General features: G+C 40.0%; 6 protein-coding genes across 6 annotated transcripts; 4 read left to right on the forward strand and 2 right to left on the reverse strand.

Annotated features, from left to right (window-relative positions):
- The first annotated feature begins 632 nt into the window (after positions 1-632).
- Positions 633-7,553, forward strand: il20ra (interleukin 20 receptor, alpha). The gene is given in 10 exon segments (XM_018696074.2): positions 633-1,038; positions 2,382-2,505; positions 2,768-2,912; positions 2,914-2,977; positions 3,074-3,249; positions 3,390-3,428; positions 3,430-3,522; positions 3,524-3,536; positions 3,853-3,989; positions 4,230-7,553. Coding segments are annotated over 10 exon segments (1,449 nt in total). The 5' UTR covers positions 633-968; the 3' UTR covers positions 4,818-7,553.
- A 1,379-nt stretch (positions 7,554-8,932) lies between these two features.
- On the forward strand, positions 8,933-24,850 carry ehd3 (EH-domain containing 3). Its single transcript, XM_018696073.2, has 8 exons — positions 8,933-10,195; positions 13,442-13,618; positions 14,309-14,406; positions 18,782-18,923; positions 19,102-19,201; positions 19,831-20,001; positions 21,631-21,795; positions 21,892-24,850. The coding sequence occupies exons 1-8, from the start codon at positions 9,969-9,971 to the stop codon at positions 22,417-22,419; spliced, it is 1,608 nt and encodes a 535-aa protein (XP_018551589.1). The 5' UTR covers positions 8,933-9,968; the 3' UTR covers positions 22,420-24,850.
- Positions 24,851-33,524: 8,674 nt separating this feature from the next.
- LOC108896819 (C-C motif chemokine 4-like) lies at positions 33,525-34,910 on the forward strand. Its single transcript, XM_018696066.2, has 3 exons — positions 33,525-33,692; positions 34,174-34,285; positions 34,508-34,910. The coding sequence occupies exons 1-3, from the start codon at positions 33,614-33,616 to the stop codon at positions 34,635-34,637; spliced, it is 321 nt and encodes a 106-aa protein (XP_018551582.1). The 5' UTR covers positions 33,525-33,613; the 3' UTR covers positions 34,638-34,910.
- Positions 34,911-38,972: 4,062 nt separating this feature from the next.
- stum (stum, mechanosensory transduction mediator homolog) lies at positions 38,973-56,679 on the forward strand. Its single transcript, XM_051071953.1, has 3 exons — positions 38,973-39,966; positions 50,207-50,389; positions 53,505-56,679. The coding sequence occupies exons 1-3, from the start codon at positions 39,756-39,758 to the stop codon at positions 53,537-53,539; spliced, it is 429 nt and encodes a 142-aa protein (XP_050927910.1). The 5' UTR covers positions 38,973-39,755; the 3' UTR covers positions 53,540-56,679.
- A 3,170-nt stretch (positions 56,680-59,849) lies between these two features.
- Positions 59,850-73,176, reverse strand: coq8aa (coenzyme Q8A, genome duplicate a). Its single transcript, XM_018696067.2, is given in 17 exon segments — positions 59,850-61,874; positions 62,075-62,161; positions 62,260-62,325; positions 62,453-62,560; positions 62,958-63,099; positions 63,955-64,048; positions 64,311-64,392; positions 64,998-65,138; positions 65,386-65,471; positions 67,678-67,806; positions 68,824-68,895; positions 71,528-71,594; positions 71,703-71,898; positions 71,980-72,239; positions 72,383-72,465; positions 73,080-73,134; positions 73,136-73,176. Coding segments are annotated over 17 exon segments (2,004 nt in total). The 5' UTR covers positions 73,175-73,176; the 3' UTR covers positions 59,850-61,577.
- Positions 73,177-78,775: 5,599 nt separating this feature from the next.
- Positions 78,776-100,148, reverse strand: itpkb (inositol-trisphosphate 3-kinase B). Its single transcript, XM_018696022.2, has 11 exons — positions 100,102-100,148; positions 99,617-99,756; positions 98,817-99,082; positions 97,213-98,208; positions 85,786-85,885; positions 85,335-85,372; positions 85,004-85,179; positions 84,174-84,378; positions 82,765-82,866; positions 82,205-82,276; positions 78,776-81,462 (listed from the first exon to the last, which is right to left on the reverse strand). Exons 1-11 carry the CDS (start codon positions 100,146-100,148, stop codon positions 81,253-81,255), a joined length of 2,352 nt encoding a protein of 783 aa, XP_018551538.1. The 3' UTR covers positions 78,776-81,252.
- Positions 100,149-113,647: the final 13,499 nt, after the last annotated feature.

A 113,647-nucleotide genomic window follows, 5' to 3' on the forward strand; every position in this document is an offset into this window, starting at 1 on the left:
AAAGCTGACTGCAGGAAGACATTTGTGGATTCATTCTTTTCAACTACATATCAAAAAAAAAAAAAAAAAAAAAAACATTTTACAGCCTTCATGACCTTTTGTAGGTGAACTTAGTCAGTTCGGTTATTTTATACTTGCATTTTCACAATTATTTGGTAGAAAAATATAGGACGTTTTACTGCAGGTGACAGCAGTACAGATTAAGAAATACATTTACTTATACACACACTTATACATGTATCGACATGACTTTAAAATAAACTAAAGCTTGTCCAGGAGAGGGAGGAGGCTAAAAGATTATACAAGGACCTCTCCTAAAATAAACGGAATAACGTTACGTTACGGAATGGAAATAAAAAATATTATATACAGAAGGTCGAAAACATATTGTTTATTTATTGATGCTACACAACGCTATGTACACACTAGTTTATAGTTTATTTAAATAGGCTATAGCTTCAGCTCAACCAGCTACAACATCAATATGATTAAATGATAATTATGACTCAATAACACAGGACCATTTTACATAGAATTTTTTTTTTTTCACTTCCTCCAAGAATGCCTGGTAGCAGCCCCCCACACACACACACACACAGACAGAGAGAGAGAGAGAGAGAGAGAGAGAGAGAGAGAGACCTTGACAGGTGTAATGTGCACAAACAAGTGAGATCACATTTCTTCCTCATTCACGGAAACCTGACGCGCAAAGATTGTTTTACTTAACAGTAAATCGTCGAGGCTTTACCATTTGGTTGTTCTCAGATATCCAACCATTCCGACTTAATCCGTACTTCCTCCTTGCGTTTTCCCACTACATGTTTTATCTAAACTCGTGTTGACCGTGTGGGGAAACATAGAGCCACGGACAGGTGTACCGCAGGAGGAGGTGACGGAGCTTACGGGGCCGACAGGCCGGTGGAGGAGCTGAGGAGCTGCTGCAGGCTGAAAATGTTTCCTGTGAAAACATGACCACTCACATCTCAGAGATGTGGACAGTGTTCATTTTTCTGAACCTGGGGGTTCTGCACTGTACAGGTATGACAACTTTAAACATACAAATATGAGGATGATTGTTGTTTTTATTTGTCTTCTTTCTTTTCTTATCGGCGGCGTTAGGCTCGTTCAAGCAGCTATTTCACTATGTACACTATGTACTATCACAGTTAGTGTGCTGCTTTTGTTTCCATTAACAAATGAGCAATCTGGACTTTAATAACAACGCAGTGATATCAACAGTCTGAAGTGAGTCATTAAATCATAACCAGGGTGAAACTGATTTCAGTCTGAATCTTGAATCTCAGCATGGAGCAGATCTGATTTAAAACAGATCAGGTTAAAATCACAAGGAATCTCTTTATTTAATCTCTCTTTATCTCCTTTTTTAAAGCTGATATTTTTCCAGATGGAGGCGAGACAGACAGAAACACTGTTGTTTCATGGCACTGGTCAATTTTGATATTTTAGGTTATTTTGCTGCCATGTCTTCTTTCAGACTAGTGGGAAACAATTCAAAACACACATTTAGGTGTTCATCTTACTGCACTTTGTCTGTTTGCCTCTGTAGATTTCATGATACATATCTTTAAAAGCTGTTTCCTCAAAATTAGTTTTTCTCATTCTCATTCCTTTCTGTATTCTGGATGTTTTTACAGAGGGATTTGCTCAGATATCATTCATAGCCTGATTAATATAACATTTTATTCCTAAAAGCATGGTGAAAATAGATTTTTTATGGCTCTTGACAGTATTCTTTGATTTATGGACTGATAAAAACAGAAATCTATTTTTACCCTGATCACCTCAAGTAGAATACAAATACATAATACAAACTGTTAAATAATTGCAACCTGCACTTGAACCATGATGCAAATACTAAACACAGACAAATTCATTTATGGCGCCTTCTGAGCTCAAGCAGACAGGGCACAGTTGTACAACACAATAATAAAAACGTCATTTATTCATATCAAGTAAACATCAAGTAGTAAAATAGCAGCACAGGCCAGTCATTTAGTTGTATACATGGCATTCATAACTGTAACGTACAGGCTCAAAAGTTCAAAGGCCTCTAACTTACAAACCACTCACTTTCATCAGTATGTGGCCCATGCAGATATATTTTAATGACATTTTTAGTGTATATATTATATTTTTTGACAACTTATATTAGTTAAAATCAAATACGTTGGTTATATTTTATTAGCTTGAAGGATGAGTCAGCCATGCTGTAAGATGGAGAAATGGGGGAAGATCTGCTCCAAAATATTGCACCACCAGAAACTAGTAGACAGACAAACATGATAAACTTGAGTTCACATTCACTATAAGTCTCCTGTCTCTCTAACTAACTGACATATGTCTAATCTGTTTCTCCTCAGTCTCCTCCTCTCCTCCCATCCCAGTCAGTGTCGTCTTCTCCTCAGTGAATCTCAGGAACGTACTGCAGTGGTACCCAGGAGATGGCACACCATGGGACACACTCTTTACAGTGCAGTATGCCATGTAAGTTTAAATTAAAATATATATGTATGAGACTAAAGTCTCCCTGGGAACAAAGTTATTGTCTTCAAGTTGAAAAGTTCTATAAATTTATTTCTTTTTTGGTCCATTGTTTATACCATCACTACCATGGACTTTATCTGGTTAAGGAGGAAGGTATTTACAGATAATAAAAAAAAGGAATCTGAGAAAGGAGAGAGGGGAGCAGAGACAAAAGAAAAATGAGCAGCCTCTCATGTGTGTGGGCCTACTCTGTCTTCCCCAGCTACGGGGACAGCGTGGAGGGAAGTAAAGGAAAACGGGTGCACTGGAGAGCGGTGCACCAGTGTACGAATATAGTGCAGAAGTGGTGTGATCTGACCAATGAGACGTGGGATCATGAGAACGGATACTACGGCAGAGTTCGCGCCTGTGAGCAGGACAGCATCCTCCAAGTGGGCCTTGACACCGAGGAGGTTCGATCCAACGACGGACAGTAAGTTAAAAGTGGCATTCAAACTTTTTGCTAACTTTGAACAACTTAAAATATTTCAAATCTACCAGAACTAAATATTTTTCTCTATCTGTGCAGCTATTTTTGGTCCTCCGCTGGTTTATGTGGAAATAGACGGTGATGATGCAGTCATCACTCTGGAGGGACCTATGCGATATCAGCCCAACAACAACACCCCACTGGTTTCCATGGCAACATTATACCCCCAGATGACTTACACACTGTCCATCCACAATGGCCATCACAATCAGACAGTGAGTAGAAATATATATCTAACACCCTCCTGGCACGGACAGGGTGTTAAATCAAGCACCCTTGAAGTTCTCTTGTACCAGTCATACACTAATCTGTTACTTGTGTGTGCGTGTGTGTGTGTGTGTGTGTGCGTCTGCAGCATCATTTTCCACAGGTCTCTAATCCATACAAATTTCGGTCTGATGGAGTACGAAACAAAGTACTGCTTCTTCGCGAAGGCAACATTCCTCTCCATGCCCGCCCTCTGCCAGTACTCAGAATGGCACTGCATCAACCACACCTACAGGTACAACCACATCGCGGATGTGTTTGTGTGACAGATGAGAATATTTAGCTCCCGGTTTGACAGGTAGAAAGGAATGTAACCAAACATGATACAGAAGCGAAAGAGAGACTGATGTTTGTGCATGAAACATATTCTATTGTTTGTGAGTTTGGACATTGGACAACGCCCATGAGGAAATATAGTCTTGTTTACAGACTGATAATAGTGCATTTTAGACTTTCTACAGTGAGTCCTGACATGACATACTATTCCCTCCATGTACCTTTACACACACATGTATTTGTGTAACATGGTCCTGATTCCTGTCTCCCTCCAGACCCTGCGACTGGTCGACTACTGAGGGTGGTTTGGGGTATTGTCGCTATAACTTTGTGCATATGTGTGATTATGCTGCTTGTGTACTGTCTCCATAACTACCTGACGGGGAAAGGACTGAAGAGACCACGAATACTGGTAATACGAGCACACACATGCATTAACACACACACTGTTGGTACAGTTTTGACCTTTTTTCTGCAATATTTGAATCACTGGAGGGACCCTTTGAGAACTGACCTAATGTTAGTGTCTAACTGATTCAGTATGTGATAAATAAATAACCCAAATTTGTCAGACAAATAATGTGAATTTCAAAAATGTTTCAAAAGCTAATGGTCAGTCTCTGATCACCACACTCTCTTCTTCATCTTCCAGAATGGACATTTCTCTGACCGTTCCCCTCTGCCCTTCCCTCCGGTGGACCCCAAAACCATCATCAGCATCATCAAAGACGAGCCACCGCCGTACACCAACAGTGTTATTTCAGACCCTCCATGCCCCAATCATAAGGCGTACAGCGCAGATCCCCCACCGCAATACTCCCCACAGAGACCTGAAACACCCTTAGAGCTGCAGGAGCCTTGGGATAATTTGTCTATTGACTATGGATTTATTGGAGGGGCTGTTGGAGGAGAAGAGGAAGGGAGAGAGAGGAGCCACGACAGAGGAGATGATGGGAGTAACGATAAATGCCAGAAATGCATAGCAAGAGACAATAATGAGACACAAGAGTCAAGAGTTGAGGATGGTCACTCCGCTGGAGTTTACTCTCCAGAGGCCAAGTCCTACCGCTCACAGACGTCAACCAACACATGCATGCAAACACACATGCCGATACACTCACAGATTCACACGCAAACAGAGATGAGCCACACACGTACAGGCACAGGCGTGGTCACAGTTACCATCAGTTCCACTGACGCAAATTCGGGGATCATTACAGTCTTTTCAGGGAGCAAGTGAAGGAGAGGTGGACAGAGAGAGGGAGGACAGAGGGTGTCCAGGTATATTTCTAAAGAAAAACCCCCAAACAGGCCTCCTCCACAATCCTTTACATCTACAAACTAAGAAGGAGGTAGGAGTGAGGGAAGAGATGGACGGAAAGGTCCATGTTAGAACAGACCGAGAGATAGAAGGAGCTGCAGGGGAAGGAAGTGAGAGTGAGAGAGTAGTCCTCCTCTCTGCTTATGCCTCCCAAAACATCAAACACATGCCTACCTCCCACACTAACCAATTAGATTTCTTACCAAATGACTACGGCTTTCTGAGTCCAGCTACAGCACACAGTACAGAGGAAGATGATGAGGAGGAGGAGGAAACCACTTGCATTAACTGGGATCCTGAAACTAGGAAACTGTTGCTGCCAGAGATGGCGATGGAATTCAAGATGGAGAGAAGCTTGGGTGGGTTGATGCCGGGAGAGGAAGGGTATGAGGAAAGGTTGGGAGGAAGGAAGGAGGAGAAAGCGAACACCGCGATGGGCGGGCTGAAGTTGGAAAATGTGTTTGTCAGGCAAGCGTCAGAGGAAGAGGCGGAGGCACTGAGAGGGATGGAGGCAGGTGGGGAAACAGGGTGGGAGGAAGATGATATTTTGACCAAATGGAACTTGGTGATCTCCATGGACGAGTAGATGATATTCATAAGCAGATCAATCCATCCAGTATCTATACCGCTCAGGCGGGGAACACCCTGAACAGATCACCAGTCTGTCACAGGGCTGACAAATGAAGACAAACAACCACTCACACTCACATTTATTCATCTGTATATTTACTCCATTATTCTTCTGCACTTAAATTCAACATCATGATAGAAATAAAAATCATGAAAATATCTTTATACAAAATCACGACCACAATATCAAAATCTTAGGAGCACTTAGTACTGTAATAGGGTTACTTTTATATCTTTGAATGTTGCTGCATTATGACTTACAGTTTACTGATTAAGAAAATCACTAATTTTGAGTACTTATGAAGTAACCACACTACGATCACCTCAGTTTTGGGCAAACTATTATTTGAATTCTTATTAGTATGAATGCTTGATATGTGCAATATCTGTATTCACTTTCTGTCTATGTATAAACTCCTATTGCTTTTCTCAGGAGGGGCTTTTGATATTTGTCTGGGTCGGGGCTTGAACACTAGACCTTGGGTTGGTAGGCATCCACGTTACCGATCTCTGAGCTGAAGAACATTTAAGATGACTCTAAAGAGCACAACATGAAAAAGCTTTTCTCTGCTTGTTTTTAGTTTTTCTGTAGATGATGAAAAGAATCATCAGATTGTCAGATTGTCTTTAGTCTGACAGTGTTTGTTGTCTTTGAGCAGATAGTGGTCTGCACCTTGAACTGACAAGAAACAGACATAAGAGGAGAATGAGGGGATTTCCTTTCTTTTACTCTCTAATTCTTCTGTCTTTTTTTGGGGGGGGGACTTCTTTCTAATCTGAAACACTCACACGCTTATAAAGACACACATCCATGGAAGTGTGTCCCTCCAGCTTTACGAGGTGAGGATGTGATTAGAGCCGCAGGAGTTCAGTGGAAACTTTCTGTGAAGTATTTAGTTGAGCTCCTGCAGGTCTGCAGCTGCTACCTGCTGTACAACAACACACACGCTGGTGTTTTCTTTTACGTTTTTTTTTTATATTCTAAGTGACCACAGATTACCATAACTGTATCTGTGTTGACTTTATAACACTGATTAGCAGTAGTTTTTGTGGGTAGTTTTGGTTCAGCATCAGTCTGTCTCTGTTTCAGTTCCAGGTAAAGCACTTAAATTGCTCTTGTAGAAAACACCTTTAAACAGTATTTGTTTCTGTGTTGGTGGTGAATCCTAATATAATCACTTCCTCATTTTTGTAGTCAGAAATTGCAGCGTCAATTCTGTATCCAACATCACAGAATTTTATAAAGGAAACGCTGATGATCAGAGGAAAGTTTTTCTTTGTGATTAATATGTTGATATATGATGATGACAGAAGTGTAGCACTTTAATCTTTATTCTTTTATCTAATCTAGGTTTAAAATGAATAATGAAGCTGCCTGACCCACTATTCTATTTTTATATGCTGCATAGTTTTCTTTGTTTGTTTTAAGTTGTCAGGATATTTTATGTTGTGTCATCCACAAGATGCCAAACTTCATTATCTGCTGCTGTAACTTCTGCATTCCATCACCAGCATCAGAAGCTTAAAATAATAAGCACAGTAAATACAAATACTTTTGTACCTTTGTTTTTCAGAGGAATGTTATGTTTCACAGTGCATTGATGAAGGAAATCACTATGGTCTTTTGTTAATATTGTTCCTCTTTCTACAACCCTGTTTGTTGTTCTGTACACATTAAGTCAGAACTACTTAAAATGATATGTGAAGGATGTTGTAAACATACACACTCTCTGTCCATCTCCACTCAGCAATGATGAGTATTGTGCTGTGTCACAGTCTCATATTGGAAGTTCCTGTAAAATCTCTTCCTGTAACTGGTAATGTGCAAGTTTCCAAAGCCAGGGGGAATTCTGAAACAACTCAGGCTATCTGCGATGTGTTGATAAGTTTGATGCCGTGCATGAAGTTGTATCCATTTTGCGGATTTTACTCTGGGAAATAACTCATATTTTTATAATCAGTTTGTATGTTGGAAGACAGAATTACTGTATATTCAAAAGAAATAAAAATAAAAGGAACTTGTTACATCTATTCTGTTCTGTTTAGAAAGGTTAAGGCCACTTATTCTTTTACCAGTATTTACCTTTCTCATAAGAAGTTTGTAAACTTACCAGTTTTCCATATTCTCAGGATGAATCTACTGGTTTAAGATATTCACATACCTAGGAAATACCTGAAACCTGCCTCTACAAGTTGAAACAAGTGGGTAAATAGAGACATCTGCTGGTCAGATTGCAAACAGCCATCATGAAAGTTACTGTAGGAGCAAAACGCAAGGCCTGTCCTTGTACCATACATGCACCAGTTATTACTGATAATGGTTTGTGACTGTTTTCATTTATTTTATGTTGCTGAATAGAGATGAACATAATAAAAAAGTAAAATTTTAAGTAAGTAATTTATAAAGATTGTCAGCCATATATAGGATGATGCATTTTTAGAGCAATACTGGTTCCCAGACTGAGCACCACCAGGGGTCCTTGCATGAGGTCTCCATCAAAATAAGTAGAACTGCCATGACACTACCTATAGTGCATCACAAATCTGGTCTAACTACAGTACAGACAGTTATGTATGGCAGCCAATGAATCTAAACATCATCGAAATACAACAGGAACGAAGGAAAACTGCACTGAAGATCTTATTTGAGTAAAAGTATTAAGTATTACTATTACTATTATTGTAAGTATTATCATATTGAAAAGTATCAAAAGTAATCCACACACATTCACCAGTGCACTCCAGTAAGCATATATCAATATATGTTACAATGACGTATCAGTAATTAATGGTATCTATATAATACACAATTGGATTGTAATTCTACATACATAATATTTCCTGGGTCATGTTTAGCATCTTCGTCTTAAAACTCTTAAAACTTAAAACTGGTAACTAGCTGCCAAATATAGTTGACTATTATGAATGATATTTGCCTCTGAGGTATAATAAAAGTACAACAGTATAGCTAAACATACAGCTGTACAAAATATAAATACTCAAGTAACTAAAATAGCTATAAGTCCCAGAACTCTAGCTGTTATTTAAGAACAGTACTTAAGTTGTGTGGTGAGCTTCCTCCTGCTATTCTGGTATCAGTTATGGTGTGTGGAATGGAAATGGAAATGTCTGACAGAAGAGGGATGTACATCATTTTGTGGTCACTTATTAACGTTACAGTCTAAGCATTTAACTTTAGCATTTAATTGTTGACTTAGAAAGAGAAATGTTCATACTTCTTAACCTCTAGGTGGCGCGCTGTAGTTAAACGGCAGCTCCTCCACCCCCCCTCATCTGTCATGGCGTCGTCCGGGCCGGCTTCAGCAGCTCTCGCATCACTGGGGCGGGACCGCGGTGGGTCGGACTGCCAGCCGTTGGGCACTTCCGGCGAGCTCGGGTTTCCTTCGACTCGGCATTTAAATTGAGCTGCAGGACATCAGCTGCTGCTACATTCAGCGCTGTACTGTGACAGTAAATAACCCGTGGTGCTAGCAGAAACAGGTTACCCTTGTTTTTGTCTCGAAAGCGACAGAATTATCAGTTGACCCCGAGGAGGTTTGGGTTATTTTATTGGCAGAAGAGCGGGAGCAGTTGAACAATAACGGTGGTTGCGCTCTGACAGCAGCTCGGTGCATCATTTTTGGGATTCCTCTGCTAGCTGTTGGACGAAATTAAATAGCGGTAACGTGATGTTGTGCATGAGCAGCATGATTTAGGTGTTTCCTGGGCAGTGTTTGTTTGCTGAAATAGATCGGTAAACAAAATCAAACTCACTGAATGCAGTGTTTTTTCGGCCCAGGAGCATAAGTGGCCTGGACTTGGGAGGACCGATAGACTCGATGATGAGAGTGCATTTGAAGGGTCAAGTTTAAATTCTGATAAATAGACACAAAAAATAGATTTTTTTTGTAGGTGTAGAGACAAAATATTAAAGCAGTTTAATCGTGAACATAATATCAGGACAAATCCTAATACATCAAAAACAACACTCACCAACCATTTAGAATAGCAGGGCAGACAAGAGACTGACTTAAACTGTTACATAAAATATCTCTGCCATTTTTTTAAATTTTTGCAGACATTTTTTCCCCAAAACAGACTTTTAAAAGAGATGTTACCTCTTTTTTTCTAGAAAATTCCAGCAGAATATAACCTGGAGAACCAGTTTTCTTTCCTGTTTTTCAGTGTGTATATTTAACTAACCGTTTTTGTGTAAATTTAAAGTTGGGCCTCAAGTTATTTGTTTTTGGATTAGATTAAGTCTTAGCTTCAACTGACTTTTTGAAACAGACTTTAAGTTTGGAGCTCCTCTTGTCTTGCATGTGGGGAAATCTCACTTCAGGATTCACAAGATCAAATCGAATATCCAATCTAACAACAAACAGCATCTTTGACTGGTTGTACGTATTGGAGGCTTTAGTTGTCCAACAATAAGCAACCATGTTCAGCTGGCTTGGAACAGATGACAGGAGGAAGAAGGAGCCAGAAGTCTTCCAGACCGTCAGCGAAGGACTGAAGAAGCTTTACAAAACCAAACTCCTGCCACTGGAGGAAAGCTATAAGTTCCACGAGTTCCACTCCCCGGCTCTGGAGGATGCTGACTTTGACAACAAGCCCATGGTCTTACTGGTGGGGCAGTACTCCACTGGCAAAACGAGCTTCATACGGTAAGAACACAGCAGCCACAGTCATACACACAAAAACACATGAGGCAATGGCCACCAGAAAGATAGAAAAAGGGAGAGGCTGACACACCCAAATTGACTTTTTCCTCTCTCAGCTTTGGCTGTGAAGCAGTTCCACTAGCAAGAATGAAGAAGAAGCCATAGAAAACAATAAAAAAAAAAAAAAAAAAAAAAAACAGATTGAAAAGAAGGAAAAAAGATCATGCATCGTACACAAGAAAACACTCAAACTAACTGTCTGGAGCCACACCTCTGCAAGCTTTATTGAATCCATAAAAAGTTTATACGGCAGCCGACATAACACACGCACATAAACTTGATGCATATGGAAGCAGCACTGCCTGGCACTGCACCCTTCTGGTGTGTTTGTGTGTACATGCATTTGTGTCTGTGTATGTATTATTGGACTGACAGATGGACGTCTCATAGATCACGGTGTGTTAAAAATAAGTGTATTCTCTCTGCTTAGATCAAATGTTCATGAACTGGGTGTGTTTAGTCTGACGAGCCATCAGAAGTAGCTCTGTAAGGTTTATACAACTTATTAAAAACTGTGTTTGCTTGCTTATCACCGAGGTGCAGAGTGGACGTAGGAGCCCGATGTCTGACCTCATACGGAGCTGTCAGGCCCTGAGGTGCAGGAGGTCTCCTCCTACATGCCTAACATTACACAAATTCAGATGTTTAAGCCTTAAAAAGACCTCAACAATGATTTATTTAGTATAAAAATATTGTTTCATATTCAGATTCTATCAGAGCTGTCATGTCTGGTAGAGTCATGTGTGTGTGTGTGTGTGTGTGTGTGTGTGTGTGAGTGAGTGTGTGTGTGACAGAGAAATATTAGCAGCAGGGTGATAGGCTCCTTTTGAACTGCAGGACTGCTGCTGACATCTTGCCTTTCTGACACACACACACACACACACACCTGCAAACACAAACAGACATGCAGAGCCTTGTGGGTAATTAGCTGAAAGCCAGAGGGAGGATGCTGTTAGCGACTTCCTGCCGTAAGACAGGACAGCGCAGACATCCCTGCTCTCTCTCTTCTTCCTCCTCTGTCTCTGACCCCCCCCCCCCTTCTTTTTTTTTTAACTCTTTCACTAACGACAACACCTACCACTCAGCAGCCTGACCTTACACCACCAACATTGTAACAGTAAGACGAAGAATGTACAAACTGCTGAGTAACCCTCCTCAGTCAGAGCCACTACAGTCAACAGCATCACTTTCTATTTCACATCACAGCGTCTCACTGTGGATCGGGGAGCAGCGTAAGGTCTTCTACTACAATGCAGTGCTATTTTCTACTTTGTCAGCGGCTGATGTGCTCGGATACGCTGGGCTCACGGCTGTCTTGTGAAAACAAAATGAGGTCTGCACATTTATTTTAACAAGAGAAGTTACAGTAATGATAGATTAAAATAAATTAGATTGATATGAATTTTTAAAGTCTTTCAGTGCAAACAAAGACCTGCCTGGCAGCTAAAAGAAGGAGAAAAATGTTTGGGGAGACAAGAGATGCTGATGGAGAGTAATATATATCTTTCTGTGGTTAGTCAGAGGTCAGCAAACTGAGCCTGTCGCCATTTTGGGGATGAAATGATTGATTTTTCTCTTTAGTCCCAAGTACAGATTTTCCTTCAAGGTGACTGGACACATTCAAGTCAAAAACAGCTGCAGTGACAAATGATTTTCAGACTGCTCTTGTTTTCATATTCTTTACTCACAGGTAGATTTGTGAGGTGCTTCAGTGCTTTAAACCTCATAAACTGTACATTTAAGGCTGTGGGTTATCTCCCTGGAAAGACATGATTAAACTGCACCGAATGTGATAAGTGAAGTGGTATGCATGTGAGCTGATATGTATGTGAATTGCACACACACACACACACACACACACACACACACACACACACACATACACACACACACACACACACACAGGGTGCCCATGTTATCAAACATACAATCTGGTAGATGCACATATGCACAGCCTCCCCACAGACAGACAGACAGGAGGACTCACACTACACAGACACGTGTGCAGAGAGATGGCTCTACCAGGCACTGCTGGCCCCTCTCACAAGGTGTGTGTGTGTGTGTGGAGAAGATGTATAAGAGACCCATCTTTACATCTGGTAGCAGTTAAAGTGCATACATAGCCCACACTCACACTTGAAATTTATGGTCTTTTTAGCTGTAAATCTCTTGCCTAAATCTCTTTTTTATGGCCTGTGTTCACACTGATGGGGTTGTGAAACTCAACAGAAACACACCAATCTTCATTTGTAGTATGTGTGATGTCACTGAATTAACAGCTGAGGATTCAACCTTTCACACTCAAAACATATGAGATGTAACTCAGCTGTGCTGACATGGCAGTAGATAATAGATGAAGTCAAAAGTTAGCATCAGCTGTAAGTTGAAATGATACTAATTTGCTGTAAAATACATGCACAAATTTGAATTATTTGAAAAATTCACTGTAGGTCCCCTGAAAAATATGGTCTGTCAAAACCAAACATGCACAAAATCTACATCTGATTGCCTGTCCTTTAAGCGTTTTCATCCCAGTCAACTGTTTTTGATCACCAGTGAGCAAATAAGCCTGTGGCAAGGTAGTATATTTGATTATTTGTCTTGCCAGAATAGGAAGAGCCGAACCAGATTTTTCTTCTCTGGGAATGCATCCAAGGTTTGAGAATGTCCTCGAAACATTTATTGAATTTATCCTTGTTACTATCTGTCCTTGTCTCACCTGATCACAAAACTCTCCTTCAAAGGGACTTCTCTTAGTCCATGTGGTTACCAACAAACTTAATTCTGCTTATTTTGGAGCCAGTGCACGGCAGCCACCCAATCTATGATGATGTAAAACTCCCCTAATTTGTATTCCAGCAGCTTTTAATTCAAGTCAGACTGCTTTTCTGATGATTTTTGAATTGAGTCTTACCATCCAGACCAATTTCCTTTTCAGCATAATTGCTATGAAAAGGCCTGCAGTACTTTTCTCAAATAAGAGGCTGCAGATGAAGAACATATTTGTCCTGCTGCATACACATGGATGCAGGGATTCAATAATAATATGCATGATAGAAAGGTTATAAGGGATGTTCATCGTCTCAGGTTGCATCTTTTGGAATGATTTCCTCGACATACCTAAAAGGCTTTCATCTATCATAGATGTCTTGTTTAGTTTAACGCCATGTTTCACTATCTCGCCTCCAGCTACCTGTTGGAGCAGGATTTTCCAGGAATGAGGATCGGCCCCGAACCCACCACGGATTCCTTCATCGCGGTGATGCACGGCGACACAGAGGGAGTCATCCCCGGCAACGCTTTGGTGGTTGACCCCAAGAAGCCGTTCAGAAAGCTGAACGCGTTCGGAAACGCGTTCCTCAACAGGTAGATGCTCACACACACGCGCGCACATGCTTATACGTATTCGAAAAAAGTGCTAGTTGAAATCCACTGATGGCAGATGGTGTCAGATAATCTTTGGAGGTGTGTGCACTGAAAAGAAAAAAAATTTAATACCAAGGTGAAGTATATGAATGTGGAAGGAAAGACTGGGGAGGAGACCAGAGAAGAAAGAGAGTGAGAGTGAGAATCCACACCACAGCTCTACATTCCTGTGTGATTGAATTTCCCTCTGCTCACTGGTCAGGCTTTTCCCTGTTAACGGCTGTGTGTGTGTGTGTGTGTGTGTGTGTGTGTGTGTGTGAGAGAGAGGAGAGAGAGAGACAGCCAGTCATCTTTGCAGAGTCATCCTCCTGGAAAAGGGAAACTGCCAAAAACTCTTCAGTCTTGCTCTTGCGGTAGTATCCTCACTGTGAGGGCCCACCACTGCTGAAAGGAGGCAGCGCTGACTGTCAGTGGGGACTGGGGGGGTGAGGGGTTCACAGCGAGGACGGCCGCTAACCTGTTTGTATTTATTCAGCTGGAGAAAGAAAGAGAGGGAGAGCAACGAGGAACAAGGAGAGAGGGGAAAGTCAGAGCAGAGGTCTGGTGTGGAAGATGTTTGTTGTTAAAGTGTTTTACACTTCTGTCCTGATACTTTTATGTCTCCTCTCCTCTCCTCGTCTGTGTGTGTAGGTTTGTGTGTGCCCAGCTGCCTAACCCAGTGCTGGAAAGCATCAGTGTGATCGACACACCAGGGATTCTGTCTGGAGAGAAACAGAGAATCAGTCGAGGTAGGACACCATGCTCGAGACACACACTTTTATGTCCACTGTTTATGTTGGTGTGTGAGTGTGTGTCAGTGTTCGTTCACTGGACCCATTCAGCTGCAGCCCCCCACCCCCCGTCCCACTGAACTCTGAACAACAATGTCAGCATTTCCTTTGGACGCGCACGCGTGAGTGTGTTTATTTTAGCTTTTAGCTTGCAAGAGGATTATGCTTCATTCATTTCAAAGAGCAGGAAGCAGCGACAAAAAGATCAGCTTTGAGTACTCTCTCTCTCTCTCTCTCTCTCTCTTCTCTCTCTCTTTCTCTCTCTCCCTCTCTCTCTCACATGCACACACATGTATGCACACAGTTCAGATTTAACATTTTTAACACTGCAAAACACTTTGAACTTCAGGTACTTTCATGGATTGAATTTATTATTATATGTCAACAAACAAAGCTGCAGATTTAAGAGGACTTTGCAGTTTAGCTAAAAGTAGTAACATATGTTTTGGCTTTGGCTCAGAAAGAAAATCCAGAATCTCTGGGTCCAGCTGCCAACCAGGGGAAGTACAGATGTCTTTTTTATTACTTGTGACAATTGTTCATACCCATCATAATAAATTCAGTATGTTCATATAAATGAAGATGGCAAAATGTAAGAAGCTGCAACAGTTTAATCTAATAATGGCATTTCCCATCCATTTACACACAAGCCTGTTTTTACCCATTGGTGCTTATCTCTTGACACTGGGGTCAGTTCATGAGAATTTTCTGTACTTTGCTCAAGCATTTTTTTTGCTAGTAAAACACTTTTCAATCCAAAATGGCAAGTTAAATGATTTTAATGATACTTCTTAGCTACATTTTTGAGCTGAGTTGAACCAACAGTGGAAGAATCCCAGCTGTGGTGTTGAACTAAAATACAGAGAGTGAGAGAGAAAGAGAGAGACCACAGTGAAGTGAAGTTTTGGTGTGAAAACTACAGGAAATCTCCCCAGCTTTCTTACAGGTTGATGTGTGTCTGGCATGGCTGGCATTCCCGAAGCTGAAAGCTGGCATTGCCATACCAACGGCTAACATTAACAAAAGAGCTCAGATAATTAAAGACAGCTATAATTCTTCTCTCTCCTTTCGTCTTTGAATTTCTTTCTTTGTTTTTTTCCCTCTGCCCCTCTCTTGCCCATTCCCACCTTTTGTTGTTTGTTAAAACAACCACCGCTAATTACGTACTGTTTAATGTTTTCTTGTGCTAAGGAAGGCCCAGATGGGCTCTTTCTCTTTTACCAAAACTGTGGATCTTTGTAATATTGACTGTCATCACAATCCATTTATCATCAGTTGCACCTCACAGTATCACAAAAAGAAAGTGGTAACAAGTTTGAAAAAAGTTGTTCATGCTTGCCTCTTGTGTTGAACACCAAATCTGTTGTAATAGCGCTTGTATCAATATAAAATAACAGGATAAACAGAGTAGTACTTGATCTTAAAGAGGCCTGGTTGAATTCAGAGCAGATTCTGGTGAAATAATTATTATCTTTATTTGTAAATTATCTGCTCTCAGAACAGATTGTGATCTCCTGTCAGTTCAGGTTATAAGGTCATGATTTGTGCAACATTATATAAAGAGACAATGACCATTTGTCTTCCTTGTCTCCAAAACATTGTGCATGGACAGTATCCCGAAATTCAGGGTGTTGATATATGCAGTTTTAAAGGCTAAATAAAAACAAGGAGAAAATTATGGTCACTGGGTTCAGCACATTACTTCATACTAGGGTTGGGTCTGTTGAGAGCTGGATTTTCCTCAAAACTTGAACATGGAAACATTTTTGTTGTGAGAGCATTATTGTGTGCAGCTTTTCTGTTGAGAAGTAACAGAGAATTAATGCTTTGTCAGCATGAGCAGAATATCAGACTTTGTTTATATTTGGAAGTAGTTTAATTGAAACAGACCCACATCAGCTCTGTTCTGCTTTCTGTTTTCTTTCGGTCAAAGTGTCCCTCGAACATGTTGTCAAACCAAATAAACTGCACAGTGGGGTTTGACACTGCCATTGTCTGTTAGATATAACAAAAAAATACAGGCTAAACTAAACCTCGACTGAGTCAGCACAGCTGTGTGTATGGTTTAGGTTTCGTTTGTGTTTGTGTGTGCGTTTTATTTTTCTTTTCATTCCTTCTCCATCGATGTTTGTAGTGCATCATGTTTTCATTTGTATGTATGATATTTGTATGCTGCGTGTTTCATTCTGTGCTATCATTACTTTTCTTTTACCCTATTGTGTTATTTTATCAGTGTCTGTATTCATTTGTGTGTCTGTCTGTGTGTGTGTGTGTGTGTGTGTGTGTGTGTGTGTGTGTGTGTGTGTGTGTGTGTGTGTGTGTCCAGATGAGGAGTTGTCAGGCTATAGCTGCCTACATAGATGTCCTTATGGAGGTATTGTAGATAATAAATCTGGGCATCAACCAGCTCCAAAAAGGCTACATAAAATGATATTTTGACTTTAAAGAATGTATTGACTGTTCTTCATCAGACTCCTGTCACATGATTTGAGTAAAATAATTATATATTGGTCTCTGAGTTAACTACTCTTTTTTGTTCAGGGGCAGGGCCTTATAATGGTGATGACACTTGATCCATCCAACACTATTAGAGCAAGATATTTTAACTATTTCTTATCAGATTTCTTATCAGCGATGCTAAAGCTTTTAGCCCCGGGCTTTCCTCTACAGTCCTTGAGCCCCCTCTATTTGTCATACTCCATGAGCATTACTCTAGTGCCATTCTCAGGCTAAAATATCAGCTTTGTACACAAGTTATAGGAAATTAACAGATCTTTGTTTTTTGTGCTCCTTGTACCTTTACTCTGTCACGTTTTAGCCCCACTATGATAAGGCCCTATGAATAGTAAATGATAGTAAAACTCCTCTATGCCATGTGAAAAGTGCTCTGTGTGAAGAACAAGCTGCTAAAATTCAAAATATCAAGGTATCTGTCTCTCTCTTAACTTTCCATAGCTTTGCTCAAGCAGCAGTGTGCCCTCTGTGTCCTCTGAGCCGTGCTCATACAGGACAACATCACACAGCTAAAACCAATTTCCATGTTTTACGCGCTCATTGCTACCACTGCCAACTTTGACTTCCATCCCAGTGAGGAATTACTGAATAGTCAACAACATTAATCAGATCTGAAAGACGATCAGTTTGAGGCTTCATGTCAGAATTACCACCTCAGACTTCTACAAGTTTTGTTTAACAATTATAAGCCACTGTAAAAACGATTCCTCAGCTGGGAGGAGCAGCAGTGCAGCCACAGTAGCAATAGCAGTAGTTCAGAGAGTATGTAAAAAGAGGGATTTTTATCACAGCTATGTCTGTATAGTGAAGTTACCTGTAATTTGAAGGGAGAAAATGTTTAACAAACATAGCTCGTCAGAAAACCCATCTGACATTCACTGTATTAACATACAACTACTACCCCACTAGCAACTGACAGCAAATGCCTCATAGTTGCTCTCCTATAATCTCTACTGTAACAAGTTTATCATTGACTCTCTTATGTGTCCTTCAGTGTTGGTTGGAAATTTTAGCTCACTAATCCTTCATTCCTTTTGTTCTTTGTTCTCTTCTCATATCCTGTGGAATTTCTGCAGGTACGAGTCCTTGAGTGGGATAGAAAGTCAAAGGAGTCAATGATGGACTCCTGCTGACAGACTCAGTCACTGATTCTTTTATTTAAGCATCAATTTATAGAATCATTAACTCATTCATTCACTCTGTCATGTATTAACTCATTCAAAAGGTCATGATTGCATTACACTTGTATAGCATGGAGGGTTCTGAAAGTCAAAACTGAGTAAACTGCCCCCCCTCCTCGCCTCATTATTTAGTTTTTAAAAGCCACTTAGTTTGAACCTTGGCAGCTCTGTCTCCATCAGTAAACAGTCATTCTTTTCTCTCATCATGCTGTAATGTGGGCGTCCTCCTCCGTGACCTGCAGCCATTGTAATGGTTTTCTCATGGGAATATTGCAACATCTCAGTTGATGTTTGCAGTTCTTGGATAACAGATAACATTGATCATCAGCATTAAAAAAATCTGTTGTGCTTAACTGTAACTAAAAAGTAACATGAACTGCCTCGGTCTTTAAATTCAGGTCAGTTCACCACCATTTCAAATGCCTGTGTTGTCACCAGTATAGGATGGGAGCAAAGAAATGAGAGAGAGGAAGAACCAGAGGAAGAATACACAGTTAATTATCTCTTTTTCTCATGTTCTCTTTTTACCACAACCCTCCCATCACCTTGTCTGAAACCTTCATTCCACCTTTTATTTCACACCCCAATCTCATGTTCCTTCCTTTTCCTCGTTCTCCTCCTCATCTTCCTCTTCTCAGGCTATGACTTTGCGGCAGTCCTGGAGTGGTTTGCGGAGCGAGTGGACAGGATCATATTACTGTTTGACGCCCACAAACTGGACATCTCTGATGAGTTCTCAGAGGTGATAAAGGCCCTGAAGAACCATGAGGACAAGATCAGGTAATCTGGAGCTGCTTGACTTAAAGACATCTTTTATACCTAAAGCTACACAAAGTAGACATGGATACCTGCTCCCTCCATGCATGCACATAAACCATCAGTCAGCATTTATGTAATGTTAATTTGAGAATTATTTGGTTGTCGACATCACCACTGTTCTGTTGTATGGTCGGTTCAGGGTTGTGCTGAACAAGGCTGATCAGATAGAGACCCAGCAGCTGATGAGAGTCTACGGTGCCCTGATGTGGTCACTAGGGAAAATCGTCAACACCCCTGAGGTACAGTATTTTACACCATGGAGTGTAAAAAATATTTTAAAAATCAGTAACTTACATACACTTCATAGAGAGGAAACTTTAAAGCATGTGTTTACTTTCAGTTAGACTCTGAGACAAGTGTTTCAGCCTACTCATTCCTCTAAACCTCTCCACCATCTTGTCTGATTTTTGTAGCCATTTTGCTCAACTGATGCTGCATAAAAAATATGGAAATGAATTTGCTTTAGAAAGACACCAGAACACTGGAATTCCTCTGCCTTAGGCCTTTTTGCCAAGTTTCAATACCACCACTGGTTGTCCACAATCCTCATTTTTTAAATTGTCCCCATATAAATTATTTTAATTGGCCACTAGAATTCCTTGTGGCAAAATTCACTTTTTATTTTCAACTTCAATTTTTACCTTTAATTAAAATCCTGAGGTTTTTGGTTGCTGGACTCTAGTTTCTATATAGCACTACTTGGTCAGGTATTTTTGGTTATTTACTAACAAACTGATTAGTATGGATGGCTTGCTCATTGCCTAAATTGTCCAAATAAAGACATTCATTTTAGGCCGGATTTTATGTCTTCCTTTCTCGTTTTGTTCCCACCTACTGTTAATTTCCTCTCTGTCTCCCTCATTTACAGGTGATCCGTGTCTACATCGGTTCATTTTGGTCCCACCCTCTGTTGATCCCCGACAACAGGAAGCTGTTTGAGGCCGAGGAGCAGGACTTATTCAAGGATATTCAGTCTTTACCGAGAAATGCGGCACTTAGAAAACTCAATGATCTCATCAAGAGGGCAAGGCTAGCCAAGGTAAGACACATTGGGAAGAAACAGACACATACACACACACACACACCCCACAGATGGATAATTTGGCTGGAGCACAGTTGCAGCTACAGCAGTTATACATGATTTTGTGACCTGGGATGTTCATAATAAGCTAAAATAGTGGACCTCTGTCATTTGACAGTGACATGTTTGGTGTCAGCACAGGTGTGTGTTTATGTGTGTCATTTCCTATTTACTCTTCCCAGCACTCACTCAGCCTCCTCCACCCTGTCCAGCTGTTAACCTTGACAGAAAAAGCTTGTCGCTGTCACAGAACCAATAGAACCAGACAAATGTGGTTGTTCTCCTCCTAGTGAATTATTTCCTGTTTCCTCTCTGAACAGGAAGTCAGGTATGAGAGGCGACAGCCTGCTGTCTGTTGTAGCTTGAGGAAACACAGAGGATGTTCACATGCAGACACTCAAACTGTGTGAGAGTTGAGTGCATTTTTCCTGTCAGACAGCTGATAGGGTGTGTGTCTCGTGATGAGCTTCAAGGACACAAGGTGGATTCAGGGAAACACACACACACATCACCACAGCAACATAACAAATATGGGTTTTCCCATTTCTTTTGCAATGTTTAATTTGTCATGAATATTAAAAGCAAATGTCCGTATTAAGGTAATCTGAGAGATTTAGTGTATGACTCATCTGGTTAAAGGAGTATTGAGTGTCCCCAGACTCCAAGGACCCCAGGGTCAGTCTGCTGCTTATGATGTTACATTGTAGCAATTTATCAAAAGGTCCAAAGAAGTGACGTGGGAAGTATAATAATGAAGGTTGAGAACAGGACAGTGATAAAAACACAAAGAAACTGCAAATGTAAGTGGAATTTAGTCATGCTTTGTTTTACCTAATTTCTTAACAAGTCCTTTATTATTTCTTGAGGGAATTTTATTTTTGGCATTGTTAAAAGATGATTAACACAAACACCTGTTTTTGCCTGCTTTATTCTGTGGTCCAAACATTATAAATTATTAAGGAACTCATAAAAATCTTCACATCAATTAGTTTTGTAAAACACTAAAATAACTGTGACTGCATATGTGTTGTGTCTCCCTCTCAATACATGTCCATTATCATGAGACCTAATGGGTTGAACTTCTTAGCCTCCTGCTGAGTTGAATTCCACAGTACACTGAGTCAACAGTTAAACCACCCCAGGTCACTGCTTAGTGTTGTAATCCTTAATATTTTCAAGCCCAGTTTTTGTACTATTTATGGCTTTTATTTTGAAGTACAGTTAGTACATAGTTATCTCTCTGTACAGTAGTTTGGATTCAGTGGCAGAGTCCGCCATTCCCGGATTCAAATGGCAGTCACAACCACAAGAGATTCACAGGAAATCATACATGCATACATGTACTGACCGAAATTTGGAAGACAGAGTGTATGTTATGTAATCACGTGATTCAGAACAGTGGAGCAGCTGGGTTCAGACCAGAGGAAAGGTGTTGATACAAGTATAGCCACAGCAATTTTGCATTTATGACAAAGTAGCTGCGCAAATAGCATTCATTCCAGAACTGAAATCTTAAGGTTTCTAAATTTAAATACAAAACTGTGTATTATTTATATATATATTATATATATATATATATATATGCAGGTCCATGCCTACATCATCAGCTCACTGAAGAAAGAGATGCCCTCTGTGTTCGGGAAGGAGAACAAGAAGAAAGAACTGATCGCCAGTCTGGGAGATATCTACAAGCGCATTGAAAGAGAACATCAAATATCACCTGGAGATTTCCCAAATTTGAAGAAGATGCAGGTAAAGAGGAAAGAGTGAAGGAATGCGTATTTATAGACAGAGGTTTAGAGATATAAGACCTAAACTTGTGATGTTGTTTTGTTTTTTGTCATGAAGGACCAACTCCAGGCTCAGGATCTCACCAAATTCCAGCCTCTGAAACCCAAACTCCTCGAGGCAGTTGACGACATGCTAGCCAATGACATTGCTAGCTTAATGATCCTGGTCCGTCAAGAAGAAACACAGCGCCCTAACCCAGTTGTGAAGGGTGGTGCATTCGATGGCACTCTGGACGGCCCATTCGGCCACGGGTACGGCGAAGGAGCCGGCGAAGGCATTGACGAAGCCGAGTGGGTCGTTGCACGTGACAAACCGGCTTACGATGAGATTTTCTACACATTATCTCCTGTCAACGGAAAGGTGACAGGAGCCAACGCCAAGAAGGAGATGGTGAAGTCAAAACTGCCCAATACAGTGCTGGGAAAGATCTGGAAGTTGGCAGATATCGATAAGGATGGGATGCTGGATGATGAGGAGTTTGCGCTGGCCAATCACCTGATAAAAGTGAAACTGGAAGGACATGAACTACCATCAGAGTTGCCTGCACACCTGGTGCCCCCATCTAAGAGGAAAATACCTGAGTAAATGTAAGATTACCCCAATTCCCTGCTCCATAACCTGTAAGTAGACCCTACCCCCATCCCCAGAGAAAAGTATTTCCATTTAAAAGAGGAAGTTTCCTGTAGCATTATAGCAAAAAACTACAAATTTAAAAGTAGACTACATCTCCAAATCCAACCTGCCCTGTTGCTTCATCCACACTGCTTCATCTGCAGTCTTTCTTTAAGTTCAAGAGGCAAATATTAGAAGTATTCGGTTATTCAAATAAAATCATGCTAGCTGAAGCTCAGTGGCAGCAAACCTTTGTGTGATGATAAAAAACAAGGTTTGTCTTTTTTTTTTTTTTTTTTTTTTTTTTTTACACAGCACTCTGTAGATTTGACTTGAAAACAGGATGACATTTGGATTTAAATGTAACATTTCTGCAGTGCTGAAATGAGTTTTACCAGGGTAGAAAACTGGATGTGGATGAGTCAAAGTCAAGTCTTTAAACCATTCAAAGATGAGATATTAGGAGTTGTTAGTAGGGTAGGTGTTAGGGTTAGGGTGGTGAGTAATGAAAAACAAATTACAAAAGTCTGAAACAAGAAACACTGGAATATAAAAAAAAAAAAATCTAAGTTGGGCTAAACTACTGGAAGGCAATGGAGATGCAACAATGTGAAGAGAAAAAAAAGGGAGAGAAGAGGAAGAAAATGTTGTTGGAAGGATTATTTTGGGAGATGGGTATAAAAATCCAAATAAACAGTTTATCCCCCTTAAAACTGTCTCTATAATAAGAACTATTATTATACTATTATCTGTAATCAGCACAGTAAAGTCATGTTTGACTGCAGTATTTCACACGACCACCAAAACATTTCACAGCCCTTGTATCTCGAGGTCCTGCATTATTTTTGGTCTCCTGGCATGGCTGAGCAGTCTGGCTTTTGTTTCATGGCGACATATTAAGCAACTACAAAGATTTCCTGTCAAATAGCTTGAGAATACACACAGACATGCCAATGTGTAAAAGCACACGCACAGAAAACGAGCACCATCTCTGGGTTTGGATTTTGTGACCAGACTGCGACAGAGTGGAGCACTTTGTTGTGCAACACCTCCAGGTAACACAAAAAGAAAATGGTCTAAGTAAACCACTAACGTTTGAAATTTTTTAAAAATGTGATGTGCTAATGTTAGTGTTTGTGTGTGGGATAGAGTTTACAACATCACCATCATGCATTGTAGTATGGACATTGAGAGGATCTTTCGCAATGAAGGAGGAAATGTTTGTTTAACGGGAAACAAGCAGGGGAGGAGCTGAGAATGTTAAGTGGTTTATCTCTTCAAGGATTTTTAAATACTTCTGAATTACATTAACATATTTGAAGATACTGTGACTATGATATAAAACCATACTATGGGGTATTGTTTGAACACATCAGTGTGCTGATATTCTCAGTAAAAAAAAAAGTATTGTGAGGACTTTGAATGTTGTACGTGCGTTCATGGTTCTGTGTGGGCACATCCTGATTATTCTATGTATGCATATGAACTCATGTATCGGTGTTATTATTTGTAGCATATATGTATTATGTCTTAAGCATTACACAGGCTACTGAGTTGGGATTCTTCCACTGGGTTATGAATTGAAAACTGATGAATCAGTTTATTGCTCGTTAACCTAACCTTGCAGTCCAGAGAGTGAACACATAGCTTTTTGCTTCCTTTGTGATGATAACAAACACTAATCCACACATTTTTCAAAATGTTTCTTTTTGTTCTTGAGGGAAAAAATTGGCTTTCTATTTCATGTATTTAAATTGTACACATGTAATAAATAATGTTTCTCATGTATTACTGTAGCATTATGCCAGTATATGTATGTATGTATATTTCACATTAGGACCATAGTTTTAATGAGCCTCTATCATAAGATGAAACACTTAACTAACTAAAATTTGATTCCCATATGGTAAGACACTAATGTGTTGGTAGTGACACAGTATTTACCCATTTTGAGCTTGACAATTGATTTAACTGAAATATTTCCAGTTTATGGCCATGAATGCCCCTCCCTGTGTATCTCTGTGCTGTTACTGTGAATCTGATTTACATAAGAAGATTGCTTGCATTCCATGAACACAAACTGGGAAATCATCCTTCTCATCCTGCATTACTTTATGTATCACTAGCTCGTATCTCATAGATGAGCCAGATCAGACAGTAACAAATGTGCTTGTTGATTATGGATTCTCTGCAAAACAAAGTCCCTGAACTTGATAAGTTGGTTTCAATACCATGACAGATTGCAACATAAAATCCTGTTTTACTGGTAAATACACTAAGTGGAAACACTGGCGTTATGGTATATTGTCTGTTTTTGAGATGGTGATGCATTGCTTAATCTGTACTTCACTGCTTTCCTGTCAACATAAACAGTCTAAAAGTGTAATAAAGTTCATTTACTCAACTTGCTGCACTGTTTCATTTGTGTTTGGAACAAGAAATGTTGAACGACTACATTTTCAGGATAAAGTAAAACGCATTCTTATACATGTCCCAGATTTGACTGTCTAGCTGTAAAAAAAACAAAACAAAACAAAAAAACATTATACACAGAATATAGAGATTTTCCACTCTAATATGATGATATCTTGTCTGACATCTTGTCTGACAAACAAAAATATTAACTCAATAATAAGGGCAAGATTTGAAAATGTGATTGTATTTAATTATTTTAATGAAATTACAGTAAACTCACTCTGGAAGCCTGAACAGTCTGAAATAATTTCTCTAGTCATGAGATTTAAATTTGGACAAGTTTACTGTTACCACCTATAATCTGTCTGTACACTGTGTGCTAAGAGATGCCCATAAATAGAATCAGACATTTTTTTTCTCCTCTGTGGCTCTATGAAAAAAGTTATTCCATGATATTTCTCAAGGGGTTCATCCTTATCTGCAGTTGTCATTTAAAATGTAAAATCTAAATTGTGTGTGTGTCTGTGTGTGTGCATGCGTGCGTGCGTGTGTGTGACAGGAAGTCAAAGCATCCTCTTGGCCTGTGACTCAAAGACCCCTTTAACATACACACAAACACACACAGATACACATGCCACATGCAGGGAAGATGCAGCACTCTCTCCTCTCACACAGGAAGTTCTGTTCTTGTCCACCATTTCCTGTCTGTCCCACTTTGACCTTCACTCATATATATACACACACAGACACACACCAACACACATCCTCCATCAAATACTATGTTAATGTTTTGAATGTTGATCAGTCTCACAACTTTTATTTTTGTCTTACCTGAGGGAAAAAAAAACCCAGTGGAATATTAATTTCAGCACTTAGCCTACACAAGGGGGGGGGGGGGGGGTGCGCGTGCGTGCACGTGCGTATGTATCATTGTTCTGAGTGTCATTGTTCCCCAAGTCATAAAACAGAGAAAATAAACTAAAATTAAGTCAGTAATAGGAAATAACAGTAAACTATTTTAAGTAAGAGAGACAGACAGACAGTGAGAGAGAGAGAGACATGAAGGAAAAGGAATTTTAAACCAGAGACAGCTGAAACATGTTTGCTTCTGGTTTTAGTTGGTATCTTATCATTTCAGGGGAAAACAGTATATCTTGAACTGTGTGTGTGTGTGTGTGTGTGTGTGTGTGTGTGTGTTTGTGTGTGTCAGTGACTGTCTGTGATGGATGTGTGTATTTGTCTGGAGGAGAGGCACGTATGAGGAAGCTATACATCAGGATTAGATGTATACACCCGAACACCCGAGGGAATGGGTGTTTTGGAACACAGGGTGGGGATGATGCTCTCCCACACACACCCAAACACACACACCTACAAACATATACACACACACACACACACACACACACACACACACACTGACCTTAGAGGGCCTGCAGACAGACACATGCTACCTCTGACAGTTATTGTCGTCATCTGGCTCTTTTCACCTGCCCGAGATGAGCTTCACCAGAACTACATAGCTTTTGGGAGGTTCACACTATCCCCACAGACCAATCCCGGCTGTGCATGCAACTCCACGAAACAACAGGAGTCGCTTGTGCAGTGACAACGAGGCGATCCTTCACCGACTTCCCATTGGCAAAAACTGCCAGCTTTGTTTGTTGACTGAACCTGGCTCAGACCACAGCAGCTGAGAACACTGACACATTCACTGATGACTCTCTCTGAGTCACAACTCATCACGGCTTCAACGAATGTGTGTGTGTGTGTGTGTGTGTGTATGTGTGCGCTTGAGGGTGGAGTGGTCACGAGGTCGGCCAAGCGGTGACACCCGACTGTTAATTGCCCTCTGTCTCCAAGCTGACAAAAAGTGTGAGAGCAGGGCATGATAACAAAACAGAGAACAATTTTAATAAAAACCTGACATAGATCATTGTCTGACAAAAAAAAGCTTGTTATTACTGAGAGTAATAACAAGCTTCACACATACTTTATTCAGGTGACAATCTTATACTTCAACATTGACAACACCAACAATGTTGGTGTGTGAACTGGAATTCATTCCAATTTTCTTAAAAACTCAAAGTGATGGAGGTTCTTACCACCCAAGTATGAATCTAATGGTGATCATAGAGGTGGATAAACAACTCATTGTATTTTTATAACCTCTGTGGACACAAAACTGAAATCCTGCGACAAATTATCATAAATAAAGACAATGTCTGACATTGCACATGTTGAAACTAGAGTCAGGTCATCTATCTCTCCTGTGTTTGTATCCTGTGACTGAAGGAAACAATTAGGGCGTCTCTCTGTGTTAAAAGTAACCCCAGGTCCTGGTGGCCATTCCTTGAACCTCTTCCTGACTGAAGCAGAGGCCATGTACAAGGTCAGCATCCTGTGAAAATACACACACACACACACACACACACACACACACACGTGCAAACATGCATTCATAATGCATTTGTACCACCCATTTATTTAAATGCTACATGTTCATCTCAACCTGCTTTTGAGACTTCTGCCAAACAAGTCTGACCTGTGACCCTTAGAATAAAAAGCATCATTGTTTGGAAACCGGGAAATGTATCAGGAATATATTTACGAGGAGTAAATTTAACCAAAGTGTTAACACAGTTATAGTGGTATTCCAGACTCCTGGGATGTCCATTGTTATGTTAAATTAAGAAATTATTCCACAAAGTGATGCACAACACATCAAAATGACACAAGATTCACTTGTTTGAACTGTTCTCAAGTCTCTTACAAAATATCTCATCCGCTCCATTGAGAGGAAACAGTTATGTAACAGCCTGTACGGAGATACAGTATCTCTGAGGAAGAAAACAACACAACAATATTTCATTTTCACGTTACACAGAAAGATAAGACAACAGATCACTTTTCTCATTTCTTCCATGTATTATGTTTTCCACCTGAATGACCTGACAATTAACTTCCAGGTTGGTGCTGTTTTTTAAAATTGTATTTGAGTTTTTTTAAAATAGTTTTTTGTTAGATAGTTTTTTAGCATAACAAGACCCACCTCATATAGTATACTTTCTTATGAAGCTATTTTTCTTCTTGAGTCCTGTTACAGTCTCTCTTTACTGTTGTTCTAGTCCATTCCTGTACAATGTCTTTGTACTCATTCATCATCAGTTAATGGATGAGAGGAGGCGTAAAATGTATATTTATTTACTCTTGTGCTTATCACAATCCTATAATACTAGGTATTCATGAAATGTATTTTGAACTCTGGAGATTTTCCTTTATTTTTTCATGTGTGTGTGTGGAGATGTGTGTACTGTAAATGCAGGAACAAAGTTTTCATCATTGTTATGTAAGACTTGTCCAAATGAGGAATTCTGTGATATGTTATCAAAGTACATTATGTTTTTTAGGGAGAGCAGGCACCAGACTGACTCTGCTGTAGACAGCAGGCGTGGACAGTAGTCATCACTGTTACTCTTATTCAAGTTGATTATTATGAGCACAGCGTGTTCCATGTACTATTATGCATATATTTCAAAATTACATATTCTAGTGCAGCTTCAGTGGATTTACACAGTCCCACAGTTGATACTGTTTTGGTAAAATAAAGAGCAATTTCCTTTAAAAAGGCCCCATCCACTCAAAATAGTGTTACTTCACTGGTTAATTCCCTGGATTTATCTCCAGATCACTTCTCACCATCAGTTCCTGCTCCACTTGTGCTTTTATTGAGACTTTTACAGCCTGATAATTCTGGTTTGCAGTTTGTTTGTTCAACAGTCTAGCATTCTTCTTGCAGGCAGGTTAGTCGTCATGGAGAGCAAGCACCCTGAATGAAAACATGAGGGAATGCTGTATGTCTTGATGAATTAGTGTCTGTTATCTGAACCGGTCAAGGGCCAGGATGAGGAGAGGATGTGCACACAAGAGATGGTGGACATTGTTTGCTAGACATTTTCCTCTTTAACTGATGGACAGGATGCATTCTCAGAAAACACAAAGCTTAAATATAAACACACGGGTAATAAAAGCACAGAACAAACATAAATGATGATGATCCAATTATGAAATGACAACAGCACTTTCCTCTTCAGACACTTAGAAATCATTCCCTATCCTTCTTCCCAAAAGCTCCAAAAAGAGGAGACAGAGGAATCAGTATTTTATACCTGCTGTCTACAAATATCTGTGAGTGTGAAAATATCTAAGCTTTCAATGTCCCTCTATGATTTATCTGAGGCATGATTCAGATCAGCCAAATCTTCTTGCTTCTCTGGTGTTAAACTTAACACAAATACAGGTACACACACAAGTCGTTTTACTCAAAGGAAATCATTTAGCTGTGATTGGGATAAATAGAAAAAGAGAAACTTCAGAGACTCACTTCCTCTCCTCATGACTCTGCTGCCACCCAGTGGTCACTCAGTTACTGTGACATTTATGGCCTCGTGTCACAAATCTGTGGAGGTTCAGACTCTGGCCTTTTTGGTAGCAGATTGAAGTTGACGTAAATAAAGTGTAAAGATAATACCACAATGCTGACTCTCATTTGTTTTAAGAGATTAATATTTATAGTCACATTTGCACAAGACACATTTAAATTTCTTTCAGCTACATGCAATGTTTATACTTTCATTCATGATCACTGTTAATTTTTTTTTAATTAACATTTTAAATAACTGCAGCTCTGCTTGTACTGAAATAAACAACTTATTAAAAACTATTTTGCTTCCCACTGGCATCCTAACATACATTCTATTTAATGAAAACATTACATTGTTTACACGGGAAAATGTCTTTTTGAACCAACTGGTATTTCCTGTTGTGTGAACCATTTTATTGTTATTTGTTAACACTTTAAATGTTGAATAAAATATTAATTAGATTTTGGATCTCAACCATATTTACAATTAAACAAAATTAAAACCGCTGAACATATTTGAACTGTTTAGATTCACCTGACTTGTCTGACTTGTCTATGTTCAAAATAAATTCTAGCTCTCCAACTACTTCAAGTCAGCACTTGGTCTTAAAGAACTACTTTTAAATTTGGGAATTTATCTAGAGGCTAAAGCACTGTTGCACTGCAGGAAGGTTCCGGGTTCGATCCCCCGGCTCATCCGGGTGTGTGGCGTTTGCATGTTCTTCTTGTGCCTGCGTGGATTCCTCCCACAGTCCAAAAACATGCAAGTTAGGTTCAGGTTCACTAGTGACTGTAAAATGCGCGTAAGATTGAATGTGAGTGTGAATGTTTGTCTGCATATGGACTGGTGATCTGTCCAGTGTGTAGCCATAGACTGTGGCGTACCCTGCCTCTGGCCTAATGTCACCTGGGATAGGCTCCAGCCTTCCCGCGAGCCTTACGGATAAGCCGTATAGGTAATGGCTGGATGGATGGGTGGCTTACTTGCTAACAAGATTTACAGGTTATTTCTAAGACTTGTCTACCAACGTGGTTTCTTGTTGGTAAAGGGCCGATTGATTGTCGTTTGCCAATAGCTTCAGCCATTGTTGCGTTTACAATACATCAGGTTAGGGTTCGCCCTCTGAACTTCTTCAGGGCAGTCTGGACGCTACCGTAGAGCGACAATGCACCTGGGCTAGCTGATTAGCACGCTAACATCAGCAGAAGAAAAGAAGTGATAAAAGTAGAAGTAACACATTGGTGTTACCTTCCACCGCCGGAGACAGCTCTTAGCGAGTAAAGGAATGAAGTTTGATGCTGAACTCTCAACGTTTCCTCTGGACTGGTAAGTAAACAGCTGTTAATGCTAATGTTGGCTATGTAGCAGTAGACATACACATACACCTTAAAGGAATTCGCCTGCCAGTATCTCTTAAGCACACCAATTAACATACATTAGCTACATCTCTCTTTAATTTGTCTAACTATTTCTTGGCCTGGACCAATAGATTTCTGAGTCTCCATTGGTTACAGCAACAGACTTGCTGTGTACGTTGAAAGAGAAGAGGCCTATTTAGAAAATAAGTGAAAACACCTGTGTAGTTGAACCATGCCCTTCAGTAAATAAACCAAAGGCTCATAAATGATGAGCTTATTGTCAGTCTAAAAAAAGTCTTTGAAACACAACTGCATGTTAAAAACATCCTATCACACCAATGTTGAAGTGCTTTTTAAAACTCACCACATGTAAATGTAGGGTAAAATTATTTGTTGAACTGCTGTAAGGCTCTAAGGCTCATCATGGCATTATTCTGCTGGTTACTGTCTTGTAAGTATTTAGTCCTAAAAAATAATTTGATTACCTTGGTAAATCAGATCTGTTCTCAGATGAATTTGGTGGAGTTTTGCCGGGAGCTTGCTAAGGTCACCAAAATCAGAAAAGAAAGGGCAAAGGCTCGCAAGAAGCTAAGATGAGCTAATTTGCGGTGATAATTTGCTGATCTGTGATGCCGGCAAGTCACGCCTTCCTCTTCCTACCAACCCACAGGCGGACTTTCCATTTCAGACTTTCCAAACCAAACCTTAATATACTCAAGGAATGTAATTTGTGTAAATTTCCTAAACTGTGCTTTGTTGCTTCTTGAGCCATAGAAGGCTTTGTACAAATTTATACAAATATAATTATTTTTAGCTCTGCTGCACAAGACCAATGATCAGAATTTAAGTTTCTAAAACTGGCAAACTTTCCCTATGAGAATAATTGATTGGATTTGAATTGATACAGGTGATTAACTTATCTTTCTGTTCCAAGCAGTTTCAGGCTGTTTATGTTAAATTTAATCTCTGGTCGCAAGGTCACATGTGTAGATATTTTCCTAAATCCTATAATTGTAATGTAGCAGTTTTGAGGTTTTTATTTACAGTATATTCCATAATCCATATCAGTGTCATTTTCCCTGTGCTAATATAAGCATATATAAGTATAAATAAGTGATATCCACTTACTGAAGGAGATTATTTTACTCTCTTGGTTTTCACACGTCCATATTTGTGCATTGTTGTTGCATTGTACCCCTGACTCAGTAACAAACCACAGGTTTCAATTTGACGTAGCACAGGGTAGATTTTCTGCTGTAGTCAGCCTTTGGGGTTTTGTGTCGGTGTCTGTTAAATTGATCTTTATGTCTACTTACCTATCCGCTGTAGAAACTGGTGACTCTTAACCAGAGTACAATCTGCTCAAGCTTTTCTTCTCAGCATTTTAGTAGCTCACATAAGTGTATAGATGTGTATAAATGTTTTCTGTAAAATTAAATGTGCAAGTCACATTAACGCAGGAATATTACTCACCTTAGACGACAACTAATTGTGCAAATGCACAACCAACCACATCTGCCCTGAGCAGACACAGATCAGTCAGGCTCAGTCTACAGTTTGTGTGTAATCACTAAACATTTAGATAAGAATTAAACTACCTGTGATACAGATATGTAGTGAATCAATCAACTTTCATTCAGATTTTTTCCTCAGGTGAATATGATTTCACTTACACTTGATATTGACCTAGTATGTGGTTATCTTAAGTATGTTACACGATGTGGTTGAGAAGATGAAACTTTCTTTCTATTTCTAGTGGAGTTCATCTGGTGCTGAGTGTGTGTGTGTCTCACTGCGTTGGAGTTTTCGAGGTGGGCAGGGGTGGACCTGTGGCTTAGGGAGGGGGAAAGGCGCTAACCACAACTTTCCTGGTAGAAAAATCCAGCTAGGGGCCTTCCCCGTCTATGACCCCTTATTTCCTGTCTACACTCTGCCGTCAAAAATCTCTAAGATGATGTGTTTCACACACACAACACAAACATGTTGTATGATGTATGACATGCATGTATGATCATAACTGCTGGGCTTTTCAGACAACCAAAAATCTACTTCTCCCTCTCAATCTTGCATCCCTAAACTATAACCTCAATTCTCCACATGGTTGCAAAACTTAAACATTCAAAAGAACAATGTAGTCAGTATTCATTTTATCAATATACTGTCATAAATGTCCTTGGAAAATGTAGCTTCTGTCCCCTGTTATGCACCACAGAAGCTGTGTGCACAAAAAAACCTTTTGAAAAATACATTAAATAGACTTTAAGGTAAAAACCCACCAATCACAGAGCAAATGTAAGCTGGTTCTGGCTGGAAGGTCCACTGTTGTAAGACCTCTGAGTGTCAGTGAGTGCAAAGAAGATTTAAAATACAACTCTATGAAAAGTTGACTTCTGAACGTTCTCTATTAGGACAGATGTGAGCTTTGTGACCTCATTTTAAAATAGACCTTATTTGTGTCAACGTGTGCGCACATATTACTGACATATCTTATTTATTGTGTTTTACTATTTGAAACCTTAAACACATAGAGCAGCGTCAGGGGTGGAGCTTGTGACCACAGTGCATCTGCATGCTGCATAAGCACACACATACTCATGCACTAAGACACAGTGACTGAGGTGCAGAGGGTTGTAGATGTTTTCTATTTCATCGAATCTCTCACCCACAGCGTCCTCTGCCCCCCACCCCCACCCCTCACCCCTCTTTCCCCCAGTGTACTGAGAAGCGGTGACCACATGACCGCAGGTAATTTTGCAGGCTTTGTACTTTCAGGTTATAGTCTTCCTTTTTCTTTTTTTTTCTTTTTGTCATGGAACCTGTTTTGCTACCCAAGCACACACACACACACACACACACACACACACACACACACACACACACATACATGACTAGCAACGTAATAAAAGTGAGGGTTTGCGAGAGAAGCGGACAGAAAGACAGCAGACGCGGACAGAAAGACATCCAGACAAGATGATGATGATGAAGAACCCTGTCGTGCTGGTGGCGTGCACCTTGCTTTTCTCATCCCTCGCTGTCCTTGCATCTCAGAGTAAGATGATTGCATTTAACTTTTCTTTTCTTCAATAATCAAAATTAAAATCTCTTAATTTCTCCCCTGGGGACCAATTAAGTGTTATCTTGTCTTTTCATATCTTATTGCATAACACTCGGGAAAACAATAAATGATATTCTTATGTGATTTAAATGTAAGTACTCATTAAAAGCCTATCAAGGTTTTTATTGTGTCTGTTTTCTAAGTTTTGGGATGAAAAAAGTGTAAAAGTTTTATGTGAGCATGAGTAATAGCTAATGATTTAAAAGCAGTGAAATGATGTTTTTTTGACAAAATGAAGAATCAGATCAGAAACAAACCAAACCCCAGCTTGTTTCAACATGTTACAGCTGCAGTGGAAGTCTGTTTATGTTTTGGAAAGCCCCACACAAAAAGTTCATTCTATTTTACTTCAGTGGTTTTATATTAAGTCCCACTTTGTCTTACTTTTTGTTCTGTCTCTACCTTGGCTTCACAGGCAGCTTTGGCCCGGAAGAGTGCTGTTTTAAGTTTGCCTCCAAGCCGCTGCCTAAGAGGAAGGTGATAAGCTACAAACACACGGAGGACCTGTGTCCAATGAGGGGTGCGCTGTGAGTATCTCACCTCAGAAACGTTTGACTTATGGTTTTAGTGGCTTTCAGTGTATGTATAGTAGAGTACCAAGAACAAATGCACAGCAAGATTCACACATGCTGAACAAAGTCATTAAAGCTACATCTACATGAGTTCATAACATTAATATACATTTACCAGAAGTAAAAGGAAAAAGATCATATCTGTCACTGACGACAATCTTTGTCTCTTTGTTGCAGCTTTACGATGCTCAGTGGCACACAAATCTGTGTCGACCCAGAGGTGTTGTGGGTCCAGAACATCATGAAGGCCAAAGACAAACTCCAGGCTAAAAATGTGACCACCTCTGTGCCCACAGAATCCAACTGAACCAATGTGTTTTGTAACACCTCACTTTAAAGCTCATGGTGGTGTAGTGGTAACCAGTGATCTCTCTTCATAGCTCTCTTTATTTTTATATAGATTGTTTTTCTTACATAAATGCAAAGTTACCCCTCATTTGACTTCTTTTTTTTAATTATTCTTTTGTCTTTTAGATTTACTTTCAAGTGATGTTTAGATTAAGATTATAAACTCTCTTACAGTGAATCATGTACTAAAATTGTTCTCTGACATAATATAAAGAAATTATATATGATGATACTTATCGTCTCTTTTTTTGATTTACCACATAAGCCAAACTTTGAACAGAAAGAGTTGTATTCCACATTGTTGTCCTCATTCGGTTGATGCGCATGAGAGGTATCTGTGTGAAACATCAGAGTTGATGTGGTTTCTAGCTGATGAAGCCACAGGAAACTCAGATCTGCACCACAGAGGCTTAAAAGTCAGGAAATCAGGTTTAACACTTTCAACAGACACGAGCGGGGGAATTATTTTAGAAAATGACAACTTTCTTTTCATTTTTGCATAAATTGTAATAATCTCTTCATCAGCTGTCCTTTACCTTCAACTAAGTATCTTATGTAGCTCTGTGGCCAGCAGGTGTCACTCTTCTCTCCTTTTCACGTTCCAATATGTCTCAGCGTGGTTTCAGAAACCAGGTTTCGATTGCTCTTGGTGGACTGTAGCAAAATGAGGACTTATTTAATTCAATATGTGGTTGCACACTGGAGAACAGCAGCTCAGTGAGACAGTGTTTGAAGGTTTTTATCAGCTAAACCACAGTGTAGTCAGTAATGGAGTTACTGAATAGTTTAGCAAGTCAAATATCACAACTAGAATCCTCAGATGGCTTCTGTCCAGGGTCAGTGCAAAAATGAAACACACTCTGTCTGTAGGTGTCAACTCTAACTCCTGTTGCCCTTTCTTTGGGTTTGGGTCTTTGATATCTCAAGACTAACTGACCTGAAAATCTCCTTTTGCCCCAGAACAACACCTCAGATGACGTCAATGCAGTGACATCATCACCCAGACTTTCTTTAAATAGTTTCAGACCCAGATTTTTTTTTTTTTTAACATCCCGTCACCCTCCATGTTACTGTGCATGTGTGTGTACATACATAATCTTTTGAGCATAATTACTCAATAACCTCTGATAAGGAGCTTTGTACTCATGCCACAGGTGACCTATTAGAGGAGGTGATCTGATTAGATTCTTGAGGACATCAGCTGAATAGATTTGCATATTAATGAAGGAGCGAAATCAGGCAGGAGATAGGGCAGCCTCTTGTTTGCAGTTGTGATGATATAAAACACTAAACAAATTAGAGAACATAGTGAGCATTAAGCATATCAGGGGCTAAATGATAGAAGAATCCAGTTATTCAATACGATATTAAAGCCATATCTGACTTGATCTTCTGTCATGTTGGGTTTGCTGTGATAAAAATACTTGTTCATGAGACCAAGAAGAGATCCTCAGAGACGTCCTATTAAATTTGCATATAAGCTTGTCTGTCTGCGTGACCTACCTGTAGCAGAGAAAAATTAGGACACAAGCAAGAAGCCTGAGGTTTTACAGTCACCAGTGGTGGAAGGAACATTCAGCCCCTTTATTTATGGTAAAAGTATCAATACATCAGTGAAAAAGATCCTGGTTTAGAAGCAGAAGGATGTAGTTAATGTATACAAATAAAAGCTCTTTTCCTGCAGAAAAATTACTAATATGGTGATACATTAATAGATTGTTAATACTGACGCAACAATGCATAAGCTTTTTTCTATTCTTTGCTTTTTTCTTAAATAATGGATAATTTGACCTCTTTGGGCATCAAACAAATTAGAGCAGAAGTGGCTCTGTTGTGGAGGTGACAACAACTCATTGACATATGAAAAAAGGGGCCCTGACTAGACATTGTTTTTGTAGTTAATGTAGTGATGTGGGAGCATGAAGCAGCAGTACAGTATATATATGTATATGTACATAATTACCTTCTACAACTGAGTATTTCAGCTGGCTTCACATTGAATTCTTGAGTATTAGATACGGTATTTCTGCCTGACGACCGAGATATAGGGATATGGTTTTCAGATGTAACGGTACATAAACCCATGTAATAATTACTGCATCCAAAAAGTAGTAAGGTGGTAACCTTGGGCTGAAACAGAGCCAATGCTGGTGAGCGCATGCAGTGTTCCTGTCTTTATAAAAGCTTCCTGCTGCTGAGTGTTTGTTCATAAAAAGCTGAATGAAAACACAATCTATTGTGATACACTTGTATGGGTAATTCATGTGGTGTTCTGGGAGCCGGAGAGAATTAAAGATGAGGAAAAACACAGGGAATATAAAAGCCAGTGAGAGTCAGCAGCAGCGAGTCTGCAGATGAAAGGTGAGAGAAAAGGGAGTGTGTGAACAGTACAGTCACTGTGGTGATGATCCAGTCCAGGGTGAGGGATATAATGGGATGCTATCAGGAGCACACACACACACACACATATACAAACACACGTTTATACATATATATATATATATATATATAAATAACCAGTGTGTGATGTCAGCTTTTCCTGACAGATGGGATCAACATAAATTAAACCCTCAGAGAATGAAAGAGACAGAGAGAGAGAGTGTGTGTGTGTGTTTGTGTGTGTGATGGAGGAAGAGTCAAAGAGACGGCAGGAGAAGTGAGGTTCACGCACTTGAGTGTGCGAGAGTGTTTTTATAGAAACAAAGTGTCACAGCATGTGCCAAAACCAACGCCTGTTAGTTTCACACACACATACACACACATGCACACGGGATTTATCTTAGATGGAGGAAACTAATGAAAGTCAATGATAACCTGACAATTACAGTCAACAAACAAGAACAAACATGTTAGTTAGAGCCATGTTTCATATAACACACTGTTGAATATTACACACACACACACACACAATTAGAGGGTTATTAGGATGTTCATCATTAAGGGATATTAGACAGTAAATCACCAGTCTAATGCTGGTGATTTATCACCTCACTAACAGAGGTAAATCGGTCCCTGGTGAAACTCCCATAACCACAGTGCCACTGTGAGACGGCTGCCACATAACTTTTCCTGTCACGTTGTCATGGTAATAAGCATCAGCACATTACACTGTATGCCTTTGGCTGAACAACTCAATGGAGATTGAGTTGAGTGGTCCAGAGTCCTGCACTGTCAGACACACGATAATGCTGCTTTGCATGAGAAAAAAAGAAGAAGAGTAAAACTACCTTCTGTAGCAGTTATCTCTGTCTGTTCCAAAGATTAAAGGGAAATTAAAAGTGGGAATTAAACAGATATTAAGAGAGCGAGATGGAGAGATGAGAAGGGGGGTGGGTGGTGGTGGGGGTAGAGAGAGGACCAAAAACCTAGAGATCAATATCTTCCGTATAATTACCCACAGCTTCCTGGGTTGCTAGGAGACCAAGTAGAGATGAGAGGGAGGGAAAGGGAAGAAGAAGATGAGACAGACAGACAGAGAAAGAGAGAGAGATGCTAGCACAAAGGCTGAGAATAATATCAGGGTTTTTTAGGATTGCACTGATTTCCATTGTTTGTGGTTTTTTTTTTTTTTTTTCTTAACTGCTTGTGTTTAAATAGAGCTCATGCCGATGGTGAGAAGGTGAAGAGTGGTGGTGGTGGGGGCGCAAATATATGTCTGATCTTCAGGGGATTGGGTTGTATGAATAATTACTGAGATATTGACACTGGCTGTCCCTTCATCTTGTTGACCCCCCCCCCCCCCCCGACGGCCATCATCCTGACCTCCCTCCACTCACCTTTATCTTCTTTAATCCCTTGTTCACTTTGTCCCTGCTGTTCTTTTACTTCTCTGTCCTCCCTGTCTTTGTTTATGTCTCTATTTTGCACTTCTCTCTCTCTCTGGTTATATATTAACCATTATTAGAGAATGACAACATATTCAAATGCTTTCACATTGTCTTTCTCTTTTCTCTGTCTATTTTTCCTCATCAAATGCTCGTTCACGTACAGTAAATCTCTCAGAAATGTGTGAATGGATGGAATGAACAGCACTGTAATCTATTAGCATTAACTTACAGCAAACATCTTCAAGGGTCCTCCATATGCTTATCCTACACACTCATGTAAATGAGAGTCAAATGCATTTAGTGCATTAGCTCCAAGTCAGATGCTCCGAGTAACTTCCTTGATGAACGCGATCTCACTGAGCTGCAACGTTAGATTGGTGCACTGTTCCTTTAAATGGAGGGAGAGGATGGGTGGCTTAGGGAGGGAGAGAGAGACAGGGAGAGAAAGAGGGAGAGAGAGAGGGAGACATAGTAGAAAAAGGGGGGTTGTAGTGTGCACTTTCTCTTCTCTGTCTCAGAGAGGTGTGTGGGTTGAGTGCGATTTTACAGGAAGAAGAAAGAAAGAAAGAAAGAAAGAAAGAAAGAAAGAAAGAAAGAAAGAAATTAAGTGACTTCAGAATAAATTGCTGAAAAGTGCTGCACATCTCTTGAGGATTTTTCTGAGGACATTCAAACACTTTTAAGGAGGAGCTGTCACTGATTCAGCACTCCTTAAGAACATGTTGGACATGGACACAAACTGACGTCTGAGGAGACAGTGTTGTCACTTGGAGGGACTGAAGTGAGGAGAAGTCAACAGTCGTGAAGAAGAAAAAAAAAATCTCAGACTTGTTTCCTGCTGGGACATAAACAGCTACAAGTATGAGGTGACTTTTCCAGAGGATCTGTCAAAGAAATATTTGAAGATAACTGCTCTCCAGGGTGAACTGACATTTACTTGAATATTGACGAAAAGCTTTTAGGCATCAGAATATTCCCTGGATGAATCTGAAGGCTTTCAAACTTGATTATAGATTGACACTATTTTAGGCAACTTGTTGATGTTATTTATTTGCCAGTGAATGTGACATAGATGGTGACATGCACTGCTGAATATTTTAGCTAATTCTCAGAGGATACAATCAACCACTGTTGATTATTTTTGCCTTCAGCTGAATCATCGATAATCTTAATCCAGAGGAACTCCAATCATCACCAACTAGTTTTAGTCTTTATTCATAGAATAGAGAGAGGGAAATACAAGAAGTGAGATGGCACAGAAAGAAGGAGGAACAGAGCACGGGCGAGTCAGGACGGGGGACAATCTTGGGGCCAAAGCCATGACCGGGGCCCCCACAGCCGGCGGAGGAGTGGTAGTGGAGGTCAGGGAGAAGAAGGGACCTCTGCGGGCCGCGATACCCACAATGCCTTTCCCCCTGGCTGTCATCTGTCTGTTTCTGAACACCTTCATACCTGGACTCGGTGAGTTAGCAGTCAGGCTTTCCTCTTCTCTCCACATTCTGAATTCATGCATTTTGCATAACGCAGCTGGAAAATGAAGGACCATCTGTCCCCTCCCAACTTATAACGTCTTAGTCTTTCCTGCCTGCGTTTCTCTGTGTGAAGGAATAAAGTTACAAAGTAAAAAACGTAGAGAGAAAATGTGAGAGAAAGTAAACAGGCAGAGTTTGAAAACAGCTGAAATGAAACACTGAGTGGTCGTGAAACTGGAAGACCCACACACATGGAGAGTTTAGAGACATGATGCAAGCAGACATGCCAGAAAACAACAAGATCAACAAACTTGAAGGCAATAAATAAATAACTAAATAACAGAAGGGAATGGAGAGTGACCATAAAAGCTGCATGAAATGTAGGCAGGCAGGGACAAGTTTAAAGAAAAAAAAAAATCCAAATTATCTCTTGAATTCTGAACAATACCTGTAAAAGAGACTCATATGCGAGAAGAAGGGTGAGGAAGACAGTGAGACCTTACACCTTGTCTTAAAATAAGTGTGTCAGGGTGTAAACACACACAGCTTCAGCCTGCCAAGTGTTAATGCACACAGTGAATGTGGTCTCTAGATATCATCACTCTGCGTATAAAATCCATCAGAGGTGTCATCATTATGGACAGCAGCATCATCACCGTGGGTCGACTCAACATTTGCAACATTATAATGGGTGGAAGTCTTGACATTGCAGTGTTGGGCTGTAAACTTGGCAGCTTGTTGTAGGAGACACAGAAGTAAAACAAGTAAAGTATCCAAAAACTCAACACTGTCATTTATATACTTTACAAATGACAAACTGCTACAGTGAAATATGAAATTTCAGCCATTGTAATTTCTCTGCATATTTGGGTTGTAAAATGATACTTTAGATTCTGCCTGTTCAGTAAATCTTTTCCGGTAGCATTAATGTCAAATTGCATTTACCAGTCTGCAATGATAACCTGATGTCCTCCCCTAGAGGATCATAGAGGTTGCAGAAAAGAAACAGGTTCATTTGAGCAGGCACCTCCCCAACAGATCACTGCATTTGCTGGTGTTTTTGTGCTCAAGGTCACAACATGGAAAGAACTGCCACGAGATATACAGGCTCTAATCATAACATCTGGGAAGGCAGTTATGTTTTCTAGTCTAGTTTGTCAGAAATTTAGCTGATTTTCTCAAAAATGACCCAACAGAGTTCAAAGATATCGAGTTTAAATTCTAGAGAGGAAAAACTGATTGTTGGTTGTTGGTTTACGTTCAGAACGCTTGTGTCTTATGTTCCTTGTTTTTTCATACAGAAAATATTGGGTCATAGCATACATATTTTGATGACCTTGAAAAAAGTTGGGCTTTATATATTCCAATTTGTGTTGTATAACTAACTGAATTCTTGTTGCCAATTTGAAATAAATAAGTAACTCTGAGAGATAATTTGACATATTGTGGTATTACAGCGAAATGAGGAATTCAAGTGGCTAGAACTCAGTAATGCAGAGTGAGACTCGCTCACTTTTTGCTCAGTTCGCCTTTGTAATGTAATGTAAGGATTCAGGTATTCTCTGAAAATCCATCTGGTTGTCTCACTGTATGAATTTTCATGCCAACACTAGTACAGATGCTAATTATTTTCTATTATTAGAATGTCTCTATCCTCTGTCCAACCTTTCCCTTCTAGTTTTACAGCATTTAATCCTCCACTCATTTGAATGTCTGTGCCTAGTAAGATTATGACACAACATCTGGTAGCTAAAGACACACACAGGCACAGCATGCAGCATCAGCCTCATCGATATGCTGATCCTCACAAGCCTGTGGAGCCAGACTGACATGTGCAGACAAACACACACACACACACACACACACACACACACACACACACTGTGTAATGTACTGTACTGTAACCACTGTTGCCAAGTCCTATTCACACACGCACACACAACATTTGCAACATAAAGACACACAAAGACTCATCCTAAATTATACTCATCCAGATCAGGCACAGTGAGCACACTCACACACATGCAGACACACACACATTGTTACTCACTAATCTAGATTATCTGAGTGTTTCAGCTGGGAAGCAGCAGGTTATTCATTACTTTAGGAACAGCAGATCGGGCCATGCAAAGAATCAAAAAAGAAATACAGAACAACAAAAATCAACAGAGAGAAAAACACAAACGCTGATGTTTTTCTCTAAAGGAATCCATCACCAAATAAGCTATGATGTGTCCTCTTTGCCCCATGACTCTGATCGGTCGGTCATAACTCTTCAGAGAGTCATTCATATGTCTGTGTGTGTTTGTGTATCATCTCCTCTTCATCTCCTTCTCTTTGTGCTTTCTCTGTTATCTTTCACTACTGAAGGTCTCCAAGTCTTTTATCTTATTCACTCCTTCCTCTTCACTCCTCTCACTTCTACACACATTCATTTTATTTTCTGCAACTTTTTCGCAATAAATGTTGAATTACTGGCTTGACAATGTCACAAACGGCCGTGTAATAAAACAGGGTCAGCAAACACCTTGACCCAAATAATCAGTTTTCATACTTTTGGCAGAAACGTTGCCCCGACCTGTGACTGTCCCCAAAATGTATGAAAATCATCAAGGCAACACCTCGTCTGTGTGTGTGTGTGTGTGTGTGTGTGTGTGTGTGTGTGTGTGTGTGGGGTTTGCCTGAATGCCTTGACATTTCATTGAATGGCTGCGGCTAGTTGCCATGACAACACTGACTGAGATGAACACAATGCATGCGTGCGTGTGTGTGTGTGTGTGTGTGTGTGGTGTGTGTGTGTGTGTGTGTGTGTGTGTGTGTCGTTTGGGTCAAATTGACTGAGACTGAAAACAGCGTCTTCCTCTATTCAACCTCCAGACAAAATAAAATGTAGAAATGTGTAATTGAATTTGGACGAGAGACAGAGACAGAACACCATATCCTGCAGACACAGAGACACACAGGTGTATGAACACACAACGCACAAACACACACATATACAAAGAGCACACGCGCAGTGACAAATAATGTAAGACACTTTTATAGCACAACAGACAGCAGCTGAAATGCTAAAATACTGAGCCTTCAAAACTGAGGTCACATTATTTCTCATTGAAAAGGAACTGGGGGAAACAGCTAGCCTGGTTGTAAAAATGAGACATTGAGGTTTTATAGGAAGGCAGGCTAGCTGTTTCCCATTTTTTTTTACAGTCTTTATGCTAAGCTAGGCTAACTGGCTTCCGGCTGTAACTTCACTTTACAGCGTACAGACTTGATAGTGGCATCAATCTTCCCGTCTTATTCTTGGCAAGAAAGCGAATAAGGTTAAGAAAATGTCGAACTACTCCTTTAAAAGAGGTTCTAAGATTGATTGTTGGTAAGATTTATAGTCTTAGCTGTCAAAGTGAGATATATGTGACCAAAAAAAGTTACAAAAACTATTCATATAAGCATTTGCTAATCTGCCACCACTGCACTTAAAGGAATAGTTCAACATTTACCTTCTGTCAAGGAATAGTTGCTGGTTAGCATATTTTTTAACTTTGGATGGAGCCAGGCTAGTTGTTTACCCTGCCTCTACCCTTAATGCTAAGCTAAATCGTCTCATAAGAGAGTGGTATCAATCATCTTATCTAACTCTCAGAAAGTCAGCATATCAGAATATTCCACATAATGGTGAGGAAAAAATTGTGGTTATAATTACAAGAAACAAATCAACGGGTGGTACCTAGGTGAGGTAGGTGAGGAACAAAGTATGTGTGTCCACACTCGGAGCTCTACGCTGAGTTGGAGAATTCAAACTGACAACCTTTTCCTCCCAGGTCTGCTTGTTTTAACTTTACATTAATCCTGCCTGACGTTATGTTGCCAGAGCCTTGGACTGTCCCTGCGATGTAAGGAAGGAGGAGTGGGGAAAAATCTATCGGGGAGAACCATAGAACCATGTTAGTCAGATTAATGAGCTGTCGGCTTGTAAATAATTTCGCATACTTATTGTGAAGCTCTCTACATGTGTTATGATCTTTGCCATAAGAGGACTGGAAAGCGAGAGGCTTTGACACAAGCTAAAGTGAATATATGATTTCGCCTTCAGTGTGAGTGCGTGGGAAGCAGAGGTCACGTGTGTGTGTGTGTGTGTGTGTGTGTGTGTGGGAGGGGGGGGGGGGGGGGGGGTCTATGAGTGTGCACACGTGTGTGTGATTAATGGTATGTGATACTGGAGACACTGCATCAGTATCAGTTTACTGTGTCATGTTGACATCTTGCCTCTACTGTGTGTGTGTATGTGTGTTGGTCCTCGTTTTAACCAAGTTATTCAGGGTCAAAAGGCACAGTTTGTGTAGATTAGAGTTGGGTCTAGTTTCTAGGTTATTATAAGGCCCATAGATGTGGAAAATGTTCAAGGGTTAATTTTAGGGTTTGGAGATTGGAGAAAAGAATTTCACTGTTACTTGACACTTTATGGTAATCTGGCACATGCTGTGTAGTGCCTTCTGGCCCTGACCAACACTTAGAACCAGTTGCACATACTGTGAATGCCTATAAGCCATGTAAAGGGCTCTACACTCCACGACGTGACCATATTGTTACTTAAACTGCTGCTGCTTAGAAGTTTTACCAAGAAATATAATCACAAGCTTTTCTGTGTAAGGCCTGGATGGTTTAGTGTCCATGCACGCGCTATCTGACTTGTTGTCTTATCTTGGAATCATTGTGGTTTGAACATTACGTGACTGATTATCGACGGGGGTCATGAAATACGAGATCTTTCACCAGGAGCAATGAGTTTGTCTGGCTGCTCAACTGTTTTGTCATGAAAACACACACACAAAGTTTTTTGAGATGTTGAGATGTTTGTGCACTGATTTGCAGCGAAATAAAAAAGAGGGAATATTCCATGCTTGTTGAATGCTGTACTCTCTTGAGTTTCCCCTCACCACATGTCTTGCACACTTATTGACAGTCACAACCAGGTCACAACAAATTTCACTCTAGTGGAATGGACTCCAACTCTGACTCCAAGAGAGTGAAAATCAGGGCTGAAACCGTGCAGTGTGAACTTAGCATAATATCGCCAACACTCCCGAAGGTTGTTTTTGGGGATGAAGGCCAAAGAGAAGTTTTAATCTTAGAGGCTGTATTCTTAACCTTTTCTGATAAACTGATCAATACAGTCTGTTGCAATATCAACACTCAGATAAAACTGATCAAATACCACGTTCCTGGTTGCACAATATCCAGAGAACTTCAACTAATTGATCCAGTTCTTTTATTACAGATCTCCTGAAGTTCTTTAAAAGAATCTGTGACTGAGCTGTGCTGAGTAATGAAAAGTAAGCAATGTAGCAAGTAGTGTAACTGATTACTTTTGCTGTTGAGTTGATCACATTATTTTCCAAGTAACATTCCCAACACTACTTTACAGCACACTGTCTGTCTTTCTTTTCCCTTGTCTGTATCTTCATCCCTGTTTTTTCTCTCTTTTTTGTCTCCTTTTTTCTCATTCTCTTTCTCTTTCTGTCTTTCACACTCTTACACTCCATCATTAACCTCCCACACTAGCAGTGGGTGCTCTGTAGAGTTCTCTGTGTAATTATAGTCATTAGTCTGGGTAATATCTAGGCACACACACATGCACATGCACACAAAATCTCCCACATGCGACATACAGAGGATCCAAGAGCTTTTCACACAGGGAGGAATGTTAGAGCGGATTTGTAACAGAGGGGTTTATAAATTCATTAAAGCTTTATTATTGCTGTGGAGAATTGCTGAGCACATACAGCATACATTCATACATTGGATGGTTGGCTTTTTTGTTCTGGTCAATTATGGGCAGTTTGAAAAGCTCTGTAAGAGGTCAGCAGCTAATTCAGTTTTTGTACTGTTTTGATATTGCCTTTGGTGTATAATGAATCTTACACTAACAAAAGACTAAATGTTGGATATTTCATAACTTTTTTCATCAAGAAAAGAAACACTGGTAGGATAATGAGAGAGCACAGAAATCTGATGGTAGTGCTGCAGGTTGCCCATAACAGCAGAAATCTATTGGACAATAAGTTAACATTGTTCCAGTTACTAGTTTTATATTAACGATAGATCAAATCACAACATGCAGTTATTTCATCTCTCTATGGCGTTTTAGTGTCATTTAGTTCATTGTTTTGGTTTTTAGGGCCCACAACATCAGCATTTTGGTTTACTCTCACCACTTTTGTATACTTTTTAGCAACAATAAGCAGCAAATTTCAACTAAAAAACCTACTGTAGCTATCAACCCGGCACCAAATGACAAACACATAGAATTAGCAACTAGCCGGTGAATATAGTGGAGCATTTAGCAGCTAAATAACGAGATATTTCAAGAGTTCATGGAGACCAAAAAGTAGCTAAAAAAGGAGAATGAATATTAGGCTTACATTCATCGCATGGCCAGAAACACAACTTCAAATGAATGCTAATGTTTCTCTTTATCTGCTGTGAATGTATGTATATTTCTGTTGCCCCAGAGAGACCTAATAATCAGTTATTGCCATTTAAAGCAAAAAAAAAAAAAAAAAAAAAGTATTCATTAGCTCCAATGTCTCACGTGAACATTTGCACATTGAATACCTGTAGGTTTCAAATTGTGGGTCAGAGAAACAAGCAATTTGAAGATGTCATTTTGGGCTCAGCTGCTTTTCACCATTTCATACTCTATCAAGTCATAATGAAAATAATCAGCAGATTAATTAATAATGAAAATAACCATTATTTGCAGCCCTAATGTACATGTTGATCATCAAATATCCATTTATTATTGACACGTGACCGCATGTGACAGAAGCTGGAACTCACACAGAAAAACTGAAAGCAGCCACCAGACTGTATAAATCCTGTTTTACATGCCAAAAACTCAGATGGAAGTGATGTGTAACCATTCAGCCATCAGCTTGCTGTCAATCATGGCTCATGTCTGGAGGTGGGCAGCTCCATCAGCAGCCAGAGCATCTGCTGGTGGGTGTGGCCCCTGTGACCTGAAAATTTCTCTGTCTGATCATACCATATCGGCACTGGGTGGACGCTCGTTTTAGCCCACTGATGCTCTTTCTGTGGGAAGCTTTGAAGAAATGAGCATCAGCTAAAAGCTTGAAAGGAAAAGTGAATAGCTAATCCATCTCTGTTTTTCCTCAAGTGAACGTTGCCTTTTTTATTTATTTTTTTACTTTTCCGGGGCTGTTCTGTACTATTCTGGGATTGTGCTTGCCAGAGTAGGTCATGTGAAAGTAAATATTATGGTATTCATTCAGATTTGTCTTAGATTATGGGGCACATTGAATATATGTGGTATGTCCGTGTTTGCATAGAAAGATTGATTGTGAGATTCATTCATTCTGAGTTTTTATTTTGCCTGCTCATTTAAACTTAGTTGGAAAGACAGAAAGTGGTCAGAGAGGAAAACAGAGAAACAGGCCAAGAGAGAAAAAGTGATAGGAAACTTCTACATGAGTCGACTTTGGCCTGTCTTCTCTTCAGAGGAACTCGATGCAGCTGGCAGCCCTGCCGTTCTCGTTCCTCCCTCCCCCCACCTGCTCAGCTCGCACTGTTATTTGAATTCCTCCAATGTGACAAGAGATGGAGCGAGCAGAAAGAGAAGGGCCAAGGCCATGATGCACACAACGCCCACCAGGCATTTCTTGTGTCGCATACAGTATTCACAGCATTCAGTTCAGTATTTGAAAAAACATACAAACAACATCAGCTGATTCTTTGAATAATTTATGGTTTTGTACAAATGAAAAAAAAAAATCTCAGATTTAATGACTCAATCAGTGAAAAAACACCTCACATTCAGACAGTTTTACAAAAGGCATTTTATACTAACTAAATGGTAGAGTGGAAATATCCACTGAACCAAAAGACAGACTAACATCATCTTGACCAGCCTGTTTAGTGACACTTTTAACAACAGCCACAAAAATGCAGAATCACTCTGTGGCTGTTTACACAGTCTGAGTGCTGTATATGTTGAATGTAAACTGGCGTGTCTTGTAGATGTTTTGAATCAAAAATGTTCACAATTATACAAGCCTCGTGGTCAGTGGAGGAATTCAAATGAAACCTATAGCATCTCTGAATAATGTCAAAAGATTTAAGGGTAAAACTCCATCAATTCTGGATGGAGGTTAACTGTTACATTTGTTAAAGTGTTCATTTTGTATTTGTTTGTATGCTGTCCAAAATCTAATATTCTTAATATGTATAACTCAGTATTTTATCTGTTTCTTCCTGTAATCACTGAAAGACTGGACCCAGATGGCAATAATTACTGGATGGCAAATTATTCTTAGGAACTGCCTTTTGGGATTTGAGGACAGAGATAGAAAAAGTTGCTGCATATGAAAGAATTTAATACAGGATGAGGATGATGTATATTTCTAAGATAAGGTGGAAACACATGGGGTGGCATTGATTTCCATGTAGGAATTCTGATTTGGCACTATTATACATATCTCAGAATTTTATTTATTTATTTATTATTTTTCAAAATGAAAATAAAAAAGTCATTAAAATAAACAATAAAACACAGATGAATACTCCTGAGAAATGGTTTTTAGTAAAGTGAACTTAGTGTGAGGCTTCTGGCTGTAATGCTAAGTTGTCCCATTGACTGTATGGATGGCAGGTAATGAACACTGTTAGAGAGAGAGTTAGAGAGTCAGTGTGAGATAATGCACCAGATCCAAATATGCCATTGACAATAAAAGGTAGACCTGTGATACAGAGTGTGAAAATCATAGTTTATATACGGTGTGTATGTCCTATCCCTGAGGGAATGTTGTCATGGAAACATTCAGTAATGAAATAATATGATTTGTGTGCACTTTCCTTTGTTTTTGACACACACACACACACACACACTCACTGTGGAATTACTGTACAATGAACAGGTTCTGGGAAGGTCCAGGTCTCCAGATAGCAGGATGAGGAGTGATATTGGATTTCATTCAGGCAGACAAGGATTGTCCACAGAGATAATCCTGTTTCAGCTCAATGCATGTCAGCATTGATGCGTCTGTGTCTTTCTGTGCTATTTTGCACGGCATAGATCGACTGCAGCCATGGCCAGATAGTCCCAAACGACTGCTACTTAAATACTGACTCACATACTCGGAGAAACTGAGTAGCCAGTGTTAGATAACGCTGTGTTGAGCATCTTGAGTCTATAACTGTCTACAGTACTGTACATGATACTACCTATAGCAAGGCAACAGAGCATATGTTTACAGTTTATTTGAAAACAGTTTGTCTGTAGTGCGTTAAGTTTGTCATATATATATATATATATTATATATATATATGATATTGAGATCGTGTGTCCAATCAGGTTATTATTATTGCGTTTTATTGTTAGGTGACCTCTAGTGGCTGTATTAATTATGACGGGCTCAAAGGAGGACATTATATGACATCCTCTACCCTTAAGGAAGTACATATTTTTTGTGTCTAAACCCAACAAAATGGTGACTGTTCCATTGAGTGTGTGAAATATTGTATCAATTACTGAATTGAAATCTGGTACATGTATGAATGGCTGCCATTTGCTTGTTTCTTGTTTGAAGTCAGATTTCATTTGAGCGTCATCACACGTTTAACTATGCAAAATGTGTACTGGTCACTTCCCGGCAACTTTTTAAATTTTTTTTCAATGAATTTTTCAATAAATGTATTTTACAGGTAATTTGCATGTATATACATGAAATGTCCTGGGGACAGAAATGGTACTCATTTGAACCTTTGGTGATCCAGTACCTGCAAAACTCATCACATTCCCTCACTAATCACACATTGGTCATTGTGTTCAGTGATAATTAGCAAGTGTTAGCATGCTAACATGCTAAAGTAGGATGGTGAATGTGGTAAACATTGCCTGCTAACCATCAGCTTGTTAGTGAGTGGTCATTGTGAGCATGTTAGCATGAGCAAGCACCCCTGTGAATTACACTGTATCATTTTGTCAGCTGAGGTAAGTACATGTCTCTTCTGTTTATTTCATTGGAAAGTCTGGACTCTGTTGTCTGGTATATTTCATCAAAAATTAAGCAGTCATGTTGGGCTAAACACTTCATGGAGTCAAATGCACTAATGTCATAAAAAGTACCACATCATGGTTGTTGGAAAAACTTTTTCACTGAACTGTGTAGTTTTTTTCCATGACAAGTTGTTTTGCTGGTTTTGTCCCACAGGTACCTTCATCTCAGCGTTCACAGTGCTGTGTGGAGCTCGCAGTGAGCTGATCTCAGAGCGAGGTGTGTGCTGTGTGTTCTGGCTCAACGTGGCAGCAGCCCTGATCCAGATACTGACAGCTGTTATCATGGTTGGCTGGATCATGAGCATCTTCTGGGGAATGGACATGGTCATCCTGGCAAGTCAGTAGCTGTCGGTCTGTGTTTATCTTTCCGGCTGACAGTCTTCTTGCCTGTTCTCTTCACCGCTCTTTGTTTCTATTTTAGTCTTGTCTCCCTTTTCTTTTGACTGCCTAACATAAGCTGAGTTCAGTCCATCAAGTCCATCCAAACAATTCTAACATTTTTACAGTATGAAAATCTAACTGTAATACTTAGTCTGTAAATAAAAATGAGACTTTTTAGGTGTTGGGGTTAAACACTGGTGTCATAAAAAGGTCAGTTAAAAATTTGTCAGTTTCAATTTTTGCCTTTTCTCACACTACTGAAAGTGTAAATTCAGTTTTCAATTAACTCTATTAATAATTAAAGAAATAAGTCTGGTTATATTCTAAATAAAACAATAGGCCACATCAGTGAGCCACACTGTTGCACTGGGTGGCACATTCCTTATTTATGATGTGCATGGGCACTGTAGTTTATTTTGACCCCACATACACTGTCCAGTTCCCACAAATACTGAGCATTAATTGTGTGCTTTGTGTTAATACACAAATGTGTATTAATCCACAGCTGAAAATAGACCCTACAAATGCTCGAATTACTCTTGCTTAATGATGAAAGAAAGAAAGAAAGAAATTAGATGTAGATGCAGAAAGGTACAGGTTGGGTAATTTTACTGCCTTCTCTGTCAGAAAGTAGTGTCTTCTCCTCAGGCACTGATGCATGAACAAGTGCCAACACACACACCACACACACACACACACACACACACACACACACAGTCACTGTTCTCTCCTTGCGCCAAGCCAGCCTTTGTTATTACCACAGTTCTTTCTTCTTTGTGTATGTATGAGTGTGCGTATGTGAGGTAATTGCTGCCTGTGTGTGTGCATCCAAATGTGTTCATGCCTGCAAGAATTCCTGTGTGTTTGTGTGTGTGAGAGGTATAACAGTAATTGTGTGTGTGTGTGTGTGTGGGAGTGAGCAGCCCCCCTGGTGTGTTTTTGTTCACTGCTCCCCACTGTTTCTCAGGCCGCCGGGCACACGTCTTATTCAACTGTTGCTGCTAAAATCCATACTCCTGTTAGCACTCACGGCTAGCAGCGTATTGAATATTTATACTGAATATGAAAACCATTTGCACAGAGGACCAGATTCTCATGCTGAGACCATGCATGCTCTTAGCTTGTAAGATCAATTATTATTCAACTATTCATCACCTCAATGCACGTCTTTGGAGCTTGGAGAGTTAGACTCTTATTGAGCGATTCCCTCTCTCTCTTCTCCCATGCAATCAATCACTCTGATAATGTGGCATATTTATCAGTTTTCTCCTTCCCTTCCTGCCTTTCTGTTCCTCTCTAATGAGCCAGTGTTTCATACAGTATGATCAATGTATTCTTTCTTTCCATACCTCCATCTCTACAAACACCCCTCCTTCTCTTCTGTTTCTCCATCTATCTGATGATCATGGTATTATCGTCCTCCCACTGATCGCCTTCCTTCTGTCGTTCTCTCTATCTAATGATTGTTCCTATTTGATCTCGCCATATCCTTGCTCTCTCTCTTTCTCTCTTACATTATTCCTCCTACTCTCTGCCCATCCCCCCAGTCTCCCTCTCCACCTCCGTTTTCTTCTTCAGTTTTGTTTTTTTTTTTTTCCCACTTGCTCTGTCTCCCTCTTTTCCTGTCTCCCATCTCTTTCTGCTTATCGATCTGATAAACTGGAGTTGTGTTACTGTGTTTGTGTTCATTTGATCATGTTATGCATCTGAGTCAAATGAGGTCACATCAGATTTTTTTTTTCTCCTTTGAAAGTTCCTAGAGTGCTCCGATTTGCCCGTTTTGTGGTACTACAATACAGTCACCTTCACAAATACACAGAGTGCATGAAAACTGTTTAACAAATCATGACTAACTGTCTCTTGTCTCTTCTCTCCCTCTACTCTCCTTCTTCACCAACCAAAGTTTCTGATGGTAAGTGTTTCTTTCTTGCGTCACTCACTATCAACAGTTTCCCAGTGAGTTGATGAAATCGTGGAGTGATGAAGAGGCATGTCACAGACTTGACTAAAATCAACATCGATATTGAGTACACCACCAAAACAAATAACCACATTTCCCAGGCTTAGAAATGACATTTATTTGGAGCTTTCTCATGATCCTTCATCTGGGCTGTACAGGAATTACAAAATATGTTCCGTAACCTCAGAAAGTCGGCCTAAATCTCATGAGTTCAGGCATCAAAGGTCATTCTTGACCTTGAAAAGAGTAGTCCACATTAGTAGTTTACAAGCTTTCAACTGCATCACATGGTCTTGACTTAAAAATAAAACTTAACTTAAAATAAGTTATCAAAGTTTGTTTTTGCTTTTTCCAGAGCTTGTTTCACAGTCTTAAGGCTCATTCAGTCTCAGTCTTATTCTTCCCTGTCTTTCTTGGCACATATCTCAGTTTCACCAAATGTTGATCATTAAAATAACATGAAACCGTCAGCAGGACTGTGTAATGCTGACAAAAATGGGACCCTCTATAGTGCTCCTGGTTGTCAAAAATTCAACTGGTGGTGGGGGGCTTTAAAAACAGGAGTTAAAGATTAAAGTAAAAAGTAATAGGAGTGATTTGTCTACTCATGTCTCATTTATTTGAAATTACATTGTTCCTAGCCAAATGTCTGTTGATCCTTACCAGATAACTGTGTGTTTGTTAAGCTGTTACACTTCTGTTTTTAGAAATGTTGGCTCATTAACAAATTCCTTATCCATCACGGATGGAGTTAGTTTAAGTTTCCAAACTGTTTGAAACCATAATACCAGTGCCAGTTTGATATTGTTTGCCACTTTGGGGAAACCTGCCAGCCAATGCTTGATAAAGCATTAGCTCTTAATGCCTCAGCTTGGCTCCTTTTTGGCTGTTGCCAACCTCTCTGCTTTCAGTGTGCTCAATTAAATGAAACAGAGAAAGGCAATTACTGTCAAAAGTTCAAAATCAATGTTGTGTAATTACGTGTAGCTCTTTAAAACCCATCTTAACTGGGGCCATAAAAGCCAGACAATAGTTAACAAAGCTTTATAGCATTCAAACACCTTTTCCTTTTCTCCCCCCTCTGTGTGTCCCTCACCTTCCCCGTCCTCAGGCTGTAGAGACCAGGGTGTTCCCCAAGATGTCTGAGAGACGCCGCCCTCAAGTTACCTGATGGATCACTCGGACAGTTTGACCACTTCAACTTCCCTGAAGCCTTAGGGTGACCTTTACCTTTGTGATGACCTGTAGCTGACAACAGAGGGAGGCAGAGACATGATGAAAATGATTTAGTCAAAGTGAATCAAGTGACTGCTCTTAGTGAAAATATTTGCTTGTTAGCTGCTGATTGCTCAACTCCAGGCCAAATTTAGATTTATAGTAAAAAGAAACAACACACAGAAATACACAAGAAATACAATGGGTAAGACAAAACAGTGTGTTTGTATCTTGTTGAGTAATTCTAACAGTGATTTCTGAATTCTGTCTTTTGATATCCTTTATCTATCTATTTGACTAAAACTACAAATCTGTAAAAACTGTAGGTCAACAACATATTTCCTACAGGACATGATGGAATAACAGGTGTATTTAGTTCAATGATGCATTACATGTCACTGAGCTCAAAACAATGTTTCCACTGCCACTGAATCGACTGCCTGGTGCAGCTGCCACTCTGCTTAAAGCAGTTTATTTCAGTGTTAGATGTCATTAGATTTATTGAAGAATTTTATAGTCATAGTTCACTGTTTGAAAGACTGACTTTAGCATTAGCCTCTGGTGTGTTTCAGTGGTTTTTCCATTGCGATATTGACACCATTTGCTGCTCTGAAAAGGTGCAATATATTACAACTTTGAGGGGTTAAAGGTTCTTATTCTTAAACAAGTATAGTCTTCTCTAAATGAACAGTGTTTACTTAGTAAAACAGCCAGTTCTGTACTATAAGGCTCATATTTAAGTCGTGTTCACTAAATCCGACAATCACTGCGCACAGAATCAGCAATTATTCAATGACTGTGGAACAAACATGTCTTCCTGTGGAGCATGTAATCAAACCATAAATGGTTCTGATACTTACTATTCAGCATAGATAGTTTGAATGATAACATGATTATGATGAAGGTATTTGCAACCCTTCCATTAGTCTTAGTGCAGGCACAATAACACATCTTTAACATGTCGTCTCTCACTGTTGGTCACAGGAGGAATTATATTCTGAAATTTCAGGGCTGCACTAAAAATGAGTCATCCCAATCGATAATTATTTGATTTGAACTGTCATACCTCTGAAATGTGTAAAATGATATTACACATTACTATAGCATTGTATCTAATTAACAGGTTTCAAAATAGCTCTCATTATTGGCCTCTCTGGGGAACTGTAGTTATGACCGTGCCTGTCACATTATGACAAAGATTCAGTTACAGGATGTCATTAAGGCAATGCTTTGTTTAAATTATTATATCTGGCTTATTTACATTGACTGAAGATTAATGAGAAGTCAAAAACTCCCATAAAAAACCCCAGTAGAAATATGAAAGGTTGTTGAATTCACAGTTGTGTTAAGTACAAAGCCAAAATGTGTACATTATCTATATATCAGTGTGTGGGTGTTTGTGTGTATGACTAATTGTGTGCAATATAGAGATTGGGGAATACTGTATATGCTGTGGGCACAGTATCACTATGTGGGAGGCTCTGGAAGTCATAAATAAAGATCGACGATTCTATCATGTTCTAAACTCAGAAAGCTGTAATATTTAACACAACCGCTTTAGAAGTGTTGATCTAAACAAGGCTTTCCCCATGATACCACATTAACTTTCTCAGTATCATTGGCTCATTTCCCTGAAAAATATCCAGGCGTGTCAAAAGTCAAACAGCCTTAAACGAAAAGAATTAAGCCAGCTAGCATGAGCCATAACACTAATGGAAAGCAGTGAATCAAAATTACTGCAGGAAATGAGTGCTTAGTTCAGTTACTGCTGGAAAAACTGAATGGGCTCCAGCTGGGCTATTTAAGCGTGACTTCATGTACACCTTAAAACCAAGGGCACAGCAGATTATAACCTTTAACCTCTTTTGTAAAATTGGACAGATTCTGGAAATGAAATGCAGCATTTCAGGATAAAAGTCAAGTTAAATGCATTCATGGTGAAATCCCAGTATTGTTTGTGCCTCTACAGAAATCTCCAGAAACTCCATTTGCATAACTCGCGCTGTGATTTTTCCCTTCTCCTCATTTGATTTTCTACTCTACTCTTTCATTTTTTTTCCCTTTATTATCGCTGTAAGGTTTAATTCATTCTCTTAGCCAAATGCCTTTTTAAGAGTACTACTGTATTTTGGACGACAACACTAATGTGTTTATGTTTTGACTGTATATATGTTGTACAGTTTTTGTGTGTGAGAGAGATGATGATGATAATGTCTGTAATTCTGATGATATCTTCTGCCTTACAAATGACCAGTGTTCTCCCAAAAGTGTTTTTGTAGCAGTGGTGCTGGAGTTTCTGTACTTAATTTGGGTTTGAGTGCAGTTTATAGATCTGAAATAACTGTTATTCAAACACTTTATTATAATCCACCTTTCAGCCCTAAACAGTGATTCTGTTTCAGGGGGAATATTGACTAATTGTAATGTTTTTATTTTAGATTTTTGTTTTTTTTTTCAATGATGATGGTGTTGTGTTGATGTTTCGATTGTAGATTGAACATACTGCCATGTACAGATTTCTGCATGCATATCCTTGGTGTTAAATGACTGTATAGAGTAACAGACATGCACACACAGACTAACTTAACTATTTTAAGATTGTAGCTTATTCTGTGACTTTGCAATATTGTTTTTATTTTAAGCCCTTTGAGGCGACTGATACAAAATCTTGCAATTAAAAAAAACGTAAGTTTTTGAAAAAATGTTAATCAGTATTAGTCATCATTAATAGGTACAGTCGATTATACAAAAAGCAACTTTGCACACTGACACCTGAGGCCTATCCAACCTCTAAACAAAATCAGCAGATTCACTGCCCCACTCAAAGACTCCTCAGAAGTCAGTGTTGCAGGAAAGGAGAGTGTTTCCTGTTTTCTGTGCTCCAGATGGTCGAGGGACTCATCCTCTGACAGCCAGACATGAGCAGGTTGTTTACCCAGAGGATCTGAGGAATTCTGCAGTCATTTTTTTCTCATGTCACAATACAGTGCAATCATAGAGTAACACTTACCCTTGTAGGTACATTATCAGTATGTGTATATTTTTATGTAAATAAATTATGTGTCAATTCATGAGTAAACATGCCTCTCTTAATATGGCTAATCTTGCAGCAGGCCAGCTGTTGCCTCTGTGGTTGCTGCGGTCTCTTTGACATTTTGAATGTTTCCTTTTGCTACATGGTTTGCTCTAAATTAAGTTTTTGGCCGATTTTCAGACTAATCTCTCAATCAGACACTTTCCAGCATGAGGGTGCTCATACTTCTCAAGCACCACTGATGCTTTTATTTGTTTAAATGCCATTTTTAGTATTGCTAGCAATGAGGCTCTATATGGCAATGTCTGACAGTTGGTCCAACAATTTGGTCATGATTGAAGTATCTCAAGAACTACTGAATGGACTGCAATGATGGTCCCCAGAGAATGAATCCAAATGGCTTTCGTGATCCCTTGACTTTTCTCTCTAGCATAATGGCGTTGACATTTGTGGTTTTGAAAATGAAATGTTTCAACAACTGCCATGACAGTTGCCGCATTCCTTTCTCTCCGCTGAAGAAATGTAACAGTTTTTTGTGATCCCTCAGTTTTTCTTCTCCCTCAGCGCCGTCATCAGGTCAAATTTTTAATTTGCCAGTACTTTAGTGGACAAACTAACTGGTAACATTTCTGTTAGCATAAGCTGTACTTTGTCTTTAGTGCTAATGAGCAAATATTAGCACGCTAACACGCAAAACTAAGATGACAAACTAGGTAAATATTATACTTAACATCAGCATGTTAGCATTGTCATTGTGAGCAGCATGTGACATTAGCATTTACCTTAGCATCAGATCTGCTAGCATGGCTATAGGCAGTTTTTGCTATTCTGTACTGCTTTGGTGTAAATTCAGTCTTGTTAAATGACAAATTTAGGGCTACACATTCACAACTAAACCACATTATTCATGTGAAGTTGACTTTACACCACTGAGGAAGGCCTCATACCATATCTCCTGTTCCTTTGTTTTTGACTTAGCTGTGTCTGTACTTTTGACAGCGAGTATACTGAAAACCTTTGTGTGGTTTTCATCAAAATGTATGAAAAGGTTGGTCATGGAACAACTTTTTTTTTTTTCATGAAATTGATCAAACTTGTCTTAAAGGACCAGTGTATAGAATTAATGGCATCTAGTGGTCAGGTTGTAGACGCAACCAAGTGATAGCCTCTCATTCTAAGCTAAAGGAAGGAACAGTTTTTATTTTCTGGTGATGGTTCACTCATGAAAACATTATTCATTCTATTTCTGACAACAGATCCCCCCTAATCTTGCACACTAGTCCTTTAGGAAGGGCATTACTTCGCAATAAAAGACATGTGGCTTTTAATTTTTTTTTCCCATGAAAGTGAGCATTAGACAAAAGAGAAAGTAATACTACAGTGTTTGCCTAATTTAATACCAGTGGATCATTTCATCATCATTGCCTCGGTGGCCACCTCTCCAGGCACAGTCAAAACAACGTATTAATCCCAAGCTAGTACTGAAGGAGAAAGAGGAGGAAAACTACATTTGGGGACAGTCTCTCAAGTAAAACTCGCACACCTTGACAAATACATGACTCTACTGAGTGTCACCTAGTTCAGGTTCCTTACAGTCACAAAGTGAGCTTATCCGATTTAGCTTAAAGGCTCAGAGCACTTCTTGAATACTCCACACTGAAACTTTATAAAAATCTGTTTCCATGGCAATTTTAAAAATAGTCTCATTAACCGTCTGTACAGTGATGTTGTTGATGAAAATAATAAAAAAAAAAAAGATGCAAATCACACTTAAGAAAACTGGTAAAAGTTTGCACTGGGAAAGCGTTTGCCTTTAAGGATTGAGTCCAGACTTTGAGTGTTCTCTCTCACCAAATAAGGATTTTTCACTGCTTGCTCTCTCTAACCAGACTGCTAGGCGCACAACAACCCCCAAACACTCCCACCATCCTCTCCATAGTGTAAACACAACCACAGTTGAGTTGTTTCCATCTCAGCTCAGCAAGTTGCAATGTCAAAACACGTTCAGGTCACCGAGATGTAACGCAGGCACAACACAGAGTATACAACCTGGATTAAATTCAGTTAAGTCAGTCAGTCGATATCCCAGCCTGACGAAAAACAACCAGTATTCTAATCACAGCACATTTACAAGAAATTTGCCTTTTAACTATCTTGGGTCCTGACCTTGTGGGTAATATATTCTGAGGGCAGTCAGTGTTTCTCGGAGATCTGGCTGGGCGTCAAAAGTGGTTTTTAGAATTCAGTTTTAGAAAATTTATCCTGGGTAAACAGCAGATGGCATTTGACTGTAATTAATGAAATTGCATGAAGCTCAGGGTAAGATTATGCTTCCATAAAACTATTAAATCCTTGCAGTGTAAATGAACTGAATAAATGCTTGAGGATATTTGTTTGGAAGCCAAAAAATGAATCTAATGACCATTGTTGCTTTGTGTAATCATCTTTCACTCTTAATTTCTCCCACCTCTGCTTACAGGATATTATGTAATAAAACAGAATGACATATGAAGTGTGAGTTTCATGAAATTATTTCTTTAATTCTTTGACTTCAGGCTGGTTTTGTTTCTTTCTTTTACAGGGATGATGTCAGTATTTAAACAACTGCTGAAGCTGTGTTCAACATGACCTGATAGTAACTGTATATAAGCACAACAGTGCCATGTGCTGGACAATGAGGTAAATTACAATGAGCTAAATATTGATAGACCGCAATGGTGGATTACTGGAAAAAGTGTGTGTACAAGACTTTACCAGCAAGGACTACAAGTATCATAGAGAGACTCATAGAAGTAGAGTGTGTCTACGTGTCTGTCTACATGCACTCTGCCTTTCCCACTGGATTTCCTGTGCATGAGCACTGGCATGATTCATGTGCCCAGATATCCAAGTGTATACGTGTGTATTTTCTGAATATTTGTGTGTGTGCATGCCTTTTTCCCAGGCTTCCTGCCAGTACCTCCACCGCTGGCCAAGACATTGCTAAATAAGGAAGACAAAGTCTGTCCCGCGCTCTGTCTACTGCATTTTCACTCTCTCCCGAACTCATGTTACAACCTCTTCACCCAGCCAGTATACATTATACATACAATGACATTTATGTTTTTTCAAAAGGCACTGACACTATTTGATGTTTCTCTTAAGAGCTACAGTCCTCTTAAATGGAATGAAAGAAGATCACACACAAAAGCACACAGAGCCACTTGATGAGAGTAGATCAAATGTTTACTCTTTTCATGGAATATCTTTATCACAACTTTCAGTTAAGAATGCATTTTGATTAGAAAATTTAAACAATCCTTTCACTGAGTCTTGATATGAAATATAAAGTAGAGATTTTTTCTAGCTAAAGAAAAACTTCCACTGGAAACTACAGGCACCTTTTTTTTTTGTTTGTTTGTTTTGTTTCATTTTTTCATCTTCACACCAGAGACCATTATAACTGTATTCACACAGCAGAGTAGAGAGAACGTTCACAGTCACACATCAGCCAGGTGATGGAGGATTTCACACCTGAGAAGGCGTGGAGAGATTACTGGCTTGGAAGCAAGGTGAGCCCATGAGCTGAGCTTGTGCGATATCAGGATGAGCCTCTTCCATCCCTCTTCATTAATATTCATGACTAAGCATGGGCCCGTGTTGATATGGGTCTTATCTTCTTAGAGAGAGCAACATGGATCCATGTGGGTTCATTTCTGATTTTTACAATCTCCTCAAAACTGAATCTAAATTATGTCTGACAGAATTTCTATTCTGAGCCACAGTTGTTAGTAATTAACTGGAATTCATGCAATAAATCTTAACTATATATAACCATAATTTATCAGGACAATAAGGAGAAAAAAAACTCTAGCAGGAGCTCTGCAGACTTTCATCTGAAGACACAAACTGAGTAAAATGATGCCTTAAACTGAGCTTCATTAAAACATACAGATCCTGGATGCCATTTGAAACAGACAAGTTTCAATCAATGGTATGTTTCCTTAAGAAGCTACAACCAGCAACAGCATCATTCAGTACTGTAAATTTGGATGACTACAATGAGAGAGGATACTGTACACTACATATAAATGAGTTAAAAGTCACATCTTTGTGCGTGTAAATGCTGACAAATTCCAGTTTGTCACATTTTCTACAAATGGCTAAATTAACCTGAACTTGATCGCTTGGCAACATCATAACTTGAACACTGATCTGTTTCTTAACTCTTCTGTGCGTATCAAACCTGTAGCATTTGCTTTGCTGTCTACATTTGGACTGAGCCTAAATCATTTATGTCCAGACAATCTAATCAAACCGTCCTGAAAAATAAAAGAAGCAGAAATATTTGTGAGCCAGACAAGTTGGTCCTGGTCAACAATGTGACTCTTACTGCCAATATACTGTATTAACCCCATTATTCTGTGACTGTGACTTAACAATACAAGTTCAGTCCTCTACCTTAATACAATCAATGCCACCACCCAATATATTTCTGGCAGATGGCAAACACTTGGACACTTGGTGTGTTTTTTCAAAAGCTCAACAAAACACAGCAATGCAAAACAAACAAACAAAACCCACAAAAAGAATCTTGAAAACATGAGAAGAGAGGAAATGCCAAACTTTTTACATTCATTTTACACCTTAACAAGGCTGTTTCTCTCTGTCTTTCCATCCACTTCCCACCTCTTTTCAGTCTGTCCTCTCAGGGCCTTATATAGATAAGAGTTTGGCCTTAAATCACTCCAGATGCAATGTTGCTGCTCCCTTTCCCTTTCAAAACTTCACTGCAGTGGGCCGCCCAAACTGAGAAAAATAAGCTGGTGCTCAGCAACCAGTTAAGGGTGGGTAACATGGCGTCCGCTCTGCAGTTCTGCACCTTCTCACCCCGACGAACCCTTTGCCGTTGGCCCCAGGACCTGTCCATCAAAACACCTGACACTTGAGCCTGGCTTAGGCTGAGCTAGACGGCGGCGTGCGGCCTTCCCAGTACTTCTTATACGCCGCTTGGAACATCTCTTTACACCGCAGTTTCGCATTCAGCCGGGAGCAGATGAGGAACGAGCCGCCCATCTTGCGGTGCAACGAGTACGTTTCCTCTGGAGGCGGGGTGAGACGGTGTTTGAGCATCACTGGGATGAGGTTGTGGATTCTCTCTGTGGTGGACTGAGAGCCAAAGTCGAAGGTCTCTGTGGAGGCGAAGGCCTCGCCGAGGATCATCACCGCATCCACGTGAGCGTTCACCATTGCCTGGATACAAAGAGTGAAAAATATACTGCAAACTCAGTCACAACTTATGAACAACCTGTATACTAACTGCAGTTGCATGTCTAAAACAATAAATGGATATTTGCCCCAGAAGAAGAACCTCATGCCAATTCACAGCCTTGGTGTCTGATGTAAAGGAGGCAGAAAGATATAAGATGAGATGTGAGACGTGAGATAATTACCTTTGACTCATACCCAGTTAGGAACTTCATCTCGATAGATTTCTTCAGAACTCCCTCACTGTCGCCCTCAGCAGCTGAACGGATTACCTACAATCACAAACAGGTCACAGACGTTACTACTAGCATACATCATCCACCATGATTATATAACAATGAAAAGTAAGAAAGAGGCTGACTGGTCTTACCTCTATGTAGACATCTGTGAAACTCTGATCAAACCCTCTCGTGGCTCCAAAGTCTAACAGTGCCACCTACACAGACATAATCCAATGATCACTTATTTTCATTCCTTTCAAATCTCACTTTAAGTGCCATATTATTACCTGTAGTAGAAGTAACTCTAGTAACAGACATTATTTTGACTGTAGACACACTCACCCTGTGTGTCTGTGGATCATAGAAGAAGTTGGACCAGTTTGGGTCAGTCTGCATGTATCTGAATTCAAACAGCTCTCTGAGGCACAACATCAAGATGTTATAGCAGATCTAAGAAAGAAAGAAGGATATACAGATCTTGTTATTATTCACTGTTAAATCGAATTGCGTTATATTCATCCTTCTGTGTCTTAATGTGTCTTTGCCTGTGAAGTTCACTGTACTGAGGTCAACTAAGAAAGAGAAATATAAAGGACTGGGGAAAGCAGGGATTTGTGGGAGGAAATGAAAGGACTGGGGAGAAAACAAAAAGGGCAACAGCTAGGAGCAGAAGCAGTACCCTTTCCTGCCACTAGAGACCCATCCACCTACCAATCTATTTATCAGTTAGAAACAAACCAGCTCTCTGTCTCACACACACCCCTCTGAACACATTACCTAATGCGTTCCTCCCCATTAGTCAGCTAAATATGTATTGACCTCTCCACCCGCCTTGTGCCTGGTGTACCTCGTTCTTTAACTCCTGTGTCAGGCTCTCAGCCTGGTCCAGGGGAAACCCAGGGACAAGCTCTGTGGTCAGGACATGGCTGCTGCTCAGCTCCTCAATCACCTCTGGTACATAGAAGAATGGATGGTCCTTCAGTAGCTCCCTGGGTCAGACAAGAATAGATACAAAGACACATACACACAGGTTAAGTAGGCAGGTAGTCCATATAGAGTATTACAACTAAATATAGTTGGCTGGCAGTTGTAGTTTCTCTGACCTTGAACTAAAGAGATTAATATTTAATGAGGGAATGGAATAAGCCAACTATAGACTTGCAGACATGAACCTATCTTTGTGTATGTAATTTGAGTGAAACACAAATCTCTGTGAGATGTGTCCTGTGAGAGAGAGAGAGAGAGACAGAGACTGTGCAGTATATTCACTTAAGCAATGGTGCTAGAGTCATATAAAGCCATGGTTTTAACAAGGATACAAACCATAGAGTATAATTCAAGCACTTGTTTGGTGCATCAGCCAGTCAGTCAATAGTTCTACAGTGTACTGTGGCTAGCCCTGCACAGACAGTTGGACTTCTAGAACGCAGTTCACCCTGCACATACAGCTGGAGTTCTAGAATGCAGTTAGCTATTCATATACAGTTGAGTTCTAAAATATAGTTAGTCCTGCTCATACAGCTGGGGTTCTAGAATGCAGTTAGCTCTGCACGTTATGACTGGAGTTCTAGAATATGGTTAGCCCTTCACATTTGGTTGAAGTTCTATAATTCAGTCAGCCTTTAACATGTGCTTGGAGTCCTGGAATGTGGTTAGCCCTGCACATACGGTTGGAGTTCTGGAATGTAGCCCTGGATTTTAAGTAGTTGTTGAAGACAGTTAGCCTGGATTAAAGATAGTTATTGCAAGCAGGAAGGATGTCAATTAATGAAATATTTAGGGATTATCTGACTCCCTAGACTGTGATATGTGCTGCATATACTCAAACGTTTGCTACATAATACCTGAATTTCTTTGCACACTGGGCTTCTCTAATATAGTCGCACTCCAGTGCTAGTTCTCTTCTCATTACGTCTATCAGATGCTCTGGAAACAGACCTACAGAAATACAGAGACATAAACAAAATGGAAGAAAATGTAAGACAAGCTATTACAGGATTATATAATAATACAGACAGTAACAAACTAAGAAACAGGTGGCAAAGAGACAGAGGAAGATGGAGAGGAGACAAGCGGTGAATGAATGAGGAGAAACAAAGTACAGTTGAGTGGAGTAATGCATGTGCGTGTAGTGTCTGTGCATGAAGATGATGAGTGTGCCCGTGTTTGATTGCATCTGTTTATTTGCTTGAGTGTGTACCTTCAGGCAGGGCATTGCTCATATTCAGCACTGTCATCAGGTTGTTGACATCACTGTTGATACTCTGAGCCACACCGGGGTACTGGCAACAAACAAAGAGAAACAGCAAGAAAGAGAAAAATATGTTTCATTTTAATTTGATCCTAAAATTAGGGGAAATAACAAATGGTGTCTTTGATGTCATCAATATCTCTGTAGTGTTGTTATTCATTATGTCACTTTAAATGCTGCTGTATCATCATCACAGAGATGACTTCTAAAGTGTATCATTGGTATAATGTAATTACAGCTTTTACTGAGATTGCAATTACTATTAATAATTAAATAATAATAATACCATTACATTCAATTATTGCTGGCATATTCTCCATAAATTCTAAAAGCATTTATTTTGAATGATTAAGACAGCAATTAGACAGATAATCCCTAAATACTGTAATGGCATAAAATTACTTTAGTTCAGATGTCTCTCAGTAAGAAACCACATGCATCTGATTTTTACACTTTTTGTACTGCCTCTGATCTGATCTGTAAACAAAGTCTGTAAACAGACCAGAGAGATCAGATTATCTATGGTTTCTCTATGTGTGAGTGCTTGAGAAAAAAAAATACTAAGTCTCCAGTGTGACAGAGTTTATCCTGAAAAGATGGGAATGTACAGTATACACACAAGTGTTTGCAGCCTACCTGTATTTTCATGGCCACCTCCCTGCCATCCTTCATCCTTGCCAAGTGAACTTGGCCAATGGATGCTGCTGCAAATGGACGCTCCTCAAACGATTCCAGCTTGTCTCTCCAGTTAGGACCCAAGTCGCTGTTCAACGCTTTCTATAGACAGACATAACAACAGTTGATATTTTTGCCATTTGTCATATTTACCTTGACATACTGTTATTGAAATAGTACAGTTTTATTTTTTTACTGCTGGAGTTAAAAGTTTGGGCCTTACAGTGGGCTTGATAATAATAATGTATTGCTACCAGGAGCAAAACAGATTTCATTATTCTTATTACATCATCAGTTAAAAATGTACAATAGCTGGTTAATGCAAAAGAAAAGAAAAAGAAACTCTTACTGTCATTTGTTTGATTGGCATGAAGTCAGCACTCTGTCTTACACGCTCAAAGATCTTGGCAAGCTGAGGGTTGATGAATGCATCATCTGAAACACAGACACACGCCTTGGTTTGTTTAAACTGGACAGAAATGCAGGTCTGGAGGCACAGGCAGACAGATTTTCCTACAAATCTGAATATTGTTAAAATCAATAAATTAACATTACTGTGCGTACTTTCTTTGATGCAAGGAGTATAATTTAAGAGCTCATACAGCACCCACTTTGTTTTTCTTCAAGCACAGATGAATAGCTGCAGTAAATCTCAGCTGCAGTTTTCCACTAAGAACATCAGCTGAGTTAAACCAGACTTGACCAATTTAAGTCAGAGAGTCAAGTGAAATTAAATTAAAGATCCCAGGTTAAATTGGCATCACAATAAAAGCTAATACTGCAACTAAAAGATTGGTTTTGGCTGACATCGCTGATGATATGATGAATCTGTGTTTCAAACTATTATCAGTTTTAAAATAGTTTTAGAGCCCTCAAGGTTGACACTATTTTGGACTGGTGCTAAAGGGTACAACGGTTGGACAGACCATCATCCAGCCACAACGGCATTCCTGCCATGACAGATAAATGTCAACAGTGTGCAATAGATGACTGCAGTGATTTTTATCCTCCAGATTTACATGACTCCGGTCAGTCAGACTATAATTTAAGTCTCAATTAAGTCATCCTTTTTCATTCTCTGTAGGGAGGAGGAGTGGGGTTGTGTGTTTGTGTGTGTGTCCAACTACAAAAGACTACTGTGACCTTTTGTCCATAATTTAAGGATAAACTTGTCACCACTTCAGAGATACAGTAAAGCTGTGACTGGTCTGCAAATAACCACATACATGCACAAAAGGTCAGTCCTCTGTTTAACAAATGATGGGCCAGCCAATGTCCTTTTCTCCTCTGCTACTGCTTTTGAAGTTTATTACATCTTCAACACTGTAATGTCTGCGTTAAGTTTGCCCTAACATATGCGGAATTCAGCACATTAATGCCAAAGGACAAGGTTACCAACCAAAGTCAGGCAGTGGGTGAAACAACAAACATAATTAACGACGTGTTTACTGCTGTTACCCGACCTGGCTGCGCTAACTCTGTGCCAGGATGTTTACTGCCACTGGCCTTCCACTCTTGTATTACCTGTCTAATGTGCATCAAAGCAAATATGCATCAGCGCTATGGATACAACTCTGGCAGACTGTAAAGAAAACAGCTCACAGAATCTTCACTATATCTGTACTCGGCAGTCTCTGAAGTCAGCCTGCCTGTTTTCAACAACAGCAGCATGTTGGCAGAGAAAAGTTGACCTGGCAGTCACTGATCAGCAACAGCCAGATGTCTGTGCCAACTTTCTTTGCCGACAGTTGTGATCCAGGGCTTCCTTTGCTGTAATTTTAAGCTGAAAAATTCCAGGAATAGTGTGCAGTATTTCCTAAATATGGCAGGTCATCTGTGGCCTCCATATCTGGTGGAAACAACAACTGTGTGTGCTTTTGTTAGCGAGCTCCCACACCAGATGATCTGCATTTAAACGCTGTTGCTGAACAATAGGACAAAGCTGCTGTGTTAATGGAAACCTTTTAACCATCACATTAGGATACAGCAAATGCATCCAAATAATCATGTTTTCTTCTGTTTTTCTGCCTTCTGTCATCCATCCTTACTCTTTTTCATTTTTCCCCACACTGACTCACACGCCTCTGCTGCTGGATATTATGGACAATGCCAGCCACTCTCTGCACACCGTCACCAGCAACCAGAGGAGTCTGTTCAGCGAAAGATTGCTCCTCCCCATGTGTAGGACCAACAGGCTTAAGAACTCCTTCGTCCACCATGCCATCACGCTCTACAACTCCTCACTTGGGGGGAGGAGGAGATAGGGTATGGAGGACAGAAGGGAGTGGTAGCCACTTAATGTGCAATAATCCACCTGGACACTCAATAACCTCATCCACCGCCAGACATATACAGTTCAGTATATTTATATTTATCTTAATGCCATATACAGACCAGTATACTCAGTATATTTATCTTAATTCATTCTTTATTCTATTCTATTTATATTGTGTGTTGTTTGCAAACTGTCCTATGTGCTGTGTCTGTCTGTATAAGCTGCTGGAAACTTAATTTCCCTGAGGGAGTCATCCCAAAGGGATCAATAAAGTCTGTCTAAGTCTAAGTCTTCTTATCTCTACCTCCTCCCATCTCACTCTGTTTGCTACTTTTTTCTTTGTGAGTGTAAACTTTTGTCACCCACCTTGAATGCTAAGCATCTGTCCCAGTTTTAACGCAGCTCCTCTGACTTTGCAGAGGGTTCTGACGATGCGTTCAGCGTTGGCCTCGGATAGGAAGGGGCTTGAGTCCAGAACTGCTTTCTTATTTTCACCTGCAGCGACACAAATCAGAGAGGGTTTCGGTCAATGCACTCGGTCAATGGTAGAGACGATAGCTTCTTTTACACCAGTACCTCAACTCTCTAAGTTAATCTTTCCCTCACCCTCTCTACAGGTGTTAATAAGGTATTCAACATTTGTTGTTTCGTGTACAATCTTGTGCCGTCAATCAAAATCAACATCAGTAGTTTTAGATTTAGGTTTATACACAGTATGTGTACACGTTTGTGTACATACTGTAGTAGATGTGTGTCTCTGCGCATATATGTGTCAGTAGGTCGTCAGGTAGTGTGTTTTAGTGTGCCTGAAGTCGCCTTCAGAAGCTTTAACAGATTTACCACGCTCACAAACAGACTTAGGAGTGTGTTCAGGACGTCCCTGCTGGGATTATCACACACACACAAAGATAAACGCCCACAAACAGACGCACAAATGCCACCGATTTATGCCCGTATGCTCTGTTTCAGCTTAGCTATGTTTTAGGATTAGTAGGATCACTGTGCAGAGCAGGAATGTCTGCTTTTTTTGGTCTGGAGCATGAGGGAACATGCATGAAGGAATGAGTAATGAAAACAAATGGCTTATTACAACAGGAAGGCAGAGGCAAAATCTGTGTGTGTATGTCTGTGTGTGTTCTTACCATGAACAAGAACAAACATATACTGCCTAACTTTACATGCACAAAAATCTCAGATGGCCTTAATAATGACTTAACCAGAACATTAATATGTTGACAGTGAATTTGTCTGTGCACACAAATCCATATTACATTGCATACTGAAAAAGACAACTTTACTCTCAGCACAACAGTGGTGAACCTGGTCTTGTATGAGATTCAGTGAAGACATATACCAGCTATTAAGACTGGTATATTTCATAAATCCAAAACAAAAAAAATAACACCTGAGTATCAAAAATATCTGAGTAATAATCTTTTAACTATAAAACCCATTCATTGCGTGAGCCTGTGTGTGTGTGTGTGTGTGTGTGTTTGTGTGTTTGTGTGTTACCTGCTGCACCGTGTCTGATGGTCTTCTTAGCAACTTCTGCCAGAGCTCCAATACCCAACCCTACAGCTAGACCTGGTGGATACAGGACAGCCAGAAACAGACAGAGCAAATAGACAATTAGAGTGGACCAGTTCATTATATAAACACCAATGTATCAATGTTTTCAGTATATAAAATGTAAATGTAAAAATATAAATGGCAGAATATAAAATGTTGTAAATAATGGCACAAAAACTGCAAACAGTGCTACTTTTGCCATCCCACAGAGCACATGGAAATCTAATCATGTAGGAAACAAGCTGCTGAAATACTTAAACCTTTGAAAAGTTAGAGGATTATTTTGGCAGATAGTGAAAAGAAAAAGAAGGAGTGCAAGGGTTGGGGACTGTTTGGGAGTGAGCTCTTCCAAGCCTTTGCTAGCCCCCACCTTACATAACTCAGTATTACATAATCAGTTAGTCAGCAGTCTCTGGAGCGACAAATCTGCGATGCTACGGTAGATAGGCAAATCAGGACAAGATGTGCTTTGCATTTCTCCATAGGTCACAAACATGTCATCAACTCTATTGTTGGAGACAGGTTACACTACACCTGCAGAAAAAAATGTATATGGAGCTTTGTACTGCAAACACGTGTGTGTTAACTATGTGTAACCTGAAACTCACTGTGTGTGATTTCCTGCTTCAGCTAGGATTTTAAATGCAGAAGTAAATTTAAATTTGAACACATAAATGCAGTTACACAGCAGATGAACAAGCATCATGTCACTATATATAAATATATATATATATGTATGATCTCAATGTGTACAACTCCCAGCCAAACAGATCAGCATTTCTCTGAGTGACAAAAATCTTTCCAGACCAAGCACAAGTGTCTGTCCATCATTTCAGAGAGCTGTGTGTTTGCAGAATGTCTCCTGTGCACTACTTGCAAGCTTTACCAGATGATTCCTGTTCCTGTTATTTTATATTCATAACAAGATAAACTGAAATATAAACCTTTTTCTCAACAAACCTCAGCATAACCTTTTAAAGAAGTGAAATGCATGGCAACAGCAAGAAGTTACTTTAATCGCTGATGCTAGGAAACATACCAACAGATTTTTTGATACTATGAATCACGCCGCTGCTTGTTTCCAACCTAAACTGCCTAAAACCTGAATTCTTCATCTGCATTCTCTACTGTGAAACTTCTAAGTTGTATAACTTTGTCAATAAACACTGCAGGACAGTGAAGGACAGACTGAGGCCACAGTCCTCCACCACCTCCCCTCCCGTTTTCAACACCTTCTACATGTTACCACTGTCAACATGCTGAATCAACTCCACTCTTCCTTTTCCGTCTCACTGCAACCTGTATCACAGCTGATGAGCTGAGGCTACATTCTGCTGCATATATTTGTGTTGGCAGTTCATCCTGATTCATCCCACTCTGTTCTGTGTTTACTTCTGTACACTGTTTATTTTCTCCTTTGCTCTTACAACTTTAGCATCTCTGTTCAACTTTTTTTTAACCACCTGTTAACTTATCCATCATCTGTCTGTAATGAAGCTACAAGCTGCTGATATACTAGCTCCGATCCTTCACGTTAAGCTACACCTACAGCTGGTTCTGAGCTTTTCACTATGCTTGTGTAAACATTTTCACCTTTGAATAAGCTTATCGCTGAAAAATACATCCTGTCAAGATATGACTTGGAGACTAGAAGAGTCTTGTTTCTGTACCTGCCTTTATCTGCCAACATGCTGATATTACATTCAGTAATTTTCAGTACTGGTTGACACATAAATCAAACCAAAAATAATTTGAAAATGCAAGGCATGGACAGTATTCCTTCTTGGCAGTCAGTGTGACTAATCTAAAAAAGCATGGCTACATCTGCTACAACTTCAGTTTTATTACCATTTGGGTTTATTTGTGCATTTAAGATCATTGGATGTTAGATTTTTTGTCTTATTTGCAGATCATATTGGCAGAAGTTTGTGTGTTTAAATACAGTATGTCAAAGCTAACAGACTGAGGCCCCATGTAACATGGTTTAACAGGTTTAAAGGACACAAAACACTCTGTGGCACCAGCACACATCAGCAGATTTTGATACAACCATGTATAAAATGCTGCTGTTCTCTCTCAGTCTGTTGGTGTCTCACTCTGCCGGCCTGTAGCTCACTACAAAAGGTCTGTATTTATCACAAGCACATTAATTAGGGCTGGGTAAGCTTGACCTCATTTTAGTGTTTGTGTTTCTGTAGCTCCAGGGTCCAATACTAGTCCTCCTGTTTGTTATATTCCTGCATGTTGTGTGTTTTTCCTCTACCTGTGTACTTTCTTTTTCAGTTGGAGTTAAATTTGTCTTCATATGTGTATTCAGTGTTGTTTATCACTGTACAGCCCTTTGAGAAGGTCATGGTATGACCTAACAACACCAACTGCCCTGTACCAGGTGGCCCCCAGCTTGTAGTTACAGTGTGACTGAAGATTACAAGGTTAAGAAGTTTCCAGAGAATCATAGCATAAGAGAAACCACATAATGTTTGATCCTCTCTTGTTTGCCTCTTGTTCTCTAAACACAAATATTAAATTGCAGGTAGGTTCTGTACTTGCAGACTTGCATGCAGACAAACATCAACAGATACAGACAGACAAACAGCCAGTGAATCAACCAAGATTCAGACACAGTAACAGAGTTGTATTACTGTACCTCCGAAGTTGGCCAGTCTGCTGAGGCGAGTCACAGGCACTTTCCTCTCTCTGGCTCTCTCACTCAGCTAAAGAAGACACAACAGTAAAGAAACTGTTCTTAAAAGTATATGGAAAGTATGCGTTCACATCTGTGCATTTGTGTCCAGGAATAAGAACCGAGGAATAAATATCACCATCTGTTTGTGTGGTTTGGTCTCAGCCCTCTTGCTTTGTCTCGCTTTCTCAATGTCTTCGGCCGTCAGCCCTCCAACTGTGGATGGGTCCTGATGGTAGCTCCTGATCGGCGTGACCTGATGCTGACAGTATAGCTGTCCCCACACATGCCTGTTCAGACTGTGGTTGTAGAGGTGATGGTGTCCAATGAAATTTCTGCCATACACAAAACATAAGTGATTACCTTTATCCTCCACGCAGTGGCAAAAGCTTATCTGAATAAGAGACTATTTATACCTGGCATCTTGGTGGTAAGATCTGGTGTCTCCACTAAACTGTTTGCTGGGGTCTTTGTATCCCTCAAACAGAGACTTTTTCCCACCAACATGGCTTGCCCCAGCTGCTGTGCTGTGATGGGTGGTTTCGTCACTGCTACTTCCTGAGTGATTCACTGTATAATCACCCTCCTCCCTGAACTCTGAAGATGCAAACGCACTGTCATCCTGAGGAAAATCAAACTCTGACTCGGAGGAGGTTTGCTGCTGGCCTGATAGCTCCTATAAAGACAGATATACATATGCACTATTACACGATTCAAATATACCCACACTACTCTCATCAGTTAATGCAACATACAGTTTTATCTAAATGCTCTATGCTACCAGTTCTGACAGCAGTACAGTACTGACAGTTCACACACCTCCATTTTCATCATGGCAGCAGAGAGGCCTTGCTCTGCAGCTGACTGGACACTCTGGACAGCAGCACCAATTCCTGGGACTCCTGGGTTATAAATACCAAAATATAGAATTTATAGCTTTATTATCTCTATTGCCCACTGAAAATTGTCACCACACAGCACAGGAAAATAAGTTAAATTATCAGTATTATCCTTAAATGCCAGACAATAAAATCATCTAAAAAGTCAGACTTTGTTTTAACTAGCTTGCTATCTACTATCCCAATAATATGAAGGCAAATGTTGTATTACCTTTTTTATACACTTGCTAGCATATTTGCTGACAATTCCTTTCTGAACAATTAGTAAAGCTAGCCACAAATTAGTGCATTAATTGCAAGTAGCAGGTTTGCTAACCGACTTTAATGTCGTTACCACTCCTTTTCAAAAGTTAACAGTTCATTGCGATGCTAGCCCTTTTTAAAATTTTATGTTTTTATCATAATTTATTTGCATAATGTGCTACAGTGTAGAAACAAATACTGTATTGCCAATTCTTTGAGCTTGCTAGCATTTTGGATAATGTTGCATTACAAACAATACGTAAAGCTAATCAAAAGCTAGCAAGTTAGCTAAAAGTTAGCTTTTCTTTCCATTATATAAAATGCGTTAAGAGTATTTTTCAAATTTGAGGAACAAATAGGTATGTTAAACGTACCTGTCCCACTGCGCAGGGCATTGGCCTGAGTCTCCACAACCGCCTGGCTCAGCTTAGGCCAAGCCTCTCATCAGTAACATCATATCACCTGCCATGATGGACTAAAGACAGAGACACAGAGGAGGACAGGAGAGAGTGAGAAAAAAGAGAAGAAACACAGAGAAATGTATGCTAAATATAAAAATTAGCTATACTACATCTTCATCCACTGACAATAAAGAGATGATATCCAATAAGAATGAGACATCAACCTGTCAGGACAGAGGAGAGGAACACAGAGACATAGAAATGCAGATGTACAAAAAAACAAATGGAAAGACAAACATACCCTGTCGTCAACACACCCTCTGCTGCTTAACAGATACACGGCACACCTACCAACACACAGCTGTCACATCTTGAGATAACTATAATACTTTGTCTAAAAATACTCATGACCTCTATTCCCTGCGTTCATGCACACACACACACACACACAATAATGAAAAGGGGAATGCCGTGCATGTCTGTATTCTGTGAAGATATGTGTATGTGGTCCAGGACTGGATCCGACTCTGAAAATGTCACTGGAAACTAAGACGTAGGAGTTCGAGAGCTGTTGGCTGATGCCTGTTCCAGCTATTTCTGTGCACGTGTTTGGTTCTTAGACAAAGTTTGCCATCATGCTCAGCCTCTCTCCATTTCACTCTGTAACTGATAGGACTGTGAGATTGTTTTCTATTAAGGTCTATCTAAAAATATAACACCGTTTCTTTCCATGAATCAGTCTGATGCATCTTTTACAGATAGTTACGATGAGCTGAAACAGTTGGCACATTACCACACATTTATCTTAAACTGTGACGCGATAACGCCTGTGAATATAACTCAAGGTTCACAAATAAAAGTTCAATTCACACCCCTCATCTCTCTGACTCTTATCTAAACAACAGTGCCAACACTGCATTTCCCTGTTACACCATGCAGTCTTACTGTGTGTGTTTGTTACTGTGTTAAAGGTTCCTTTTGTGGATACGACAACATGCTTTGACACAGTTAAGCTGGGATTTGGACCAATGGAAAAAGGCGTTGCTGTAAGAGTCAAAACATTATGGGAGTGTGTGTATGTGTGGGCTGCAGCTCATATACAGTGCACACACACAGATTCAGTAAGTGGGTCATCCATCCTCCTTCAGGGCTACTCTGTGTTCTCAGATAGCAGACTGAAAACCAGTCATATTTTGTGGACTTGTCAGCTTGCGAGACGTTTGGGAATCTGTGGACTTTTTTTTTTCACTACCTCTTGACATTTCATAGACAAAATAATTACTTAGCAGATTAACTGATAATGATAATGAAAATAATCATTAGTTGCAGCCCTAAACGAAAATACTTTTTAATTTACTTTTTAATTTTGTATAGATCTGAATACAAACTGTTGTATAAATAATTACAAACAAGGAGACTACAGTGGCTGTTGGTGATACTTGGATTACTTCATACTTCATTTTTGTGTCAATACAATCTTGTCATGCCAATTATCACAGCACTATGCTGAGTCTACTTTTTCTCCCAACCCTTATCTTGCACAATCCTGTACGATCTTTAGATAGGAAGTTTGTACTGAAGCAAAGCCAGCAAATGTAAGCCTGAACACAGAGCTGCAGAATGCAATCATGTAAAATATGTAAAATACCTTTGAGCTACTGGCTGTATATGGCTACTGCAAGTTTTTCTTAAAGCAATGTGCTTTTCTGCACGAAGACTGAGAAGATCCAACATTTGAATAAAATTCACTTGCAAAATCTGAGACCACTGGGGAGAAGTTACTGTTTATTGCCACATGTAATGTGTTGAGCAACTTCCCATTTATTAGTGTGGGTGTGTGGCATGTCTAGGTGCAAACAAGTGTCTTTCCTCCTCTGTATCAGTTATAAAAATTACACCATTAGAAACAGATGAGGACCTGATCTACGTAACACCATAACTAACAACGTAAACACAGAGAACGGAGAGAACTAAAGGGTCAGTTTTGATTCCCAGTGGGTGAGAGGTCACTACAGGATATTTATGAAAGCACACTGTAATTACCATACCATATGACTGTAATTACATATGGTATTGTATGGTGAATACGCACTTGCACACCTAAGCCTCAGCTGTTGTCTTGGCTCTGAGGCTGTCTCTACACAAGCTGTTGACTCACTGCTTTTAAAATAGCCAGGTGGTACAGCCTGAGTGGGCATGAATGCTGTTCAGTACACCTCATGGATTACCGACAGCCCCCCGTCACTGCCCCTGACTACTGATCCTGACGCAAAAGTGGAAAATGTATCCCTGATTACTGGGCGGTGGTTAACCACAACTGGAGTCGCGTCACCACCACTAACAAGGGAAACGTGAGTAAAACCATGTTTCCTGAAAAACTCCCAAAATCAAAAGAAGAGTCTGTGCTTTATCTTAATAAATCACCCAATAAAAACAGTTCTTATCATAAAACCTGGACTAAAACCACTGTAACATGTAAGGAGCCTGATAGATGATGCCTCATTAGGACTCCCAATACTGATATATCTATGACAAGTTTCAGCTGATGTATCAGTCTGGTTATAGTGTGGTGTAGAAGTTATATTTAACCCCCAAATTCATCCAAGTCATTCATTCACTTATCTGTATTAATACACAGGGTAAATGTACACTTGCCCATGTATGATTGACATAGGTTTATTTAACTGAGATAGTTTCATAAAATGATTGTTAATATGTTTTCCATTAGTAGTCCCTGGACAGATATTTGTACACATTTTATTAGCACCTGAAACTACGAAAAATGTTTTCAGGTGGAGATTGTGATTGTGATTACATCAACAATGAATGTGAATATTTTATTATTATTATTATGAAACAACGCAAACTATTAGTTTCCAGCAGGACATAGGACTAAAAACAGTTTAGCTGGCTCCCTTCAGACATAAACTTATTTAATACACCTTCAGTGTAGTTAGGTACAGTTTCACTTCACTTTGTGAGAGTTACGCCACATAAATTTTTCAGACTAACGAAAGTGGATACTTTAAAAGCTGTGATTGTTCACTTCCTCGTGGGTGTGCAGCCACGAGACTCTATAATAACAAACGCGCGCCACGTTGTTGCCATGAAATTGTTTAAGCTAACATTACACTGTTTTAAACGGACGAGATTTAAAAACACTGAGCAGGTTTAATAAAGAAGTTATTGAGCATTTGAATAAGTTAGGTTGGTATTTCGGTCAAGTTTGCAGCAGTGGCAGAGCAGCCATAGATGTCAGGCATGTCTGCACGCTGCAGAGGATTTGGTTTGTTGTACCAATCTGTGGTCGGAACAGCGGTGGACGGGAAAGGCCAAACCGCGAAAACACCACTCGTCTGGGCATGTTTATTAGCTATTGCGCGATAAGACGTGATAGCATTTCATATACTCACCAGCAGTCGTTGTGCGGGGTCTCTGCTGCTTGTTTCTCCGACTCTAGCAGACGAGGTCAATAGTGGGGGTCGAGTCAAACCAGTCAAACTGTATTTACATAAAATATAACAGCAGAGTCCCCGGGGCTTTTATCCCTTTCTTTCACAGGAGTTGCAGGCTGGTTGTCCGTTGCCCTCCTCCTCCTGTTGCTGCTGCGGCTCGCAGCGATTAATCCAGTTTATCTGTCTCCCCACCGCGAGCGAGGTCAAACCTTGTTTACCAGTCGTACTCAGGAGCCAGAGCCGTGCTTAGACGCAATCCACACACACCTGACCCTCGCTGTTGTCCAGCACACACATGCTCTGGTGAGTTTTGTAGATGTACATGTAATCAACAGCCGTGTTTGCACTCTGTTTTCTGCAATGATTTCCCTTTCTAACGCCTCTAGAATAGTTAAATCTCTTTCAAACTTAATGTGGCCTCATTTCATTACGTATCAGGAGGTGGTGCACTTTATCTGTATGTACCATATTGATCTGCGTAGCTTGATTTATACACGGCTCTAGTCTTGCTCTTCCGGACCAGCCCATCCTCTGCTCCTATTGGTCCTTGTCGTGTGTTGACAGGAGGTGGGGGCTCAAACGCGGCTCCTGATTGGTCCATCACGGAGGAAAAACAACGTGCAGTTCTATGTTGCCTTCCGAAACTTGTGCTGTTGTTGACTTTTACAGGGCACGTGGCCAAAAATGTTGTCAATAATTGTCACACTAAAGCATAAACATTACACAAGCTTCAACCGTGGACAATAAAAATGTACCTAGAAGGTGAAATGGCCCTCTGCTGCCACCTGCTGTTGATGGGAGGACAGCACCTCAACACAGCCCTGTTCGATCCTTATAACTTATCAATTAACTATTACATATTGTGATTAGACAGTTACATTTAAATATCAAACTGAGTAGTTACCATATTAAAATAGAAAGCCCAACTGCAATAAATTTATATACAAGTCAAAAGCCATCTCTGAAACTATATAAAAAGCATCCTTTATAATCCTGTCATAATGCAAACATGGGTCTTGGCTGACTTTTTGAGACGATGCCTCTCTGCAGTGTCAGTGCAGTGACAGCAGAGTGCACCACATACCCACACACCCCCATCATGTTGTTTTGTGTTATGTAGATAAGAATATAACTTTCTCAGAGTAAATAAACTCACTGGTCCTCTTAACCAAACACGATATGTCAGAAAAAGCTGTTATGCAAATGCAAAGAGTATTGAATCATTACAGGTATTTTAAAAGAAGAATATTTTCAACAATTATACCCTGGCCTGTAATGATAGAAGTGCACAAAAGGAGGAATGAGTAGCTACAGAGTATGAAAAATGTGAACATCTTGTGAGAATTGAAGAAACTTGCATGTTAAAAAAATCTAAAAGGTTCACCTTCACTCCCAGACCTCAAAAAAAAAAAAAAAAAAAAAAACCTCTCTTTCCCTGAATCAAAACCTTCTTTCCCACCAGCTCCGGATGCTGCTGCTGGACAGGTGTGATTTGAATGGCAAATGATCCTCATGCAAACACAGTGATTAATGTGGCCATGAAGTGGCCGCAGCGTGGGGTCAGTGGGGGGCTCTCTCAGGTCGGATTCACAAGAGGCAGGTGAACCCAAGAAGCTGAATCCTTATGACTGAATACTCTGAGCTGTTTGACAGATAGATAGATAGATAGATAGATAGATAGATAGATAGATAGATAGATCCAAGAGTTTATAGAAACCACACATAGAAGCAGGAATTTTTGCTCACCAAATACACACTTTTTTAAAGGACAAATCCAAATAAATACACAAGCCGGAAAAAACCAGAACAATATGATACCTACTAAGAAACGACTTTAAGTGCACATTGGGGAGCGTAAACAATAGCTAAGATAGTTGGTCTTAAAAGAACAGCTGGGGAAATAAGGGAAATATGCTTGTTTGCTTTCTTGCTGAAAGTTAAATAGGAGGGTCGATACCGCTCTTGTGTCAGTTAGCTTAGCTTAGCACAAAGACTGGAAACGGGGACACAGCTAGCCTGGTTCTGTTCAACGGTAACAAAATCCAGCACTTTAAATGATCTTTAGATCTTTTTGCTTCATATTTAGCATACGGACATGAGGGTCACATTAATCTTTCTCATCAAACTCTCAACAAGCTCGGTAATAAGCATATTCCCCAAAATGGTGAACTATTTCTTGAAGAAGGCACTGCATGGAATTACAATCAGTCTCTCTCTCTGTCTACTGTCACTGCAAACGTCTACTGTTAAGGTTTTATTGTTCATCAAGAACCTGTTACATTATGAGACATTTTCTTTCTCACTTATCAGCTCAACCAGTGACATTCCCCATTAAGATAAATGGGTAAGAACATCATTAATCTGTTCTACAGCCATATCCAGTGGTTTGAATACAGGTTGTCCACAATGTCAGCAACCTGCCTCATAGTTTGACTTTCACTCATACTGTAACACATGCTTGAAGACAAAACAACATAACAGCCCAGAATTCAAAATGTCACAGTATCCCATTAACTAAAAACAACATAATATAATGTTATAAATAAAAACAAGAACCTACAAATTAAGCTCAAACTTTAAGAGGATAATAAACATGCACCCATGTAAGAGTAAGCACAGGAACCAACAGTTAAGACTAGCAGAAAAATCCATCATAACAATAATAAGTAGAAACACATTTTCAGTTGTCTGACTTGGCTTTGTAATGTCAAGGCACTGTATAGCTTAAATAAGATTGTTCATGGCTGTAAGTGTTCCACAGGGTTTGACTAAAATAATGTTAAAGAAAAAAAAAAAACTACATCTAATATAATAAATCTTACTGTACATTGTGAACAATCCCAACAAAGTGTGAGTGAAGGGTAATAAGTGTTTGGCCACAGAAGCACTATGGATGCCAGGTTGGCTGCAAATATGTTACATATGAAACAGTGCCTCCCATAAAAAACTGTAACTACTCAAAGATGTATAAGTCAGCTCCACCTAATTGCCAGTTATTGCCAGATTATTGTGAAGCAAACATGGCTGCCATTGAAAACATCAATGACCAACCCACAGTATCTAAACTCTGCCTATGGCTTGGAGTGTGACTAGTTAAACCCAAATGAAAAATATATGAGACTAGTTTTATTTTTCCAATATAAAAAAAAAAACTAAAATTGTGTTCTGATGAGTAAAAACACACTCACCTGTACAGCTTCTAACAGTGTAAATGTAATTAAGTGCGGATTGTTTTTTTTTCTGTCTGACCACGACTTGAAGTCGACTTGAAGTCGTGGTCAGAAAGAAAAAAACCTAATGAAATGGAGTTTAGCTCTGCTAAGAAAGAAAAACTATTTCACTCGGACTCTAACAGATATACAAAGGAGCTGGGATCAAGGCAGTTATTTTAAATTAATGGTTCCCAACTAATTGGTGTTAAAGGTCAAAGGGAGTTTTGAACCTCTGCATTTCTAAAGCCCCTATCCATACAATAGAAGCATCTTTCAAATTATGATGGCAAATTATGACATTGTGATTACATATTTATGAAAAGATATATGAAGGTGTCTTTTTTATATTACCACCTGGGGGCACCAAAGTCAGAACTTTCACTTTCCATATACAGTGGCTTTCAAGTCTAGTGATATTTCATATTTTTCATATTGTTAACATATCCCTCGAAGAAACCAAACACAACAGGAAACTGATCCCACTGAGAATTATCTGTGTATCAATGACTTAATACAGCATATTCCTCTGTCCCTTAAAGCTCCACTGTTGTCCAAAAACCTAATAAAAACACATTAAAGTGCCACACTGTTGCATTGTGTGATATAGTTCTTCATTACAATGAATATGGGCACTCAGCTGATTTCAAGTTGATCCCAGATGTGCTGTCCTGCTGCCACAGAGCACCAAATTCACAGCTGAAAATAGTCCCTAACAAAGACTATTTACTGTTTGAGCAACGTTTGTTGAAAATGTCCAGCTGTTTTAGGGAAATATTATGCTGTTTTAATAAAATTCAAATATATATTTGTGAAATTTGTGACCAAAAGTGTCACAGACAGGCTGGGCAAGTGTAAAAGGACTGAGAGATTCATGGGATTTGTTCACAGTAAGAAAAATATTGTATATTCCCAGCATTGTCCTTTAGTTTGGATTACACAGTCTACACTTCTGCTTTTAAATTGGATAATTCTTATTAAAAATGTTGTCCTGTCAAAACACACTTTCTTCACATCAGACATTTTGACATGTCACAAGAGAAGTGGCACAGGTGGAACTAATAACATTAATGATATTGTGCCTGCTGGCTCAAGGATTACTGAGACACTTAATGGAACAGAGACACTGCTAATGTTATTAGTTTCACCTGCGTTTCTCCTGCTATGACAAGTTAAAATGTCTGCTGTGAAAACGGGCCTGTTAAGACCTGCCCTCAAGGGTTAAGGGCAACACAAAAAGGCTCTGAATGGGGAAGAAATAGATCTTGAAATTTCACTGGATATGAATAATGAGACTGCATCCGTAAGTGACTCTGCCATGCATTGTTATGGAATGATGTGGTTGCCATTAGGAGGACAAATCTCTCTGAAAGAATCCTTGAGGAAGTCCAAAGTGTCCCCCAGAGAAATGAGTAAAGAATGGCTGTGGCTGTTGTGAGTTCAAATGTTCACTTGGATTAAAAAAAAAAAACAACTCAGACTTCAAGTCTCAGAGTTCACCATGGTTGAAATGATGTCCACCAAACTATCAAGTCCAAAAAGGTAGCCATCTTCTCTGTTGCCCTCCACCCATGATGCTCGGTGGGTTAGTTCCTCCCCGTCAGGAAGAGGCGTGGTTTTCCCAAAGTCAATCATCCAGACTTTGGCCCGTCCCTTACTGTCGTGAACGAATAACAAGGAGCTGCCGATCACCTGCAGACACACAGAGAGAGAGAGAAATGGGGGGGGATGAATGAGAAAACAGGAAATAATTACTAAAGCAGTCTTTCTTTATTCTTTACTTAGAATTACTTGTGTTTGTGTTTGAGTCATTTAAAACATTATCTCACTTCCTGTTTAGAGACAAAAACTTCTGATATGATTGTGTGTGTGCATGCGAGAGAGTGTGAAACTTGTACATGTGCATATGTGGTCAGGGCTGTTGCTGTCCAATTTCCATGACAAGACCTACTACTTCTGGGTATATACTGTAATGTGTAGTATGTTTGCTTGAATGAGTTTCTGTCATTAAATTACACTTAATTACTGAAAGACTAAATTACAATGTGGATTTATGAGGACAGACTGAACCAGGACTGGAACTAATTCACCAAAATAAAAGTATGAGCTTCATGCCCAGTCCTACAAGATAAAGACTTTAAACACAAACAGGTTCAAATACACTCTAAGTATTTTCTGTACTTAAGTTATGTGCTACTGGACAATATATTTTCAACACAATGTAACAAATAGCCAGTGCAGAAAATGGAAAACAATGTTGTATCTGTTGAAACACCACATGACTTGTTTTCACACATTTTTCTACACGGTATTATGCACACTCATGCAGGCACGCACACACGCACATAATTTCTTCATGATTATTAGTTTTATTTTGTTGGTCTGTACAGAGCAGGGTAATAAGTGTCTCCATCAGTGGACAATGTGTCTTTACCTCGTGGGTTTTGAAGAACGGGGAGATCTCCAGAGTGTCTCTGATTTCGTTCAGCCTGGTTAGATAAACACTCTGCAAAAAGAAACAAAAAACACAACACTTAGTTTTATTTTCTTCTCCAAATGCCCACTGCCCACTTCTGGTGGAGGCTGTTTTGTTTGGCTTTATCAGAACTGGACTAGTGAACTCCACTCTCACTAAAGCCACTAAAGATTTCCTACTTTCAGCCCTATTTACCTTGAATAATTTCCACATAGAAGTTAAAACACACATGACTGGTTTCAAACATTAACTGTGTGCATCTCTATGGGTGCCCGTGTGTGTGTGTATGTGTGTGTGTGTAGAGGCCCAGGGAGCTCCCAGGGACTTCCCATTTCTTCTGGCCCAGCTTATGGTCACATTGTGTATGTGTACATCTATATGTGTGTGGTGTGTGTGTGTGTTTCCCATGGGGCTGTTAAAACAACAAAATTCCATTCCTCATCTGGTTTTCTGTCCATCACAGCGGTCAAGGCCACTGACACACAAACACACACACGGTTAATTGCAAACATGCTCACCAGTATGTCCTTATTTCCTTTGACAAAGTCATCAAAGGCCGCAGTAACTTGCTCTCTCGTCTTTGTCTTCTTAAAATCTCTGTTCACTGTCCCGTCCTCCTTCTACAGAGGAGAGGAGAGGAGACCATCAGCGTGAGAACTGACTTTATGTGAGTTGAACATGATGTTTATTTGCACTTGTATCTGACTTTATATCACTGTAGGGAGCATTCTCTCTTTCTAACTGCAGTGACTACAACTTCCAGGCTTCTTGTATAGATGGGAAGGATGGGGCTGAGGCAGAGGACTGGGAGCGAGGAGAAGGAGCAGAATGGACAAGAAAAGCAGAACAAACAATGAGGGGAGGAGAGGAAGCAGGGAGGGAAATATATTTTTAGAGATTTATTCTTAAAGTAGGGAAGGGTCTTTGACTCTGTTTTTCTGACCTTAGTCATACACAGAAAAATATCTCATAAGCTCACAAATTTGTCATTTCTGATAAACTGATTCATCATTTTATCACCATCCCAGCTTCCCAGACTCAGTTGTGTCCACACATTAGTAGCAGTAGTAGCAGTATTGTAGTTGTAGCATTGATATCATTAGTGAATGTACAGTAGTAGCAAATTAGCATCAGAAGCGGTGCCAGCAGTGCTAACCAACCAGTTGGTTGGTTCAGAGTGAAATAAATAAGCTTCTCTTATTCTGCTGGCTGCCAGGCAACTAAGTACTATTTGGAGACAAAAGTATTTTTCCCTTTATGGTTCAAGTCTGAGCACAGCTAGGGTTCTCTCTCTCTTTCACACAGACAGGCAGACACACACACACACACACACACACACACACACACACACACACACACACACACATCATACCTGATTACAAACTTACTGCATTTATCATACATAATAGCTTACACAATCTATAAGGTTCACATACTTACACAGACACACATTCACATATATATAATCAAAGAAAACTACATGAACTGCACATCCACATTTCATATTTCTTCTCACTCTCTCTCTCACACACACACAGACACACACGCACACACGCACACATCTCTGCTTCTGGGGATAACCCTTGGTGTCATGGCAACAGACCATGGGGAGGCCGTGAATGTCCTTATATGGCTACGACCCTCAAATAAAGACAGAGAGAGAGAGAGATTTGTGTGTGTGTGTGTGTGTGTGTGTGTACAGTGTCAGTGCCAGATGCTGAGGCCTATAGAGCTGCCACACACAGACCTCATGCATGACAAAGGAACTCAAGCACAAATGTATACTTCAGAGGAAGTTTCTGGTCAAAACAGGAAGTTAGATCATAACCCTGACGGACACACACCCCACATAGACACACACTGAATACTGGAAGAAAGAAGGGAAGGAAGGTCACACATACACACATTATCTCTGTGTGAGTCTTACCTTGACTCCCTCTATCCTAAATCCCAGGGTTGCTGTTGAGCTTATGGTCTCTCTCCACTGCATGTATCTGGGTTTGGTCACCGCTTTCTGGTCTTTTTCCTCCGACGTAGGCGCGTCGGGATCAACCTCGATCATTTTCTGATACATGTCAGGCCTCGGAGAGGGCTTCTTGCGAGCCTTGGTCAGCTCTTCCTCAAGGTAAGTCCTGAATTGTGAGAGCGAGAGAGAGAAAAAAAACAACCAGATTGTGGGAGGTGAGGAAAACAGGAAAAGAAGAAAAGATAGGTGAGAGACATGAGCACACAGAGACGGTGAGAGAGCAGGTGTGAAGAAGACGTCTGCTTCAGTATGGCACAGCTGTTAAATTAGCGCTCTCCGAGAGATCTAGAAATGAAAATCGGCCTGACAGGGATGGAAACACGAGCATGGATTTCAAACATCCTCCCCCCAAGGTTAGCTCCAACATATTTGAAGAAGAAAACACAAGCGAATGGTAAAATTATTGCAGTGATTACAGTTTGAACGGTTTAATTTTGACTTAAGGAACTTGTCATATTCTACATTATGTGCCCTGAGTGATTATTACAGATGTTTTTACTTGGATTTTACCTCCAAATAAAGAGGTTACATCATGTGTGCAATGTTATCTCCCAGCTGAGGAAAAAAAACACAAAACACTCTGTGGTTTATTGTTAAAATCTCCTCATTTAAGGACAAAAAGCTGAAGCAAGCACAGTTACTGTAAGCACATGAAATGTTATTTACCATTTTAAGGTTGGGCGTCTGTCTAAAGATTAATGTGATGTGATGATGATGTGTTGTTTTCTCACCTTACTCCCATCTTGCAGTCCATCACACATGGAAAGTCGAACTCAGCCAGCAGATCCTCCATCTGGTTGTACTTCTGGCCGTCCTTCTCTACGTCTCCATGGTAACCTGGGACGTAGGGGCGCAGCACGTCCTTCATCAGGAGGGACAAGCAGCGCTGCTCACATTCACAGTGTTTCTGAAGGATATCATCGACACGTTAGCGTCATTTTTGTACCACTGGTTACGCTGATTCAATATCAGTAATATGTGGAATCTCTCTGAAAGTAAAGAAATGAACAGTTTTCTGTGTAATGATGAAGAATGTTTGATTGATGTGAGAGGGTTTCTTACTTTTAAAATGCGTCCATTGGCTCCCGCCTTGAAGCTCCCTGTAAAAAGACACTCTTTTACTGTGAAGTAGCTGCAGGCTCTTATTTTTATTTAGCTGAGCCTCCACCTATTGGAAGGAGGCATCACCTGATGTTTCCCAATCCCACTGCTCTGCTACCCACACACACACACACACAGAGTTCCCCTAAGGTCTCTAAGTCTCTAATAACCAACACCAACCAATGACTGGCTAATGTGCTGACTCATATTTTCTATCCCATGCAGATTCCATAAGCTTAATAAAACCAGAGATCACAGATAGTTAACTATGGTCCAGCTACCCACTTGGTGTATCAGGGCCCTGCCTCAGCCGCATGTTCAGCTAGGGAAACCTCTGTTGCGTGACTGCGAGGAAGTCATTTAGGTTTTTATTATTTCGTACCACGTAATTTGTGTTTGTGCGTCCACATACCTGCGTGCCCAGCCAGTTGTATCCAGGGATATTTCTTCTTGAAGGACATGACAAACGGAGACCAGTGGACCATGTTCTTAATCTTCTTCCAAGACTTGTGCTACAAACACACACACACACAGCATAAGTGATTATCCTTCAGAATGATCAGAATGTGCTTTTGAGGGAGGAACCACTTGTTCCACCAGGATCTGCCCCATGCGTTACCATAATGCTGCCTGCCTGACTGGTTTAATAGGTCATTGGCCTGAGGTTCTCCATCCCAACTCAACTCCCTCTTTTTAAAACTGATGTGGGTCAATGTAATAGTAATGTTTGTACTTTTGGTTATGTTAACAATTTTTACTAACTCAATGCATATTTTGTACAACATGTCACATGCTGTCAGCTTAAAATCCTCTGGGAGTGCGAGTATTTTAAGTTCCCCTCTTAAGCGCCTGGCTGACTCAGTGCTTTTTTTATGCTTTGTTAAGTGGCCATGAGCAATATAAGTCTTTAAAGCACACTCACACACACATAGTGGGGTATCCCTGACCCCGGGGAAGCTGTCTTCAACCTCTCTGCCTGGCTCTCCCACTCTCTCTCTCTTTTTTTCCCTTTGTCTGTTTTAGAACATTTTAACTCAGCTCTGGAGGATCATGCTGGGGTTTCCCCTGGTAACACACACAAACACACACATACACACACATAATGTTTCTCCAAGGGCTCTCCCTGTCCCTGGCAAGGACACATTGAACTGCGGGGCTCCTTGCCACATACACACACACAAACACACTCATTCATTCACAAACAGAACCATATGCTGCCTCTGAGTTGTTTCTCCATCAACAGGTTTTCTCTAAGCGACCACAGACTGATTCCAGGCCAGCTCTCCCTTTCTCAAGCTCTCTCTCTTTGTGATGGAAAGACTTTCCTTCAACAGTTATATTAATATTTAACTATAGAAGAACTGCGAGTGGAGAAACATGTTTTAAACTCTCTCAAAGTACTGTATGTTCCCTGGATGACAATAACTGTTATGGTTATCGGATAAGGATAAGACAAGTTGGGTAAAAATATTTGCAGAGCAGGAAGCGTGACACACTGAAACGAGTGAAAACATGAGGCGAAAGTTGCTAGTCTTTACATAGAGCACTCTCAATCCTTCCCTCTTAGTCCAAGCATCAAAGTTATTACAACACGTGCTAATTTTACAGCATGTTGCAACACCTCAGTGGGAAGCTACAGTAAAATATTGAAACCACAAACACGATTTTTATGCCTGCAGCATTACATCAGATGGAAAAAATCCAGATGTCTTGTTCTGTGGGTTTAAACAATGCTCGGCTGTGCAGCTTTGTAACGCAGTGGCCAGTGGATGCAGCAGCACTGAAAATGTGACAACAACTTGTCCTTAAAAACACATTAGGAGAATGCTTTATACATCCTTCCTGATTGATTTTGATGTTAAAACACACACACACACACTGCAATGAATTTACATTAACAACCCACCCTTGAATAATCACATCTGGTCAGTTACTGGATGTTTTGAAAAGCAGTTTCAACACTGAAATTTCCTATTTCTATACAGGCACAAAAGACTACTCTCTCTCTCTAACACACACACACACACCAAAGATTTCCTTTGGTCTGCAAACACCAGGAGAAATAATATTATGTCTACAAATAACTGGATAAGAGAAGAAAAGAGAGGAGAGGAGAGGCGAGGAGGAAGGATAAGATAAGGGAGAGGAGGACCATAGAAGGAGATATATAACCCATGTCACATAATCTGCACCTGATGAAAATTCATCAGTTGATAGCATGACTATCTATGGTTATGCGCACACACATGCACACATGCACACACACACACACACACACACACTCTCATCCTCCTTTCTCTCTCTGTCTGAAGCAGTGAAGAGTCACATGAGGGGTTTTTCTCTGCCCCAGTGAAGGAGAGAGCAGTAAAAACACACGTGTACAGATCACATGGTGGAAACTAACTCTGAGGTCAGCTGAAGTGGGCCTCAGAGAGTGGCAAGGCCTGACCCTGGGATATCATTAGGTTTATTAGGGATTTGCCTTTTATACTGCAACGATGGGCAAGTTTCAGTATTGCTAGAGGCATATCGAACTGATTTCTTGGGTATAAACCCTTTGAAGTGATTCTGTAATTTGCTGTGCTTCAGATTGTATAAAAACAGATTGCTCTCTTTGTCATTTCAGGAAAAAGATTCAGTATGATTAAAAGTAAGATGACCTGGAGGTAAAAGGCAACATCCAGTAGAAGCTTGTACTGGGTATCTCCATGTGTCAGTGTGTGGGTATGACTACAAGCATATGCCAGGTTTCCCTGAATAAATAAAGATTGAAATGAAGCAAAAATTCAAGCAATCATCAGCCAACATATCTCAATCGCCACCGTGTTGTTAAAGGAAATGTAACACTGATTAGGCTTTCTAGACCACCAGAAAGACAAATAAGTTAAACCCAGTGGTATTCCCCCTGCTCATTTTTTCCACCATCTTTAGTCAGTTAGAAAGAGAGCAAGAGTATCAGGCTACAGATTGGTAAGTAGCCAGGGTCTGTGCTTTCTCCGTCAACTCAGACTCATCCATCTACAATGTTGCCCACTTATAGCTGGTGTGTATTTGTGTTTGGCGTGTCTGTGTGTGAGCTGTGGAGGGCAAAAAGGAGAAAGTAAGAGAAAGTCTGGACTACTTCAAGTGTGAGTAATAACAGACCATGTCTCAGTGTGTAGATTTAAGAGCTGGAGACATTAAAATGCAGTCAGAGGAGGACAGGAGAGGAGAGGACAAGAGAGGGGAGTCTAACCTAAAAAAAAAAAAAAAAATGAAGGTTTCAACTATCACAGTGATGATACCAGCATTATTATAGCTCAATAAAATCTAACTCCAAGAGTAGAACTGTCAAACATCACTAAACAAGGACTAAATCGAGGTAAAGAAGCAGCCTGTGAAAGTAAATGCAAGCCTAAGCTGAAGGAAAAGTTAGCACTGGCAGCGTAGGTGACGATACCTGAGGCTTGGGGCGGCTGGTGCGGAGGTGGATGATGGCAAAGATAAAGATGGCTCCGACTGACACAACAACACTCCACACTGAGCACAGCCATGACGACCACATCATGACCGATGGGTTCTCAGTCAGCCGCGGAGTGTTACAAACCGACAGGACTGATAATCTGTGCGGCTCTTTCCTTCCAACAAACCCAAACTCCGTCTCCTCTCTGCCTTAAAAACCTCTGCACCTTGGGCTCACATGCTCCTATTTCTATGTCCCACACAAATTTTCATGCATGTGTGTGTGTGTGTGTGTGTCTGACTGCGTGCAGGGATAAACAATCATGGATCATTTGATTGGCAAAACAGAAAGACAAACATGATCTGGGCAGGCAAATCTCTGCACAGGTCACAATTTCAAAGACACAGATGGAGCTGAGTGTGTGTGAGTGGGTGCAAGTGTGAATGCACGCGAAGTACTGGGGAAATGCAGGGGTTCTGCAGAAAAAGCAAACAAAATATATACATACATATATGTATATGTGTTTTTCTACTTCTATGAAGAATGCTTGAGTTTGTGTGAATAATTGTGCAAACCTGTATGTGTTTATCATGTGCACAAGTTTCTATGTGAGCATGTGAGTGACTGTAACAGAAGCTGATGAAGCTACTGTGATGAAACCTCAGCCCCTGTTCCACTGCCACTGTGTGCAACACTACACCACACACCACACCTGACTTTATGAAACACATTAAATAAACTAAATAAAAACTAGCCATGCATTTAAACAACATTGGACATTTTCTATAATTGATTTTACCAACAGTGTTTTACCTAAAAATGAAAGAGATTCTTGAGGTAATAATTTCACAGCCAGATGAATTTATTACCTTTTGAGAGCCTGTAAAAAAACAATTTGCATGAATGTGTCTAAATGCGTGACATGTAGTTAAAAAGGATTTCTGCAAACAAGAACGATTTTTGTGGGAAAAAAATGTGTAGTTGTGGAACCACTTTAAAAATGTGTAAATGCAATTTGTGCAACAATTATTACAACACTGAGGTCATAGAGAGAGTCTGAGAAAGAAAGGAACATTTGTTAATTTCGAAGAAATTCAAATCAGGAAACTGTGATTGAAAATTAGCAATTAATTATTTTGACCCTGTCTTTAGAGTTGTATCCAACTTGCCAATGAGATTGCAGATTAATGAGTATTAATAAGGATAATACAGCTATATTTAAGAAGTTTATCTGGACTAGATTGAAACAAATAATTATTTTCCTTATCAATTTATCTGTGGGTGATATTCACAATTAATGGATTAATTATTGAGTCTGTAAAATGCCTGAGAAATATGCCCATCATAATTTCTGATGTAGGTGATGTATTAAAATTTGTTATGTTGCACAGTCAAAAACCTAAACTTCAGGTTAGTGGATCATTAAAAAAAAAAAAGATTAATCACCTGCTGGTTTCAGCACTAATCTAGACTGTCCTCCCTTACATGTGCCCTAGTTTCATGGGTAAACAGTCAATATACAGTCTAATAGGAAATATTCTTACCTTTACAGCAGTCATTTATCAGACTATGAAAATCTATTTCAACAGACTTGAAAATTGTCTGTGCTGTATGAACCATCACAGCCTACATATAGCTTTCACTTGGTATATTTAGTGCCTCTGTTTTGGAGTTTTTCCATATCAGCGCATGCATTAGTTTTTACACTGTGCAGCCTGTCAATCATCCGATGCCAACAGGAAGAAATGGATGTTTACCAGGAAATAATTCCTTAAAACATGTGGCTCAAACTTAGTCTCTTTCCCTCCAAGGGGTTCAAGTGGTCAATGGTCGTATGGCTGTTTCTAGTCGCCTGAAAAGTATTTAATTTTGTATTTAATTTGTTTCATTTGTATCTCAAAAGTTATGTAAAATGATTATTTTTGAACAAAACTGGACATGAAGCTGCAGCTGAGATACAGTTGGAGTTGAGTCCACACTCTTTCTCTGCCTAAAAATTTCCATCAAAGTCAGCCTTCTGTGTGTCTCTCATCTTTTCCTGGCTCAGTGCTCTCAGGCGGTCTCTCTACATCTTTGCCTATCTCTATCCCCAGACCAGCTGGATGTCAAGAGGAGGAGAGCAGGAAAAACAGTAAAGTTTCCATTGAGAGAGAGATAGAGCAAGAGAGAGAGAGAGAGAGAGAGAGAGAGAGAGAGAGAGAGAGAGAGAGAGAGAGAGAGTGAGAGAGAGAGGAAATGGTAAGCGAAGGAACTTCTTGCAGACAGGAAGTGGGGGGGTTGCCGCTTGCCTCAGCGACAGTATTTTCCACATCCGCCGCTGACTACAAACAAAAGAAAGAAAAAAAAAAAGGCCTTGCCCTCTGTAAACAACAGAACGAGCACGGAGGAAAAAAGAAGCACAGAGGCAAAGAGTTTTTATTGGCACCTTGATTATCATCTCGAGAAATGTGCATCATGTTTTTCGGCGCGCACCTCTGCAGATATGATTTCATGCAACGTGCATTTACATAAGAGTTAAGTTACAGGTCAGATTGTGCAATTATCATATGCAATTTTGAAAAGGTTGTTGCCACAAGCAGTATGCATAGAAGTATGGAAATGTGAAGATTTCTTTTCTGTCTAGTGTGAGAACTAAGGTTACATGGGGCAACCAGATATCACACATTTGCATGCAGGGAGGAGTGAAGTGAGCCTGAGAGTGCTGAGAATAGTTAAAAAAAAACTTGGGCAAAGGGTAACTCTGGGTTACAAATGTGTAATGTGAAAAGGCAGGGGAAACACTGATGCATGCTGATGTTTTCAACGGAGAGGCACTGAGGAAACAACAAGCCTGATATCGCTCACCACAAGGTCTCCTTGCACATTCAAATACTGCAACTGTCTGAGTCTGCAAAGTTTAGACTGAGAGGCACACACACACACACACACACACACACACACACACACACACACATATATATACATGCTGCAATCAAACACACACATATACACATGCACACAGAGACAGAATTAAACTGCAAGGAGTGTGATGTGGGCTGAGCAACGTGCTTGGAGAGGGCTTGATAAATCTCTTAGCAACCAGGGCTGGCCAGTGGAAAACTAGCTTTGCAGAATTGACGGCTACACAAAGGCGTGAAAGAGCGACACCTTAAAGAAAAAAGGCTTCGATGTTTGTGATGTGGCGGTTCAGTTATGTTGTAACTAAATACTGTAGTCTGATAAGGAAGAGTTGTTTCCAAATTAAGGTCACTATGGAACATTAAAGAGCCTATCAGATTGAAGATCTAACCTCGACTCTGAAACACCCAGAAGAGAGTAACCTAGAAAACATGTTCAAGTTAATATGAAACTATCAAAACTGACATACAAAAACAGCACAGAAATTAACCTCTAATCAGCTTTGTTAAAAAGCTGTTACATTCAGAAGTGCAGCCTGTGAATCTCCAGTCTAATGAGGCTTACTCTACATCCCTTTTAGCATTCATACATCACATCAAGGTTTCCCCTGTGTGACTCTGACGGCTCTGAAAACCAAACAAAACCACTCTTCACTTCTGCACTGGATCCAATACTAACGATACTCTTTCAGCCAAAATGTCAGCTTCAGTAACGTCAGGCCGCCCTCACTCCTGCGAGGGGCCGGGGCGACTCGAACACACACGCGCACGCTCTCTCACCGACAACCTCGAGCACAAAATGCCAAATAAAGAATTGACCGGTGTTTCCCCTCTCACGGTATACCAAGCAGGCACTCTGTAACACACACACACAAACATGCACAAACAAGAGTTCAGACACACACCCATAAACTTAGAGACTTTCTGTCACACACACACATACAGCTGTGAGAGGGAAACTCGGTTTGACGTCACAGGGTTGCTAGGCAACTAGCCGCCGTGGTAGTGAAGATTTTCCACTGCAGTACAAACATTGTGTGTGTGTGTCTGTGTGTGTGTGCCACAGTCTGTGTATGTATGAGTGTGGTGATATTTTGTGCTGACCCACTTGGGTTGCAGTTATGAGTTTTTGCCACAAAAAAAACTCTTTTTTTGGTATTGGAGATTAGGGTAGGTTCACGGTTAGATTAGCAGAGGATAAACCTGGTATGGTGAAGATTAATGTTTGGGTCAGTGTGTCAATTCAAAAGATCATAAAAAAAGGGATGTGAGTCAATGTGCCTTAAGTTGTGTTTGTGAGACAGTGTGTGTACAGTACTGTGTGTTGTTCTGCAGAATAAAACAAGCAAAAATGTATGCTGTGGTGTGTACGGAGGGTGTTTCAGTAGCGGCATACGTGTGGCTGTGTGTGTTTTACATCTGAGAAATATGGGTGTGGTCTTCATCTGTTTATAAACTGGATCTGTTTATTCAATGGATGCATCCTTTCACCTCCTTAACAGAGAAGTACTGAAATGTGTCCAACAGTGTCATGCATCCCAAGTGTTACTTACAGTAAAGACGCCGGTGAGTAACAACACACCCTCTGCATCATTTATAGAGAGACCTTCATAAGTCCTGCCCCACTTCCGTTCCACTGTAGCTTCTGCTCCACTACCTTTGGTTTCTTTCAGTCTGCCTGAGAGCTGAAGCATGATGCTGGAGTTTTCTGTACATCTTCTGGATTCACAGCTACAGCTGCCAATGAGTCTTGACAACAAGTTTATCTATAAAACTAATCAAACGTATAGTTGTAGAGTGTAAAAAATGCTGATAATTATTTTCATTAGCAATTAGTGTGCTGACAATTGGAAAAAATGTCCAAAAAAAGTGAAAAGTAGTAATAGTAAAAAGTATTTAAGAGACATAGTGATATTTTTAAATTGCAATTTTTGTCAGTCCAAAACTCAAAGACATTTTGTTTATTGTGATATAAACAAACACTAGTTGCATATCCTCATATTTGAGAAGCGGGAACCAGGAAATGTTTGTATTGTTTGTAAATGTTGGCATTTGTACTTGACAAACAAGTTAAAAGATTCACTGATTACAAAAACTAGTTGGTGATTTTATGCAGGTTGTAATTGATCAATTGATTTAAAGAAATTAGGTGATTTAAATTTACTTGTGAGTGCACTTGTATGTTGGTTGAAGATGTGTCTAGTTATACTGATACATCCCATAATTCTTTGAGGTCGGTGGTTTTTCCAATTTGTTTTGTCATTTAAAATAGTTAATTACTGAGTGTTTTTGTATTTTCACAAATCGCTATGAGGTTTCAAACTACTCTACTGAGTGTGAATGCTTAAAATTATACAGAAAAAGCAAACAGCTGAGTATCACCTTACAAGAGACAAGACTCTGCTGCTGGCACCATCTTCTTTTTTCATTCCACAGAAGTCAACTGAAATTTTAGAAAAAAAAAAAAAAAGAGAAAAACACAGATGCCAATCTATCGCAGGTGTCCCTTTTCTGCCAATTTACTAGAGCTAGGAAAACACTGGCAGCACATATGTGCCTTCTAACCTTGGAGAGATGCCCAACAGTCAAAGGATCAGCCAAACAGTGTCTATATATGGCCCTGTTCAGATTCCAGCCTCTGCCAGTTCAGCATGTTCACTCTTAAAAAAATACTTAGTTGATATAATCCTGAAGCTAATGGCCATAACAAAGCAGACATGTTTGACTGAGTTTATACAGAAAACAAAAATGTCATGGTTATTTGGATAAATAATACAGATGGGCACTAATTAATTCAATTGGTGAATGGTGAATTCAATTATAAGAATAAGAAATGCATCCACAAAAAGCTCTTAAATACAAAATGTAAACCTATCAACATGATAAACACCACCGGCCTTGTACTGTACCTTTTTTATTTTTCATCAAGTGTCCAAGAAATAGTCTTTTTCCTGCACATTTATTTTCTGTCTTTCTCTGTAACACTGATGTGTACGTATATCTTAGTACCAGAACTATAATTATACATCTGTGTATTTCCCATCACATGTTTAACAAACATCCTTAAAGTGTTTGGGTCTGATTGTTAAACACCAAATAAAGTCTAGTTACTGCTGCAACAAACAGCCAGCAGCTAAAAGCCTCTGTCTCCCCTAATGTCAAATGGGGAAAACATGGCTAATAAACAGTACATATTATACAACTTTTTCTTTTGAGTTCTTTCTTTTGTCTCTCTCTCTCTCTCTCTCTGCCAATCTTACTCTCAAACTCACTCTGCTCCTCTTCTCTCTCTCTCTCTCCCTCTCCTCTCTCCTACATACCTCCCACACGAGCAAGCATGCTTTATGTGTTTCTGCATGTTTGCCTCTTGCACACATATACCAGGTTTCCTTATACTACGGATCAGGAACTGCAACAAGCTACAGACAAAAACATGAATAACCCACATGTCTGACATCTCTGCGCTGCGACAGGGGAAATCCAGACCTTTACTAGTAACTAAAAACCCTGTCCTTCAGTCAGCTGCAACTTCCATCAGGAGCTTCTGTCTCTTTCTTTTCCTGGGCAAAGCAAAAAAAACAATGTCCGGAAATATGCAAAGAGCAATACAAACACTATTCAAATTCACCAGCCAAAGTCATTTAAACAAATAGCTTGTAATCCATGTCACCTGGGAGAGCTGGGACTTTGGTTTAGGGATGGGTTACTTGATTAAATATGCAAGAAAACTGCATGCATCACTTTGTGCACAGAGAAAAATTGTTGGCTAAACTGCATAGCTATAAATTCTGCTCTGCAGTGTGGTCATAACAAGAATATTTCAGCTTTCTCTGCTGTTGCTTCTCTTGAGTATTTTACCTGCATGTAAGGTCAATTGTCTCGCATTCTAACAAGGCCAAACCGCTCATTTTTGAAGCTCATACAAGATTCGTGATATTTCAGCTGATACAGTATGAAGTTAACACGAGCACTTCATTCCTAATGCCAGAAACCCAAGAGAAAAAGATTTCTGTAGCAATAAGTCCTAAAAAAGTGACACTCTTTGGACTGGCACAATGTTTAAGAAACACTTGTAAAATCAGTTATACAATCCTGCGTGAAATCTTGTTTCAAAGCAGAAGTGAGATGGCCTCATGAACTTATGCTGGCTACAAATAAAAACACATCCACCCACCCACCTACACACACACATACCCAAACAGGCCTCAGCCTCCTCTTTGAACTGCATCCAAATGCAGGCAAAGCCTAAGTGTGTGTGACTGGCAAATTCTCTTGCTTTCCCTTTTTCTATCACCCAAGCTCGCTCTCTCTCTTTCTCCCTCACACACACACACACACACACACACACACACACACCCTCACATTACCTGCACACTGAAAAACACTCCTACACACATATACACGCACACACAGGTCGGGGCACAGAGCTAGCTTTGTTACTGTGAATGTCAACCATTACTCAAGGAGACAGCTCAGGCCAATTTGACACAGGAGCACCCAGTAACATGCACAGACACATTCAAACACACAACACATGCACGCACCCGTACACGCCGACACACACATTTTGAGACGCAATCAGTAACGGGAGACCCACATCAGGATAAACCCTTTCCCAGATCTTCAGAAATTAGTTGCAAAATCACCAGTTCAGGAGGAACTAGGCTTTGAGTTTTGATGCACGACCTTTCTGAAACTCAGATTATTCAAAGGTTCCTACAAGGAAAGTCATAGAACTTTTCACTCTTTTGTGAACACCTCTGTGACAGTGTACAACTGAACTTGCTTTTACAATTAAACTACAACGTAGCAGCTGAAAACTATGATCTAGTGCAATACATTCATGCAATAAAAAGCGAGCCTAGATGCATAGATGCAGCAGAGCTCAGTGCTAACGTCATTAATGCTAACATGCTTATGTGCATCAGGGATGTTTACTGTACCGTGTTAAACATATTAGTTTGGTGTGTTAGCATGCTAATTAGTGCTTAAAAACAAAGGGCCGCTGAGGTCGATGAGAACGTGTCTATCATAAACCAAAGAACCGGACAAATGGAAATTTTGACCTTAAGATGGCAATAGATGAAAAGTCAGAGGTCAGAGGTCAGTAGACCTCATCCAAAGTCTGTAGGTTTCATCCTGTGGAGACTATGAATGTCTATAGCAAATTTCATGGGTATCCACTAATAGTTAATAAGATATTTCAGTCTGGGTCAAAGTGGTAAACTAACCAATAGACCTTCCTACAGCCACACTGCTAGCATGGCTGAAAACATTTTGGTATATTCCTGTTAAGTGGCATTTTGTAAAATTCTTAGTTATCCCTTGACTTTTACAGATAATCCATCTATTTCCCTGACTTCTCATGAGGATATAGCAATCCTGGAGAATGCATTTTCCAAAGGCCACTGCCATTTAAAATATAGGTCTGCTGAATCACAAGCAGATACAGGGACACACACACACACTAACAAACACACTCTCACTTGGCTCTACTCACTGCTTTCTGTTGAGAACTGAGGAGTGCAGGGTTGAGAAGCTGCTCCCCTTTCTCCGTGTCACTGGAAATATCCTCCTCCGACTCCTCCCAGGATGAGGAGAAACCGGCCGAGGAGGCAGAGGAGGACGACAGCTTCCTGAGGGAGCGCGTGGACGAGTTTGGCCCCGGAACAGGGCTAGAACTGGGGCTGGGGGTGCAGCATAGTCCCTGGTCTGAGCCGAGGCCTTCAGAAGTTTGAGGCTGGCTTTCCAATCCGTGGTCAGTTATTATCACTGCAGGGATGGAAGGAGGGATGGAGGAAGAGTGGTTGGAGGTTTGATCTGGGATGTCCAGCAGACAAGGGGTGCCCTCGCTGCTTTGTGCCTGACACAAAGCAGAGGTTTCTGGGTTAACCTCCAACCTGTATGCTTCTGTCTGGAGCAGCATCTCAGGACACAACCGATCCTCTTTCCCATCTCTCCCCTCTCTCTCTGTCCGTCCTCTTTCATCTTGCAGCATTTGTTTGTTTTCTATGTCCCCTCTGTCTTTTTCTCCCTCCTTTTCTCTCAGTCTTTCTCCCTCTTTTTTCTCGCCGACTGTTGCTGCATCTGAGTGTAATGCCTCAGGGGAACCCTGAACACCAAACAGCCCATCTGAACAGGGAGTTTGCATTGTTCTTTCTGAATGGCGGCCATTTTGACCAATCAGTGTCTTATTCTCTGTGTTCATTTTAGTAGCGCTGCTGTCCTTCTCGCCTTCGCCCCTTCCTCCTTCTCTCCTTTCTCCTGCTGTTATTACTTCCTCCCTTTCTCTCCCATTTTGGACGACAGAGGGAACTTGACTCTCTTGTGGGTGGGTCACTGGGCATTTAAGGGCTGTGTTTCCTTGGCTGGGTTGGGAAGGGGTTTGGCTGGTTGATCGTCTTGGAGATCGAGGGCTGCGCTGGAGCTCACTGTTAAGCACCTGGGCACGAATCCCGGAAATGTGGGCCTCAAAAATGCCCACTTTTCCCCTGACCTGAAAGACACACAGAGAATTACTGTAAAGACACAGCTACAGTTTTTTTTTAGCGTTTTCCCTTGACTGGCATTAAACTTTTTTTTTTTTTTGGTATTTTTTAATGAACAGTTGGCAAGCTACAAATTCAGTGTGTGACTGCCTCCAGTTTTACAGTGAGTACTAATGTAGGTTGGCCTTCAACTTAATACAGAGAAGAAAAAGATTACAAATATGAAACTAAAATGAAGCCAATAAACTCCACAATTTATCCTCTCCAGCTTTCATGCCAGATAATAACACGCTATAAAAGACACAGCTGAACATGAGCTTCAGTCCAAACTGTGGTTTACCCTCATTTCCTTCTGTTCTGCTCAGCTTTCAAAACTTGAGTAACTGTTGAATTATGGGATCATCACCTGTAGCTGGGTGACAGTAGCAAGCATTGTTCTGACTTGCCCGCCAAATCAAAATAAAGTAGTATTAGTAGTATTTATTAGAGTTTAACACATTGCTCTATATTGCTTACTGATTGTGTTTTTTTGATAAAGACAGACAGAGTAGGAGATGTAGAAAATAAGGAGTAGAGAGCTGAGTAGACAAAGAAGGGAAGCACATGTAAAAATCACCTCAACGTTCTGCAGCTCTCTGTGAATCTGCAGCAGCTGTGCCTGGCGTCTCCTCTCTTCTCGCCTCTCTCCCCCGCCCGTCTCTCCTCCTCCCCTCTCCTCCTGCCCCTCTCCGTCCCCTCTCTCCTCACCGCCGGGCGAGCTCAGGCGTCGGACCCGCTGGCCCACATTGACTCCTAGAAGCTCGGGGCTCCGCGGGGAGGGGGAACGAGCGCGAGGGTGGGGCTGGGGCTGACTGGGGGGAAGACAAAGGTTCGGGGGCTCGTCTAGGGACAGACATCCGAGACAGGATTAGGAGCATTTCAAAAAGAATTCATTGATATCAACAGACCTTAATATACAGCTCAGTTATTTGGCAACAAACAGTGGAGCGAACAAAAGCAATCAATATCTTCTTTAAAGCAAGATTATATAACTTCTACTAAACAGTGGCTACAGTAGCCACAAGTGGAAATTACTCTATCATACATGAAAGAATATAACATATAATATAACATCTTAAATTATTTCAACTTTTTCATTTGTAAGAGGATATGTATCTGCTATTTTTTCTTTCAGAAGTTGCACAGTCTTGCTTTCAAGAACTATCCTCATGTAACTTACATTAGTTTGAAACTTCTTACTTTGTCAAAAATGAATTTATCATGTAATTATTTAAGTATAGGTTGGCCTTTAATTTACTTTCTGTACATCCCCTCAAAAGAAATAAAACTCCTGTCAGTCACTAGATTTGAGACTAAATCGGGAAAAGGGTGGATGCGGTAACTAACTTACCTTAGGGCTGGTTGGGCTGTAAAGACCTCCACCCAGCGCTCCCCCACCCAGTAACTGGCAGTAGGTGCTCCGATCTGGAACCGGCAGCACAGGTCGGGCGACTGGGCTGGTTCTACCTCGCGAGGTGGTGCTAGAGGAGCCTGACTGGGTGTGAAACTGATTACTGCTGCAGAGAGGAGAGAAGAGCAGAGGATTACACTTTGTTGACTCTTCACAGAAAAAAATAAACCTTAAGATATCATTCTGTAGTGGGTTATACTGTAAGTCAAACTCTTAAATAATGTTAATATCCCATAATAAAACAACATGTCAAGCATCTGTAAACAATCATTACTCCAAAAGATGAGATTGCAGATTAAAAGGAAAAGAGAAACTGCTTTGTTAATTGCACTGTCACGTATTAAAAATTTATTCCAGTCTAACCACTTCTCAAACACACCTCACTGTCCGGATATAAAGTATGCACTTCCTCTACTAAAATTCAAGCAAGTGTAGTCTTAAAATAACCGACCTGTTCATGACTCCAAGGCCGTTCAGGTTCAGGGCAGAGGCTGCCATCCCCGCGGCCAGGCCAGGGGCTTTGAGTGCTGGGCACACATCTGACAATCTCCCCTGAAGCTGCAGGGAGGTCTGGAGAGCAGCCTTCAGTGTTTCCTCTGCATTCAGTAGGCAGCAGTGGCTCCGCGCCACTAGAATATCTGCGCCCTACCACTGGGAAAAAAAAAAAAAAAATATGAAGAAGACCAGTTCATTATACAGTATCTCGCCTGTCTGGGTGCTTAAAAACTGTTAGAAGAAATGAACTGGAAAGTAATTAGAATGACAAAATGACGATGGCATTCTTTAAGATGAAAATGTCAGTGATTTTCCAGAAATGACAAGGCACTGGAAGTCCAATTTTCCATTCCTGAAAAGCCATCCTTTCCCCCCTTCCTAAGTGCGTCATGGACAAAGAAGATTATTCATGTAGTTCTGCTGTTAACTCAAAATAAAAGATATCTTTGTTCAAACATTCACTGGGAATAAAACTAAAAGAAAGGAAAAATAACAGGCAGAGGCAGAAAGATGGAGAGAGGGATGGAGGAGTGAGTAGTTGAAAGCAAGGTAATGGTTCACTCACTTTGCTTTCTCTTCCGTCAATGTTCCATAAAAAGCAGAGATTTTTACAATGCTCATTTGAATCAAACAGCTGTTTTATAACAGAGCCTAATGTTCAGCCCTCTCAGTGGGTAATCATCTTCCTTCCTATCCAACTACGTAACTGGTAACTCGACGCCAGACCTGTCTTTGAAACCTCTTCGAGTTTTACATATTTAACTGTATGAACTTTTTTTCTGCTCTAACATGTCTTTGTTCTAAAAGGAGCAACAACACAGTGGCCGAGGTTCAGAAAACTCTCACAGTCCTTTTTTTTTTTTCTTTCTTGCTCTGCTCGATTCTGTTTGTTTGAAATTTGGCTGGAGTCTAAAAATAAGATAACTTCAAGGTAACATTCTTTCGGGGAGGAACACGGGAAAAGGCAGAGAAGATGGAGATAGAGAAACATTCTGAGAAGGAGAAAAGGTGAGGAGGTGAGACACATAAAAAAGTGGGAGCAGAATTACACACAGAAGAAGGAAAGACATAGAAAGATAAAAGGCTACAGTTCGGCAAGGGAATCTCCTCGTCCTCACATGGAGCAGATAAAGATGAGCAGAAACACCCAGAGTCACTGAATAAGCACTTCTTGTTTTGCATGTTTTTTGGTCTTGCACTCAGATTTATCAAGTCTGTTTCAAGAAACTGCAAATCATTATTGTGCTTGTGCTTGTGCTTATCTTCAGACATTTTTATGGTTTTAGGTGGGTGTTGCTTAATTAGCATGGAACAAGACGGGATGATTTGATTCAAAATAATCAAGATGAGTTTGCTTTCAAGAACAATCACGTACTGGGCGTTCTATTTTAGCCGTGCGACACCGCAGGGGGGCTTGTATTCTTGTCAGACACAGACATTCAGGAACCAAAACCAGTCATTTTAGCTCCTGAATCAAGACGCTACTCTAAAGTATGCTATTGTGAATTAGATGGATGCGCTCAAGTTCCAGTAATAATAGAGATAAAAACCACTGTTGATTCTCTTGTTTGAGCTTTGTGGTTGTTTGGGTTCAAACTCTGTATGATTATGAACAAGAACAGGTTGTAGTATCACGTTCCTGCTCTGAAATAAGCTATGCAAATAAGCTTCACTGTGCAACAGGAGTTAACAACTGATATTTGATGCGTGCTGGTCAACTGCGCATTCAGAAACGTCTCATTTTCTGATGAGACAGAGTTTCAGCCTTAAGCATTAAAATACCAGCTGCAGTGATGTCCAGCGTCTCGTGTTGGATTCAGACTGGCTATCCAGAGCTGGTTGACTTACAGTCTGCTCTGTAGGACATAGTAGCATGAGCTATATGGTCGTTAACTTTGTGCAAAGCAGCGAACAATGACAGGACCGAAGTCCTTTTTTATTTTATGAAAGCTCAACAGCCAGTCATCATCTCATCATTAGGGTAAATGTCAAGTAATTTATCTTGTCAAACTTCTGTAAAATATTTCAGTAAACTGGCACTACAATGGGATGTGTGTGTTGCAGCGTAGCATGGCCAAACAGAGGCAGAGACGTGCTGTATATTTTTTCACGCCATGAAATCACTTATGTCTTATACAGCAGTCAGCATGACTAAACCGAGGCTTGTACTTTTTTTTTTGGAAAACAAGAGCTTTTGAAATTCTTTTCAGTCCACATCTTGGGGTTCGCTCAAGCATACCGGTATCCTCGTCATGTGCTGAGCTGCCAGAAACTGCCCTGGGATGTGTTTTGATTCCAGATAAGTTAAGACGTTAGGCCATGAACTACGAGGTAAACATGGGATTTCCTTGTTGGGGAGTGACGCAGTTAGAGAGAGGCAGGAAACAAATCTGAATGGCTTGTCTCTCGAGTAGCTTACTAACCACCGGTGCTGCTGCTTTTTTTTTTTTTTTCACACGGTATAATCACTTCTTTCTGCTTATTGGATAATGACTATCTATCCACAAAGATTAAGAGAAAACAACATGAAGGCCCACAGAGGATGAGGAAAGTTTGAGAGAGTGAAAGAGGGAGGAAAGGAGACAGGCCTGAGAGAGAGAGAGAGGCTGAAAGAATGAAGAGCGAGGACGGAAAGAAAGGTGTTTACAGGCTATTTTGGTTCAGTTGTCTATTCTGAAGCTTTCATGCAGAAGTAGTGGATTTACTTTCTGTGAAATAGCTCGGCTGTTGTAATGAAGCAGCACTGGGCAGCCAGACGTATTTTCCCCCTGCATGTCGCACATGGTTAGCTACATCCCAATGACTGTTTTTTCCCTTTGCACTAAAGGACTTTGCACTCGCCAAAAGGTCCAATCCCCCCACAGGGATCAGGGAAGTTTCACTGTAATGTAATATTAAAAGGTACTAAACAGAGGTATTTCTCAAAACTGTTTAAACCTTGCATGAACTTATAGCTGTGGTCTAGCTATAGCATTTTAGGCCTTAACAGAAGGACCACCACCGCACCACACCAGCTTAAATTAAAGTACAATATAGTTCTTAGAGTAAAACATTCAGGGAAAGAGAAGAGCTACATGTATTTTGTCTCCTCACTCCCACTCTGATACCCTTGTGTCTCCACCTCGCGAACAGATAATACTTTCCAGAAAGATAAATGTGTCAGCAGAAAATGCGCTTAACTACTCATAAACACTATGTTGGCGTTCCAGTCATTTTTACGATATCATATTAGAGCCAATTAACAACAGTAATGAAGCAGGGCAGGGAAGCAAACCATCAACCTGGCAATGACTTTGTACTGTGCTGATACGCCATAGTTATTCAATACTGTCTTCAGCACACCAACACTGGCAACTGCAACAGAGAAAGAGCAAATTTTAAACAAATATCAGCTGGCATAACTGCACATGTAAACTACCCTGAAGTGTTTTTGTCTGTGTTTCAGCGAAGCCTAATGTCAGATTGAGTGGGACTGTGTGAGTATTCAAACTGTCCACTTGCCTACACAAGTGGGCAATAAAACCTACATACAGTTCACTGGGAAAATATTCACTCGACTACAAAGTTTAGAAGATGCTGATGATGATTGTCCCCTGAAATTTACATAAGCAGATGGTTGCGCTGAGCGATGTTACAAAATATTACACTGAGATGGAAAACATTTGTCTACCAGGACAGATTTTTCCATATTGATAATAATACAGTATTTAAATCCCTTTTAAATCTCTAGGTGTGTTACAGTAAGTTACTGAGGGAAATGTTGCATATCAATGATCAGGATTAATTTAAGGTAATATTGGATTTTCCATGTCGTTTATTTTTTTTTTTTCTCCATCACTGTGACCGCGTATTCTTGTTAATCAGCAAACCAATTCACTAAATTAGCCAGAAACACATATTCTTGTCCTGTGGTTATAAAATCCTAACATGTGAAGCTCTTCAACAGAATCTCTGGATACTTCACCATATCACAATATACTGTAAATCAATATTGCAATAAAAAATTACATATACCACAACACGATATCCATATCACCCACTCCAAGCAGCTGAGATACTCAAAACCAAGAACTAAACTTAAAGCTCAGTGGTTCCCAAAAGAGAAAAAATGGTCTCACGAGGCCGCGAGGGGGACATGAACCGTGACAAAATTAAAAATATCTCCAGCTGCTACAATTAATCAATTAACCCATTAGTTGGTTAGTGGAAAAGTAACCTGATAATTCATTTTAAAGCACAAAATACAAAACATTTGACTGTTCCTCCTTCTCCAATAGAGGGGTGTGTTGTTTTTTTCTTATATCAGTATTAACTGAATATTGGAGGTTTTGGACTGCTGGTCGGACAAAACAAGCTCACATTTGATAACATCTTAAAAAAAAAAGCGATGAGCATTTTTGACCATTTCACAGACCAAACAATGAATCGATTAATGGAGAAAAATAGTCAGCAGATTATTCCATAAAGAAAATAATTGTTAGTTGGTGACCTGGAACTAACCAACAATCTAATGCGATCTAATTATCTAATGATAACACAATGCAAGTGGTGGGTTCCTACAGCCAACCCCAGGCTGGAGCTGGCTGCAAGTTGATGAAATAATTTTGTTAAGCTCTAAGTCTAACAAATGTCTTGTTTAATGTTCTATATGAGTAAACAGCGATGTGCATAACATTTGCTTAGCTGAAGAGCAAATTTGCAGAAAATCTGGAAAAACCTGAGTGTCAGTTATTTGGAAGCCCATATTTGAGTTTCAGTTCTTTAGCATAAAAAACTATTGTTACATACAGTTGATGAAAGCTACACATGAATAGATTAGATAAGGTATTGGAAATAATTCAGCCTTGTTATATGGATTCATTTCTACATTCAGATGCCATAAAATGCTGCCACACTCCAACCTTATCTAAGTCACACTGTGGCTGAAAATGAGTGTACCTTATTAATATAATGCTGTGTATCATTGCAAAGCAGCTGTTATCTAAACCTCAGAGCATCTGTAATCATAAAGCATATATCTAGGAGGAATTCATAAGACTCAAGAGGACTAAATTCTTTTCAACTAATAAAACAAAAGAGTTTAAATTAAAAAGGAATAAATTGTCTTTAAGCTCCTCAGATAATTTGGTCTCCACTCTCACCAAGAGGATGAGTAGGCCTATAATCCTGACAACATTCACTGTTACCTCTCAATGTGGGCTGAAGGTGTGTTATTAAAGTGTAATAAACTTTATCCACCAACAATAAGCTGCTCAGATGGAGGTCCTGACATGACAGCAGGCCCTGGGTTATCTTACCTCAGCGCCGTCCGGTCTCCTCCACGTCTTCTCCGGGACACTTTTATTGGCCTGAGTAATAATACAGCCAGATACCAACAGTAATAACCCGGGGATAAATCTTCTCCGTCTGCGTGTCTGACACTCGAAACGCGCACGAAACACACAAAGTTGCTGCTCCCTTCTGCACCAAAACGACTTCTTCTCTACTCCCCTCGTGTGTTTTTGTTTTCTTCCATAAACGTCTCTCGTTCGACGCTGCCGCCGGTTCCTTCACTGCTCCTTCACGTTTTCACCCCCCCCCCCTCCCCCCCCAAAAAAATATATCCTCCTCCTCCACAGAAGAAGAAGATTTCAAAAATGTCTTTTCTCTTCCACGAGCTGGGGTTTCCTTTCTCTTTCTGTTTATTTTCAGGAAAAGTTCAAATCCAAATCCTGTCGCAGTTTGCTCTCAGGATAAATAGTTTTTAAGGGGAGGTTTCTGTTGTCATGCGTGTTGTTCGATACCTCTCTGTTCGTAGTAAAGCGCTGTTTGTCTGTGTGTTTGAAGCCGGAAGCGACAAGACAGCCTCTCTCTCTCTCTCTCTCTCTCTCTCTCTCTCTCTCTCTCTCTCTCTCTCTCTCTCTCTCTCGCGGTTCACTGGAGGGATAAAAACTGAAAAGCTGCGCGCGCGCAAGTTCAATTGCTTGTACACGCACGTGCATTACAGTGCGGGGAAACCCTCATATAGACATAGTAAACTAAACTTAGTTAAAAGGAACAACACTGAGATAAAATCACAGGAGCAGTAATGATGTGCTGTCTAATAATTTGTTTGCACTTAGCCTATAAATATATTTGACTATACAGGCTGTTGAGTGTGTTTATGTTTGTGTCAGTTTGTCCTATATACATATATCATTCATCATTATTAACAATGGTGGAGGTTCTCCAGACTTTTAGTTGTACTTCTCAGGTAGAGAAGTACAACTAAAACAACAGCATCAGTTTTAGCTTATGTATTAACATATAGATTAAAATTTAAACAGCAAGCTAAGGCTAATTTTTACTCTTTGATATACTATGTGTAGTTTAATTAATAGCACTGTATCAGATTTCATATGTTATGTATTTTACTTGTTAAATCCTACTCTGAGAACCTATTACAACACAGGCCAACTAAGTGTTGTAATGTTGATTAAAAAGTACAATATTTCTTTCTAAAATGTACTGCAATGGATGTATAAAGTAGTGGAACTTTCAAGTTCAAGTACCAACAAATTGTTCTTAAGTAAACTAGACGAGTACATTAACTCATTTCATAACTCACAAGCACTCCCTCTAAAAGACGTCTGTTCAGGTGGCGATACCCTGGAAATCATGTGATGTCACCAAAATCTATTTGGTGAACTAATAGCAACGAAGAACAGTGTAAATTTGTCCTGCCCATGCTGGTGGAAGAACAGGAAAGTGAGCGAGGGAGCTGTCAATGAAACGCAGTGTGTGTTGCACCCACACAGTCTTGAGAGGAGGTTTAATCAGGCAACGTAAGTAAAAACACCTGTGTGGGTGAACTGTGGGTGAACTGTGGGCGTGTAGGGGCTTTAAGGTGATGAGGCCCTTCATGTTGAAGAGCCCTATGTCAAAACTCATTTTAATACCTCTAATATTCCATTCAAAGTTTTGCTTACTTTGTGTATATTTAAGATAAAGTGTGTTTATATCAAAGCAAATGGGGAACAATGGAGGTAGAGCTTATTCTATAGTAAGAGAAAGGGAGCACCTCAGTGTTATCAACAGTATCATAAAACCTATAATAAACAATAGTGTTCCCTCATAGACACTAAAGAAGGCGAAAGTCATTGAACGGAATGCACCTGTGTGACTTTGTTTCCATTTGTTGATGAATCAATATCTGTGTACTTAGTGTTTGCATGCCAGTATAGAAAGTGCCGCTGGAAATTGTTGATTTGAATGTAATCAGTGATGGAACAGTAGTAAAATTAATTCTCCATCCACAGATGAGAATGAAGCGTATCTGGAACATCACAGTGAACAGAGTGACTGTGAAAGCAACTGCGTTGTGTGTAGATCAAATCTTGTTCAGACTTAGGTCAAGATAATAATAATAATAATTCATTACTAAATTAAATTGCTTTGATATATCTGAATGTCATATGGAAGCTACTGTCCCAGTTTCAACCAGGACTAAGGGGGGCTTGTCCTTGGGGGGCAGCTAGGGACCCCTCCTGGATACAGAGAAAGCCAGAGGACCTGTAGCCTCTGCAGCTGCAGAGGAAGCTCAGATGAGGAAGGAGTTTGAGACAGAGAAGGCCACATAAAAGGGCTCTGGCCTTAAAGAGGTCATGCTACACCATCAGATAACTTTTATCAGGGGTGGTGATGTTGACCACAGGCGTGGATGTATTTATCAGATTGAAGGAGCAAATTGTTGCCAAGTTTCTTCTATTCATGCTAGGCTGGTGAGTGAGTGTTGCTCTGAGTGTTGTCAGACACAGCTCCTCAGTATTGTGAACTGTAAATGTTTGGGATAGTGTTAGGCAATCACACTGCAAGCCTCCCCTGCAGGACTACAGTAGATATTAAAACCTCAGAATCAGGCTTCAGTCTAGGATCAGCTCGTTACCATGGATACCAGAGGATGAGATTCTTTCCAGTGTTTCCACTTGAGACAGGAAACACTCACGTCAAGTTAGAGTCTGAGATATGTGGGGGCAGAGTCTGGACGACAGGTGGCTGCTGGAAAAATCTGGATCACGCCTCCTCGACTTTTAAGATTTTGGAATTTGGCAAAAAACTGATGGAAAACTATACTGCTACTTGAAATATTCCTTCAACTGAAATAAACAAGACTGACCGATGTTCTTCTTCTGTAAAACCATAATAAATAATGATCATAGTGAAGCTGGTAATAGACTCACAAACACAGAATTACTGTGCAATACTGTCAGCAACATATCAACCAGTGAAGAAATACTTTTTTCATTCATTCATGATGTATAATACAAACAAAATTTCATTACAGGGACATTTTTTAACATTAGTCAGGGTGTCATACATATGTTACATAATCAGCTACAGTAATAAGCAGGGCTGAGTTGTGAATTTTCCTCTCTGCTCTCTTGGTTTGAAAAACACAAAATTCTTCACATTTTTTCCGGGAAGGCTTCAGTGTGACTGTGTGACTTTGTGTAGAGTGCGAAAGAATGAACAGAAACCAAACAAGACCACATCCAGTGGTATACCACGTGAGGAACAAGGGACTCCTCTCACAGTCGAAGTCATTCAAAACTTCATTCATGTATAAAAAGACAATCCAGCCTTTTTTCTAACATATGTGTTTTCAAGATTATATTCACTGTTTCTGGTCCAACTACAGTGAAGCTGAAGTTCAGTTTCCCCCTCTCATTTGTCATGGACTCAGATGGGACTCTGGTGATGTGAAGAGGAGCTGATGTCCTCTAGTGGTCTCTTGGTGTTATGCATCATAAGCTGACAGTGAGGCGCCACAACCAATGTATACACACACGTAAACATATTATACAGCATAAAGTTCACAGCTGTATATATGTTATACAAATATTCAACATCTAAAAAACTCAACCCATGTTATAAATATGAATAAATTAAAAAGCACTGAAACCTAATCTACTGCTCTCTCTCAGTCTGTTTGGAGAGATCATTTGCCTGTTACAGAGAACTACTGTTCTTTAAGCGAAGACAAAATCTTTTCAGCTCATTTGCTTGAAGACAGCTTTCAGTGAAGCTTATCGCTCATTAAATGCAAACTTGCATGTTGTGGTGCATTCAGGTACCAGGACGCAACTGGACTATCTGCACATCCAGTAAGAGTCACTAAGTTGTGTTTTGTTAAATTTTGGTTGCTTTGCAGATGATTAGGGTTTTTATGACACAAGCTGCTGACAATGGACATATAGATTTCTAATATATGTTGTCATACATGATGTTGTGGTACTCATTTGGGATGGAGTGACAACTTAATATGTAAGAAAGTGATGGATTGTGGTGGTTTTGTATGTTGTATTTTTTATGATTCAGACATGTAACATCTTTGATGTTGAGTGTATGCAAGTGACCAAAACCTATAAAATTTGACAATTAGAGGGACAGCACACAACCACACGGAGCCACTCTGTGTGCCAGTTTGTAGTTTGTGGGTGTGAGTGGGTGTGTGGTGTCAGACATTTGCCATGTGCACACACAAAACAAACACAAACTTTGTGTATTTCCCTGTTTGAGCTTTGTGAAATTCAAGACACACCTATGGCTGTTAAATCCATCACACACACACACACACACACACACACACACACACACACATGCACACACGCACACACACAAAGTCTGACAACTGAAGAACGAGTTTCAGAGCAAACTAACAGTTTATTATCCCGTCCCCTTTACTGACAGTGATAAAGTAATGGTGTCACCCTGCAAAAGCTCCCTCTCTCTACTTCTTGCCTGTCAACATTCTGTATTCTCTGTCTTTTTTATCTATCTGTCCATCAGCTTGTCTCTATCTTATAAGTTCTTTCTCTTCCTCCCTTCCTTAACTGACACCTGATCCTGCAGTTTAGAGTTACCACACAAACAAAGACGTGTAGAGAGGGAGCGGGAGAGCTGCTGGTCGACATTACATAAAACAAACACATGTGAACTGAGAAGGAAATATTTGCTCATTGTCTCGGTATTTGTTCTTGACACATGTGAAGACAGTGAGAGCGAGAGAAGTGGAGTCATACAGGGAAATACTCCAGTCCAGTCAAGCAGCTTGTTCCAGCTGGCTACCAACTGGTTGTCAGGTAAAATACAGCTTAACGTGTGCATGTCTGTTTAATTTGTCTGTATTATGTTGTATTATCATGTTTTTAGCGGATGGGGTTAAAGGCCTCTATGGTGTGTACATTTGTTCATGTGTTTTTGTGTCTATTTTGATTATTTATTTCTAAAAAATATGCTCAAATAGTGGCTCTAACATTGAGTTTGTTTACAGGATTATACCAAATACCACTTAGTTTACATTATTTTGAGGTTTGTTGGCAGAAAAATGAGCAGAGAGCAAACTCCTCCACTGCTGACCACAAAGTGTGGTTTGTATTAGGAAATGTGAGGTGGTGGTGATGAGAGTTTCAGTGTATTTCTGTTGAACATGTTTACCCAGATATGTGTTTCATCTAGGTGCACAGTGCCTCTCTATTGCATTATAACAGACCATATGATAGGTAATAGGTAACTTCACTGGTGGCGTATTGTATGTGTTGCTTCTGCATAATACATGGATTTTCACTCAACCTTTTAAATCAGAGCATCAACAAACTGGTCATATGAATTACACAGAGTTGTCCTCAAATATAGTTCAGCAGTATGCAATTATTTTTTAATCACATGGGGTTTTATTTACAACATTTAGCAGTTGTTTGCAGAGTATTAAAGACACTCCTGTCACACCTTTGCAATAATGATACTTAAATATTTACATATAAACATAATTATAATATAAACATACTTAATTTTCGTCCTTCTTCAATACACAACTCAGGCTTCACGCAAGTCATGTTGCAGTTAGGATGCTGTGGTGTTTATGCACAGTAGTACTGCACTTTAATGAAGTCAGATGACTTTTAATGGAGCACTTCAGCTGATGGTTCACAGAAGTCTTAATGATGAGCATGGTACTGTAGCTCCACAAATACACTGTAAAAACAAAAACAGGAAATAAACAAAAAATAAAAACATCATCATTTTTGGTATCTTAACTGTGTGATACTCCAGCCTCATATCCAACCACAACCACAATCTAGAAGATCTTGTATAACAAACCTCAGACTGACTGACTGTGAAATACTATTCATATTCTAATCACGGTCTTTTAACTTTCTCTCAGTCTTTGATAGAGTACTACATGTAGGCGTATTTGATGAACTAAAGGGAACTTGAGTACAATCAACACAAAAATGTCAGTGCAATCACACATGAACTACAGCTTTAAGCTACTTAATTTGAGCATTTTCCCACTGCATATCAACTGAACTGATAGTTTAAATGAGAGTTTACTATCTTTTCAATCAAGACGCACTGTTGCCTTCTTATACCAAGGAACAGGGTTGAATGATTTTGGGTTTCAGTGTTGAAGGATGACTGGGCAATAGCTGACTCTTCCTCAGATCAGGACACAGAGTTGGCTGGGTGATAGTTGGTCTAGTGGGCAATGTTTTGCTGTCCAGATGGCTGTGTCAGGGTAATTCCCCCTCAGAAGGACTCGCCTCTAATCCTCCAGAGAAATCTGTACTGGCTTGATCGCTTGCCTGCATGAGGAAACTGACCGGCTAGCCCTACTGGACGCTGTGTTTCTGATAGCCAGGCAGCGTTAGCTTCTCGACATCTGTTGGTTTACAGCAAGGACACTTGTGTAGCCCGGTTGGCCAGCTCCACACTGTGAGCCTAGGTAGTCAGCACAAGGTCAAAGTGATAACTGTTCTGTGGGTTAGCTAATATATATATATATATTATATATATTTACATATGTTAGTGGACTGAGTGGTTTATGTAAGGCAAAACAGGAGGCGAGGAGGTGGAGAGACATAGCATAGAGGAGAGAGAGCAAGGAGAGATAGAGCAGGTCAGGCTGATTAGGTACGGAGTCAAGACTTACGATTGTCTTAATCTCAGTGTGGGAACTATTTCTGTAATATTGGACCTTTGAGAATCAGGTACATTTTTCTGACTTCTTTTCTTAGCTGTTTGAGATCTAGACAAGCATGAAGGAGTGACTAATACCAGAGTTCTACATCTGTTTTAGTTGTGTCTTCATTGTGATTTTACTTTAATGGTGATCTTGTTGTAAAATCTGGTGAATGAATGGTAAAATGAACCATTACAAAACCAAGCAAAACCTGTCTAAAAGATAGTAATGATGCTCTACAGTCAGGCACATAGAGTCAAAAAAACTGCCTCATTTAAGGAGCGGATTTTACATTTTGATTATAACAAGTTTGAGGTTTTCCTCTTTTGACTTTTACTTTTTATCAGATTCAGAATCAATGATGTGGTATCCTCCCATAAACACACTGTATGGTTGTTTATTATGGTCCAAAGTGAAGCTGATAAAGGTCAAGCTGTTCTGGGCACATCCTCCTCAGCAGGTTGCAATTCAATTTAAAAGCTGACCAGCCAAAAGGGTCGAAGACTTCATGCACTAAGAAAGGTGACTTTAATTCACTTAGCCCTGTATTATTTGTGTGATTACACATCCCGGTGTGGGCGTGTGTTTCCTTTCACTCTGCTAACATGTGGATATTATGTCAATAGAATTAGATTAATGCAAGACTGTTTGCTGTCACGCCAGAGAGGAGATAAGCTGTGTGTTGTCTTTTTCCCATGGCTGTCCTGGATGCCCAGGAGTCAAGGGGTGAACAGGAATCAGCTGTGTCACTTCCACTGATCCTGTTTTTGTCCCACCCTCATTCTCATCATAATGTAGGGATCATAAAAGTAGTAAAAAAAAAAAGAAAAAAAAAAAAGAAAAAAAGCCACATTACTTGACCTTGATTTTCAGCTAAATCTAAATGAGGTATTCAGCTGTGGCAGATGCAGCTCATAAAATAAACATGCTGATGTGATGTGAAATAAAGCCAGTGGGATTTAAATCAGTACCTGATTTTCTGTACTCATGCCCCTCCATTCCTCTGTGTTTGTGTATGCATGCTCTCCTGGCTTCCTGTGGTCTGCCTCTCTGCTGGATCCATGCTGCTCTGCTTATGGTGAGTCCGACATCAAGCTGCAAAACACAATGACTGACTGATATTCTGCTCTGCTTGCTATGTTCTGTTGTCCTTTTGTGTCACAAAATACTTTAATATCAGTACTTCACTTATTTGTGAAGCCGTTATGTGGTTGTTTACTGCTCTTCTTTTGTAGATGTCAAATCTCTACACTGCCTCACACTATAAGCCAATTACCTGAGCTTCTGTAATCTGGGTGTGGGTATGTAAGAGGTGTGTGTGTGTGTGTGTGTGTGTGTGTGTGTGTGTGTGTAGGCAGTAGCTATGCCTTATGTAATGCAATGACATAAGGCAATGACATGAGTGTGTATGCCTGTGTGAGAGTGAATGAACTGAGAAGAGAAAGAATGAGTGTGAAAGAAGCAATCAACATAATCAGATCATCAGTTTGTGTGTCCATCATTGCCAAAGAGTTTAGGTGTG

Source organism: Lates calcarifer, linkage group LG7_1 (assembly GCF_001640805.2).
Source record: "Lates calcarifer isolate ASB-BC8 linkage group LG7_1, TLL_Latcal_v3, whole genome shotgun sequence".
NCBI lineage: Eukaryota > Metazoa > Chordata > Actinopteri > Centropomidae > Lates > Lates calcarifer.

What these genes read in the sequence shown, in the direction of transcription:
- ehd3 (XM_018696073.2), top strand. Translation starts at nt 9,969, where the DNA reads ATGTTCAGCTGGCTTGGAACAGATGACAGGAGGAAGAAGGAGCCAGAA. An exon ending in GGAAACGCGTTCCTCAACAG is followed by an intron (nt 13,619 to 14,308) that starts GTAGATGCTCAC and finishes CTGTGTGTGTAG; the next exon opens with GTTTGTGTGTGCCCAGCTGC. An exon ending in GAAACAGAGAATCAGTCGAG is followed by an intron (nt 14,407 to 18,781) that starts GTAGGACACCAT and finishes TCCTCTTCTCAG; the next exon opens with GCTATGACTTTGCGGCAGTC.
- LOC108896819 (XM_018696066.2), top strand. Translation starts at nt 33,614, where the DNA reads ATGATGATGATGAAGAACCCTGTCGTGCTGGTGGCGTGCACCTTGCTT. An exon ending in CGCTGTCCTTGCATCTCAGA is followed by an intron (nt 33,693 to 34,173) that starts GTAAGATGATTG and finishes TTGGCTTCACAG; the next exon opens with GCAGCTTTGGCCCGGAAGAG. An exon ending in TGTCCAATGAGGGGTGCGCT is followed by an intron (nt 34,286 to 34,507) that starts GTGAGTATCTCA and finishes TCTTTGTTGCAG; the next exon opens with CTTTACGATGCTCAGTGGCA.
- stum (XM_051071953.1), top strand. Translation starts at nt 39,756, where the DNA reads ATGGCACAGAAAGAAGGAGGAACAGAGCACGGGCGAGTCAGGACGGGG. An exon ending in CACCTTCATACCTGGACTCG is followed by an intron (nt 39,967 to 50,206) that starts GTGAGTTAGCAG and finishes TTTGTCCCACAG; the next exon opens with GTACCTTCATCTCAGCGTTC. An exon ending in GGACATGGTCATCCTGGCAA is followed by an intron (nt 50,390 to 53,504) that starts GTCAGTAGCTGT and finishes CCCCGTCCTCAG; the next exon opens with GCTGTAGAGACCAGGGTGTT.
- itpkb (XM_018696022.2), bottom strand. Translation starts at nt 100,148, where the DNA reads ATGGCAGCCTCTGCCCTGAACCTGAACGGCCTTGGAGTCATGAACAG. An exon ending in TGGGGGAGCGCTGGGTGGAG is followed by an intron (nt 99,083 to 99,616) that starts GTCTTTACAGCC and finishes GTCTGTCCCTAG; the next exon opens with ACGAGCCCCCGAACCTTTGT. An exon ending in GACTGCAAGATGGGAGTAAG is followed by an intron (nt 84,379 to 85,003) that starts GTGAGAAAACAA and finishes CTCACAATTCAG; the next exon opens with GACTTACCTTGAGGAAGAGC.